Raw genomic sequence first — 144,179 nt, 5'->3', positions numbered from 1 at the left:
GCCAATTGAACAGTATGAACTTTGAGCCAAAAAGTGTCCTTCAATGTCTGAACAGCATTTTTAGGAATAGAATAGGGATCCTTCCAATAGGACCCCAGACCGAGATGCAATAAGGACCATTCAACATAGGCACACCAATTAATTTTATTGTTGAGATTAGGGCCCACCAGATTGGACAGCCCACATCTAAATGGAACGAGGGCGTCTGATGACCATAGCCGAATCCAAAACAGAAGTGGCCTTAAAGCAGCAATCTGGTTAATTTGGAAAAGGATTTAGATCCATTCGGATAGGCAAAGATGGGGTGCTAGAAGGAACTTTTCACAACATCTTCAAACACTGATTTTCTGCCCTAACCAAATTCTTCAAATTGCAGTGACCCCATAACTCAGCACCTTACAAAGCCCCCCCTCCCCCGGCTTGTGATTTATATATTTCGAGAGCAGGAGTCACAGCAAAACTGGGGGATCTGGTTGCAAATCTCACAATGCCACCCGCCCTTTGATTCAGGCACATTAGTGATTTCTGGAGATGGGCATGCCAGTTGTGTGAATCTTCTAATTTTACACCTAAATAATCAAAAGTGCCCACTCTTTCCAAAAAAACACCTTCTAAATAAACAGGTCTCTTCATTTTCTGCTTTTTGTCCCCAAACACCATGTATTTATTTTTTGATGAATTGATTTCCAAGCCATGATCTTTGCAGAACTCCATGAACCTTGCAAGCAAGGTTGAAAGGTCCATGGCTGTTCGAGAGAGTAGCAAAGTGTCATCAGCAAATAAAAGACATGGGAACTTCTGCCCTCCCATACTAGGGTTATCACCGGGACAATCCAAAAGGTAGGGAATACAAGCATTGATGAATAGGAGAAACAGGGTGGGTGCTAGGACACAACCCTGTCTCACAACACGAACATTGGGAAATGCTGAAGTCAGATCACCTGCCGGGCCCCATCCTACTTTGGCCCAATTGCCAGTGTAAAGATCTTTAATTATATTAAGCATGGAGCCGGGGACTCCAGCTTTACTCATGAATTCCCACAGTTTGGGACGTGAGACAAGGTAAAATGTGGATTTCAAGTCAACAAATGCCACAAAAAGGTGGCCTGAATCCACATCTATGGACTTCCACTTTATAGTAGAAAAGTAGAAGACCTGATCAATAGTACTGACCTTGTCTCTGAACTCTGCTTGAAGATGACTTAATAGCTGATTTTCCACTATCCAATGATTCAGCCTACTTAACAGCTGATAGCAGAATATTGTTTGCAGATTGTCTAGTAAACTGATAGGTCTATAGTTCCCTGGGAGATTGTTCTCACCTTTCTTGTGAATAGGCACAATTATTGCCTCCTTCCAGGAATTCGGATAAGACCTGGTGGACAAGGCAATATTCGATATCCTGTTTATATACCGGGTCCATTTGGGCAAAACTGATTTATACCAATCTGAAGGAATACCATCTGGCCAAGGAGCTTTCCCTGATTTTTGAGCAAGAATTCCCAACTCAGTTTATTTTAAAGGAAAGGGAGGCAGAGAGATCACTGCAGGGCAGCATGGCAATATCTCTCCGGGGCTGGTAACAACGGATTCCAGTGTGGAGCCGTACAACTCCCTGAAGTGAGTAAACCAGATATCAGCAGCAATATGGCATTCTGGGACAGATGAAAGATTTGGGTCTCTACGTGAAACCAGAAGCCAGAAAAGTTTGACATCATGGGTCCTAGCCTCCTCGGCCTGATCACCCCATAACCTTTCCTCATGCTTGAGTTTGCACATCTTACATGTGGAGACGTAAGTCCTTCTTGCTCTCACAATGGCTTCCCGATGCTTTGACTTTAACACTTTGGTCAAGAGAGTTTTGGCCTCATGACACCTCTTCTCAAACCACTTGCTGCTAGATGGAAGGGAGGAATTCCTTCGATTCCTAACAGTTTTAGTAAAAAGCTCCTTAAGGGCCACAAAAAGGACCACATGAGAAGACATAACTTCCAGTGAGGTTAATGCAAAATGATCATCAAAAAGCTGGTGTCTAGAGACTAGGGCACGCAGTTTATCCCTTAACATGTTGGACTTCTGAAACGAAACCCATCTCACAACGTGCCTGTTACTAGACAACTTCAAGGCTCCATGAGCATTAGAAACAAAGAGCGACGGAGCTCCTGAAAAGAGAGTTCTGTCATATACAATTTGTAAAGGCGCATGATCACTAGTATGCCGTGGGCTTTCACATCTATTATGGAATGCCAAGCCCTTAAATCAAAAATAACATAATACAGTGTACTACTATATAGACCCCTAAAAAAAGTTGGTCTGGTGGGAGTATCAGCTGGAAACCGACCATTACCAATGCGGAGACCATGTATTACTGTAAGGTCTATTATCTGCGATGCCTTACAACAGGCAGTGGATAACACTGGTTGGGTTAAAAGAGGGGGAATATTCCACACTTCATCTTCAGCCTGCGTTGCCTCGTCAAAAGCCGAGTTGAATTCAATTTGCACATTAAGGTCACCTGCAATGATAATACGATATTTAGAACGAAAATCTGATGTAAGATTATGCAGGAGATCTATAGTAGCAGACCGATGATTGGGAGGACCTGGTCTATTGTAGATATTAATACATAAGACTGGAATACCTGAGTTTGGCAGTATTGCTAATGCCAAAATATCAAGGGAATCTACGAAGATCTCCTTTGCTTCGCCCACCTCAGTCGTCTTAACCCAGGTACATCATGCCCCTGATGCCCTACCCATGGGAGACTGCATAGCATTTTTTGTAAAGGAACAAAACCTTTGCCTGTACACACTTCCCATAGCCCACGTTTCCTGAAACATACAAATGCAAAAGGGTTCAAAATAAGCCCCCCATTCGGAGTCAAATAATTTACTTTTAATGCCTGCCAAATTCCAGGACAAGAACTTCCCTGTAACATATGCAGTACAACCGGTAGATTCACAAAAATCGACATACGGTACGGGATTAGAGTTCACAGTAGAAACAATTTGAGGATCCTGTGAAATATGAACACCTGGACTTGGCAAGGTTCTTGAATGTGATAAAGTCTGTGAGTCAAATCCAATTCCAAAATTGCAAAGACTAGGAAGACATAGTCAATCAACGTCTGAGGTAAACCTTTGAAGCGCAGAGTCACATGCACTAATACATTTGGAAACAAAGCCCATATCAGGCTCAACAGCTGGACTAAATGTCAGACCAGAGGAAACAACATGGCCTGTTACATTGGATGGTACTGGCTTAGTCATACTTGATCAAGTGGGCAAAGTCATGCTTCCCAAGGAGAAACTGCTGTCACTGAAAAATATATCAAGTTCCTTCCTTGAGTGGTTACGTTCTTCCATCTTCAATAGGCCCGTGACTAGAAGAGGACTTACAAGGTTGAGTTTAATAATATCCTGCCCGCCGGAACGGCCACTCAACCGTACGGCCAATACAATATCGGCATGGATAATTGAGCCACAGCCTCTGACATGACGGATCCAATGCGAAACTTTGTTGATTAAAGAAAGTTTATCTTCCCTCGATTGTACTGTTAGCGGAGGAACATTACACATATAAATGCAGTTTCCATTGGACATATGAGTGGACTGGCCAGATGCTGATGTAATGTCCTGATTCCGATCAAAGTTGAAAGAAGAAGGTATAGGTTTTGCCAAAGGAGGTACAGCATTTCTACCATAATGAGACCTGTGAATGGGGCCCTGAACAACCTCCGAGTTCGACAACAGATCTGCTGGCAAAGACGCAGGAACCAAGGGATAGTTGCGTAGCAAGGGCACTGGCTTCAAAACACAAGGAGGAGGTGGTTCAGGTTTCTTAAGAAGCTTGAGATCTTCAAGCATTAAGCACTTGAACTCTCCTACTTCACGCTTTAAACTAAAAACTATTACTGACAGATCTTCTCTAGGAGAATCGCAATTGGAAAGCACAGGTATCAAGGGGGTCTGTTGAGCACTAACCGAATCTAGATGATCCAAACCAGAGAAACAGTTTGAACAGGAAATCCCATGAAGAATAGAGTCAGGTTCCTGATTTCAGCCTCTTCCGAACAGTGTTCTCTTTTTTGTTAAGAATTAGCTCCACTTCTTCTATTAGATTATCAATTTCTCTAGGGACACAGTTGGTATGGGATTCCGTGACTCTGTTGGGTTTAGAAATTTTTGATTTAACAGGGCCCGAGTCAGGACTAGGTCTCACCTTGCGTTTTCCCATTCTGAACAAATAAAAAAACTCAGCACCAATATGGGGGCAATTTAGAAAGGAAGGTAAACACAAATGTATCAAAAAAGCCCCAAACCGTACCTTGGGGCCCAGAGGGGGAGCCCAGCCCAGCCTCAAATGGTCGCTGTCAGTCACAAAACAATCAGTTGGTGTTCGGAAAGCACAGCAGATAAGCCTGGACTCCTCGGGCCTCACTAGTCACCAGTCCCCAACGAAAAACAAAAAATAAAGAAGTGTGGCCCAACCCAGTCTCTTCCGGGCGCTGACAGGAGCAGGAGGGCCTGCCCTTGGCCCGGGCTTTCCCCGGGCGCGTCCCGTGAAGCAGGCGCTTGTTGAGAGTTAAAGGGGCCTGGAGGTCCCGCCCCTCGATCAGCTGGTTTCCTTCTCCTTAGCGCGACCCTGAAGAGTCTGAGTGTCATGCGATAGGCTGCCAAAAATCACTTTTACCTCTGGTACTAATGAGGTGCTGGTAGCTAGCCAGAATGATTAGGCCAACAGCTGTCACACAGTGTGTGGGATGAGACTCAGTCACCCATATTCAGTGATGCTGCCTCCCAAAATCCAGCAGTCCCATTACTACAACTGGAGTCTTATGACATGGCACCCAATGTTGGTTAGGCACTGACTTTACGGATCTCCCAAGCATCTCTGTCTCATTTTGTGCTAAAGGCACGCTAATTACCTTATGCAGGGATGCCCATGGTATTAGGGAATATACTCCTCGGCTAGATAGGAAGTCCTGTAGGTTATTCAAGTTTGAACTCTTAAAAGAATTCCTCAATTGTTAAATCTGGCTCTGAACAATTCAATTCCATTAGAAAAAGGGCAAAACAAAACATGTTTGTAATTACAGCAAACATGAGTCTCTCCCTCACAGCACACTGAAGAAACAATGGCCTCACAGAGGAGGGAGGAGAAGTGACATTTGTTGTTAAGGCTCATGCAGCAAATGGAGCTGAAATGTTTTACTCTTGGGTCACCTTTTCAGCAGCAGATGGGAACCGACATACATATTACCATTATACACAAGCAAATGGACTCTCACAATATAGACTATGCATGTATTTAGAAATACCATTATCTTATCAGGAACACCAAAATTGGCTGATAGCACCCTACCCCACGTTTCACAGAATGTTAGACTAGGGGCCTCTTTGTGAGGCCCTAGTGGTACACTGCAGCACCAGAGCATCATTTTTTTTAATGTTCCTGTAGCACAGTGTGCTAGCCCATATCAACAATGCCACACAAAGCCACCTTGCATGGCTTTTCCTGGCCTTGTAATTGTGTGGATCCCTTTCATACATAAGACTGCATGAAAGGGGCATTCCATGGGTGTTGCTTGGGGTGTTCCCACGCAACACGCATGGAAACCAATGGAATCTGATGTATTCTCATGTTTATAAGTCTGGGAATGCATCAGATTCCTACACCACCTTAGGAGTGGCGTAAGAGTGATGCAGTGGGGAGAAATATCTTTATTTCTCCTCGGTTTTTTCTCTTTCTATGTGCTGCATTGTGTGGCACACATAGAAAGAGGAAACACCTCTTGGGATTGTTTTTTGCAGGAAGGTTCCTCTTGCTGCACAAAAACAATCATCCCTACAATGCAGGGTGCCTGCATTGGCACCTGGCTGCAATTTGAGCAGCAGTGCAGGTGGATAGGACAGAAATGTGCTGTATCTTGTAGGTACAGTGCAGCAAGGCATCATCACAGGCCTTGTAAATGAGGCTTTAGGTCCTTTAAATAATGATGGACCCACATGGCCAGAGTTGGCCACTTATACACCACACCCTAATGCAGGTGCAATGCTTGTAGCATAAGTATGCCACCTATACACTAATTAAACAGAAATATGGAGACTATTCATACCATTTGTAATGCTGAATTTGAACACCACTCCAGCAAGGGCTACTCCAGTGCAACCACCCGTGGCAACAGCATTCTGTCACGACCTGAACCCTTCTTACCACTGTAATCTGCCAGTCTGTGGGCACCACCAGGTTTCTTGCTTGTTTTGGATTGACCAAGATAGGGGCAACCCTTTCCATTAGCCACGTGCTGCTGATAATAGAACACGAAGCAGGCCGTAACCTCCAGAAGGAGCCCCAGAGGAAAAGACCCAAACTTGGGAAAAACCTCAGATTATGGAACTCCTGAAAAAATAAAAAGAAAAGAAAAAGTAAGGCACAAAAAGTCTGGAACAAACACTGCAGACAGGGAGGAGCAGGTGAAGTCCAAAATCACAGGATACAGGAGCGAGGAGCACAACCAGAACGCAAGTGCTTGCAATGCAAGGAACAGAAGACCAACTGTGCTTATATACTGACAAACAGGAAGTAACATGCAGAAAGTAAATGAAGACACCATTTTGAACTGCGAAAAGCCACATTTAAGTAAATGGAAAAATAGCCGTAGTATGAAAAGAAGGGAGCAAGGCATTCAGGGAAGGAAACACAGGCGCCTGGGAAAGAGAAAATATGGCCAAGAAGAAACAAAAAAAGTAAAAGAGAAAAAAGAAGGAAAGAAGGAAAGAAGAAAGACAGGAAAAAACAGGTCAGAAAAACTAGGGGGGAAAAATGTGGGTGCAGCATGAAACTAAGCCCAAAGGGAAAGTTTCAAGTCACGCAGTAGAATTTACAGTATGCCAGTGGCTCCGGGATAGTCCGGTAAAGGATCAAGAACTTGAGCTGCACTAAAACGTATAGCAACTAATAATGAAATTGGCAGTGGGTTAAACAGTAAATGAACCTAACCCCTATCACCTACTTTATATTCAAAAGAAAATAATAAATCCCAATTTTCCGATAATGTGTGCATACATCATAGCACCTGCCGCCAAGGTGCAAATCCTGAAAGGAAACTACAAACTATTTAAATATTTGATGGTGCACCACTTTTAATACATTTCAAAATGTCCAATCATTCACTATTGTTTCATTGTTGTCTTCTCGTTTTTCCTCTTTTCTCTCAAGGTTAAAAATCTTAATAACCACATCAGCCAACACATTTCATCCTCAAAGCAGGAATTCTTCAGGGCTGTAATACAATAAACATAATACCCACACATTGTGAGTCTAAATAGACATCATACATTTAAAAACGAATAATAATCACCTATCACATTTAACTAATAACTAAACAAACAAACAAGGGATATCAACAATAAACACAATCAAATAAAAAAAACAAATAAACATAAATGAAAAACGTACTTATATACAAATTTAACATACTTCTATCATCATAACATATACTCTCACCATTACAACAGAAACTGAACATTTAAACATGAAATAAATGGAAACAATTATTAACTAATCAATCTTATAAACATACACAAATATATAAAACAATTTCTTTAAAAAAGGGGAAAGAAACCTCCACAATATTCTCGACTGACTGTGCCCACAAAAACAACAATATTGTTTTTTGATAATTTTCAAATATTTATATTCAATGTCGTGTTGTCCCTCCCATAGTCGGCCCATGTCATTTCATTCGCTAATAGTCAACCATGAAATGATAGTGAATGACTGGGCGTTTTGAAATTTATTGAAAGTGGTGCACAATCAAATAGTTATATAAAACTTATAGCAGTATATGTCAGGATAGTCTGGGAACCAGACCAGGTAAACCTCAATTACAAGGTTAAAAACAGCAAGGATTCTACCAAGCAATCGGCTGAGGGGTCTGAGAAACACTGGAAAAAACGAAACAAATAAGGATAATGTAAAACAAACAGGAGAATCTTCGCGATTGGAGACCTCCGAAAAACAATACAATTTAAGAAATAACTGATATCTATCAGCTTTAAAACGCCTGATAGATATCAACATATTGATACACAACAATATTGTTCCATTCAGAACTCATCAGACAAATGCAATGTGAGAGGAGAGTGCTCTGAACAATGAAACAAGTACATGAAACCAAGAAAAGATTCAAAATGCTCCTCTGAAGATTCCATAAAACAGGAAGGGAACCTTCCCCAATAGAAAGCACAGTTTAAAAATAAATAATTGGCAGCAATGTAGGCCAGAATGCCACACATAATGAGAATTCATCTGAAGAACGGGCCATGTGCACTGACTCTGCTGGACAGCAAGGCAGAGGCTGCAATAGTTCAGCAAAATCTTCAATAGCTTCTGGGGGTGACAGCAGCTAACAACTTTTAGAAGTCAAAACTGGGAACAATCGTGTCTCCCCCCCAGAAAGGGTTTACAAAGTGAAAATACAACTTGAGGGAGACTGTCACGGTCCCAGCTGTGAGTAGGGCTAGTCATGTCAGCCCCTTATGAATGACATCAGAGATGTTGTTATTTTTTTTTCAAACACAGTACCACTTTGAATCATGTTATGTCTTTAAAACCTTGTGTAACCTGGCGATGCAGTTATTAACATAATGGCAATTTTTAAAGCAGATTTAGATCAATGCGTGTTGTCAAGATAACTTCTGAACATCAGGTAATCCAGGAAGCACACGTCTAATGTCTCCAACTGCTGGTTCTTTAATTGATCTTCCTAATGGAAAAAAATTAGTTGAGAAACGATGTGCAATTACAATAATGACTCACATGTTCTTAATTGATCCTCTTAATGGAAACAAGACAGTTGAGAAACATGTGCAATTACAATGATGACTAACAAGTTCCTCTCTTTTACCCATGTGTTTCCTTGCACCTGGTTCGGGCAGGATATAAAAGCTGTTTTTTCAGACTAAACCCTGTAACAAAGCCTTGTTACATGCCTCACGCACCCAGAGAGCCACAAGAGGCTTCCAGAGGCCCAATGTGGGCATGCAAATGACAAAAGCAGCAGCTGGATCGGCCCGCACCCCAGAACAGGTGATGAAGCCACCGGAACTGAGACCTTCAGAGGAAGAGAACTGAAGAGAAGACTACAGGACGATTCACATTAGAGACGCATCCTCCTTTAAATGCGTCACAAGACATTCATATTTCTTTGCACTAATGGTGACCTCTTTAGACATCTTCTCTCCAGGAGGGATTGTGTGTTGCATCATTGAAGAAGATGGACTCAATTCTTCAGTGCCCCTCTTCTTCTTTTTGGCATAGCCTACGAGCTCAGACTGCTGATGAGTCAGAGATAGACACAGAAAGCTTGACGCGTGGTGTGGAACTACATATCCCAGACTGCTTTTTGACCCCAGGAAGGAGCCATTTTCACCAGCACCTGCATCCACTTGACCAGACCAATGAGCGCTGTAAAGCGTGTGGGGCCACTTCGCAGCGTGGGGCACACGCAGGCCACACTGGGGCGTAGCCCAGGCCCAGGGCTTCCTGTCCACGCCCGTCGGAGCCCGGAGGAGGCTGGGCTGGGCCACCACCCTAACATCTATCTCCAAGTAGGCCTCGTTGATCTCGTCTTATTATTATTGCATCCTCCTGCAGGTTGTATCATTGAACTAACTTGCTATAAAACACTTATCCACTAATTACAGTCCTTTGATGGTAAAGGGAAAGCAACAGAGGGTGGGGCAGGGGCGGTGTTAAAAACCAAGCCGAAAAGGCATAAGCATGCAGCTAATAACTGTGTTATGGACAGAACTGACAACCTTCTGGGTGAATGCAAAGAAATGTTACCCTCTTTCCCGGATAATGGCTCCAACGAAACTGGGGGGGTGTGCTCCCCAGTCAAGAAGGGGGTGGGCCACAAGAAAATTGCTGACATATTTATAACACGTGGTCAACAGGTCACAGCGACTATAGGGCAGGGAAGGAATGTCATCAACCACGCTCCCACATTACCAGTGAATGAGCCATCACTAGATCCTACTGACACTCTTCAGTGTACCAACCGCTTTAGCCCTTTAATAAATATCTCAGACCCACATGACGACCCCGACCCAGGCATCAGGGTGGGTGGGTCAGTAGATGTAAATGTGTATTCAGCCCAGTCAAATGCACAGTACATCTTATGCATACAAGATTGAAAGAGCGAGGTGTCAGCACTCAGGTCTATGGTCAATTCCTTAACCGTAGTAGTCAAGCAGCTAATTCCTTCAGACACTACTGCCATCATGAATCATATCTGTAGCCCAATGCCAAATCCATCAGGTACCCCAATGAAGTTGCCCAAATTGCCACCGACTAGTTGTGCTGACCAACCTTTAGCAGGTGCTAAGATCAAGAACTCTTATATGCCTCCCCCACACAACAGCTTAGGTGCAGGAATGGCATCTGGTGCCTGTTACAAAATCCTTAAATCTACAAGCACCACTGTCCCTAAATGCACTGCACAGACTGCCATTGAACGGTTGCACTTTAAAAACACTGTTCTAATGGTCAATGTTCCCAAACTACACCCACTGGCACAAAGGGAAGGGGGAGACTCTGTCAGAAATAAGGCAATTCATTGGATTTGTCATGTGAGGCTGCTATTCTGTAATACGGGAGGATATAATTCATGCAGTCAGAAGACCTTACCTAGACACACACTTTCATAAGTTACACTTGACATTTACAGACAGGAGCATGGTGGATAATCTGGTGGCCCTCGATGCAAGGACAAGTGCTCCAGGGCAATCCTGTACCCAGTTCAAATACCCTAGTTCGCCTGAGCACTATGGGGTCTACGCCACCCATTGTCCAGCAGTTAACCTATCTGCTCTCAGTGAGAATGATTGATTTGAAGTACCATCCAAAACACATGTTGAACTACCCTCCGATTCAAAATGTCCCTGGCCTGGCTGTAGTTCCCAACATTGACATCACAAGCACCCACGTTGTTCTTCCTAACAGATTCCATCAGACTGCCCATGACCCATTGCATAACCGTGATAACCCTATACTTTCCTTTCCCCATGAACATCACTTACCAATCCAAGAACAGACTGCTAAGCATGAAAACACTACACCTATGGTTAGGCTAGCTCCCCTAGATGGATACCACCAGTCAACCCAGGACCTGCTGGGCAATTATGATAATGACCCCTCTCCCCTCAACCAACTCTACCTGCCAAAGTAACCTATGGTAGTTAAACCCTCAATTATCACATCAGTGGACAGGGCGGTCCCTCTAATACCTGGGGCACGACTTGTCTCATGGAATGTGGCAGGTTTGAGATCTGTCCTCCCCCTCCCATCCCTTACCTCCTTTATTGAGGAACATGACAAATGTCTTTTTCAGGAGACATGGTTAATCGAACCACTTTTTCGGACTGGCTACTCAAATTTTATATCCCTGCTTTACCCAGTACCAGGGGTAGGCCTTCTGGGGGCTCAATCATTTGGGCTAGAACATCACTAAACTGCTGCATATCACAGCTATCTATTAATTCCCCTGACCTATTAGGTCTCCGCCCATCATTCGGGACAGACACAGTTTTTATCATTTTTAAAATCTACACTAGAGGGGTCAGGGGGGTCGGGTCTCCAAAACTCTCTGTGTTTTGGAGATTTTTTTTTCAAAACTGTCCCTGGCATCATAAAATCATTGTGGCAGGTGACTTCAATGTCACATTTGAACCTCTTGACTGGGATGATCTTGGGTTTACCCACGAGGAGGATTGGGCATGGTCTATCCCTCCCTTGGATATCCTGCCCATCAAAAGGTGGACGCAGGTTGCTGTCCAAGTAAAATCATTGACCATGGAATTTAGACTAACGGCACTTAACGGCAGGACCAAATCTGATGCAAAGGGTTGCCATACATATAACAAAGTCAACCATACTAGTTGAATTGATTATTGTCTAGTCGACTTAAGATTATGGCCCCTAGTCATCAACATGATGGTTATTGAAAGATCTGAAAGTGACCATAACCGTCTTTCAGTCCATATGTCTGCTTTGTGTAACCACTTGTCCATGATTAACACCCCAGGAACAGCACCATAGGGAATTAGTCTGGTTATTGACAAACGTCACCTAAAGTGGAATAAGGTTCTGGTTCGACCAATGCTCATCAATGCTGCTAACAACAACTTGCTACCACATTGATGGGTTTAGAGGTGGGTCCCGCAATCCCCAATGAGGAAATAAGCTTAACTCACACCTCATGCTTCTATGGTATTGCAACCCACTTCTCAGTAGATATAGCTCCTGATGGAAAGAGGCTTAAGGGTAGGCATCGCTGGTTTAATAAAGAGTATTGGTCCTCAAACAAGCATCTAATCCAAGCTATTAAATGTAAGGATGTAAATGCCATTCGTTCAGTTAGAAAGTCTTACAAATCATCTGTCTGCAAAACCAAGCATGAACAAGATGACAAGTGGTGGGTTGCACTTAATGACGCTGCACAAGAGAGGAACTGTAGTGAGTTCTGTTCCTTGGCAGTGCACGGTCGAGGAAATAGCAAACTGAAGATTACCACTAATGTTGCTCTAAAGGACTGGGTAAACAATTTTAGGGGGTTGTTCTCTTATGATCATGATAGTATAACTTCTGAACAGAAGGACTCTTGCTCGAATATCACTCCAACACCCACCCCTCGAGTGCTGCAACTGTTCGCCCAAGCGGATATAGCATATTCCTTAGATACTTTAAAGCGTGGTAGGGCACCTGGCTCGGATGGTGTTCCAAGAGACCTATTCTTAACTGATATTGAAATCTGGTCAAGATACATCATCATCATATCAAATGCAATAGCATCTTGGGCGCAAATCCCTGAGTCCTGAAGGGTGCCATTATAGTCTCGATTTTTAAAAAGGGTGCCAGATCCCTCCACTGTAGTTATGGGCCAATTAGCTTAATAGACTGTGTGCTGAAAGTGTTTTGCCACTGCCTTTTTGGCAAGATTCAAGACTGGATGACTGAACACAACATCCTAAGCCCCGTCCAGGCAGGTTTTTTGTAAAAACATATCTACCATTGAGCAAGCCCTTAGGTTTTTGTTTTTATACTGGAAGACAGTCTTTATTGGCAAAGGGAATCTGTATGTTGCTTTTGTGGATCTGAAATCCGCATTTGATCTAGTACCCTGTAACAAGCTGTGGGAAGTTCTTTCCCTAATGGGTATCCCAAGCACATTTTTACACTATTAATTCAGCTTCATGAGGGTAATTATGCATGTGTCAAGTGGGATGATAAGGTGCAGCTAACTGACAGAATCCAAGTGTCAAGGGGTGTATAGCAAGGGTGTGTCCTTGCGCCCACCTTGTTCTCTTTGTACATTCATGATATTGTTCCCTCTCTACTCAAAGTGGAGGCTGATGCACCATTGTTAGGCACACAAAAATTCCAGTCAGATGATACACTCCTGATATCAAAGACCCCAAACGGATTACGGAAACTCCTCACGTTCTTTGAGGAATTTTGTTCCCATTGGGGACTTGGAATCAATGTTTCTAAAACTAAATGAATGATGATCAATCCCCACAGATCCTTCAGAGGGAAGTTTATCCTTGAGGGTACCCCACTTGAAAAGGTGGGCACATTTAGTTACCTGAGCATAATGTTAACTGAAAAAATGTCTTGGAAATCACATATTGCAAAGCAAGCACTAAAACTAAAGCAAACAACAGGGGTTTTAATAAAGGATTCTAATCTCTTGCACACCAAACCAATACACCATGTAATTCAGATATATGAAGCCAAAGCCCTTTACAGATTATGAGGCTATGCTAAACCCCAAGAAAGAACAATCTCTGAAAATAATTTCCTAAGAAATCTCGTGCCCCCTCACCAAGCACTCCACTGTTCCCCCTTTTTAAGGCCCTAGGCATGAAACGTATTGGTCATAAGGCCCACCTACGTCCCTTTTCTTTTGTACTGGTGGCATCTTTGGACTACCCCAGAGCTTGCTTCCTTTACTGTAGCCCTGCAGGTCATTTTAGAAGCTGACCATTCTTGTAGTATTCACTGGCTCAGACACTTCAAGGGGCTACTTTATTCGCTTGGGCTTTCGTTTCCATCGAAAATTGACCTAAAAAAATTGTATTGGCAAATAGTAGAATCTGATGATTTGGGGGTTGCACTTCACTCCACTATCATGTGAATTTGCCAACCTAAAAGAGAAGTGCAAATATAAGGCCTCCTAGGACATAATCATGATGCCTAGAGAAAGGAAATTGTATTTCCAGTTCCTCATATGCACCTTGCCACTAAGATTACATACCGGTCGCTGATAATATGAAGAAACAACCATCTGCCCAGCCTGCAAAGCACCTAGTGAAAACCTTCCTCATGTTTTATTTGTCTGCCCTGCATACACTGCCTCTCATAGGAAATGACTGGCCACGGCTTGTAGACTGCTGGGAGTCCACAGGTCTGACATAGCCCTTTTAGTGCTCAGATCACACACTTGCCCGACATTAGTGATTACTTTTGCCAAGTTGCTTGGGGCTAGTTGGATTGTTAAAGGAACTTTTATCTGTATAATGGTTTTAGTAAGAATGTATCAATTCACTCTGGCAGTGTATTTAATTTTATTATTTTTATTTAGTTATATGTACTGTACATATTTTATACAACATTGTGTATTTATTTATTGCTGCTATGTGCTATCATGGCTCCTGTGGCCGAAATAAAGTTCTCTTGACTGACTGACTGATTAAACCCTGTTTAGCCTTGTGTCTCCAGTCTTGGGCAGCTCTTTCTTCGCAGCGGCTGTCCTCTCTTCGCAGCAGCATCCATACCTTTACTGTGACAGGCTTCTCCTCACAGCAATGTGCTTCCTGAGATCTGACCTAGTATTTCCAATCTTCTCCACAGTTACCACAGTATAAAGCGAGCAGCTTTCAATTCATCTCTTACAATGCTCTTTCTTTTGTTGGCAAAAAGACACAAGTCATCCCAAATATGGTAACACACGTTTTTCTGTTTTATTTGGGATCTTGATCAGTGCTGATCATTCAAACTCATTAAAACCCAGCAGTAATATTTGAATCTATCTCTTGACTCAAAAGACATTAGAGAAAAGTTGTATTTCTTGTAATAGAATTGCTTTCCAGGATTTTGCGCTTATAGTTGGTTTTCAATCTTTGTTTTCTTGATCAGAATCAGATTTTAGTGTTCTAAAGACTTTTGGGACAATTGAGAACTATAATCTGATTGTAATTGCATACTTGCAAATGAATCTTGAACTATTGAGACTCTTGAACTACTGAAGAATGTGAAGTAGTTTTGATGTGCTTGACCCAGTTATTTTCTCTCAGTGAAATCATTGTACATGATAATTCCAGTTTATGATAATTCCTATATAATTCTTGAATCACACTGTGGAGTGTTTCTAGTGTGAATTACTGGTATGATGATTTTACGTTAGTTAATTCCAAAGGTCTGTTTAGTTTTTCCTGTTTTAAAGTGTTTTTTCATTACAGGGAAATCTGAGTCCAGATCCATGTACCTGACTAATCCTGATTTCCAGTATCCTGAATCCAGAACCAGCATCCAGATATCCTCGAGTCCAACAGTGCCCACAGTAGAAAAATCTGAATACTCAGAAGTCTTGGTATTTGACTTTTTCTCTTTCATCCCAACCCCCTTTCCCCTTGGACACCCATTGGGTTGCAATGTGTCCTTCATTGCTGCCCTTTCACTTCTCATTGGGATTCGAGGATTATTGTCGTCCTATCAGAACCACCTGGAGTTCAGGTGAGCGGTTCGCAAAAAAGACAGAACACATAATTAAAGTTATATTCTGGGAAAAATTATCATTGTGTTATGACATCCTATTGGCAGAAAAAGATTGGCCACCAGAGTTTATCTGTAATCTCCCACTAGAGGAAGATGTCTTTATTCCATCTTTTTCAACCCTTGTTCCTGGAGAATTAAGACAGGTTTAAGCAGGATGGGACAAAGACTTCCCTTACCACATAGTACCTGTAAGATCAACATCGCTACTGCAACCACAATACCCCATTAAACATGAAGCTAAAGCACCGGTGGGAGAATACTCACACAACTTGCGTAGCAAGATGTAATAGAACCCTCTGAATCACCAATAAACAATCCTTTGTTCCCAGTAGCTAAACCCCACCATTTGTATAGATTAGTCTTAGATTACAGACACTTAAACAGTCACACATGCACATCACTTATCAACAATTTAGGGCACCAAGAATACAGAACAATCGTGGATATTTCCAAAGGTTTGTTCTGTAAAAATATAGCACCTGAAAGCAGGGATTTGACCGCATTTGGTGCGTTAGGCTCACAAAGAGAAATATTTTGTCGACTTCCACAAGGGTATCGGAAGCGTTCTGGACTGTTCTCATTACGTGTAACATCCATACTACACAACATTGACCCTGAGGCATTGTCCTATTTAGATGACATCTACCTGACAGATGACGACATGGTCACAAACCTAAGACAGGTGGAACGCATTGTGGTGGGTTTCTCTGAAATAGACTATAAATTTAATTTCAAGAAAACAAAAATGTCCTTCCTCAGTGTCCTATTTTTGGGATACAAGTTATCAGACGAAGGAAAGAGCCTGGTGTCCCACTTTCTAGATAAGATTCCACAATTACAACCTTCAACCACCATCAAAAAGCTATAATCATTTTTGGGCTTTTTCAATTTTGGTAGAACAGACATACCAGTTTATTCACAATGCATACAACCACTTTATGATGTTTTTACAGTCAGACTTTTCAAGTAAATATTGGATGGTTGAACACACTTGCATTCTAAGAGCATTATAGCAGGGCCTGCATGTCACAACTGGCATAACTCAAGGTTTTAATATAGGCAATGGAACTTACAGATCCTGATCTTCTAACACTCAGTGTGTGTGATTTGTATTATTGTGTCCAGTCCTTTGATGAATATCTGCATTGCTGTTGCCAGAATGGCTTCAAATATTTAAAAGGGAACACCATTGAACACAGGCTTTAGTGGGACAGAGTAGCAGATCTAAAGGAGACGCTACCAAATACCGTGTACTTTGGGCCATCATCATGTAGGAATACAAGTTGCAAGAAACACCTTGGCTGTTGAGGCAGCCAAGTCAGCAGTAGACATGGCTTCTGTTGCTGCTGTTACTCATTCTAGGACGAGGTTGAATGATGAAGCACTGGGAGCTATGAAAGCTTTGGCTTATAGCAAGCCATTGCGAAAGGCGTATCCTGCCAACTATTCTTACCATCGCAGTACTCAAAATGTTGGAAATGTAACAATACCAGGAGTCGGTGATCATGTGATCCCCAACCAACATCAGTGATTACATCCAATAAAAACAGTCCATGAAGGGGTTGAGGCTGCCTATGCAGGTGTGGCAGCTACATTTTCATTATTGCAAAAACGCTATTGGTGGCCAGGACTATACAAAAAGACCAGGCAGTATGTCCTTTGTTGGTACATTTGCCAGCGAATAAGAGAATCCACCACAAAACGGCCACTGTGAACACCCTTCCTAATTTCCTAAAGTGTGTACTCAGATCATTGTCGTCCCCTAACATCTCATGGTGCATACAAATACATATTAGACGCTATTGATTCTTGCTCCAGATTACTATGGGTATGGCCACAACAATCAGCTGATACCCGAACTGTTATTATGGATTTTCAATTATTCATTGGGAAAGATGCCGTTGCGGCATTCCATTCAGACAAGGGCCCTACCTTTGCTTCCAGGGCATTCAGAGACACCATGGCGATGATGGGTGTCCAACTTCTCTTCTCGTCTCCCTATCATCCTGAGGTAAATGCTGTGTTAGAGAGGAAAAACCAAGACTTAGGGGGTCATTCCAACCCTGGCGGTCGGTGTTAAAGCGGCGGCCAACCCGCCAACAGGCTGGCGGTCCAAAAAATGGAATTCCGACCCTGGCGGGAACCACCAACAGACACCGCCACTTTAACACTCCGACCGCCACGGCGGTAGAAACAAACAGCGCGGCGTTCACCGCCAACAGACAGGTGGGAGACAATGTACCGCCCACACTATCACGACCCACCAATCCGCCACCTTTTCCAGGGCGGTTGCCCCGCCGATAAAAGCACAGCGGAAACAGACCTTTCGAACGGAAAACGCTCACCTCTACGCAGTCCACGAGGAATCTGGACAGCATGGAACCGGAACTACACATCCTCCCAGCCATTGCCTTCCTGCTCCTCTACCAGGAGCACGAACGCCAGCGCAGACGACAACGGTGAGTACTGCACCTACGACACAGAGGAGTGGGGAGGCAAAAAATTACGGGGACACACATACGCCACACACCCACCCCCACCCTCACCCACCACAACACACACATCAATGCAGAGCAACAACTCACAGTGACACCCCCCAAACCCCCCAGAAGAATGCAAAGACAAAATAAAATGATCATTAAAATTGAAGTATATTATAGCATATTTGAAGTTAAGTGAAATATGAAATATATAAATAAAATATATTACATCATGAACAATATATACATAGGTCAAAAGTCCGGCCCATATTGGCTATCAGCCATTGTTCGTGGGCCAATGGGCATAAACACATGGGCAAAGCCCACACACGAGACCCGATTCCATTGGAGAGAACACTGCAGGGGCATCAGATAGTAAAACTACAGGCACCTCAGGAGGAAGAGAAGGGGGTGCACCTCAGCCAGTTGAGTCCACGACGCCAGATCCACCAGGGGCCTCCATGCCCATTGATGTATCCTGGGGAGTGCAAAGCCACAGTCTCTCAAGTCTCTACAGTGGGTGGATTGCCCACTGTTCCATCCTGGGGAGTGCAAAGCCACAGTCTCTCAAGTCTCTACGGTGGGTGGATTGCCCACTGTTCCATCCTGGGGAGTGCAAAGCCACAGTCCCACAAGTCTCTACAGTGGGTGGGTTGCCCACTGTACCATCCTGGGGAGTGCAAAGCCACAGTCCATCAAGTGGATTACAGACTCCACTGGTTCTGGAGGAGGCATGGTGCCCAGAGTGCTTCGTGAAGCACTGCCCGACACAGATCCGGCCCTGCCAATGGGCCAGCGGTGCTTGAGATGAAGGGCCCAGCGGAGCGGTGCTTGAGAGGAAGGGCCCAGCGGAGCGGTGCTTGACAGGAAGGGCCCAGCGGAGCGGTGCTTGACAGGAAGGGCCCAGCGGAGCAGTACAGAGACGGCGGTGCCCAGCGGAGCGGTGCTTGAGATGAAGGGCCCAGCGGAGCGGTGCTTGAGATGAAGGGCCCAGCGGAGCGGTACTTGAGAGGAAGGGCCCAGCGGAGCAGTTCAGAGACGGCGGTGCCCAGCGGAGCAGTGCTTGACAGGAAGGGCCCAGCGGAGCAGTTCAGAGACGGCGGTGCCCAGCGGAGCGGTGCTTGAGATGAAGGGCCTAGCGGAGCGGTGCTTGAGATGAAGGGCCCAGCGGAGCGGTGCTTGAGATGAAGGGCCCAGCGGAGCGGTGCTTGAGAGGAAGGGCCCAGCGGAGCGGTGCTTGAGAGGAAGGGCCCAGCAGAGCAGTTCAGAGACGGCGGTGCCCAGCGGAGCGGTGCTTGAGATGAAGGGCCCAGCGGAGCGGTGCTTGAGATGAAGGGCCCAGCGGAGCGGTGCTTAAGAGGAAGGGCCCAGCGGAGCGGTGCGTGAGAGGAAGGGCCCAGCGGAGCGGTGCTTGACAGGAAGGGCCCAGCGGAGCAGTTCAGAGACGGCGGTGCCCAGCGGAGCGGTGCTTGACAGGAAGGGGCCAGTGGAGCGGTGCTTGAGATAAAGTGCCCAGCGGAGCGGTGCTTGAGATGAAGGGCCCAGCGGAGTGGTGCTTGTCTTGAAGGGCCCTGTTCAGTGGTGCTTGTCACGCCGGGGCCCTGTTCATCGGTGCTTGTCTTGAAGGGCCCTGTTCAGCAGTGCTTATCTTGAAGGGCCATGTTCAGCGGTGCTTGTCTTGAAGGGCCCTGTTCAGCGGTGCTTGTCACGGCGGGGCCCTGTTCAGCGGTGCTTGTGACAGCGGGGCCCTGTTCAGCGGTGCTTGACATGTGTTCCCAGGGAACACGATCGGGCCAATATTTACCGCTCAGTCGCCATTCGACCTTTCGCTTGCGGGGCCCTCCTGTGCTGGAGTCCTGGGCCCGTAGGTGTCCTCATTCACACCTGAAATGGGGGTGGTGGGGCCCTCCTGGGCAGCTCGCCTGCTGCCGGACTTGTCCGCCCTGCTGCCCTTGCCCTCCTTCGCCGATTCTCTGGGGCCCTTGCCTCCCTTTGTGGATGTGCCAGGTGACGGTGCCTGGGTAGTGCCTTTGGGGGCTGCCGTCTCTGGCCTCTCGCGCCGGCCCTTCCCTTTTTTAGTTTTTTTCCCAGGGGGTGGGCTGGCTGTCCCCTTGCTGCTGGCCGATGTTGCTGCCCTAGAAGCTGGTGGACTCCAATAGCCCTGGACTATGGTCCTTGTAGGTGCAGGGCTTGTGGTGGCTGAGGTGCTGTTTGGACTCTTACGAGATGGAGGGGGTGGGTCAGGTGATGTAAAGAGGTTCATTTTGGAGAGGAAAAACTTTTTAGGAGCAGTGGGAAGGGTAGGTGCAGTGGGTATGGGAGTGGAGGAAGAGGATGTGGTTGTAGGAGAGTCAAGTGTGCTGTCTTTGGGTGCAGGTGCTTGTGACGGATGCTGTCGTGAGGTGGATGGCTGTTGGGTGGGTGGCTGCCTGCGTTTGTGCGGTTTGGAAGAGGGGGTGACAGACACAGTGGGAGAGGACACAGGGGACGTGTAAATGGCAGTGGGGGTGGTGTCTGAACGTGTGCGGAGTGTTCTGGTGGGTGTGCTGGTGATGGACGTACTGGCTGATGGTGGTGTGCATGCAGGTGTGAGTGGAGACGTCACAGGGAGGGAGGAGGGAGACGAGGAGGAGGGGGACACAGAGGAGGCAGTGGCTGTTGGCATGTCTGCATGTGGATGTTGCATGAGTGAATGCTTGTGTGATCAGTGGTGCTTATGTCTGGATGAGCTTCCCTTGGGTGTTGATGTGTGTGCAGGCTGGTCTGCAGGTGTGGCTGGGATAGGCAGAGGAACAGGGGAGTGGGACTGGGATGAGGAAATTAGAGGGGGGAGGCAGGAGACAGGGACAATGGCTGCTGTCAGTGCTGAGGCCAGAGCGTTGAACGATCGCTGATGGGCAGCCTGACCCGAATGAATGCCCTCCAGGTATGCATTGCTCCGGTGCACCTCCCTTTCTACACCCTGGATGGCATTCAAAAGGGTAGACTGCCCAACAATGAGCGTCTGGAGGAGGTCAATGATCTCCTTACTGAGGGCAGCAGGGGTAACTGGGGCAGGGCCTGAGGTGCCTGGGGCGAAGGAGATGCCCGCCTTCCTGGCCGAGCGGGCACGGGGCGAACGCTGAGGGGCTGATGGGAGGGTGGAGCTGGTGCGCTGGGTGGCGGCTGTACCTGTTGTAGCGGTGGGCACGGATGTTGCCGCCACCACAAGGGAGCTCCGTTCCGAGGACGTGTCTGTGTCGCTGACGTCTCCACGGGTCCCCGTTGTGGAGCTCCCCTCGCCCTCCGTCTCACTGGTGAACTTGGAGTCGGTTGCATGGCCCTCCGGGGCCATGTGAGATGCAGCTCCCTCGTGCTCCGATGCCACTTCTCCTCCGCCTGATGATGCTAATGCACACATGAACAGGAAGACCAAAAAAAAAGGGGGGGGAATAATGACATGTTGAGTGCATGCATTGGCGACACCGTTGGCGGAGAGGACAGACACAGAAGCCCCCTGCACTATGCCGCGCACTCAGTGTACACTACTCAATTATTGTGACTTGGCCTACAAGCCTATGGACGACAAATGCACACATAGGTGACCCAGGGCCATGGATAGCTGTACTTAGCACCCTACAGAGGTGGGGGGCGGGGGCACAGGGCCATGCCTTACAGAGGGGCCTAGCCTACAGAAATCGCCTTGGCCTAGAGATACCCACAGCCCTCCTCCCCCACCCAGACACCTCCACTGTGCGCTAATATAGCAGAATTTGCTGGTACTCACCCCCTTGTGTCTGCTGTTATGTCCTCATGCGCCCATCCAAATCGGGGTAGGCCACCGCCAGGATCTGGGACATCAGGGGGGTCAATTGCCGTGTGGCACCCCTCCTAGGTTGGGAGGCCATCCCCAGCAGAGCCTCTGCAGTCTTTCTGCTCCCGCGGCGGATGTCCTCCCACCTCTTTCGGCAGTGGGTGCCCTGTCAGGTGTGGACCCCCAGGGTCCGGACGTCCTTGGCGATGGCATGCCAAATGTCGATCTTCTGATTGGCGCTGACCTATGTGACATGTACAGGGTGGGAAAATAAATATCATCACTTTTCTGCATGGTCGATGTGAGTGGCACCCCCTCCCCAACCTTGCCATATGGCACATGCTTTCATCGGTCGTGCGATGCATGCCTCATTCGCTCCCCTCCCCACCATCTTTCATCCACCCCACTCAACCCAGGCATTGGCCACAAAGCATGGTCCCAGTGTACTTACCTGTTGGCCTGGAGGACTGTAGAGTAGCGCATATTGGGGGAGGACCCCATCCAAGAGTTTGTCCAATTCTTCAGAAGTGAAGGCAGGGGCCCTTTCCCCAGTCGCAGCAGCCATTGTCTCTTCCAGACCGCAGCAGCACTTGCAGTATAGGTCCTCTCCTGTGGATGATCAGGTATCGAGTGATTAAGAAGATAGGAAATGACGATCACGCCCGGTGCGTACCGCGACCGCCGGCGCACATCGTCATTGGCTCCTGAAACCCATAGGGTTCAATGTTAACCAATGCGGCTTTGCGCTGCGGTCTTCGACCGCCTACCGCCACGGTGTGCCACGCCAGCGCATTGACCTCACATCCCATTGTCACACTTCACAGGTCAGGCAGCCGCCATTTCAAGGGGCGACATGGCTTAAATTCTACTGCGTCACACAGGCCTAGGCCTTGCATTGCCACTCATACAAACCATTCAATGCATAGAGAATAGTGTACTGTGCAAGCTGTGTGAACGTACCTGTGGGTTGCTTGACTCTGTGCTCCATGTTGTCCTTCCTAGGCACCGTCCGCTGGGACTTGCGAGGAGATGGAGGAATCCTCCTGTGTACAGACCGCTGGTGGACCTGTCAACAATGGAAGAAAGACATGTCATACTGACATACAGACTTGACCGTGCCACTATACAGGAACTGTGTGCCCAGCTGGAGCCAGACCTGATGTCACCCATCCGCCAACCCACAGGGATCCCCCCTCTAGTGCAGGTTCTGTCAGTGCTCCATTTTTTGGCAAGTGGGTCATTTCAATCTACAGTGGCCATTTCATCAGAGATGTCCCAGCCTATGTTTTCAAAGGTGTTGTCCAGAGTGTTGTCTGCCATGATGAAATACATACGGAGCTACATTGTTTTCCCTGAGGTGGGCGATTTGGCTACAGTGAAGGGTGATTTCTATGCCCTTGGACATATTCCCAACATCATTGGTGCCATTGATGGGACCCATGTGGCTTTGGTTCCCCCCAGAGAAAGTGAACAGGTGTACAGGAGCCGAAAAAATTATCATTCGATGAATGTCCAGGTGGTCTGTTTGTCTGACCAGTACATCTCCCATGTAAATGCCAAGTTCCCTGGGTCAGTGCATGACGCCTACATCATGCGAAATAGCAGCATCCCTTATGTGATGGAACAGCTACAGAGACACCGTGTGTGGCTAATTGGTGACTCTGGTTACCCCAACCTGTCCTGGCTACTGACCCCAGTAAGGAATCCCAGGACCAGGGCAGAGGAACGGTACAATGAGGCCCATGGGCATACTAGGATGGTGAGCGAGCGGACCTTCGGCCTCCTGAAGGCCAGGTTTAGGTGCCTGCATATGACAGGTGGATCCCTAATGTACTCACCAAAGAAGGTGTGTCATATCATCGTGGCCTGCTGTATGCTTCACAACCTGGCTTTGCAACGCCAGGTGCCTTTCCTGCAGGAGGATGGTCCAGATGGTGGTGTTGTGGCAGCGGTGGAACCTGTGGAGAGTGAAGAGGAGGAAGACGACGGGGACGACACAGACAACAGGGACAGAGTGATACTACAGTATTTTCAATAACACACAGGTAAGATTCAACACCGGCATTTTACAATTACTTACAGTCTCCTGCCTCTCTACTGTCTGGCCTATTCCCTCAATGTATGTTAACTGAGTTTTGACTTTCCCTTCAAATTTCAGAGATGTGGCCCCCACTGCGTGACCTCTGCTTTGTTTACCCATGGACTACAGCTGTGTGACAGTGGTATGTTCTCATCACTGTGTAACTGGACATTTTGGCAGCGTTATGTTTAATACATTTGTTCACAATACAGGCAGACTCCAGATTGTTTTTGTGTAATAAGTGTTTTTATTAAAGTGCTGAATTTAGGGACATGGACGAAAAATCGGTAATGGGTGATGGTGGAGGAATGTCCATGGCAGAGTCCAGCTTTTTTTAGTCTCACAGGTGCATTGTCCATATGCCTGTGGAAGGTGGAGCTGGGGCAGTTTCAGGTTGGACAGGGTGACAATGTGGGACAGTGGGATGACATCAGGGGGTATCCTTTGCTGGCGGCTGTCTTGGCATCCTACTCTGTCTTTTTCCGAGATCTCAGGCCCAGCTTGTGGGGTGGTTCTTCTTCTGCAGGGGGTGGGGTTCTGGTGGCCTGTTGTTGTGTGGGGGCCTCCTGTCCACTAGCGCCGGCGGAGGTGGTAGCCTGTTCTTGGTCCATGCTAGTGACAGGGGCCCTTTGTGGTGCCACATGGTCCCGCAATGTGGTGACAATCTGGTTGAGTGCCCGACGATGGTGCCCATTGCGGAACTGATGCTTCGAAGTTCTTCCCTGAACCCCATGTACTGTTGCTCCTGCGTGACCTGGATCTCCTGGAACCTGGCCAGTACCGTCGCCATTGTCTCCTGGGAGTGGTGGTATGCTCCCATGATGGAGGAGAGGGCCTTGTGGAGAGTGGGTTCCCTGGGCCTGTCCCCCTCCTGTCGCACAGCAGCCCTCCCAGTTCCCCTGTTTCCCTGGGCCTCTGTCCCCTGGACCATGTGCCCACTACCACTGCCCCCAGGTCCCTGTTGTTGTTGGGGTGGTGGGTTAACCTGGGTGCCCTGTAGTGGTGGACACACCGCTGATTGACGTGTCCTGGAGACAGAGGCATGGGCCCGCTGGGTGGGAGCTGTGCTGGTGTTCCCAGAGGGGGTTAGGTCTGCTGTCGCCTGTGGCTGTGTGAGGGGAACCGACTGTCCCGAGGTCCCCAATGGGCCGGGCTGGTCATCTGGGTCCAGGGAGACAGAGCTGCTGTCATCACTGTGGCCTCTTCTGGGGGTGGGATGGACATTTCTAGACCTTCCTGGGCGGTGTGGTGGCGTTCGGGTCCTGCAGGGGTATAGAGGTATGGTTATTGCTTCAGTGTGTGCCATAATGTGCAATGGGTGGGTGCCCGTATACCCCAGGGCTGGCATTCCTGTTTGGGGGCTTTTGTGAGGGTGGCTTGTGGGGGAGATGTGTATGTGCAGTGGGCATGCTTTGGTGATGGGTGTCCATGCTTTGTGGACGCATGCAGGGCTAGGTGTTGGGATGGGTGGGTTGTGATGGTGAGACATTTGCAGGGAGTAGGTGTGATGGGGGTGGGGGTGAGGGTGGGGGTATGATTTGGGATTCAGGTGGGGAGGGGGGGGATGAAGTAGTTAAGATTTGACTTACCAGAGTCCATTCGGCCAGCTACTCCTGCGAGGCCTTCAGGATGCAGGATGTGCAAGACTTCCTCCTCCCATGCTGTAAATTCTGGGGGAGTAGGTGGGGATCCGCCGCCAGTCTTCTGCACCGTGATGTTGTGCCTTGATACCATGGAACGCACCTTCCCCCGTAGGTCGTTCCACCGCTTCCTGATGTCATCCCGATTTCGTGGATGCTGTCCCACAGCGTTGACCCTGTCCACTATTCGTTGCAATAGCTCCATCTTCCTGGCAATGCTGGTGTGCTGCACCTGTGTCCCGAAGAGCTGGGGCTCTACCCAAACTATTTCCTCCACCATGACCCGGAGTTCGGCGTCTGAAAACCAGGGGTGTCTTTGGGGTGCCATGGGGTGGTGTGGATGAGGTGTGGGGTGGTGTATGTGTTGTAGAGTGTGGTGAGTGTGGTGATGTGTGGTGTTTTGTGCGTGGATATTGTGTGGGTGATGGTGTGGTTTGCCTCTGTGTGATGGTGTTCTCTATTCTGTGCTGTATGTCTCTGGCTTTCTGTCGGATTATTTGGTCGTGAGGGTTTGTGGGTGATGTGGGTGTGTGTTTTATATTTAATTGGGTGTGTGGGAGTGTTGTTTGTATGTGTATCAGGTGTGTGCATTTCGAATTGTCCAATGTGGTTGTGTTTTGTAAGTGTGTGTGTATTTCGACCGCTGCGGTGTGTACCGCCAATGGAATACCACGGTTGAAAGACCGCCGCGTGGATTCGTGGGTCGGAATGGGATGGGCGTATTTCTGTTGGCGTGACGGTGGAGGTTTGGTCATCGCCAGTTTCCCGCTGACCTTTGGTGTGGCGGACTTTTGTGGATGTAGGGTTTTTGGTGGTTTGCCAGTTGCGGGTCAGAATGACCATTGCGGTTTACCGCGGTCGCGGCAGTGTTATGGCGGTCTTCTGACCGGCAGTAAGCGCCTTTTACCGCCGAGGTCAGAATGACCCCCTTAAAGCAATCCTTAACAGCAGGGGTACTAGGAGTGGGTCGTAGTTGGCTTAGCCACCTGTATGGAGTCCAAAGAGCATACAATAATCTGTCCAGAAGGTCCTTGGGAGGGAGCACCCCAAATGAGGTTCTGTTCGGCATACCTATATACGCCCCAAATCTTGATGGTCCAGGCGCAGTGATGGCAGACACACCTTTTGCCATAAATGAACGTATCACTGTCTTGCAGGATATGCAGCAGTTCTGGGATGAAAACTCATCTGAATGTGCTACCGCCTTTGGAATGAGGGATTTACCAACAACACCTACCTGCTGGATTCCAAAAGTTGGGGATCTAGTGTGTGAAAAGATTTCTTTACAAAGGAATTTGGCCCTGCATATCAAGCTCAAGTACCAGTCCTGGAAATAAACAGTACCAGAACTGTTATTCTACCACCACTGCCAGGTTCTAAAGAAAATCACTTTGCATCAATTGACCAGGCAAGGTCTACAGAGTAGACCATAAGGGCTCCTAAACTTTTCCCGAACCCCTCTCACTGCCAGTCAGGATGTGCCTCTTCAAAATTTGAACTATAATGGCAAGACTTCCCAGAGGCTGGGGAGGGTGGAAAATGATCTGTCATTGGTACCTGTATCTACACCATCAACGAGAAATGTCCAAAGTTCTGAGTTATGTTTCTCCAACTCTAAAAAAACAGATGGGATCATTTACTATGAACCACCAAGAGTTACATCTGCCAGTTCTCCTTCTCTGACACTAACCCCAGTCTTTGTACAAACTGCTTCTGGATATTTTGCCAATGTTAGAAATGGGGTCTTTGGTTGGCAGTCAGGTTACCCTCTGTCTAAGCAAGGACCCTCACTCTGGTCAGGGTAAAAGAGAATCACCCTCAGCTAACACCTGCTTACCCCCTTGGTAGCTTGGCATGAACAGTAGGCTTAACTTCAGAGTGCTAGGTGTAAAGTATTTGTACCAACACACACAGTAACTTAATGAAAACACTACAAAATGACACACCACAGGTTCGGAAAAATAGAAAATATTTATTTAAACAAAACAAGACAGCAACGACAAAAACTACAATACACAAGTCAAGTTATCAATTAAAAATCAAAAAGAGTCTATATAGTTTTAAACACACACTAACACTGTTAGCATGAAAATGTACCTTGGGTGCATCAAAAATAACCCCGCACAGGTGAGTGTGCATCAAAAAGGGCTTGCAATGAGTCAATTTCACCCACGAGCGGGACCTTGCGTCGTTTCTCCTTTCGTCGGATCAGGCGTGTTGTTTCTTCTCTCCTCAGGAGAGTGATGCGTCGATCCGGTCAGCACTCACGGGTCCAGGCAGGCGTTGCGTCGTTTTTACACACCCAGTGGTACTTGCGTCGAAAATCTAGACGCACAATGATCCGAAAACCTTGCAGCGCAGGTTGCGATCTCACCAGCCTCCATCAGCGATGCTGCGTGTCGTTTCTCCGGCTCCGTGCATCAATTCGGCAGTTGCATTACAGGTGAGCATTGATTTTCAGCCGTGAAGCCGGCGGCCTGTCGATTTCCCAGCCGCAGATCGGAGTCGCATCGATCTTTTTCCCTCACGCCGTTCTGTGCATGGATTACTTCCTTTTAGGCTGCCAGCTTTTCCTTTCAGGGTCTCAGGAACTGGATGGGCACCACAGGGCAGAGTAGGAGTCTCTTCAGAGACACCAGGTGCTTGCAGAGAGACATTTTTGCTGTCCCTGAGATTTCGAACAATAGGAGGCAAGTTCTAAATCAAGCCCTTTGAGAGCTTCACAATATGGAAGGCACACAAAGTGCAGTCTTTGCCCTCACACTCTGGCAGAAGCCGCAACTGCAGGTTAACTCCACAAAGCACAGTCACAGGCAGGGCAGCTCATCTTCCTCAGCTCTTTAGCTCTTCTCCAGACAAAGGTTCCTCTTGGTTTCCAGACGTGTTCTAAAATCTGTGGTTTTGGGTACCCTTCTCATACCCAATTTCTCCTTTGAAGTAGGCCTACTTCAAAGCAAAGTCTCTCTTGAATGTGAAATCCTGCCTTGCCCAGGCCAGTCCCAGACACTCACCAGGGAGTTGGAGACTCCGTTGTGTGAGGGCAGGCACAGCCCTTTCAGGTGTGAGTGACCACTCCTCCCCTCCCTCCTATTTCCTGATAGCTTATCAGGAAATGCTGACTACACCCCAGCTCCCTTTGTGTCATTGTCTAGTGTGAGGTGCAACCGGCCCAACTGTCAAACTGACCCAGAAAGGGAATCCACAAACAGGCAGAGTCACAGAAATGCAAAGTCTCTCTTGAATATGAAATCCTGCCTTGCCCAGTCCAGTCCCAGACACTCACCAGGGGGTTTGAGACTGCATTGTGTGAGGGGAGGCACAGCCCTTTCAGGTGTGAGTGACCACTCCTCCCCTCCCTCCTATTTCCTGATGGCTCATCAGGAAATGCAGAATACACCCTAGCTCCCTTTGTGTCATTGTCTAGTGTAAGGTGCAACCGGCCCAACTGTCAAACTAACCCAGACAGGGAATCCACAACAGGCAGAGTCACAGAAATGGTATAAGCAAGAAAATGCTCACTTTCTAAAAGTGGCATTTTCAAACTCACAATCTCAAAATCAACTTTACTAAAAGATGTATTTTTTAATTGTGAGCTCAGAGACCTCAAACTCCACATGTCCATCTGCTCCCAAAGAAAATCTACACTTTAATTTGATTTAAAGGTAGCCCCCACGTTAACCTATGAGAGGGACAGGCCTTGCAACGAATTTAGCAATTTTCATTGCTAGGACATATAAAACACATTACTATGGCCCTCATCACAACCCTGGTGGTAAATCCCGCTTACCGCCATGCTGGCGGCCGTCAAGATACCGTGGCCGCGGCCGAAATCCGCTACAGGTATTACGACCCACATCTCGTAATCCGCCACAATACAGACACCCACACAAGTCTGCCACACCAAAGGTTAGTGAGAAACTGGCGATAGCAAAACCTACACTGTCACGCCAACAGGAATACGCCCACACTATCATGACCCACAAATCAACGCGGTGGTCTTTCAACCTCGGTAATCCATTGGCGGTACACACTGCCAAGCTCAAAATACACACACATTTACAAAACACAACCACATTAGACAATTCAAAATACACACACTTGATACACATACACACACCACACCCACACACTCACACCACTATAAAACACGCACCCAGATTACCCATAACCCCTTACAACAACATTTTTGTAAGAAGCACAGAGAGAGAGAATAGCGAACACAACAGCATCCACAGGCACACAACACCATCACTCATACAACATCCACACACCTCAAAGAACACACACCAAAACAACACTTCACACAGCACAACAAACATCACCTCACACATCACCCACACCACATTATGGCACCTCAAAGACACCTCAGGTTTTCTGAGGAGGAGCTCAGGGTCATGGTGGAGGAAATCATCCAGGTAGAGCCACAGCTATTCAGATCAGAGGCGCAGCAGACATCCATTGCAAGGAAGATGGAGCTAAGGCAGAGAATTGTCGACAGGGTCAGCGCAGTGGGACAGCACCAAAGAACACGGGGTGACATCAGGAAGAGGGGCAAGGACCTACGGGGGGAAGGTGCGTTCAGTGGTATCAAGACACCAGGTAGCCGTACAGAGGACTGGCGGTGGACCCCCACCTTCTCCCCCACAACTAACAACATGGGAGGATCAAGTCTTGGTGATCATGCATCCTGAGGGCCTCACAGGAGTAGCAGGAGGACTGGACTCTGGTAAGGCAAATATTTACTATTATATCCCCCCCACCCTACCTGCATGCCATCACAAACACCTACCCCTATCCTCACACCCATCACCACAACTCACAGATACCACACTATCACAACCCACACATCCTAAAACCAAGCCCTGCATGTAACACCAATGCATGGACACCCATCACCAAAGCATGTCCAGTAGAGAGACTCACCCAGGCCACAAAATCACAACTCACACAAGGGCCAAGGCAAAAATGCAAGCACAGGAGTAGAGGGTAACTCACCCATTGCACAAATTGGCACACACAGATACAATAACAATGCATTTACACCCCAACAGGACCCCTACCCAACGTCACCGGACAGGACGTGCCAGCCATATCCAGTCCCCCCACAGAAGAGGCCAACAGTGATGACAGCAGCTCTGCACGCCTGGATCAAGATGACCAGCCTGGCCCATCAGGGACCTCTGGACAGTCGGTTCCCCTGCCACAGTCACAAACCACCACTGAACCTCCCCCCTCAGGAAACACCACCACAGCACCCACCCAGCTGGACCATGCCACTGTCCCGAGGACACGTCAATCAGCAGTGTGTCCACCACTACAGGGACCCCAGGCAAACCCACTAACCCAAGACAATCAGGGGCTTTGGGTCAGTGGCAGGGGGTACACGGTTCAGGGGACAGAGGCACAGGACAACAGGGAAGCTGGGAGAACTGCTGTGCAACAGGGGTGGGACAGGCCCAGGGAACCCACTCTCCACGAGGCACTCTCCAACATCATGGGAGCATACCACCATTCTCATGAGACCATGGGCACGGTACTGGCCAAGTTTCAGGAGACCCAGTGGCTGCAGGAGGAACAGTACCTGGGGATCAGGGAGGACTTGAAGTCCATTAACACCACCCTGGTCACTATTGTAGGGGTGCTGGCAGACATGGCCCACACCAGGAGGGAGACAGTGGCACACCAACAGGCCCCTGACACTAGCCTGAATGATGCACAGCCCTCCACGTCCGCCGGCGCTAGCGGACAGAAGGTCCCACCACAGGGCCAACAGGCCACCAGCACCCCACCCCCTGAAGAAGGAGAACCACCCTGCAAATGGTCCCTATGATCCAGGCACAAGACAGAGAACATTGCCAAGACCCCCGCCAGGAAATAAGACTTGCCTGATTATCACTCTTCTGTCCCACTATGTCACCCTGACCACCTTTAACTGTCATTACTCCACTTCCTATGCCCCCTTGGACAATGCACCTGTGATACAAAGAGACTGGACTCCAAAATGGACATTCCTCCACCATCAGCCCAGCCCATTGCACCCACTGAATAGCACTTAAATAAACACCAAAACACAAAATGATGTGGAGTCAGTCTGTACTTTCACAAGTGTGTTATTACAACCTCTCTGAGAAATATCAATGTTAATGTTCATTTTCACATACCAATGTTTGACAGTTGTTGGGCAGCAGTAAACATAGCAGAAGGCAGAATGTGGTACCCAGATCTATGAAAAGTAAAGGCAAAGTGAACTGTCAGGGTCCATACAGAGGGGAAAAAGCAGAATTATGCAATGACCTACAGTAGACCTCGGGTAGGTCGCTCCCCTGCTCACGCAGCGCCTCCAGTCCCTGACTGCCTTCCTCTCCTGTGAGTGTGCTCCCCCCTTCTTGCCCGTGTACCCCGAGTGCTTGAGCTTGTGCTGGTGCTGACTGAAATCCCTTTTCTCTCCTTGTATCCCATGCGTGTGCCCCCGAGTGACTGAAATTCCCCTTTTCTCTCCTTGTATCCCGTGCGTGTGCCCCCGAGTGCCGTGCGCCGTCCTCCCCTCTCAGCCCCTCCTTTTTAGTAGATTTTAGTAGGCTCTTGTTCCCTTTTCCCCGTCTTGACGCTTTTCCCGCCGCTCCTACCGCGCTTTTCCCGCCGTTTTTTGGAGCTCTTTTTTGCCGCTCTTTTTTGCGGCGGTGCGCGCTGGCGCGCCGAAGGCGCGCCTAAGGCAAGCCCGTCTGCGCCCGTCCGCGCCTGGACCGCGCCTAGTGCCCGAAACCCTGGCCCCCGCGCCCCCCGCTTGACCTATGACTCCGCCACCCTCGCCAACCTCAACCCCGGCCGCGCGCCGGGCTGCTACCGCGCCACCCCCAAACGTACCCACGGACCCTTCACCTGCAGCAACTGCCGCATCACCTGCCTACGGACCCACACCGCCACCACCAAGAACGACGCCCCCGGAAGCAACCTCGAATGCATCCTGGTCAACACCCGCTCCGTTCACAGGCACGCCATCGAACTGTGGAACCTCATCAACTCAACGAACCCAGACATCGCCTTCCTCACCGAGACCTGGATGAACCCCTCCTCGGCACCCGACATCGCCATAGCCATCCCCGACGGCTACAAAATCATCCGGAGAGACCGCTTCAACCGCACCGGAGGAGGCATCGCCATCGCACACAAAAGCTCCATCAGCATCTCGACCCACACCGACAACTCACTTCCCGACGCGGAACACCTCCACTTCGCGATCCACATCGACCCAAGACAACCCTAAGAGGCACCCTCATGTACAGACCACCAGGACCCCGCACCAAGTTCAGCGAAGACATCGCAGACTTCGTCAACCCCCACGCACTCTCATCCACCGACTACATCCTCCTAGGAGACCTCAACTTTCACCTGGAGAACCACACCGACAACAACACCACCGCCGTTCTAGACAACCTCGCCAACCTGGGACTGAAACAACTGGTCAACACCCCCACCCACTACGCCGGACACACGCTCGACCCCATCTTCTCCTCAAGCAAACACATCACCTTCAGCCACACCACCAAACTCACATGGTCGGACCACAGCTGCGTCCACTTCAGCGTCAAGAAAACCACCGTGCATCACCACACCCGGCAACCACCAAAAAGATACTGGAACCGAATCACCACAGAACAACTCGCAGCAACGCTCTCCCTGAACCAACCCACCAGCACCAGCAACCCCAACGAGGCCACCAACAACCTCACCAACTGGATCTCCGACTGCGCCAACCTCCTTGCCCCTCTGAAGACCCAAACCAACACCAACAACCACAAGAAAAACTCCTGGTTCACCACCGAACTCAAAAACTCCAAGAAAGAATGCCGCCTCCGCGAGAAGACATGGCGCCTCAACCCAACAGAGGAAAACCTGACAGTTCTCAAGGACACCACCCGCCAACACCACCAACGCCTCCGCACCGCACGAAAAACAGCCTACCAGAACAGACTTGACAACAACGCCCACAACAGCAAGGAACTATTTGGCATCGTCAAAGAGCTCTCCAACCTGGACGCAGAAACCAACCCCATCCCTCCCTCACAGGACCTCTGCGACTCCCTCGCGACCTTCTTCCACCGTAAGATTGCCGACATCTACAACAGCTTCACGACCACCAACATGAACCCGCCCCCGGAAGCCGCAAACGACATCTCCACCATCCTCGCCTGGAACCCTACCACCACCGAGGAAACCACCTGCGTCATGAACTCGATCCACTCGGGATCAACCTCTGACCCCTGTCCTCACCACATTTACAACAAGGCCGACAACATCATCGCACCCCACCTCCGAGACGTCATCAACGCCTCCCTCACCACTGCTACCTTCCCTGAAAGCTGGAAACACGCAGAACTCAACGCCCTCTTAAAGAAACCTACAGCAGACCCCACCGAACTCAAAAACTTCCGGCCTATCTCCCTCCTACCGTTCCCCGCCAAAGTGATTGAGAAAATCGTCAACGCTCAACTCACCGCCGCCCTGGAAACCTCCGACTCCCTCGACTCCACTCAGTTCGGATTCAGGGCCAACCACAGCACCGAAACCGCCCTCATCGCAGCCACGGACGACATCCGAGCCCTGACCGACAAGGGTGAAACCGTGGCCCTCATTCTCCTGGATCTCTCTGCAGCCTTCGACACGGTCTGCCACCGCACCCTGATAGACCGCCTCTGCAGCGCCGGCATCAGAGGCAAGGCCCTGGAATGGGTCATCTCCTTCCTCTCCGGAAGGACCCAGAGAGTCCGCCTCCCCCCCTTCAGATCCGCAGCCACGGAGATCATCTGCGGCGTACCCCAAGGATCCTCCCTCAGCCCCACCCTATTCAACGTCTACATGACCCCCCTGGCAAACATCGCACGCAAACACGGACTCGACCTCATATCCTACGCCGACGACACCCAGCTCATCTTATCCCTCACCAACAACCCCACATCAGCAAGGACCAGACTGCACGACGGCATGAAGGAAGTAGCGACCTGGATGACAGACAGCCGACTGAAACTGAACACAGATAAAACGGAGGTCCTCATCCTCTGCCCTACCCCCTCCGCATGGGACGACTCCTGGTGGCCCCCCGCCCTAGGCAGCACTCCCCAACCGACCAACCACGCACGCAACCTCGGCTTCATCCTGGACTCCTCCCTCTCGATGACCAGACAGGTCAACTTGGTGACCTCAGCGTGCTTCAACACCCTCCGCATGCTCCGCAAGATCTTCCGCTGGATCCCCATCGACACCAGGAAGACCGTCACCCACGCCCTCGTCACCAGCCGCCTGGACTACGGGAACACTCTGTACGCCGGCATCACCACCAAGCTGCAGAGGAAACTTCAACGGATCCAGAACGCCGCAGCACGACTCATCCTGGACATACCTCGCCACCACCACATCTCCGGACACCTGAGAAAACTCCACTGGCTCCCGGTCAACAAGAGGATCACCTTCAGACTGCTCACCCACGCACACAAAGCCCTCTACAACCTCGGACCCAAACTCATCAACTCCCGCGTCTCCTTCTACACCCCTCCGCGCACTCTGCGCTCCACCGGTCAGGCCTTGGCAGCCGTTCCCCGCATCCGCAAAACCACCGCCGGAGGAAAATCCTTCTCTTTTCTGGCAGCGAAGACCTGGAACTCCCTGCCCAGTCACCTTCGCGCCATACCCGAACACCTCCCCTTCAGAAGGCAGCTCAAGACCTGGCTCTTCGAGCACTGACCCCCTCCCCCCCAGCGCCTTGAGACCCTTATGGGTGAGTAGCGCGCTTTATAAATGTGATTGATTGATTGATTGATTGATTGATAGTCTGATATGAGAGGAGCAGTGCCGGTCTCTTACTGTGTCTCTCTGGAAGATTTGCATGATGATGTTGTTTCAGTTTGCTGTTTCTGTATACCTGTTCATTCCTGCGGGGTGGGACAAATGCCACATGTGTACCATCAATGGCACCAATAATGTTGGGGATATGTCCCAGGGCATAGAAGTCACTTTTCACTGTAAGCAAATCCTCCACCTGGGGGAAAACGATGTAGCTGCGCATGTGTTTCAGCAGGGCAGATAACACTCTGGACAACACGTTAGAGAACATTGGCTGTGACATCCCTGATACCATGGCCACTGTTGTTTGAAAGGAACCACTAGCCAGGAAGTGGAGTACTCATAGGACCTGCACTAGAGGGGAGATTCCTGTGGGACGGCGGATAGCATGTCTGGCTCCAACTGTGCACACAGTTCATGGATTGTGGCACAATCAAGTCTGTAGATGATAATGATGTGTCTGTCTTCCATTGTCGACACGGAGGATGACACCATCTCATCATCTGCCCCAGCGGATGTGCCCTATGGAGGAAAAGGGTGAGCAGAGGGTCATATACCACATAGCTTGCACAAGGGTGTTTTGCACTATTGTGATGTAATCGGTGTATGGCGCTGTCTGTCCGTATTCCTGTCCAAAAGTGCTGTGACTCAGTTAGTTGCCCTGCCATGTGGCTCCCTGAAATGGCAGCTGCCAGACGTGTAAGGAGGGACAAGGGGAATAAGGTAACTGCGCTGGCGTTGAGCAGCATCAGGGTAGGCGGACAAAGACCGCGGCGCAATTCAGCATTGGTTATCATTGGGCCCTATGGGTTAAAGGAGCCAATGATGATATACGCCGGCGGTGATGGTACGCACCTCTGCAGACGTACCTGCCATTTTCTATCTGTTCACTCACTTGATACCTGACCTTCAACAGGAGAGGACCTACACTGCAAGTGCTGCTGTGACCTGAGTCTGGAAGCGACAATGGCTACAGTGTCTGGGGAAAGGGCCCCTGCCTTCACCACGGAGGAGTCGGACAACCTGGTGGCTGGGGTCCTCCCCCAGTACACACTACTCTACGGTCCTCCAGACAAACAGGTGAGTGTACTGTGAGCATGATGGATGGGACATGAATGTATGGAGTGGCGTGGATGGAAGATACATGTGGGGAGGGCTGTGGCCAGTGTGTGAGGATGGTCAGTGTATGTGTTTCAGGGCATGGTTGGGAAATTGTGGCCAATGAGTAAGAATAACCGGATGGGGGAGTAAAATCTATTCTTACTTTACTTTTCCTCTAGGTCAGCGCACACCAGAAGAAGGGTATTTGGCGTGCCTTCGCCAAGGAAGTGCGGACCATGGGAGTCTACCATAGATGGAGCACCCACTGCCGCAAAAGATGGGAGGACTTGTGCCGCTGGAGCAAGAAGACGGCAGAGGTCCAGCTGGGGATGGCCTCCCAATGTGGAAGGGGTGCACGTCGCACCATGACCCCCCTGATGTACCAGATCCTGGCAGTGGCATATCCAGAGTTGGATGAGCACCTGAGGGCATCACAGCAGCCACAAGGGGGTGAGTACAGTGTCATTCAGCTGACTCTGTGCGCTTTACGAGGTGTCTGGGTGGGGGAAGTAGGCTGAATTTGCTATGGTAGGTGTCTTGTTAGGCAGTCTCAGTGGCACTCCAACCCCAAAAGTGACAGTGGCCATCTACACCTAGTCAGGCTCATGTGGGTTCCAGGTGTGCAGCAAATGGGCTTAGGGACAGTCCCCCATGGGCAGGTGATTTTCCTAAGAACTGTTAGTGCATGGCCTAGTGCACACAGCTGCTCCCCGTGTGTTGTGTATGCCAACGGTGGTGTTGTTGCTTGCATTGACCATGTGTCTCCTCTGTCTTTCCCCCCCTTCTTGTTTTGTCACCCTGTCCTTGTGTGCATTAGCATCATCTGGCGGAGGAGCAGTGGCACCGGAGCAGGAGGGAGCTGCAACCCACATGGCCCAGGAGGGTGAATGTACGGAGTCTGAAGGCACCAGTAGGACGGAGGGTGCGGGGAGCTCCATGACGTAGACGGGACGAGGCACCAACGACAGCGACTCCTCCTCTGATGGGAGCTCCCTTGCGGTGGCCACCTCAACAACAGTTACAGCTGCCACCCCCCCTACCAGCAGCCCCTCAGTGTGTTTCCCGTGCCCTGCTCACCCAGGAGTGTGGGCATCTCCTTCGCCCCAGGCACCTCAGGCCCTGCCCCAGTCAGGTGTGCTGCCCTCAATGAGAAGGCTGTTGACCTCCTGAGATCCCTCACTGATGGGCAGTCTACCATTCTGAATGCCATCCAGGGTGTCGAGAGGCATTGCAACAAACAAATGCATACCTGGAGGGCATTGATTCTGGCGTGGCGGCCCAACAGAGAGCATTTCAGGCTCTGGCTTCAGCACTGATGGCAGCCATTGTCCCTGTGTCCAGCCTCCCCCTCCAACTTCCACTACCTAGACCCAATCCTCTCTAGCTCAGCCTATTCCAAGCACACCATCAGAACAGCATGCACACACATCAACACACAAAAGTGGCTCAGGCAAACATAAGCACCACACATGCCACAGGCACTCACACAAGCACCATACCCATTCACACACACCAACATCCACTGCTTCCACTGTGTCCCCCTCCTCCACGTCCTCCACCTCCCTCCCAATATCGTCTCCACTCACACCTGCATGTATTACATCCTCAGCCACTACCTCCATCACCAGCATGCCCATCACCACACACCGCTCACGTGCAGTCACCACCCCCACTACCATTCACACGTCCCCTGTGTCCTCTCCTAGTGTGTCTGTGAGCCCTACTCCCAAAGTACACAAATGCAGGTACACACCCACTCAACAGCCATCCACCTCACAACAGCCTCCAACCCATGCACCTTCACCCAAACTCAGTAGACGTACACCTCCTACAACCACTACCTCTTCCTCCACTCCCAAACCCCCTTCATCTTCCCACCTCAGTGTGTCTAAAAAACGTTTCCTAGCTAACATTGATCTCTTCCCTACACCTCCCCCCCGTCCTTCCCCCAGGGCCAGGATGTCCAGATCCCAGCCCAGCACCTCAGCCACAAAATCCTCGAGCACTGTGGTCCCTGCAACTCCGGGAACATCGAATGCGGCACCCATCAGGGCTGCCAGTGCCGCCTAGTGAGGCCAAGGATCACCCTATTCCGCCACCTGCCAAGGTGAAGAAGGGGCCCACATGCTGAAGGGAAAAGCCGCACAAACCACCCAGCAAGGCCTCTTCCAGAACCAAAGAGGACAGTGCCAAGGTCCCAGCAGCGACTTCCAAGGTGGGGAAGGGACACAAGGCCAAAGGGAAGTCAGCTCAGGGCCCGGAGCCTCCGGGTGAGAGACTTGTGTCACCCCTTCTTCATGACAGAACAGCAACCTGCACATCTGCTGCCTCTGCTACAGTCCCTAGCATCATCCCCAGTAAGTGGGCACCCTTCCGAGACTGCAGGAGACGGCCTGGTGTCTCCCTCCACAGGTGCTGACACATGCACCACAGGCAGCATCTCCGCCGCAGACACCGCCGCAGACACCGCCACCTGTCCGTGACATGCCCAGCCAGTGCCACCACAGCGGATATCAGCAGCATCCCCAGTTGGCAGCCGTCCGAGGCTGCAGGAGACGTCCTGGACCCTGCACACACTTCATGAGGCATCACAACCAGCACTGGCAGTAGGCAGGCTAAGTCGCCGCAGGGTGTAGTGTGTCTCTGCCTCCATGGAGTATCATGCTACCTGTTCCCTGAAAATCTTGTGGCTCACACACCCAGGTGAGGGAATGGGAACTGACACACCCCGGGTGCAGCACTCTGGGCACAAAGCCTCCTCCAGAGCCAGTAAGAGTGAATGTCATATTTTGTTTTTTTTTAAATTGTGATTGGGTCATTCTATGTGCATGTCTACGGTTATCGTAAGGGTCCTTGAGTACTGAAGTGGGGCAAGGAGGCCTTGTCTGTTGTTGCAGATTGCCCATAGTGTTCAGTTTAATGCTTGGACTCCTACAACAGCATTGGTAGGTAGAATATCAAGAGAGTATGCTCTGGATCTCACTGGTAAGGAACCCACTGACTTTTCTTCTGGTTCTTTTAGAGTGTCCACCAGTGCCTCCCATGCTCACGCAATCTCTGTCTGGCATACATCCCTCCTAGCTTCCCTGAGGAGTACTTTGCCTTCATAGGTTGCCCATCTCTCAAGTTCTTTGTGCCAGACCATGGTGTGGGGTCCCACTGGTGGTTTCCAATTATGAGTTATTTCACTTTTAGCTAGGACCTATGCTAAGTCCTGGAATCTGCTAGTCACTTTTGTTTTAGATGTGTGGGGGAATCTTCCTAACATACAGTATGCCATTGGGTTTGGAACTTTCCTGTAAATGACCTCCTCCATCACCTGGTGACTATTCTCTAAACATCCTACAGGTACGGGCAGTATCAGAGCATCTGCTTGAAGTCAGAACCCACCTCCCCACAGCGCGGGCACGCCACCATCTCCGTGTAGAAGTATCTACTGATGTGCCCCAGGGGTGAGGTAGACTGTATGTAGTATAAAATAGTTAATCAACTTAAATCATGTGCTGCAGGAGAATTTTGGAAGTTGCTCAAGGGTAGTTGTCTACTCCTTATTGGGATTGGGGGCCCTTAGATCTTCCCCCCCTTTTGTTTGTAGGGCCTCAAGTAGTTGTATCAAATCCCCCCACAGAGTTCTATGAAGGCAGGAGACCGCCTTGTACATCCCTGAAGAAAGGACAAATATACTGGCTAGTGGCATACGGTTTTGGCTCCATTCGCCTGGTTTTCCAGTGCATATGGACGGCCGCTGTATCAGCTGTATGGAATAGGAAGTGTTTCTGTGGGATACCAAATTCAGTGTGAAAATCCTCAAAGAGGAGGAGCTCACACATTTGATATAGATCTCCCACCCTTGTCCCTCCCAACATTCTTGTCCAATTGCCCTTTATGTGCTATAATTTTCAGCATAATCATGGGAAAACCTGGGGTATATGGGATTCATGCCCTCTTTTCTGTAGGCAGCAATGCCAATACTTACACACCACTCAGAGTTCATGTGAGTCATCCCCTGCTGGGCCCCCTATCCCTAGGAGCGTTGTGGTCAGTGCCCGCAATGTGGGGTGAAGTATTTTACTGTCTACTCCGGGGCCAGACGAGTCGCCAGCCACTGCACATGCCACTCTAGTTGTGCCGCTACGTAGTACGAGTCAAACTCTGACAAGGCCATGCCACCATTGGCTGATGGTCTTTGGAGCTTCGCAAGGGCCTCTCTTCTCCTCCCTGTTCTTCACAGAAAGGACATCATCATGGTGTCTAGGTCTCTGAACACTGTTTTATGGATCCACAATGGGAGCAATGTGAAGTAATAGAACAACCGAGGGAGGACGACCATCTTCAGCAAGGCCACTATGCCCACTAGCGAGAGTGGGAGTGTTCTCCAGAACTCAATTCAGGTCTTTATTGACATAACAGCTTGGCCAATATTGCCCTCATATAGATTAGTCTTGCTGTGGTATATCTTTTTCTGCAAGTAGGAGAAGCATCAGGGATCCCACCTCGACTCTCCCATCTCTTCTGGGCCTACCGTCGGCTTTCAGGGGGAAAAGCTATAATTTTTTCCAGTTGATCCTGAGTCCTGACTGTTCACCAAATGCCTGCAACAGCTGTCTGGCTCCTGCCAAATCCAAGGATTTATTCCAGAGGAAGATCACCAGGTCATTGGGGTATAGAGCTATATGATGGTAATGGGGACCCAGTTGGAGTCCATTGTAACTGCATCCCTCCCTCACAATGCTGGCCAGTGGTTCTATTGCCAAGGCAAATAGTAAGGGTGACAGGGTGACATCCCTGTCTAGTCCCTCTTTCTACCTGGTAACTTCCCGAGATCACTTGTCCTGTTCGGACTCTAGCTGTGGGATTCATGTAGAGTAATCTCACCCACACCAAGAAATCTGCCCTGAGTCCCATCTTGGCCATGACAGCATAAAGGAAATTCCATTCAAGGTTTTCAAATGCCTTCTCTACATCTACAGTGAATGTTGCAGCCTTCCCTTCATCTTGGGGTGTATTTCCAAGAACTGTCCTGTTTGAAATCAAAGCAGCAAAGTTTTTCTATCTGTCTCGCTACTACGTCTTTGGCTTCCAGCAGCTCATGCTGTAATTCTGGGGAGCCTGATCTGCTCTTCTTTTCCCTCCGATAATGCTCTTCTACTTCTACGTCTCATAGACGGGTCTATCTGACTCCCACTGACTCCGCTATCCAGTGACCCCTTATGGTTGCTGTTAGACATGGCATCCTTGGTGTGGTCTCCCCTGTCTTTTTGCCTCTGCTTCCTATGTTTTGACTGTGCGCGGGGCTCGGTTTTTACTGTTTTAGGTACTCTGGGCACTTTTTTCACCCCTGCTGACCAGTGCTAAAGTGTAAGTGTTACCTTTGTAAATTGTATGTGTAATTGGCTTTTTCATAATTGGTATATTTGATTTACTAGTAAGTCCCTAGTAAAATGAACTAGGGCTACCCAGGGCATGTAAATCAAATGCTGCTAGTGGGCCTCCAACACTGTGTCTGCCACCCACATGAGTAGCCCTGTTAACATGGCTCAGACCTGCCACAGCAGTGTCTGTGTGTGCAGTTTTAAACTGCCAATTCAATCTGGCAAGTGTAGCCACTTGCCAGGCCCAAACCTTCCCTTTTTATACATGTAAAGAACCCCTAAGGTAGACCCTAGCTAGCCACATGGGCAGTGTGCAGTGCATGGTAAAGATGGGACATGTACTAATGTGTTTTACATACCCTAACAGTGAAAAACTGCCAAATTCAGTTTTCACCGTTGCAAGGTGTATCTCTTTCATAGGGTAACATGGTGGCTGCCTTTAAATGACTTTTGAGTGCATTTTCCCGTTGGGAGCAGAACGAGATTGGAATTTGGTGTCTCTGAACTCACAATCTAAAAAAACATTGTTTGCTAAGGTTGGATTTTAAATTGTCAGTTTGAAAATGCCACTTTTAAAAAGTAGCATTTTCTTGCTTAAACCATTCTGTGACTCTGCCTGCTTGTGTATTCCCTGTCTGTGTCAGTTTGACAGTTGGGCTGTTTGTGAATCCCCTCTAGACAGTGACACAAAGGGTGCAGGTGTGTATCCTGCATATCCTGATGGGCCATCTGGGCTGGAGTGGAGGGAGGAGTGGCCACCTACACCTGAATGGGCTGTACCAGCCTTCACACAAAAAAGTCTCTAACCCCCTGGTGTGAGTCTGCAGCCAGTTCTGGGCAAGGCAGGGTCTTGTGAACAACAGAAACTTTATTTAGTAGTTTGCCTACTTTAAAGGTAGAAAGGGATATAAGTAGTGAACCCAAAACCCCAGATTTTCAGATTACTTCTGGAAGCAAGATGAACCTCTGCCAAGGAGAGGAGCTGAAGAGCAGGAGCAGGAGTAAAGCTTATTTGCCTGTGACTGTGCTTTGCTGGGTTTGCCTGCAGTTGCTGCTTCTGCCGGAAAGAGGACAGAGGTTGGACTTTGTGGTATATTACTCCTTGTGAAGAATCTCCAAGGGCTTGGACTGAGCTGGCCTCCTGTTTTGAAGTCTTAGGGCCATCAAAGACGTTGTCTGCCTGCCTCTGTACTCTCTGCTGAGTCTCCTGCACTGCTAAGCGGTGCCCTGTCCAGACCCTGGGCCCTTGAAAGGTGAAGCTAGTAGAAAGAGGCTGAAATCCACACAAAGGATGCCGTGCAGGGAAATGTTTGATGCAACACCTGCAAAGCAGCGGTAAAAACTGCACAACCCCTCACAGCTCCGTTTTTCTATCACTGTGTGGCCATTTCACACGCATCATCACTGGGCATCAAAATCATTGTGAACCTACACAGATCTGAGGTGCCCCGTCTGGAAATCGACACATCGCTCTCTTGCGTGAGAGAAAATCGTTGAATCGCCTACTTGACGGAGAAGAAACAACGGACGCCTTCACTTGTAAATGATTCAATGCATCACTGACTTTTCCGACACACGCTCGCCCGTGCGGCCTTTTTTATGCATACCAGGTACTTTGTGTAAAAACAACATTTCCATTGTTATCCATGGAGTAAGACTTTTTATATTAAAAATTCAGATATTGACTTGTGTATGTTGGATTTTTGTCATTTTGGTCTTGTTTGATTTAGATAAATATTGCCTATTTTTCTAAACTGGAGTGTTCTCCACTTTGTAGTATTTTCAACTGTATTGCTGTGTGTGTTGATACAAATACTTTACACATTACCTTTGAGATAAGCCTGACTGTTTGTGCCAAGCTTCCAAGGGGGTGAACACTGGTTATCTAAAGTGTAAATCTTCATTGCCCTGAGTAGAGTGAAGTTCCCTGCTTGGACAGAGTGCAAACTGACTGCCAACCAGAGACCCCATTTCTATCATTGGTGGCAGGGATGGGATAGAACTTGTATTTGTAATCAACATACAGTGATTAAGTGTGCACTACTATTTCAGTGCAGAGTATTCTGTGACCACATACTACTTGTTTTTGCTTTTTCTCTTTTTGGACTTTTTCTACTTCCATTGTTTGTGATTTTTTGAACTTCTCTTGGGAGCTCCCTCAACTACTTTAGGAACTTTACATTTTTGAGTACTCACCAACATGTCTCAATCATGGAATGCGCCAGCTGTGGTTACAAAAGTAATTTTTGAGTTGAAGAAACTGGAAGAGTACACAGTGGCTCAACTGAGGCAGTTTTCTAAGGATCTTGCCTGCCCAATCAAGAGCTTCACAAGGAAGGAGGAGCTGCAAAAGGCTTTGAGGACCTGGTTGGCCACCAAGGAGGCAGGGGGGCACACAGAGGAGGAAGATGAGAGTTAGGAGGTGCAGAGTTATCTAGATAGTGTAGTGGATGTGACTGTTCTGCCTGGGGGAGGGTCATCTAAGAGTCTGACTCCTGAAGAGCTGCAGGACAGACAGGCAGAGAGGATGCACCAAATGTAGTTGAAATACTTAAAATGGAGATGGAAGAGAAAAGATTGGCCTTAAAGGAGAAAAAGATGTTCCTGGCTCATGAGCTTAGTTTAAGGGAACTGGAGCAGAGGAGCCAGTCTAGCAGAGATGGTGGCAGCAGTACCTCAGTGCAGCCTGAGAGGAGGGTTCACATTCCTAAAGATCTGGTGAAGGATTACAAGAGGGAGTATGACATCTATCTGTGGTTCAAGGGATATGAATCTGCTCTCCACATAAATATGGTCACTGAAGCACATTGGGGGCTGGTCTGTGGCAGCACTTTGAGGTAGAGGGGAGGGATACTCTGACATCTTTAGGGGATCCTCAGGAACTCACCTACTCTATCAAGAAGGACGCCCTACTCACAAGGTATGGTTGTACTCCTGAGCAGTATACGGAAAAGTGTAGGTCCTATAAAAAGACGGAATCCCAAACTTGGCTGGAGTGTGTTGGCTCTTTTTGCAAGCCTCTGGAAAGTTGGGTGAAGGGCAGTAAGATAGCAACTTATGAGGGTTTTTATAACTTAATTGCTTGAGAGCACTTGTACAGTCTTTGTTTCCAGAGCTGCGCAAGCACCTAATTGACAGCAAGCTGACTGAACCCAGGATGGTTGCGCAGGAAGCAGACCATTGGGAGACCGCCAAGGTCTAAAAGAAGTATGGGGGAGACCATGCCAAAGGCAGGCAGGGTCCCCATCAGAAGAAGTGGGGGGGTAAGGGTAAACAGGGGAATGATCTAAAGGGCCCCAATCTAGTTCCCAGGGTAAAAAGACTCTAAAAAGAAACCACGGGTCTTTATAAGGATACTGGCAGAGAAGGGTCCTTGGAAGAGCTATGCATGTGATCGGGTGTGCCACAGAAAGGGGGATCCTAAATGTGTCAAGGGGACATAGGCACCCACTGGTCCTCAGTCAGAGTTTTGCCAATGTAGCTCTTGGGGAGGAGTTGGTTCCAGGTGGGTAGGAGCCAGCTGAAATGATACTTGTCTCACTTCTCACTAAGGGAGGGTGAGATGGTCTGAGGACCCTTGTACCTGAGAACACTAAAAAGTACAGGCAATGGGTGACCATCAATGGATAGAGGGTGGAGACTATGAGAGAAACAGGAGCCACTGTGACTACTGTGAGAAGTCCCTGGTGTCTGAGGAGCAGGTAGTTCCCTTTGCACTTCACAAAGTAGTTGCAGTAGACAACCCTGAGTGCCTGTGCAAAGTGGCGCAGGTTCCCTTTGAGTGGGGGGTCTCAAGTTCCTTGAGGGTAGCTGTGAATCCAGCCATTCCTGTAGATTGTCTGTTTGGCAATGACCTGGAGGATTCCCCTTGGAAGGAGGTGGAACACAGGTGTCACTTGGAGATGATGCTTTTGCCTGGGTGGGTGTGTGTGCCCACCCAGTCAATGGCAGCCCGTGAGGGTGACTAGGAGGCCCTGGAGCCTAAAAGAGCGGCCCAGGTGTCTGCCAGAAGGAGTAAGGGTAAGGGGTGTGGAAAACCCACACCTGAAGTTCCCATGGTCCAGGGAGAGGCTGAACCTGAGTGAGATGCCCTGGAGCCTACATGGAAACAGATGGCTGAACTGGGGAAGGTCCCTAAACTGATTCAGTGGCTGCAGGAAGGGGGACCCACCAGGGAAGCATTCTGTGAGGCACAGAAAACATGCCCTACTCTAGAGGATTTTCGGCAGCAGGCTGCAGACCAGGCGTCTGGCAAGGAGTCTGGTTTACCTTGATTTTTTGGGAGGATGGCCTCCTATATAGTGAGCCTAAGGTTGCTGAGCCTGGCGCAGCCCGTGTGCTGATGGTACCCCAGAGCTTCAGAGCCTTCCTACTGGGTCTGGCTCATGATGTGCCTTTAGCTGGACATTTGGGGGCAGGACAAGACATTTGAGAGGCTTGTCACTTACATTTACTGGCCCAAAATGCGCAAGCACTCAGATGCGCATTGTAGGTCTTGCCAAACTTGTCAGGCAAGTGACAAGAAGGGGGGGAAATGTAAGGCTCTCCTCCAACCTTTTCTTGTTGTTAGTACCCCCTTTGAATGGGCTTGTATTGACATAGTGGGGTCTCTGAACGCCAAGACAGCCATGGGAAACAGGTTTATCCTGGTCTTGGTGGACCATGCCACCAGGTACCCAGAAGCCATTCCTTTGAGATCAATTACTGCCCCTGTGGAGGGTCATGCATTGATGGTGGGTTTTACCGGCACAGGTTTCTCCAAGGAGTTGGTATCTGATAGGGATACCAACTTCATATCAACATATATGATGTCTCTATTGAAGGAGTGTGGTGTAACCTACAAGTTTACCACTCCTTACCATCCTCAAGGAAATGGTCTGGCTGAAAGTTTCAACCCCACCTTGAAGGGCATGAGCCCATGAGGCGTAAGTGAGATGTCCTTTTGCCATGCCTTTTGTTTGCCTACAGGGATGTGCCAAAAAGAGTCTTCGATTTAGCCCTTTTTAGTTGTTGTATGGCCACTCTGTGAGGGAACCTTTGAGTCTGGTCATGGAAGGCTTGGAGAAGGCCTCCAGTAGGCCCCCCCTTCGGAGGTATTCAGTTGCATGCTGGACTTTAGGTACCAAACAGCCTTCTTCTGGAAGCTCACTCAAGAGAACCTAGAAGCAAGCCAGAAAGATATAAAATAATGGTATGGCCAGAATGCCACTCTGGTTGAGTTTCATCCTGGACACAAAATGTGTGGGTGATGGCCGCAGTGGAGCCTCACACTCTCCAGGAGAAGTAGATTGGGCCTTTTAAGATGGTGAAGCGCGCAAGAGTGATGTCACCTATCTGGTGAACTTGTGGACTCCTGGGAAACCTTTGAAAGTCCTGCATGTGAATTGCGTCAAGCCTCACTTTGAGAGAACAGAAGTGACTATGCTCTTGGCAGCAGATGAGGGGGTGGAGGAAGAGAGTGAGCCTCTTCCTGACCTCCTGTCTGCCAAAAAGAAAGATGGTTCAGTGCAGGGAGTGAACCTCTCCCCCTTACTGACAAGAACAATAGAGGGACTGTCGCCAGCTGTAGGGTTAGTTTGCCTCTCTCTTTTCCTTGGTCCCAGGGGTCTCACACTTGTGCACACATGATGTGGACACAGGGGACAGTCCACCTATGAAACAAAATGTTTACAGGGTAATTGACAAGGTTAGAGCCAACATTAAGGATGAGGTATCCAAAATGTTAGCTCTTGGGGTTATTGAGTTTTCAAGTAGCCCTAGTGCCAGTCCGGTGGTCTTGGTGCCAAAAGCTGCTGTCCCAAAAGCTGTTGGTCCTGGTGCCACTCATGAACTCAGGTTCTGTGTGGATTACTAGTGACTCAATGTGGTCATGAAGACTGACGGGCAACCCATCCCTCAAGGTGATGAGTTCATTGACAGGTTAAGGACTGCCAAATATCTAAGTACTGTTGATCTGACCTCTGGATATTGGCAGATTGCTCTGACTGAGGGGGCTAAGGAGAGGTATGCATTTTCTACCCTAGATGGGCACTACCAGTTCAGGGTGATGCCCCTTGGGATGCAATATTCACTGCCACCTTTCAGAGGCTGGTTACTCAGGTTTTGGCTTGATTGGAGGATTTCAGTGCAGCCTACCTGCATGACATTGTTGTTTTCAGCTTCACTTGGGAGGAACACTTCCAGGGTTTCTGTAAAGTGCTAGAGGCCCTGCAGAAGGCAGGCCTCACTATTAAGGCAAGTAAGTGCCAAATAGTGCAGAGTTCTGTGGTGTACTAGGGACACCAGGTGGGGTGTGGCCAGGTGGCACCCCTACAGCCAAAGATTGACACCATTCTGGCTTGGGAGCTTACCAAGAACCAGAATGAGGTGAGAGGCTTTTTAGGTATCATAGGTTACTATAGGAGGTTTGTCAAGGGGTGTGGCACTGTTATTGCTCCCTTGACTGAGTTAACCTCCAACAAGCAACCCAAAAAGGAGATCAGGGCCAAGGCGTGCCAGACAGCTGTTGATGCCCTGAAGGCAGCCATGTGCACTGCACCTCCGCTGAATGCACCTGACTTCTTTAAAGAATTTGTTGTGCAGACTAATGATTCATAGCATTGGTTGGGAGCACTGTTGTTACAGCTAAATGTAGAGGGCCTAGACCAGTCTGTAGCCTTCATTAGTAGGAGGTTAATTTCCCAGGAACTTAGGTGGAGTGCAATTGAGCGTGAAGCTTTAGCTGTGGTATAGTCATTGAGAAGCTAAGACATTACTTTTTTGGGACTCACTTTTGGGTTTAGACAGACCACAGGCCCCTCAGATGGTTAATGCAGATGAGGGTTGAGAACCCAAAGCTGTTGAGGTGTTCTATCTATCTACAGAGAATGGACTTTACAGTGGAACACTGCCCCGGAACAGAACATGCCAATGCTGATGGTCTGTCCAGATTCTTCTGTCTTAGTGAAGAGAACTCCCATGAAGTTGGGTAGTTGTTCCCTCTTTCTGCTGGGGGGGACACATGTTAGACTTGGCATCCTTGGAGTGGTTTTCACTGTCTTTTTGTCTCTGCTTCCTATGTTTTGACTGTGTGCTGGACACCATCACCCACAACGGACTCCACACTGCAGATGGAACAAGGTCACCGAAGACCAACTAATCATTACCCTCTCCCAGAATCCATCCATTGACACCACCGACACTGACATAGCTGGCAGTAACTTCAGGCAATGGATCGATGACTGTGCCAACACTCTCGCCCGATCAAAAATCCTTCCAACAGAAGCACCAACAGAAAGGCCTTCTGGTTCACCGCCGACTTCCAAGAATGGAAGAAAACATGCTGAATACTCGAAAAGAAGTAGTGCCAAGATCAGACACTGGACAATCACACAGCCTTCAAAAAAACATTACGCAGACACCTCCAACTTATCCAAACCACCATGAGAACCGCCTTAAATGAACGCATCAACAACAACGCACACAGCCACAAGGAGCTCTTCAACATTGTGAAGGAACTCTCCAGTCCCAGCTGTAACGCCAATGGCATCCCACCATCACAAGACCTTTGTGACTCCGTAGCCACCTACTGCCAGAAGATTGCAGACATCCATGACAGCTTCAGCACTCAGACCCCCCGGTCAAACCACCAACACCACAGCCTTACCACCCACCAGCATCCCACTCTCCTGGACCCACATCAAACAACAACACCACCATCAAAATCATGGACACCATCCATTCTGGCTCCCCATCCAACCCCTGCCCTCACCACATCCTCAACAAAGCAAGCTCTGTCATCGCACCACAACTCCAGAAGATCATCAACAGTTCCTTCGAGTCCACCACCTACCCGGAGAGCTGTAAACAACAACGCCCTCCTCAAGAAACCTAAGGCGGACACAAAGGAACTCAAAAACCTCTGGCCCATCTCCCTGCTCCCCTTCATGGCAAAAGTCATAGAGAAAATTGTCAATGAACAACTGACCTGTTTCCTCGAGGAGAACAGCACTCTGGACCCTTCCCAATCCAGATTCCCCACCAACCACAGCACCAAAACTGCCCTCAGCGCCGCCACTGACGACATCAGAACCATACTGGACAACGGCAAAACTGCAGCTCTCATCCTACTGGACCTCTCAGCCTCGACACTGTCTGCCACCACACCCTACACATGTGCCTCAGCAATGCAGGAATCTGCAGCAGAGCCCTGGACTGGATCACCTCCTGTTTCACCGGCAGAACTCAGAAAGTCTGCCTCCCTCCATTCTGCTCCTAAGCCACCAAAATCATCTGCGGCGTACCCCAGGGTTTGTCCTTCAGCCCGACCCTCTTCAACATCTACATGGCTCCGCTCGCTAACATCGCTCGATCTCACATCCTTAACATCATCTCATATACCGATGACACCCAGCTGATCGTCTCCCTCACCAAGGACACTGCCAATACCAACCTCCACGAAGGAATGAAGGCCATCGTGAATGGATGAACAACAACAGCTGCCTTAAACTGAATTCTGACAAGACTTCTGTCCTTATCTTTAGCTCCACCCCCTCCACATGGGATGACTCTTGATGGCCTGCCACACTGGAAACAGCTCCGACACCCACCAACCACGCACGCAACCTGGGATTCATCCTGGACTCCTCACTATCTATGATCCAGCAAGTCAATGCCATCTCCTCCTCCTGCTTCAACACCCTCTGCATGCTCCGAAAGATCTACAGATGGATCCCCGCGGAAACCAGAAGAACAGTCACCCAAGCCCTCGTAAGCAGCAAGCTGGACTACTGCAATGCCCTCTACACAGGAACCACAGTCAAACTCTAGAAAAGGCTGCCACTGCCATATCACAGGCCACCTGAGACAACTGCATTGGCTCCCCGTCAACAAGAGAATCTCCTTCAGACTCCTCACTCATTCTCACAAGGCACTGCACAACACCGGACCAGAATACCTCAACAGACAGTTCTCCTTCTACACCCTGACCCAACAGCTCTGCTCTGCCAACTTCGCCCTCACCACCATCCCACGCATCTGCAGAACAACCACCGGTGGCAGATCATTCTCGCACCTCGCCGTCAAGACGTGGAACACTCTTTGCACCCACCTACATCAGGCCAAGGACCTGCTTACCTTCAGGAGACTTTTCAAGACTTGGCTGTTCGAGCAGTAGCAGCCACCCCCTCCTCTCAGTGCCTTTAGACCCTCATGGGTGAGTACTGCTCACCAGTGCTAAGTGTGCCCTGTGCAACTTGTATGTGTAATTGGCTTTTCCATGATTGGCATATTTGATTTACCAGTAAGTCCTAGTAAAGTGCACTAGAGATGCCCAGGGTCTATAAATCAAATGCTACTAGTGGACCTGCAGCTCTGGATGTGCCACCCACATGAGTAGTCCTGTAAACATGGCTCAGACCTGCCACTGCAGTGTCTCTGTGTGTAGTTTTAAACTGCCAATTCAACCTGCCAAATGTACCCACTTGCCAGGGTCAAACCTTCCTTTTTTTCATGTAAGGCTCCCCTAAGTTAGGCCCTAAGTAGCCCCATGGGCAGAGTGCAGTGTATGTTAAAGGTGGGACATGTACTGATATATTTGACATGTCCCAACAGTGAAATACTGCCAAATGTAGTTTTCGCTGTTGCAAAGCCTATCTTTCTCATAGGTTACCATGGGGGCTACCTTTAAGTAATTTTTAAGTGCATTTTCCCTTTGGGAACAGATAGAAAAAATACATCTTTGTCAGTTTGAAAATGCCACTTTTAAAAAGTAGGCATTTTCTTGCTTAAACCATTCTGTGACTCTTGCTGGTTGTGTATCCCCTGCCTGGGTCAGACTGACAGTTGGGCTGTTTGTGAATCCCCTCTAGACAGTGACACAAAGGGAGCTGGGATTTAGCCTGCATATCCTGATGGGCCATCTGGGCTGAAGTGGAGCGAGAAGTGGTCACTTACACTTGAATGGGCTGTGCGTGCCCTCACACAATGCAGTCTCTAACCCTCTTGTGTGCGTCTGGAGGCAGGCCTGGGCAAGGCAGGATCTTGTTAATAACAGAGACTTACTATGGAGTTTGCCTACTTCAAAGGCAGACAGGGGTATAAGTAGTGCACAAAGAAAACCCAGATTTTCAGATTACTTCTGGAACCAAGAGGAACCTCTGCCAAGGAGAAGAGCTGAAGTACTGGAGGAGGAGTACTGCCCCTTTGCCTGTGACTGTTTTGCTGGGTTGGCCTTCATTTGCTGCTTCTGCCTGAAAGAGGACAAGGACTGGACTTTGTGGTATATTCCTGCTTAAGAAGAATCTCGAAGGGCTTTGACTGAGCTTGCCTCTTGTTTTGAAGTCTCAGGGCCATCAAAGACTTCCTCTCCCAGCACCTGGACTCTCTGCTGAGACTCCTGCCCTGCCAAGTGGTGCCCTATACAGTTCCCTAGGCCATTGAAAGGTAAAGCTGGTCAAAAAAGGCTAAAATCCATGCATAGGATGTAGTGCAGGGAAAGTTTTGATGCATCAGCTGCAATGAGGTGGTAAAAATGACCTCAAAGTGGTTTTTCCATCACCGGGCTGCTGGATTTCACAAGCATCATTGCTAGGCGCCAAAATCATCATGAACCTGTGTGGATCTGAGGTGGGATTTCTGGAAATCAATGCATCGCTCTCTTGTGGGAGAGAAAAATGACACATCGCCTACCCGACTGGAGAAGAAACAATACAATGCCTCACTTACAAATAAGGAATCAACGCATCACTGACTTTTGTGGTGCACGCCTGCTCGTGGGGCTTTATTTTTGACACAAACCAGGTACTTTGTGTAAAAACAACAGTTCCATTGTTTTCTACGGAGTAAGACTCTTTTTATTATAAAATTGTATATCTTGACTAGTGTATGTTGGATTTTTGTTGTTTTGGTCTTGTTTGATTTAGATACATACTGCCTATGGTTCTAAACTGGTTTCGTGCTGTTTTCACATTATTACTGTGAGTGTTGGTACAAATACTTCACACATTGCCTTTAAGATAAGCCTGACTGATTGTGCCAAGCTACAAAGGGGGTGAGCACGGGTTATGATCAGATTTAGTAGGGGCTAGGTATTCCACTTCATGTACTGTGCTGCGGGCGTCAGGTGTGCAGAGAAATGTGTCTAGTCGTATATGGAGTTCATGTAGTGTGGAAATGAAGGAGTAGTCCCATACTTCTGAGCATATAGTGCTCCAGGAGTCTATAAGGCCCCAGTGTGAGGGTGGGAGCGGTCTAGCAGGGGATCCGCCAGACAGTTGAAGTCTCCACCAATAATAGCAGCCTACTAGAACAGGTGCTAATATGACTGAGATGTGTGACAGAAAGGGCCCTTGATCCATGTTCAGTACAGACATATTTACCAAGGTTTTGTCCTGCAATTCTAGCAGGCCAATTACTATTACATAGATGACCTCATAGATGACCTCAGGTTCAATAAGGTTACTCGATTGTTGAAATGGCATGCTCGTTCTAATCCAGATCAATGTGCCCCTGGAGTAAGCACACTAGGTGGTATAGTAAGCTTGGCCTCTCCAGTGCCTGTGGAGGGCTGCCTCTTTGGATCTGAGATATGTTTCTTGTAAAAGTGCCATGTGTATTCCCCTCCTGTTCAACTGTGAAAACACCTTATAGCACTTTGTCATCGTGTGCATTCCCCATATGTTCCAGGATATTATTTTATAAGGTATGGCTGTTGGCATAATGATGATAACATTCTTTCTACTTCACCTTCCCATCCAGCCACGCCTATTCCCCCCACCAATCCTGGAAATGCAGCGCTCTTAGAAATGGGGTCTCTAGTTGACAGAGGTATTCACCTTTGTCCTAATAGGGACCACAATCCTAGTGAGGGTAAGTCACACACAATCCAAATTATCCTGTGCAGACCCTCTAGTAACCTTGCACTGATCAGTCAGGCTTAACCTAGAAGGCAATGTATAAAGTATTTGTGCAATAAATCATACAGTAACACAGTGAAAACACCACAAAAATACATCACACAGGTTTAGAAAAATATAAGATATTTATCTGGTTAAATTAAGGTTAAAACAATAAAGATTCAATAAGCACAAGTTTAGATATCACTTTTGGAAGATTAGAAAGAGTCTTAAATCTTGGAAATCAACAGTTGGTGCCTGATTTGAGTCACAAATACCACACCCGGACACTGCTGAGGAGGAGATGCGTGGAAAAATATGCTGTGTGTTGGAATTTCTGACGCGGTACAGACGATGCATCATTTCTTTCCACGCTGCAAGAGACTTTGCAGGGATTTCAGGCGCACAGTCTTGGTTCCTCAATGTGATCCGGGGATCGTTTTGATGCCCAGGGATGATGTAGGGTAAATCCTGGGTGTGCGGGATGAAGTCACAGGCATTGCGTCGATCCGGTAGATGATGCGTCAAATTTTCTCTTGCACGGCAGGAGCTGTGTCGATTCTTCACTCAGGAAGTCAGGTTGCATTGTTCTGTTTCGGCTGTGGGTTGATCCCGTAGGCCGTGCGTTGAATTTACAGCTGCAAGGCTGGAGCTGTGTTGAATCTTCACTCCGGAAGTTGGGCTGCGTCGTTTTCCTTGTCACAAGGCAAACTCTGTCTCAATTCCGGCAGGCTGTGCATTGATTTTTGGTTACAAGGAGTTTCCTCAAGAGATTAAGGGGTCATTTTGACCTTGGCAGTCTTCCAACCCCCGGGGTAAATGTGGTGATTCCACCGCCAACAGGCTGGCAGTGTAGACTGCCACATCTCCACTCATACCACCATGTCGGTCAGAACGGCCGAGCCAGAGATGATCATCTCAGACCCGGCGGTCTACAGAAGACTGACGGTGGTATTAGGAGCTGGCCTTCAGACATGGTTTCCTTGGCGGTAGCACTGCCATGAAACCATAGCAGAAGGGCTACAGGTGACAGGGAATTCCTTCCCTGTCACCAGTAGATGGCTCCGCCCCCCAGAAAGCACTAGACCCTGCCTCACCCCTCCAGGCACAGAGCCCCCACCCCTTCTTCTGACACTGAACCCCTCTCCCCAATCACCCATCCCCCTTCACCTACACTTACATATACGTATCCACTCATCCATTCACTTATTCAGAACAACATCCATACATTCATTCACAACTCCATTCATACATGCATTCAGAACTCCAAACATACACGCATTCACAACTCCATTCATACATGCGTCCCTACACGCATAATCACACACATCCAAACATGCATACTCAGATGCATACACACTGACATACTCACAAACATACATGCTGACATACTGACATGCATACAACCATGTACACACACATTCATGCACATACGCAGACACCACACACTCATACATGCATGAGCAAACCCCCTACCCTTCCACACCCCTCCCCTGTCGGACGATCACCTTACCTGGTCCAGGGAGTAGGTCATCTGGCAGAGAATGGGATGGGGCGCTTCCACCGCCGGCAGCGCCCCGCCAGCAGGACACCGCCAGCCCATATTATTATGGCCCATAAAATGACGGGCGGTTTCCTACTGGTGGGGTGGGGCTGGTGGTAGAACCACCAGAGCACCTCCACCTGCCAGCACGACTACTGCTGGATTTCTACCCAAAGTGTGGCATAAATCTGGAAGTACCTGTGATATGGTGGTCTCCTGGCGCCCGTGGCTTTGGCAGTCTTCAAGGAAGACCACCAAAGTCATAATGAGGTCTTTTTGGCCCTAAGACTTCAGAAAACACAAAGCAAGCTCAATCCAAGCCCTTGGAGAGCACTTCTCAGCACAGTCAGAGGGCAGCAAGGCATCAGGGCAACAGCGGGGCAGCAGTCCTTCTCAGCAAAGCAGCCCAGATGAGTCATTTGGGCTACAAGGCAATTTCTCTTGACAGATTGCAGGTTCAGGTGCAGAAGTGTCTGAGTTGGTGGGGTCAGAGACCCAGTTTATATACCCAAGAATGCCTTTGAAGTGGGGGAGACTTCAAAGAGTGGTGTTGAAGTGCACAAGGTCTCCTTTCAGTACTGGTCTGTCTGCCAGCATCCCAGTAGGGGGTTTGGCAGTCCATTGTGTGAGGGCAAGCCAGTAGCCTTTGAAATGTATGTGTCAGACCTTGCATCCTTCTAGCCCAGAATACCCATTCAGTATGCAGATAAATGCAGATGTGTCTGAGTGTCCTGTGTTTGTGGTTGTCTGGGTTAAATGCACAAGTGAGCTGTCAACCAGTCCAGCCCAGACATGGATTGGAGACCAGCTGCAAGGCACAGATGGATTTCAAGTGCAGAGAAATGCTCACTTTCTAAAAGTGGCATTTCTAAAATAGTAATATAAAATCCAACCTTACCAATAAGCAGGCTTTTCTATTACCATACTGGCCATACTAATCATGACCCGTTTACCTCTTTCTAATCAGAATCTACCACTTAGCAGTGGATGAGGGTAGCCCTAATGCTATTCTATGAAAGGAGCAGGCCTTCCAGTAGTGGAAAACAAGTTTAGGAGTTTTCCACTACCAGGACATATAAAACACACTTGTACATGTCCTGTCTTTTACCTACATAGCACCCTGCCCTACAGGTGACCTAGGGCCTACCTTAGGGGTGACTTATATGTACAAAAAGGGGCGTTTAAGGTTTGGCAAATACTTTCAAATGCCAAGTCAAAGTGGCAGTTTAAGTAAAGTAACCTCTTTCTAGTTTGGTGGCCCCACTTTTTGGCCAGTTTCTCAGGGTGTTTGACTGTGTTCCTTCTAACCAAGTCCCCAGTGATTATGCTCTCTCCTTTAAATGTGGTTAATGGTAACATTTCACCCCACAATTGACACACTGGTGCCCCACTGTAAGTCCCTAGTACATAGTACCTAGGTATCAAGGGCATTAGGGTTCCAGGGGATTCCTAAGGGATGCAGCATATATTTTGCTACCCACAGGGAGCCCAAGCAAAGGGTTCTGCAGGACTGTCATGACAGCCTATGTGAAAAGGTGCAAGCACCCTTTAACTGCCACTTTTTAATGCACCAGGTCACTTATAAGTCACTCCTTAAGAATTCTAGCCCAGAGGGCAGGGTGCAAAGTACCTATGTGTGAGGGCACCCCTGCACTAGAGGATGGGCCCCCATGAACTCCAGGCCCATTTTTCTGGACTTTGTGAGTGCAAAGACACCATTTTACGCGTGTCTGCACATAGATCAATACCTATGTCCACTACATAATGGTAACTCCGAATATAGGCATGTTTGGTATCAAACATGGTGGAATCATACCCCAATGCTATTGCAAGCATTGGTTGTATGATTTCATGCACTCCGAGGGCTCCTTAGATGACCCCCAGCATTGCTCCTACAGCCTTCTGAGAATTTACTGGCAGACCAAGCTTCTGCTACCTCACAGACAGGTTTCTGCCTTCCTCTTGCTTGAGCAGCTCGAGCCCACGAAGGCTGAACAAAGGATTTTGGGAGAGGGGTGTTGGAAATAGGAGTAGCCTCCCCAAGCCACTGGTAATGCTTTGAAGGGCAAAGTTGGTCCCCTCCTTGCATAAAACAGTCTACACTGGTTCAGGGACCCCCAGTCCCTGCTCTGGGGTGGAACTGGACAAAGGAAAGTGGAGTGATCAACACCCGTGGAGTGGTGTTCAGAGCTCCTCCAGAGGGTCCCTGGGTTTTGTCATCTCAGATTCAAGGTTGGCAGGGAACTCTGGAAGCATCTGAGTGTCCAGTGCAGGCAGGTGACATCAGAGCCTCCTCCTGATAGGTGGTCACCGAGCTAGGTGACCAATCCCCCTTTCAAAGCTATTTAGGGCCTCTCTCGTGGGTGATTCCTCAGATTCTGTTTGCAAGTCTCCAGCAGGATTCCTCTGTATCCTCCACTTTGACTTCTGACAACTGCATCTGGACGCTTCAGGACCTTACTAGCTGCAGCAAAGAAGCAAGATTCTACCTGCAACATTGTATCCACAGCTCTTTACAGCAACTGCAACATTTCCCCGGATGTGCATCCTCTGAGGACAGCCTGTTTTCAGCCTGCACAAGAAGGAAGAAGGAATCTCCCTTGGAGTGAAGGAATCACTCATCTGCCTCTGCAGTCTCCAACTGTAATGGTGACTGGCTGCATGGATCCCCTCTCCTGCTGAGCCGCATGGATCTTGCAACACTAGTGGTACACTGAAGTGGTCGAGATGGTCCACTATTCCAGCTGTCCAACTCGGGTGGAGATAAGCCCTTGCCTTCCCACACAGGACAGTACCCCCATACACCTCATCATTTGCAGCTTCCAAGGCTTGTTGGCATCCTCTCCAAAGGATCCTCAGGCTTCTTGAAGCCCCAGTCCCCAGCACTCCATTTTGTGATGCAGAGCTTCCGGAGTAGATCTCATGCAGTGTGGGTGACTCCTTTTCGTAGTGCTGCGTGTGCTCCTTCTTCAAATTCTGTCTCCCTGACCTGTGAGACTCCTGTGGGTTCTGCCTGTGCTTCAGCGGGCTCTTTGTCATGCTGAGGGCCCACACTGATACCCCCTCCAGGTAGAGTACACCTGGTCCTTCCTGGTCCCTGGCAGCACCACTTTCCACCAACTGTGAGTTTTGCATGTGCCAAGGCTTATTGGTAGAATCCGCAGATGCAAGCCAAACTGCAATCTTCCTTCCAGCGTGGCACATCACCTGCATCCTCCAGGAACTCAACTCCATCTTCTAGGGTGCAGTCCTGAGTCTCCTCATCACAGTCGACTCTTCTCTGGCACCTTCAGTCTGGTGGTTAGGGCCCCTGACCTTCTTGGACTCTGCTGTGCTTGCTGAACTTGGTCCCCTTCTTCCACAGGGCCTCTTGTCCAGGAATCCTCTGTTGGTGTCTTGCAATCTCTTCTGGGCTTTGCATTCTTCTTCTTCCCTTCTAAGTGGGTGTTCTGGGGAATTTCCAGTTATTTACTCCTGCTTTCCTGGTCCCTTGGGGGTGAGGTGGTACTTACCTTTGGGCTTTCCTAGTACTCCTAGCTTCCCTCTACACACTGCACCTAGCTAGGTGGGAGACCGACTCTCGCATTCCATTTTGTTAGTATATGGATGTGCTCCCCGTAGGTCCGTTATTCTCTATTGTGATTTTCACTGTATTGCACTGTTTTTATGCCTATTTTTGCATGCTGTATATAGCTTGTATATTACTTACCTCTTAAGGGAGTATAGCCTCTATGGTATTTTAGGTATGTATGTCACCAAACCAAGTACCTTTATTTTTGTAACACTGAGGCCTCATTACAACATGGGCGGTATGTACCGCCTACAACCACAGCGACAGCCGCAAAAAGACTGTCGTTGCAGCTACCAGCCGTCTGCCAAATTATGACCGTAGCTGGAATTCCGACAGAAGGATGGCGGAAATCTGGCTGCATCCATGGTGGCAGATGGCAGTAAGGTTGTGCTGCTGCCAGCAGCAGCGCCACGCCAGTAGACTGCCGCAGACCGTATCATGACACATGATACGGCCTGTGGTGTTCTGCTGGCGAACGCTGCTGCTGGCAGTAGCGCCCCGTCCTATCTCCTGCCGGAGGACCCCCTGCAATCAGGTAAGTCGTGTTCTCCGCAAGGGGAGGGGGTGGGGGTTGTGTGTGTGGGTGTGTGTGTGTGTTTATAACTGTGCATGCGTGTATGAGGGTGTGAGATGCGTGTTGTCTGTGTGTGCGTCTCGGGATGTGTGAGTGGGTGAATGTTGTGTTGTGTGCAAGCGTGTGCGCATGTATGGATGTCAGTGTGTGTGGGTGTGTATGATAAATGTGGGTATGAGTGTGCAAATGCTTGTGTTCAATGGTGCATGAAGGTATGTGTATGTCATGGGGGTATGGAGTGGGAAGGGGGTGTGGGGAGAAACCTAGGGAGGGGGTGAGGGGTGGGGCAGACCTTCCCTGTCACTGATAGTGCCTACCGCCATGGTTTTCGTGCCAGTAAGATTGCCACGAAAACCATGGTCGTAAGTGGGGTCATAACCCACCGGCGGGCCAGTGATGGCCTCCTGGCTGCAGTCTCCAGCCGCCAGTCATTACCGCTGTGGCAGACGGTGTAGTACATTGGCAGCATCAGTGTGGTACATTGGCAGTATGGCTTGGGCCAAACCACCAATGTCATATTATGGAGAAAAGTACAGCCAGCCTGTTGGCAGTACTTTTCTCCATTTTACCACCATCAGCCGGCTTTGTAATGAGGGCCTGAGTATTTTCTTTCATGTGTGTGAGTACTGTGTGTGACTACAGTGGTATTGCATGAGCTTTGCAAGTCTCCTGCTCATCCACAGCTACCTCTAGAGAGCATGGAGTCTAGACACTGACTAGACTACACTAATTAGGGATACCTGGACCTGGTATAAGGTATAAGTACCTTGTGTACCCACCACACACCAGGCCAGTCTCCTACAGCAGTGAAAATGCATACTTAGACCTTGCAATGGAAGGCCTGAGACATGGTTAAGGGGCTACTCATGTGGTTGGCACATCCAGTGCTGCAGGCCCACTAGTAGCATTCAATGTACAGGCCCTGGGCACATGCAGTGCACTTTACTAGGGCCTTACAAGTAAATCAAATGTGCCAATTGGGTATGAGCCAATGTTACCATGATTTTAGGGAGAGAGCACATGCACTTTAGCACTCATTAACAGTGGTAAAGTGTCCAGAATCCTAAAGCCATCAAAAATGAGGTCAGAAAAAGAAGAGGAGGAAGGCAAAAGGTTTGGTGGTGACCCTGCAGAGAGCCCATTTCCAACAAGCACCCATCAGTAAGTTCAGTCAAAATGACGTATGCCTCATAAAAACTCCCAAAAACATCCAACAATAAGCCTCCCAACTCCCACTTCCCAGGACAAACAGGCATTCAACCCATCTAAACTTACAAAACAATTCACAACTTTTGCAGGACACCCTGCTTGCTATGCAATTAGAGGGGCAGGTTTGTTCTAGTGGTCCAACACAGCTACCTTCATCTGGCTAGGAGTGTCTTCCTGCATTTCAGCTTGTAATGAGCTCTAAGGGCTCTAAGGTCCTGTAGCAGCCCTCTTTATTATGACTCATTTGCCAATTAGCTATTATCTGCAGCAAAGGAACATAGTCAAATAAGGTTTTTTGAGGTTCTGGGTGTTACCATTGGTAGTGCGCTACTCGAGCCCTCAGAGGACTGTGTTTCAGGATCAGACTCTGAGGCTTGCAAATTATCTTCTTCACGCAGGGGTGAGGATCTAGTTTCAGCACTGCTCATTGAGTCCAGCACATCCATAACCCTCTGTCTCTATTGTTGCACTTCACCTCTAGACAGAGCTGATATGCTATTGGTCATGGTGCGCTGCCAAGTTTGGGTATCCCGGCAGTGACTGGTTCTCCGATTGGGGTCAGTCAAGTGAATATGGTCCCCCCAGCTCCACACTTAATCCAGAGTTTGACCAGTTTCACTCGTAGGCAGGGAGGGGACAGCATTGCATAGGAAATGTTGAGTTGGCGAAGCTTAGATTTAGCCTCTTGGAATGGTGAACATTGTTTTAGGACTTCTCTGGAGAAGTCCGGAAATATCTGGATTCTGCTATTCTCTATAACGAGTTCTCCCTTTTGTCTCCCCTGTCGGAGGATGTGATCCCGGTTTTCATAGTGGAGTACATGTGCTGCCACTTGTCTGAGCAGCTCCAGGTCAGGGATCGTACCGGCACCCCGTGTGCCCTTTCAAGTGGGAAGAAGGGGAGAGGCCCTCTCACACCACCTCCTCACGGAGCCATCATTCAAGGTAACTCACTATGTCCACTCTTTCGATGCATTCCGGAAGGCCTATAACTCATATGTTATTGTGTTATTGACCTGTTTTCCGCATCTTAGGCTCTTTTCTCAAGAGTGTGGATTTTCGTTTACATAACAGTCAATCTGTCTATGATCTCAGTCACCACTGGGGAAACAGCTTTCAGGTCTTTCTCAGTGGTGATAAACTTTTTCAGCCAGACAGCGATGATCGTCCTGTAATATTCCCAGGTCTGCTACTCATGAGTCCATTTTAGCCTCTAGTACCTCTCTAGAGGAGATGATTGCTTGCAGGATGTCCTGGAGTGAAGGGTTGCCCTCTGTTCTGAGACAGTCATCTGCTTGTCTGTGCTTTGAGTTTCAGGTCTCTTTTCTTGGTCTGCTTTACCCTGGCACCTCTGCTAATGTCTTGGCTGCTAACAGTGGTAGGCCCAATACAGGGAAAAAGGAGGCCTGTGCCACGCGGCGCCAGTTGTGTTGTAGTATCAAATATGGCCACACAGGTACTCGTATGCCACTTTGTCCTTATGCCGCTCATTATAACAAACTTTTCCCTTATTAGGCACAAGGATGCATTATCAGATCAGACTCACATGGATTAAGAATAGGTAAGGTCCCACTTAAGCAGTCTTATTTGAAGTCAATATGCCGTTAAGTTCAGTGGAGTTGATGTATGAGATTACAACAAAACACCTTTGTTGCTCCAATGAGAATTTTTATTTCAGAAGACAAATAACACCCAGTTGAGATAAAACTGGATGTGTTCTTTAGAAGAAAACAGAGGATCAGCCAACACGTGTTTCGCCCTACAGGCACGTACGCCAGGGCTTTCTGAAGGCTGAAAAAGAGGAAAAACAATATACGACTGGAGGAGGTGTAATACGGTAGTATTTAGAGAGAAGAAGATAAGAGAGAACAAACACCAGGGTGTGGAAACCCGAAATCGTGCAGCAAGGTTTCTCAAAAATGCTTAACAAAATAAGTGGTGGTCCGAAAAGGGTGGGAAATGCAAGAGAATTGGAAGGTACACAGATAAAGCAGGATAGTAGTTACTCATGCTTATGCTTGTGTCCTTACAAGCTAAAAGAGGTATGGATTAGACAAATGTGATAAACAAGAAGGCATGAATAAAGTCTCCTGGTGATTATTAAAGAGAATATAACCAGAGAGAATAACAAATAATTATCTTGAACGCTGAGTTAGTAGTGCCTATTGCCGAGTGTGAATTAAGAAAGGGAAAGTGAGGATAAGTATACTAGTTAGTGTTATACTAGAGAAGAATGGCTTTATCAAACAAGTTTATGGCACAATATGTGACTATAAACATACCATATATACAAAATGCAGCTTGCAGTGTAAACAATTATATAAGCATTATTCCATTCTGCTTGTCTGCAAAGATAAATAAATAACAAAAGTCGACATGTAACGTTTACTGTAAGATTAAACAATATCATGAAAGGTCCACAAAAAATGTCATTATTGAAAAGCAAACAAGAAAATGATACTTCATATTAGCTGCCTTAAATGGAAAGATGTAATATGTTACTGTAGAAGATGCAAAAATCTTAGAGCGCGGAAGTAACACTACATTACCCGAGGGAAAGCAACAGTGGCTCCTATTTGGGAAGCTAATAACTACACGAAGTTGTTAAGTAATAAAGATATGAAAAACATTGGAAGGTCGGGATTAACCCGACATGAAACTCCTTAATGACTGCATTATAGTTGGACAAAAGGGGGCACTAAAACGGAGCCCCAGTCTCACCTGTATAAAGTCGGTGCTGCGAAATATTAGGGCAATCACATCCGTCGCTGTAATTTTTAAAAACATAGGGTGACGCGCCTACCTGATTCCGCGTCTTAAATGTGTATCGATATGCTGGAAGTCCCACCTCAGTGTTGACGATGAGGTGTGGACAGAGAAAAGGGACTACCAACAGTAAAAGTGGGCGGCGCCATCTTGAATATAAGGTAATGGGCAGAGCCATCTTGTATTGTAGTGTTTTTCTTCGTCCGAGGTGCGGACGGAAAAAAGGAGAAAGAAAAGGAAAAGATTGATAATAAACGTATTAAATTTATGATAAGAAAATGATGATGAAAAATTGATAAAGAAATTATGGAAAAGAGAGGAAATGGAGGGAGAGTGAACAGTAAAAAAGAAAGTTTATGTGATAAAAGTTAATAATAATGATTAAACTACCTTTTCGGGTTGAAACTTGGTCTGACAACAAACTGGTGCTATAAAGAGAACCTAATATGAAACAATGGGCAAAGCACAGCAAAGATATAAATGTCTAATGACTAATAGATGTAAAACTATAAGAAGCACAACAGCAACAGAAGTATATTATTAGAATGAGGAAATGGAAAAGTGATCCTATCTGGCAAGAAAAATCACCATAAGGTAACACTACACAATCAACATTTTACATTAGCCAAAAATGCTACTCATGATCTTTGTTAAGTCCATTATTGACTGTATCATTTTGAATTATCATAGGGCTTTCCTCCTGGCGCAGTCGTAGTAGTAAGTTGGCACCTCTTGGGGATGCTGAAATTCGTCGAAGAACGCTGAAAGGAAAGATACGTTGATGAGGATGAAATTCAGAAAAGTGTTCTACTAGTGGAGCCTTCATATCCAGTTTCTCTATGTTCCGGTAATGTTCTTGGATCCTAGTTTTGAGTGAACGGGTAGTGCTACCAATGTGGGCTAAATTACAGGAGCACCAGATTACGTAAACAACATAGGAACTTTCACAATTTATGGAGTCCTTAATATGATGGCTATGTTTATTTATGATGACTGTTCTGGATTTGGAGAGACCCAGCTGACAAATAGAACATTTGCTGCAGGTGTAGAAACCTTTTGGTTTTGGGGGTAAAAATGTAGTAGGTGACTTCACGTGGAAGAAAGATGAGCATAGTTTGTCTCTTAGGTTGGGAGCCCGTCTAAATTCTATTTGTGGATAATTGGTTATCTGTTGGTTGATGGAAGAATTGTTCTGTAATAAGTACCAGTGTTTTCTCAGATGTTTTCGAATGAGATGATGGCCATTGCGAAACTCTGTAATGAACCGAATGACAGGATTCTTACTGGTCTGTAGGGATTTGTTTAACAACTTGTTGCGATCCATGTCTCTCAGTTTATCCTTCATGATATTAAGTGAATTACAAATGAAACCCCTGGCTGTTAGTCTCTCTGTCATTTGAGTGGAAGTAGTTTCATAATCAGATATGTTGGTACGGTTCAGTCTCACTCTCCTGTATTCACCTTGAGGGATATTACGGATGGTGCTGGGAGGATGACAACTGGTGGCATGAAGAATTGAATTGGCCGCTGTAGTTTTCCGGAAAAACCTGGTCTGTAGTATATTATCTTGAATGAAAATCAAGAGATCAAGGTATTCCACTGAGGAGTTGGAAATTTGATATGTGATCTCAATACCCCATCTGTTGGGTGTGAGTGTGTGTAAGAATTGGTTAAGAAGATCCTTCTGGCCTTGCCAGATAAGCAAAATGTCATCGATATAGCGTCACCAAAAGATTATATGCTGTGAAAGATGCTCAATTTGGTCATTCCAAAGCCAGGAGTTTTCCACTGCTCCCATCAGAATGCAAGCATTCAGTGGTGCAAATTTCGCCCCCATCGCTGTCCCTTGAAGTTGTCAGTAATATTGACCGTCGAAAAGAAAATAGTTATTTTCTAGACAAAATTTCAACATCTCCAATATCATAGAGTTGCGTGCCGTGTATTTCACAGATTTGGTAGAAAGACATTTTCTGACGGCTTCTAAACCATCGCTATGTTTTACAGATGTGTAAAGGCTGACTACGTCAATAGTGACAAGAAAGTAATCAGGTTGCCAATCGATATTTTGTAACTTTTGTAAAATGTCTTTGGTATCTCTGACGAAAGAAGTAAGTTTATCATAAAAGGCTGTAGCTCCTGATAAATTGAGGTACCCAGATTGGAACACGTTGAATTGATACCTGATATTATTGGTCTGCCCTTTGGCAGGTGGCCTTTTTTGTGAATTTTGGGTAAGAGATACAGGGGGTGATTTTAACCTTGGCGGACGGCGGAGGCCGTCCGCCAAGGTACCGCCGTGAAATGACCGCACCACGGCAGCCATTTAAACATTTCCGCTGGGCCGGCGGGCGCTCTCCGAAAGAGCGCCCGCCGGCCCAGCAGAAATGCCCCTGCAACGAGGACGCCGGCTCAGAATTGAGCCGGCGTAGTTGCAGGGGTGCGACGGGTGCAGTTGCACCCGTCGCGTATTTCAGTGTCTGCAAAGCAGACACTGAAATACTTTGCGGGGCCCTCTTACGGGGGCCCCTGCAGTGCCCATGCCATTGGCATGGGCATTGCAGGGGCCCCGCGGCACCCCCTACCGCCATCCTGTTCATGGCGGGTTTCCCGCCATGAACAGGATGGCGGTAGGGGGTGTCTGAATCCCCATGGCGGCGGAGCGCGCTCCGCCGCCATGGAGGATTCAATGGGGCAGCGATAAACCGGCGGGAGACCGCCGGTTTACCCTTTCTGACCGCGGCTGAACCGCCGCGGTCAGAATGCCCTCGGGAGCACCGCCAGCCTGTTGGCGGTGCTCCCGTGGTCGGTGACCCTGGCGGTCACCGGCCGCCAGGGTCAGAATGACCCCCATAGTGTAGGGATAGTGGGAAACTGAAGAAAGAGAGCCTTTTTTTCTTTGCTCGAGAGGATTTGACAAGAGTGCCAGTACTCCAACAGGTCAGACAGACTTTGTTGAATTTCAGCTGTTGGATTATTAGAAAGTTTTTTATAACAGTTCTTGTCCTGAAGATGTTGATAGGCTTCCTGTAGATAATCATGGGTATTGAGGATAACAATATTCCCACCTTTGTCAGCCTCTTTTATAATAATCTGACTATTTTTGCTCAGTTGTGATATAGCTTGTACTTGGTCTCTATTGGTGTTGGAGGGTAGGTATTTTCGTTTATCACAGTACCATTTGTATTCTTGCTCAAGGTCCCTCAGAACAGTTGTTGAAAATAAGTCAATAGAATTACCTGCCGGGAGGATGGGGGTAAAAATAGATTTAGGTCTTAAATCAAAAAGGGGATATTGATTAGTGTCAAAGTCAAGTTCTTGAGCTATTAGGGAAAGTGGGAGGTCTGGTTCAACAGTATTGGATAGATTACATAAAAGAGCAATGTCTTCCAGGTCCTGAACAGAGAAGTCACTTGAGCTTTGGGAGAGAGAAGGAGGAGTGGAAAGAGGGGAAATGGTAGAAAAGAAAGATTTGATTTTGGCGAGAAATTCCAGTGATTGGTGGGACAGAATGAAAGACCTCGGTTCAAAATAGATTGGTCAGTGGGGTAAAGTTCATGGTCAGAGAGATTGACTATCAGTTGTTCGTCATGTTTCATGATCTGATGGTTTTGCTATGAGCTCTCGTTTTAATACCTGATGTACTTGGTACTTCCATTGAAGTATCTGGTGGTTTTGCTCGTATGTCTTTTAGAGTTTCCAGGCGATAACGTGTTGCCTCTTCTGAAAAATTCTATACAGGAAGTTTGTGTCTCTGAAACCTCTCCTTTTTGGAGTACCTTTTTCTTTTCCTGACTCACATGGGCCTTTTGTCTATGTGCTTGTAGGGGGACAACAGATGTAGGGGACCCTGACATGGCCTTGCTGATTCCAGCCCTTGCCCATCCCTTTAGTTGATATGATTAATGGGGCTGTTCGCTGTGCAGTGCGAGTCCCCGCACTGCATCTTCAGACTTCAGATGTACTGAGAGCAGGCCCAATGTCGGCTCCATTATGTTTCACCTCCCGGCTGGGGCTTCAGCAACTGGGTTCCAGTTGCAGTGGGTGCAGCGGCTGTCCTCTGCAAACTCCCCTCAGCAGTCTCAGCCGGCAGCCGTAATAACGTCCTCGTGGAGTGTAGGAAAGTAGGCTCTTTCTAGCATGGTTACCCCCACTTTTGGCCTATTTGTGAGTGTGTGTCAGTGTGTTTTGCCTGTCCCACTGGGATCCTGCTAGCCAGGAACTCAGAGCTCATAGTTTATGGCCTAATGTGTATACCTGTTTAGTGACTAACTATGTCACTGAGGCTCTGCTAATCAGAACCTCAGTGCTTATGCTCTCTCTGCTTTTAAATTTGTCACTGTAGGCCAGTGACTTCATTTACCAATTTCAGTTGGCACACTGGACCCCCCTTATAAGTCCCTAGTATATGGTACCGAGGTACCCAGAACATTGAGGTTCCAGGAGATCCATATGGGCTACATCATTTCTCAGCTCAGACAAACACTTGCACAGGCCTGCCATTGCAGCCTGCGTGAAATAATGCACATGTTATTTCACAGCCATTTTCACTGCACTTAAGTAACTTAAAAGTCACCTATATGTCTAACCTTCACTTGCTGAAGGTTAGGTGCAAAGCTACTAAGTGTGAGGGCACCCTTGCACTAGCAAAGGTGCTCCCACATATTTCAGGGCCATTTCCTCAGACTTTGTGAGTGCGGGAACGCCATTACACGTGTGCACTACATATAGGTCAATACCTATATGTAGCTTCACAATGGTAACTCTGAATATGGCCATGTAACATGTCTAAGATCATGGAATTGTCTCCCCATTCCAAATCTGGTATTAGGGAGCCAGTTCCATGCATCCTGGGGGCTCCACCATGGACCCCCAGTAATGCCAAACCAGCTCTCTGAGGCTTGCACTGCAACTACAGCTGCTGCCACGTCACAGACAGGGTTCTGCCCTCCGATGGTAGGGGCAGCCCAGTTCCAGGAAGGCAGAACAAAGCATTTCCTCTGAGAGCAGGGTGTTACACCCTCTCCCTTTGGAAATAGGTGTTACAGGCTGGGGAGGGGTAGCCTCTCCCAGCCTCTGGAAATGTTTTGAAGGGCACATATGGTGCCCTCCTTGCATACCCCAGTCTACACCGGTTCAGGGACCCCTTCTCCCCTTGCTCTGGTGGGAAACTGGACAAAGGAAAGGGGAGTTACCACTCCCCTGTCCATCACCACCCCAGGGTTGGTGCCCAGAGCTCCTCCAGTGTGTCCCAGACTTCAGCCATCTAGCTTTGCAAGGTGTGGGGGCACTCTGAAGGGCTCTGAGTGGCCAGTACCAGCAGGTGACGTCAGAGACCCCTCCTGATAGGTCCATACCTGATAAGGTAGCCAAGCCCCCTCTCAGGGCTCTTTAGGGTCTCTCCTGTGGATTCTCTTCAGATTCTGCTTGCAAGTTTCCTTCAGGAATCCTCTGCAACTACTTTAGACTCTTCTGACCTCGGATCAACCACAGCCTGCTCCAAGAAACGCTGTAACTGCAAAAAAGTGTCTACAAGAGACACTTTTCTTCAGCAACCTCAGCTCCGAATCAGCAACAGCAATAGTTTCCACGGTGTGCACGCTCTGGGGACTCCCTGTCTTCATCCTACACCAGGACAGAAGAAATGTCCTGTGGAGTGATGGAGTCACTCCCATGCTCCAAGCAGGCACCTTCCAAGACGACAACCGGTACCCTGGGACTCCTTTCACAGTGACAAGCGTGCTCCAAAAGACACAGAAGGTAGACATCATCGACATAGACTGTCCTGAGGTCCTGGTGATGCAATTTGGAAGTGGTAATACCTTGCCTTCCCCAAGAGCAATGGTACCCCTATGTACTATGTCTTTTCCACCTCCTGAGGCCTCTGTTCACTCTTTTCAAAATTCCTTCATGCACAGCCTGGCCCAGGTCCCCAGCACTCCAACTTGCTGAGTTGTTCTCCGGCAGCGTGGGACCTTCTTTTGTTGTGCTGCATTTACTGCATTTTGCACCTCCTTTGGACCTGGATCCTGTGACTCCTGGGGGTGCTGGCTTGTATCCTGATGGCTCTCCAAAAATTGCTGAGAGACCCCTCTTCCTCCTCACACAGAGTTAAAGCCCCAAGGTCCCTCCCGGGTCCATCCAGTGCCATTTTGATGCAAAGGCTTGTTGGTGCCTTCCAACACAAAATCTAATTTGCAACAATCTTCACGCCGTGGGACATCTTTTGCGTCATGCAGGAACCCACTGGCATCTTCCTAGGCTACATTCCTGCAGTCTTCGACTATCTGGGGACTCTTCTTTGGCACCCGCTTCTGGGTTGGCAGGGGGTCCTGTCCTTCCTTGAACTTCTTTTGACTTCTGGACTTGGTCCCCTTCCTTTACAGGTTTTCAGGTCCAATAATCCAGCAGTTGTTCTTTGCAGTCTTGGTTGGCTGCTGCAAAATCCCCAAAACAAGGTGTAGTGTGTCCTAAGGAAACTTGCAGTACTTTACTCCTGCTTTTCTGGGCTCAGGGGTGGGGTAATTTACTTACCTTTACTGTATTCTTACTTTCCCAGCGATTATGCACTCACTACACTTGTCTAGGGGGTAATTTGTGATTCACATTCCAGTTTCTTAGAAAATGGTGTGTGTTGCTCCTAGACCTATTTTCTTCCATTGCATTCTATAGGATTTCCTACTTGCATTATTCTATGACTGGTTACTTGTCTAATTTTGGTGTCTAGTGTACTTATTGTGTATAATACTTACCTCCAGAAGGAGTATTGTCGCTAAGATATTTTTGGTAATGTGTCACCCAAATAAATACCTCTATTTTTGGTGTTGTCTTTACTTGTGTAAAAGTACTGTGTAACTATAAGTGTTATTGCAGGAGCTTTGCATGTCTCCAAGTTCAGCCTAAGCTGCTCTGCTATATCTACCTCTATCAGCTAGAACACTACTACATTTCACTAATAAGGGATAACAGGACGTGGTATAAGGTGTAAGTACCCAAGGTACCCACTACAAACCAGGCCACCCTCCTACATGGGGTTCTCCTCTGGCAGAGATGTTCTCCGACTCTTGCTCCTTGCACCGCTGCCCCGTGCCGCCTCCGCTTGGCCGTTCCCTTTTGCTTGTAATCCCCGCCGCTGTATCCCCGTGGCCCCTCCCGCCTCCACCCTTATCCTCACCGTCAGTTTCTCTTTTCCTTAGCCCAAAACCCCTGCCACTGTGTCCCCACGGCCCTTCCCGCCTCCCCCCTCCTCCTCATTGTCAGTTTTCCTCTTTCTTTTCCCACCACCGCAAATCTCTGCAGCCCCACCCCGAGCCTTCCCATTCGTGCAGCCCTCCCTCCTCCCAGCTGCCACTCCCTCCCTCCTCCCCATTTATGGCAGCCGCTGCTCCTCGCACCGCTGCCCGTGCTGCCTCCACTTGGCCGTTCCCTTTTGCTTGTAATCCCCGCTGCTGCGACCCGGCGTCCCCTCCCACCTCCCCCCTCCTCCTCACCATCAGTTTCTCTTTTCCTTAGCCCAAAACCTCTGCGTCCCCGCATCCCCTCCCGCCCCCCCTCCTCCTCACCGTCAGTTTCTCTTTTCCTTAGCCCAAGCCCCCGCCGCTGCGTCCCGGCGGCCCCTCCGGCCTCCCCTCTCCTCCTCACCTTCAGTTTTCCGTTTTCTTTTCCCACCGCTGCAAATCCCTGCGGCCCCAGCCTTCCCATTCACCCAGCCCTCCCTCCTCGCAGCTGCCTCACTCCTCCCCAGTTATGGTAGCCGCAGCGCTGTAACAAGGAGCAACCCTTGGTCGCTTCTCGCACCGCTGCCCTGCGCCACCTCCACTTGGCCATCCCCTTTTGCTTGTAATCCCCGCCGCTGTGTCCCCTCGGCCCCTCCCACCTCCCCCCTTCTCCTCACCGCTGCCCTGCGCCACCTCCACTTGGCCATCCCCTTTTGCTTGTAATCCCCGCCGCTGTGTCCCCTCGGCCCCTCCCACCTCCCCCCTTCTCCTCACCGTCAGTTTCTCTTTTCCTTAGCCCAAAACCCCTGCCGCTGCGTCTCCGCGGCCCCTCCCGCCTCCACCCTCCTCCTCACCATCAGTTTTCCTCTTTCTTTTCCTGCCGCTGCAAATCCCTGCGGCCCCACCCCCCCAGCCTTCCCATTCGCCCATCCCTCCCTCCTCCCAGCTGCCACTCCCTCTCTCCTCCCCATTTATGGCAGCCGTGGCGCTGCAACAAGGAGCAACCCTTGGTCGCTCCTTGCACCGATGCCCCATGCCGCCTCTACTTGGCCATTCCCTTTTGCTTGTAATCCCCGCCGCTGCGTCCCCGCAGCCCCTCCCACCTCCCCCTCTTCCTCACCGTCAGTTTCCCTTTTCCTTAGCCCAAAACCCCGCCGCTGTGTCCCACGGCCCCTCCCACCTCTCCCTCCTCCTCACCGTCAGTTTCTCTTTTCCTTAGCCCAAAGCCCCCGCTGCCGCGTCCCCATGGCCCCTCCCCCCACCTCCTCACTGTGAGTTTTCCTCTTTCTTTTCCCGCCGCTGCAAATCCCTGCGGCCCTACCCCCCAGGCTTCCCATTCGCCAAAGGCGCACCAAAGGCAAGCCCTTCTGCGCCCATCTGTGCCAAGACCACACCCAGTGCCAGTCCCCCTGGCCCCCTCAGACAAATCTACTTCCCCCTCACCCTCCACTCACTGAACCCAGGCCCCTGCACCACCTGCACCCTTTCCAGCCCCACTCACACTCATGGCCCCTTCACCTGCTACACCTGTCATTTCTCCTGCTCCTCATCCCTCACACCACACACACCAACCATAGCGACCCCACTACAACAAACACAACACCCCCAACGCAATACTCACCTGCTCTGCCCCCACCCCCACCAACCAACCCTTCCGCACACCCCACAACCAGAACACACCCCGCAACAACACCCTCATGCACCACACCAACACCACCTACCACAACCACCTCAACTGCCTGCTCCTCAACACCCGCTCCCTTCACAAACATGCCAGAGAACTCTGGGACCTCATCACATCACACTCACCTGACATCGCCTTCCTCACGGAAACCTGGACCAACCCCTCCTCGGAACCCGACATAGCCATTGCCACCCCCAAGGGATACAAACTCCAATGCAAAGACCGCCTCAACAGGCCAGGTGGTGGCATCGCCATCCTACACAGGGACACCATCAAGGTCACCACCAGCTCCCAAGACACTATCGACAACACAGAACACATGCACTTCCTAATCCACATTAATAACAACTCCACCCTCAGAGGTACACTAATCTACAGACCACCAGGACCACGCCCCGCCTTCTGCTACACCATCGCCGACACCATTAGCTCGCACGCCCTCACCTCCACAGACTACATCCTCCTCAGTGATTTCAACTTTCACTTGGAGAACCTTCAAGACCACAACCCTACCTCCCTCATAGACAACCTCACCAACCTCGGACTCACATAACTGGTCACCGCACCCACCTTCTCAGCAGGACACACGCTCGATGCAACTTTCACCTCAAGCCAACACATAGCCTACACCCACACCGCCGAACTCCTCTGGACTGACCACCACTGCATCCACTTCTCCTTCACCAAACCCCCCCACACACCACACCCTACTGCATGTGGGACAAGATCCCCACAGAACGCCTGAACTCCCAACTGGCCCACAACGTCCCCCCCACACCAACGACCCCAACACAGGAGCACACAGCCTCTCTAAATGGATCACTACCTGCGCAGACACACTAGCCCCCCTCAGAAAACACATCGCCACCCACAACATCAAGAATGCCCCATGGTTCACCCCCGAACTCTAAGACTCCAATCGCAAATGCCGCCAAGCGGAGAAAATATGGCGACAAGAACCCTTTACAACCAACTTCTCCACCCTCAAAGCCACCATCCGCACCCATCACCAACTCATATGCACCGCCAAAAGAGCTCACTACAAGACACGCCTTGATAACAACTCTCAAAACAGCAAATAACTCTTCACCATCATTAAAGAGCTAGCTAAACCCAAAGTCAGCAACATAGACCCCACACACACACAGCCCCTATGTGACGCCCTCTCCAACCACTTCCACCACAAACTCTTGGACATCCACAACAGCTTCATACCACACACACCCACCACACACACCCCTCACTCACCCAACTCAACCCCCACTCACGACCCCCCCACCACACTCACCACCTGGGCCCCCACCACACATGAAGAAACCAAAAAAAAACATGAACTCCACCCACTCCGGATCCCCCTCCGACCCCTGTCCACATCTTATCTACAACAAAGACAGCCCAACCATCGCCCCCATACTCTGCGACATAATCAACTCCTCTTTCGACTCTGCCACCTACCCAGACCCCTGGAAGCACGCGGAAATCACCGCTCTCCTAAAACAAAAACAAAGCCGACCCGGTGATCCTCTCCAACTATCACCCCATCTCCCTCCTTCGTTTCCCCGCCAAGGTTGCCCAGAAACTAGTCAACGCCAGCCTATCTCACTTCCTCGAAGAAAACAACACTCTTGACCCCTCAAATCAGGGTTACGCAAGAACCGCAGCACGCAAACCACCCTCATCGCATGCAAAACCGAAATCATCATCTTCGGCCCCAACAACACCATATGGGACGATTCCTGGTGGCCCACCGCCATAGGCCCCGCACCCACCCCAGCAAACCACGCACGCAACCTCAGCACCACCCTGGACCCTTCCCTCTCCATGACACAACAAATCAATGCACTAACCTCCTCCTACTTCCACACACTCCACACTTAAAAAAAAATCCTTCAAATGGATTGCCCCAGAGACCAGGAAGACAGTCACCCATGCACTCATCAGCAGCAGACTTGACTATGGAAACGCCCTCTACACCGGCACCACACTTAAACTCAAACGCAAACTCCAGAGAATCCAGAACACAGCCGCACGCCTCGTCCTTGGCCTCCCCCGCCACAAACAAATCTCACCACACCTTAAATCTCTTCACTGGCTCCCCATAGACCAGAGAATCACTTTCAAGATCCTCATCCACGCACACAAATCCCTCCACAACACCGGCCTGACCTACCTCAACAAAAACTTCCACACTCCCACCTGCAACCTCCGATCAGCCAACCTCGCACTAGCTACAGTCCCCCACATCCATCGAACCACCACAGGAGGCAGGGCCTTCTCCTACCTCACCCCCACAACCTGAAACTCCCTCCCCACCAACCTCTGCAAAACAAAAGACCCCCTAATCTTCAGAAAAAACCTCAAGACATGGCTGTTCGAACAGTAACCCTCCCTCACCCCCCCCAATAGCGCCTTGAGACCCTCACGGGTAAATAGCGCGCTCTATCAAAATTTTTGATTGATTGATTGACTCATTGATGTCATCACGTGGCTCCATATGGGCCAGGATCAGCTGGTCACACCCGGTGTACTCCTCCTCTTCCGGTTTGGGGGGGCTGTGCAGGTCAATGGACCAGAGCATGCTGCTCCCTCCCCTTTCGCCCTTGAGGATAGCAGCGGTGGAAATCCCATACTCTGGGTGCTCCAGTGGCAGTCCTAGCTCTCCACTCTCAGCAGCGGCACTGTGCCTTCTTTAAGTGCAAGCAGGGGGAGGACAATTCTTCGAGACTTCACCAGCCCCGGTCGCCATCTTGGGGCCTCACTGCTCCTCCACAGTTCCTGTCCCAGCACCAGCAGGACCAGCCGTTCTTCTCTGGTGAAGTTTTGTTCATCAAGCTCGAGCCCCCAGTGTTTCAGGGGGTAGTATTGCTGCATTTGAGGTCAGGATGGCACCCAGATGGGGTCGGCCGCCAGGAACCTATGGAGGAAGTATATTGCTCCATCGGTATCAGGCCACACCCCCAGCAATGCAATAACACTTGGGGTTGTTTTTGATGATTGGAATGTGAAAACAGTTGATTCTATGCTTTCTGATCTTGAATACTATAATATGTTTGATAGTGAAAATGTTTGCCAAACAACAGCAAATTATGGGGAAATGTTCTGCTACTATTATTTCGGACATCACTATATACATAAAGCCAGCACACTGAGAACTGTACACGCAATGGAAGCATTGTCTAAGTGGGGAGCTCTAAAACATGTGTAGAAAAGTTTGCATATTTTACTAGGCATGATGTCAAAGATGCTGAGTCTCATTATTTTAAATTACCTCCCATAAAATTGATGACTGTCCTGTTAACAGATACCAAATTAATGTATTCTAATTCTTTTGTTTCCCATTTGGCTATTGACGGCTATGAATTTTGGTTGAAGTTGATTGACTTAAAGAGTGTGTGGGGAACTAGAAATTGGCAAATACAGTGATGAGAAGCTTTGGTTAGAGCACGTCTTATTCTGTTGCAAATTATATTTTAAAACGACACAGTGCAACAAACAAGTTGTTTAGCCTTAGCAAAGATTAACAAATTGAATGTGCCCAGTATTCCGTCACATGCTAAATTTGACAAATGGTAAAAGATTTTAAATCTCTCTGAAGAACAGCTCAACCAGAGGTCCAAAATGGATCATTTAATTCAACACTGTCAGGTCTAAATGGGTGGTTATTGTAGTCAGTGAACACAAATGATTGTCATTCCCATTTTGTAAACTCCACAGGGGTTTTTAGAAAAAATAGACCTGACCCTTTTGACATTTCAAAACAGCACTCCAATGTCATTCCCACATACAGCATAGGTAAACTAGGTCAACAACGGTTAAAATCTTCCACACTAGCAGCTGTTAAAGAACACCTTAGTCTCCTGTCAGAAACCAGAGGCTTAAAAGATTTCTTGTTAGGTCCTAAAAACCCATGCACAAAGCGCTTCTTACATGCAATATATAAAGAAACTTTAAACATTTAGCAAAAAAGAAACCGCTGCCCGGTTGAGCCAAATAGATCAGAAAAACCTCCAGAAAGCCTTAGCCATTGTAGATAATAGTATGAGCACTTTGTCCATCAACATTTAAACCTTCAACAATATTATTCCATCTGCAATTGACATCATACAAAATAATATGTAATTTTTACCCCATGGACAGAGTCAGCTTATGTCCATTATGCAGTTCGGTTGGACAGATACTGAAAAGTGGTTGGGTACCCTGGCAACACGTCAGCTCCAGGGACCTGTTTGCCACATTTCATTTGATGCAGAAGCAGGAAATAGTGGCTAAGAAATAGGAAATGCATATTATGTTATACATCAAAAAATTTGAAAAGTTGCCTTTCACTATAGCAAAATTACCATCTGCAGTTTGGTTAATACACAGGTTTCTCAAGCCGCCCATTTCAGCAGTTCAGTTTACTTTGTGGTTAAAGCACATTTCTGCAGACAGATTTGAGTGACTAGAAGCTAGTAACATCCATGAGGTGTGGGAGCTACCCTTTATGACCAAATGTTTCAATGGCATGAAAGAGGTCTTTCTTAGCGGCAGCCATTCAATGATTTTGAAAACAGCTGTCTTTGCATGGAGCATGTAATGCTTCAACTGCAAATTTAGCATGTTATCTGAAGGGTGTTCCTGTTCCCTTTGATTTGTCCGGTGTGCCACGTGCTTTCAAATGGGAATTACTTGATGCTAAATAGAGAGTGCTGTTGTGGAATGCAGAACAGAACTGCCTACATAGTTTCGGTCTCCCAAATTGTAATAGAGTACGGAAATGTAGGAGATGCAAGAGATAAAAGTAGCAGAAATGTGGCCTCATATTGTTACTTCAATTGTAAATTTTGCCAGGCTAAGCAGACTGAAAACTCTTTTATTCCAAACTACTTGGCACTTACATCTGCACACGAGACCTATTCTCTCCAAGTAGCACGATCATCCACAGAGAAACTGTGCCTTTAAAATGGCAACTCTCCAAAACATTTCAGTGAATTAATATGTTGCATTTTCAATGCATCTGCCATGGCTGAGATTGCACATTTCGTTAAGATTGTAGGTTCTGGTTTTGTCAGCACCTTCCAATTTGTATTTGGTATAATACCTTCAGCCATACACCCGATATTTTCGAGTGTCTTTGGGGGATTCCCAATAATCCCCTGTCTCAACAAAGAGGACTAATGGCGCTTCCACCAACGCGACTGTGTCGTGAACACATGAGGGATTATTTCGGAGCCCACTCCTAGAAAAATTGGAGTCCAGCTAGTCTTTGTCATTCAGACCGGTTCTGAATTGCGTGCAGCCTGTCTTTCAATGTTTGTGGGGCCCATTCAAACATGCATCACAAGTCTTCTGATGTGGGTCTGTTGACATTCTTGATGAGGTCTCATTACCAGACTTGGAAATTGAGATTGCATTTGTAATGAAAGATTTCCTATGAGCTGCTCTTTGTGGATCACGTGGATCCTGGTGCTACAACACCTGGCACTGCATTGGATGCTGCTGCCTCAGCTGGAGCCATGGCCTAGGCAGCGGAACATGAGTGCTTCCTCACTTTCCTTGTCAAAGTTCAATTTTAATGGATGACCGTAGCAATTTCTTTTTAATTTTATGATTCTTGCTGACATTTGGCCTCAATTTGCTGGAATGTTTTTTTTATCAAATCTTTAAACTGACCACTGAAATGTGGCATGCTCTTGGTCTGTCGTGCTTGTCAACATGGACATTTTGGCCCTCATTACAACCCAGGCGGTCGGTGATAAAGCAGCGGTAAGACCGCCAACAGGCCGGCGGTAAAAAAAAATGGAATCACGACCATGGCGGAAACCGCCAACATAGACAGCCACTTTAACATTCCGACCGCGACGGCGGTACAAACAAACAGCATGGCGGTCACCGCCAACAGACAGGCGGAAGACGATGTACCACCCACACTATTATGAGAGGCCAATCCGCCACCTTTTCCGGGGCGGATTCAACGCGAACAAAAACACGGCCGAAACAGGACTTGGAAGGGGAAACACTCACCTCTACACACCCTGTGAGGAACCAGGACGCCATGGAGCCAGAACTCCAAATCCTCCATGCAATAGTTTTTCTGCTCCTCTACCAGGAGCACGAACGACAGCGGCGATGACCACGGTGAGTACTGCACCTACAACACAGTGGAGGGGGGAGGGAAAAGAGAGTTACACACATACGCAACACCCCCACCCCCACCCCCACCCTCACTCACAACAACACACACACCAATATATGCTGCAACAATAGATTTACACCCACCAACCCCCCCCTGGAACAACGCATTGACAAAAGGAAATGATTGTAACGATTGTAATCAATAAAAGTCCATTAGTCAAAACTTTAAATACAGTATAAACAATTATGTACACCAACTATACAAGTCCGGATAGTGCACCATTCAAAGTCCGTGGACCACAGGGCTCAAAATGCATGGGCGAGGCCCACACTCGATACCAGACTGCAAACGGAGAGAACACTGCTGGGGCATCAGATAGAAATGAAACGTGCACCTCAGGGGGAAGGAAAGGGGGGGCACCTCAGCTGGAGGAGTGCACGACACCAGCTCCACAAGGGGGCTCTATGCCCATTGATGTATCCTGGGGAGTGCAAAGCCACAGTCTCTCCAGTCTTTTCAGTGGGTTGTTTGCCCACTGCTTTATCCTGGGAAGTGCAAAGCCACAGTCTTCCAAGTCTCTCCAATGGGTGGTTTGCCCACTGCTTTATCCTGGGGAGTGCAAAGCCACAGTATCTCAAGTCTCACCAGTGGGTGGGTTGCCCACTGCTTTATCCTGGGGAGTGCAAAGCCACAGTCTCTCAAGTCTTTTCAGTGGGTGGGTTGCCCACTGCTTTATCCTGGGGAGTGCAAAGCCACAGTCTCTCAAGTGGATGCCTTTCTCCACTGGTTCTGAAGGGGCATGGTGCCCAGAGTGCTTCATCCTGCCAAGTACTGAGGTAGTGGATGTGATTCTCCACTGGTTCTGGAGGGGGCTTTGTGCCCAGAGTGCTTCATCCTGTCAAGGACTGAGGTAGTGGATGCATTTCTCCACTGGTTCTGGAGGGGGATTTGTTCCCAGAGTGCTTCATCCTGCCAAGGACTGAGGTAGTGGATGTGATACTCCACTGGTTCTGGAGGGGGCTTTGTGCCCAGAGTGCTTCATCCTGCCATCCCCAGCTGAGCCTCCACCGTCTTCTTGCTCCAGCGGTGAATGTCCTCCCATCTTTTCCGACAGTGGGTGCTCCGTCTGTGGTGGACACCCAGGGTCCGGACGTCCTTGGCGATGGCACACCAAATATCCTTCTTTTGGTGGGCGCTGGCCTAGAGGAAAAGTACAGGGGAAAAGGATGATCTTTTACAGTCTGGACTGTAACAGTCATTGCCCCACATTCCCACCCTTGCCCTGAGGCACATACACTCACCGTCCGCTCATGCAGGCCTCAGTCCCCCCCTGTATCTTCCATCCACACCACTCCAAACAGGCATTGCCCATACAGCATGCTCACAGTTTACTCACCTGTTTGTCTGGAGGACTGTAGAGTAGCGTGTACTGGGGAAGCACCCCCATCCACTAACTTCTCCAACTCCTCTGAAGTGAAGGCAGGGGCCCTTTCCCCAGACACATGAGCTATCGTCGCTTCCAGACACAGGTCACAGCAGCACTTGCAGTGTAGGTCCTCTCCTGTCGGAGGTCAGATATCAAGTGTGTGAACAGAGAGAAATTGGCGGTCACATCTGCGGCAGTGCGTACAGTCACCGCCGGCATACATCGTCATTGGCTCCTTGGACCCATAGGGCCCAATGATAACCAATGCAGGATTGCGCCGCGGTCTTCGACCGCCTACCACGACGGTGTACAACGCCAGCGCGGTTACCTCATACCCCCTTGTCCCACCTTACAGGTCAGGCAGCCGCCATTTCAGGTGCCCACATGGCATTATTTTTAAGTGCGTCACACATATCTAGGCCTTCAATACACACAGTGACAGGCACATAGCAGATTGACAAATGTGTGCAATAAATTATTTTTTTACTACCTCAGTGTTGGCTGATTCTGTGCTCGCTGTTCTCGTCCATAGGGCACGTCTGCTGGGGCAGGAGAGGAGATGGCGGCATCCTCCGGTGTACAGACCACTGGTGGACCTGTCGACAATGGAAGACTGACACATCATTATCACTTACAGACTTGATCGTGCCACAATCCAGGAACTGTGTGCCCAGTTGGAGCCAGACCTGATTTCAGCTATTGGCCATCCCACAGGAATCCCCCCTCAAGTGCAGGTCCTGTCAGTACTCCATTTCCTGGCAAGTGGGTCTTTTCAAACAACAGTGGCCATTGCATCAGGGATATCCCAGCCTATGTTCTCGAACGTGTTGTCCAGAGTGTTGTCTGCCCTGCTGAAACTCATGCACAGCTACATCGTTTTCCCTCAAGTGGAGGGTTTGCCCACAGTGAAAGGTGACTTTCATGCCCTGGGACATATCCCCAACATCATAGGTGCCATTGATGGGACACATGTGGCCTTGGTACCCTCCCCCCCGCAGGAGTGAAAAGGTGTACAGAAGCAGGAAGAGCTACCATTCAATGAATGTGCTGATGGTGTGTTTGGCCGACCAGTACATCTCCCATGTGAACGCCAAGTTTTCAGGCTCAGTGCACGACGCTTACATTTTGAGGAATAGCATCATCCCTTATGTGATGGGGCAACTCCAGAGTCACTGTGTGTGGCTAATAGGTGAGAACAAGGACCCTATCCCGTGTGAATAGTTGTCTGGGTCTGGGGTTGTCCCTAAGGGTTAGTGTGTGTCTAACAGTTGTCCCTCGACATTTGCAGGTGACTCTGGGTACCCCAACCTGTCATGGCTACTGACCCCAGTGAGAAATCCCAGGACAAGGGCAGACGAATGCTACAATGAGGCACATGGGTGAACAAGGAGAGTGATCAAAAGGACCTTCGGCCTCCTGAAGGCCAGGTTCCGGTGCCTCCATATGACAGGTGGTTCTCTCTACTACTCACCAAAGAAGGTGTGCCAGATCATTGTGGCCTGCTGTGTGCTGCACAACCTGGCTTTGCGATGACAGGTGCCTTTTCTGCAGGATTATGGTCCAGAAGGATGTCTTCTGGCAGCTGTGGAGCCTGTGGACAGTGAAGAATAGGAGGCCGAAGAAGAGGACATCGACAAGAGAAACAACGTGATCCAGCAATACTTCCAGTGAGACACATGAAAGAAGACATCACTGCCTCCTACATCTCATACAGTTATTAGACCTATCATATGTCTGTCACTTTCACCCAGTGTATGGACCCTGACCTGTCACTTTGCCTTTCCATTTCACAGATGTGGGCCCCACTGTGTGACCTCTGCTATGTTACCACAATTTCCTCCACCATTACCCTGAGCTACTCCTCAGAGAACCTGGGGTGTCTTTGCGGTGCCATGGTGTGGTGTGGGTGATGTGTGAGGTGGTGTGTGTTGTGATGTGTGAGGGGATGTGTTTGTGTGTGTTGTGTGAGGTGCGTGGATGTTGTGTGAGTGATGGTGTTGTGTGCCTGTGGATGCTAGTTTGTCGATGGTGGTGTCTCTCTCTGTGCTTTGTTCTCAATTTTTGTCGTAGGGGTTTCTGGGTGATATGGGTGTGTGTTTTATATTGTATTGAGTGTGTGGGTGTGGTGTGTGTATGTGTATCAGGTGTATGTATTTCGATTTGTCCAATGTGGTTGTGTTTAGTAAATGGGTGTGTACCGCCAATGGAATACCGCGGTTGAAAGACCGCTGCGTGGATTCGTGGGTTGTGATAGTGTGGGCGTATTCCTGTTGGCATGACGGTGGAGGTTTTGTTATTGCCCATTTATCACTGACCTTTGGTGTGGAGGACTTGTGTGGGTGTCTAAATTTTGGCGGATTACGGCCTGTGGGTCGTAATAGCTGTACCGGATTTCCGCACCTGCAGCGGTGTGTTGGCTGTCTTCTGCACGGCGGTAAGCCACATTTACCGCCAATGTTGTAATGAGGGCCATTATCTCCTTTTATATACATTTATTTTAGCTTTTTTTCACAAGACGTGTTGCAGTTATAATGATTTTAGTCATAGGTTATATTTTTATATACTTTCCCATTCTCAACCTAGCAATGGGGAGGGTGTTGTGAGGTTATTTTAGCATTTATGTAGCCACATACATTTTTGTTTGGGTCTGAGGCCTGTGCCCTCTCACCTAGCCTCTTGTCAGTTTATGTCCCTTAATATTTTATCAAATCTTCATTTTAGTGGTGATGTTTTATATTTTATATCAGTTGCCCTTCCATGCAGAATTGTTATTCATTTTTCTGTACAATATTTCATCCTGTGCACACTCCAAGGCTATACACGATAGTTTACCAGGTATTACTGGTCCAGAAAGTGCAATGTCTACCTTACACAGAGAAGACGCATTATCGTGCATGGGCAGTTCTCAGAATACCAGGGGTTTGACTGCCTTTAGTGTGTTAGGCTTGCAAAAGAAATTATGTTAACTTCCACAAGGACATAAGAACAGTCCTGGTCTGTTCTCGGCAAGTGTAATATCACCTGCAAAGTTTGACAAATGGCAAAACATTTTAAATGTCTTTGAAGAACAGCTGGTGAGTCCAAAATGGATCATTTAATTCAGCATTTTCAGGTCCAAACGGGTAGTTATTGTGGCCAGTGGACACAAATGGTTGTCATTAATGTTTTGTAAACTCCACAATGAGTTTTAGAATAAATAGACCTGACCCTTGTTATATCTCTCAGCAACAATCTGACATCTTTACCAGATACTGCGTGGCTAAATTATGTCAATAATGGTTGAAATCTTCAACATAACAGCTGTTATCGAACACCTTAGTCTCCTGTCAGAAAATACAGATTACTGTCAGGAGATTACCCATTAAATCAAACTTCCACAGGAGCTGATGCCTTTTACCTAACTCCCTCCAACAGATTCATGCTCATACTTTACTGATTATCTGAACCCTTCATCGGGTAGTGGGAAAGGGGACTGGGAATAGAAAAAGAGCAACCGCCTCCAGATCCAGCTCCAGCCTGTGTTTCCCACTTAAAGAAAGGATACTCAGTGTTTGTCTCTGTAACCTGCACCTTTCTTCTTATTGGGATGTCTTTAAAGGAAGCACTTGCAGTCGGGTGATAAGAGTATACATAAGTACATTCCTACTGCGCATTCAACTGTTCGGCCATTCACATTCACCCAATTCTATCGTTCTTCTAACCTGGATCTTTTGAGAGACTAGCCTCTCTCTAAGAGAACAATGTTAACTTAATATCTTCTTTTCTCCATGAGTCAGAGGTATCCAAGGTTCTCTGGAGAACAGTTCAAAGATTCACAAATATACAATCTACTAATGTCTTTTACTGGAAACAAAAACTCCTTCTCAAGGTTCCGTTTTCTCAATCACAGTCTAGGAATTAGACTGAGCACTGAGGCCTGTCTCTAAGACTGACAAGTCTGCAAGGTGAAGGGTTTTTTAAAATATATGTATACATATATATTGGCAAGTCTGGAAATCACACAAAAGGATTCCTCACTGCAGTTGCTTGAAGTTCAGTTAAGCCAAAACAAACTCTCCTCAGAAAGCCGATAGCCAGTTGTTGGAAGAAGGAAGAAATTCAGCTTCTCCATAAGGGAAAAAGTAGCTGGTGTGAACACTATAACAAGAAAAATAATTAATTACTCAAAACTGGAAGAATTCTTTATGAAACAAAGCTCCTCAGGAACACTACTCATTCTCCTCAGGATGACAGTTGAAGTGTACAGCTCTCAGAGAGAAAGAGCTGGATGGAAGCTTCAGCACAAGACTAAGATACAAACACTAGAGCACTGACCTCACAAAGATTTGTGGCCACCATCTTGAGTGGCAGTTAAACCTGAAGAAGCTAGTTGTAAGAGCAGCCCCTGCAAGAGCCACAGGAGTGAGGACGCCACTGCAACCAATGTGGGTACAAGGAAAAGGGGAATCGTTTTTGCTGAGGGAAGAACTTAACAACACTGGCAATATTTTTTCTGACAGTACCCCTCTCCAAAGAACTCCATCCCACAGAGGGTTTGTTGGGGAAAGTGTTGTGAAATTGCTTTATCAACCTTGGAGCATTCTCATTTTGGAAGGCTTCCCAGGACCTTTCTTCTGGGCAAAAACCTTTCCAATTAATAAGGTAATATAATATTCCTTTTTTAAACTTTGAGTCTAAAATTCTATTCACTTCATATTGTAAATGTGAATCTACTTGGATAGGATCTGGAGGGGTGGCTGCCCTAACACTGGGAAGGCTTCTCTTAAGTAGTGAGACATGGAATACTGGATGAACATTAATCTAAAGGAGGCAAGGCAATTTTGACTGTTACTGGATTTACAATTTTCTTTATTTTAAAGGGTCCTGCATATCTAGACTGGAATTTTTTGTTCCTACTTAAATGTAAATGTCAAGTGGATAGCCAGACCTTCGCACCCTCACAATAACCAGGATTGCCCCTCCTATTTTTGTCTGCATGCTTCTTGTAAGAGACCTTCGCCTTGGTCAAATGTTCTCTAGCGGATTGGTAGGTCTTTTGAATTTTCTTACTGAACTCATTCACAACTGAGACCAAGCCTCCTGACCTTTCTAAGATAATGTTTGGGTGCCTACCAGAGTTCATATAGAAAGGAGAATGACCCTTGGAGGCATGAACAGCATTATTATATGCAAATTCTGCTGTCCAAATGAAATCTGGCCAATCATTATCTTGGTCCAGAAGATATAAGTGTAAGTACTGCTCTATCTCCTGGTTAACTCTTTCTGTCTGTCCATCTGTTTCTGGACGATTACTAGTCGAATAATGTGAGTCTATTCCAAGTTGTTTCATGAAGGCCCTCCAGAATTGGGAAACAAATTGGGGACCTCAATCTGAGATTACAACCACCGAAATGACATGAGCTCTCACTATGTGCTGTGAAAATAACTGTGCTAACTGAGAGGCTCTAGGAACCTTCTTCAGAGGGATGAAATTACTAATTTTAGAAAAGGTGTCAATAAAAACTAGGATTGTGTCAAAACCTTGACTTGAAGGTAAATCTACAATCAAATGCATAGTAATGGTGTGCTAGGGATATGGTGCAATGGGAGGAGGCTGAAGCTCACTTTCAAGAGCTAGTCGTGTTGTCTTTCCTCAAATGCATTTATCATAGGTTTGAACGTATTGTCTTATTTGACGGATAAAACAATAGTATTATTTGAGGGATAAGACAATATTATCAGCAGGCCACCAGAAATATCTCTTAATTCATTTGGTAGTTTTCAACATTCCTTCATGGCCAGCTAAAGGATCATCATGACACGCTTGTAGTGCTAGTTCTTGCAACTCACGAGTTGGCAAATATATATATATAATGCATTTCCTGCAAAAGGGAGATTTTCTAGAACCTTTCTTCCGTCCTTTTTGTTAGCCCAATCTGAGATTTCTTGTTCAGACATGGATTCTCGAACCTTCCTTTTTATTTCAGAAAATTGTGAAGTACAAACAAACTTGTCTGCTGGAATAATTGGAATCTTTTCAGCTTCTCCTGCTCCAGGTATATTATTAATTCTGGATAACGCATCTGCCTTACCACTGTCAGAACCAGGTCGATAGGTAATGATAAAATTATAATCTGCAAAGTACAAGGACCATCTCAATTGCCTTGGAGTTAATTTATTAGCAATCTTTAAAAACTGAAGATTTTTATGATCAGTGAACACAGTGACTACAAGACGAGCTCCTAATAAATAATAACACCATTCCTGAAAGTCATCCTTCACTGCAAATAGCTCTTTGTCAGCAATTGGATCATTTCTTTCAGGAGGAGTTAATTTCCTGGTTCGAAATGCCACTGGGGGAAGTTGACCAGTTTCCTTGTGCCGCTGAGAAAATACACCACCAATTGCTTAGTTGGAGGCGTCAGTTTCCACAAAAAATGGCTCCTCAAGGTTAAGATGAAGAAGGATCAGGGCCATCGTAAATGCTCTTTTGAGGAATACAAAAGATTCTTCAGCATCAGTTGACCAATTGAAGGGTACTTCTTTTCTCAAAAGTTTTGTAATGGGGACCACCTTTTTAGAAAACTCTTTTATAAACCGGCTATAACAATTGGCAAAGCCAGTATAACTTTGCACCTCCTTTACCGTTTTAGGAGAAGGCCAATCCAGGATTGTTTGAATTTTAACAGGATCCATGGAAACTCCATTTTCCGATAAGACAAATCCCAAGAATGCTACTTCCTTTACATGAAAGCCACACTTTTCCAACTTCACATATAGGTTATTTTCCAAAATTTCTTTAGAACTGCTCTAACGTGATCTAGATGGTCTCTCAAATTCTGGGAGAAGATTAAAATATCATCAATGTAGAGTGCTACAAATTGATCTAAAAACTCTGTCAGAACATCATTCACAGAGAACTGGGATGCGGTTGGCGCATTACATACCCCATAATGCATCACTTGGTACTCGTATAGACCAAACGGGCTGCGGAATGCCGTTTTCCATTCGTCTCCCTGAGCAACTTGAATTAAATGGTACACTCCGTGAAGAGATTTTTCAATCTTTTATCTGATCTAGCAGAACTGAAATCAAGAGCAGGGGATATCGATTCTTTACCATAACTTGATTTAATGCTAAATAATCGATACAAGTTCTTAACTCATTCTTCTTCTTCTTTGGGATAAAAAAAGGGGGGAAGAGACTGGGGATTGTGAGGGACGAATAAAACTGTTTGCCAACTATTTTGCCAAATATTCATTTAGGAACTTGTTCTCCTTTTCAGTAAGGGCATAGATTCTACTGCAAGGTAGATTCGCACCTGGCTCAAGTTCGATCGTAAAATCATAAGATCTGTGGGGAGGTAGCTTCTCTGCCTCTGTCTGGTTAAACACTGCAGACAATTCTTTATATTCTGGGGAAATGACAACCTTTTCCAGAGCACAAACCACATTCGAATTAGTAGCTAAAACCTGAGCAGGAGATGGTGCACTACTTATCTCTTGAGGACCATAACAATGTTTCTGACAGTATCTTAAATTTAATTGGACAGTCCTCTTTTCCCAATTAATGTCAGATTATCTCTGAGATTGAATGATATCTTTTCTTGGTGTCCTAGATGATCTTTCAGAACCATCATTTCAGTTTCATGTGCGATAGGGCCTGAAGACAGGTTTGTTCCATCCACCGCACAAACAGGCTCTGCAATTCTATTTTTGACAAAATGTGTTACCATATTTGTGAATAGTGGAGGTCTCAGAAATTTCCCGTAGCTCCTGAGTCAATCATCACTGAAACCTCCAGCAGCTTAGTTTCTCTGAAGATGAGGTCAAAGGAGATGGTTAGATAAGGGGAAGCAGACTCTAAGGTGTTTGCCACTAATTGGGATTCAGGAGCTGGTGGGCGTTGTGAGTCGACCAGGGTTATTCTCTTAGTAGAATTTGTTTTCTCTTTTCCTATCTTGTTTCGGCTACTTTCGGCATTCTCTTAAAATATTCCCATACAACCCACAATAGAGACATAGGCCCTCATCACAACCCTGGCGGTCGGTGATAAAGTGGCGGTAATACCACCAACAGGCTGACGGTAAGTACTGCCAAATTATGACCATGACGGTGATATATCAGATAGACAGCCAATGTACAACACCGACTGCCAGGGCGGAAACAACTGTCAGCATGGTGGTAGCCACCTACAGACAGGAGGAAGACAAAGTACATCCCACCATATATTGACACACTATTCCGCCACCGTTTCCGGGGTGGTACCAACACCGTCAAAAGTCTGGCAGAAACACATGACAGAAGAGAAAGGACTCACCATTGGAGACACAGGGAAGAAACACGCCGCCATGGAACACGAACTGCATGGGTTTCCGATGATCATCTACGTTACACTCCAACTGGAACACCAATGCCGGCGAGACGACGACGGTGATTACAGTGGCCTAGCACACAAGAGAGGGTGGGAAGAAAACGAGAGTTACACACAAAACACACACACACACCCGACATTCACATGCCATTCACACAACCGTATGCATTACAAAAACAATTTGACCATGAAAATCTGCAGAATAATGCAAAGGCAACAGGAATTTATAAAAAATATTGTACTCAGTCCAACAATAAAATGAAAAATACGATTTGGCATTGAAACAGATCTGTAAACGTATAAAAAAGGGACACTGCCCAGTTCATAGTTCAAAGGGCCCACATGGCCAGGCCCCACTCGAATCCTGCACCAATCCGGGTAGAACAATGCAGGGGCATCAGTTGTCAAATAGGCAGGAACCTCATTGGGGGTGGAAGGCACCTCAGCCGGATGTGGGAACAAGCCTTCTGGTTCTGGAGGGGGCAACATGCCCTGTGCTTTGTCCTGGGGAGTGCAAGGCCACAGTCTCTCAAGTGGGTGTCTTGCCCACTGGTTCTGGAGGGGGCAACATGCCCTGTGCTTTGTCCTGGGGAGTACAAGGCCACAGTCTCTCAAGTGGGCGTCTTGCCCAATGGTTCTGGAGGGGGCAACATGCCCTGTGCTTTGTCCTGGTGAGTGCAAGGTCAAAGTCTCTCAAGTGGGTGTCTTGCCCACTGGTCCTGGATGGGGCAACATGCCCATTGCTCTTTGTCCTGGGAGTGCAAGGCCACTGTCTCTCAAGTGGGCGTCTTGTCCACTGGGTCTGGAGGGCAACGTGCCCATTGCTCTTTGTCCTGGGGAGTGCAAGGCCACAGTCCCTCAAGTGGATGTCTTGCCCACTGGTTCTGGAGGGGGCAACATGCCCTGTGATTTGTCCTGGGGAGTGCAAAGCCACAGTCTCTCAAGTGGGTGTCTTGCCCACTGGTCCTGGAGGGGGCAACATGCCCATTGCTCTTTGTCCTGGGGAGTGCAAGGCCACAGTCCCTGAAGTGGGTGTCTTGCCCACTGGTTCTGGAGGGGGCAACATGCCCACTGCTCTTTGCCCTGGTGAGTGCAAGGCCACAGTCCCTCAAGTGGGTGTCTTGCCCACTGGTGCTGGAGGGTGCAACATGCCATGTGCTTTGTCCTGGGGAGTACAAGGCCACAGTCTCTCAAGTGGGCGTCTTGCCCACTGGTCCTGGAGGGGGCAACATGCCCATTGCTCTTTGTCCTAGGGAGTGCAAGGCCACAGTCTCTCAAGTGGGTGTCTTGTCCACTGGGTCTGGAGGGCAGCGTGCCCATTGCTCTTTGTCCTGGGGAGTGCAAGGCCACAGTCCCTCAACTGGGTGTCTTGCCCACTGGTTCTGGAGGGGGCAACGTGCCCATTGCTCTTTGTCCTGGGGAGTGCAAGATTACAGTCTCTCAAGTGGGTGTCTTGCTCACTGGTTCCGGTGGGGACAGGCCGCACAGCAGCCCTTGGAGGCTGGACTATATGTGTCCACCGACGGGGATGGCTGCACTGTGGTGGTGGTTGTGGGAGGCTCCTGCTCAGCCCCTGCACCCTCCGATGGCTGCAATGTGGTGGTGGTTGTGGGAGGCTCCTGCTCAGCCCCTGAACCCTCTGATAGTTGCACTGTGGTGGTGGTTGTGGGAGGCTTCTGTTTAGCCCCTGCAATCTCTGATGGCTGCACAACCAAGGTTGGCGGTGGGGGCCCTGTGACAGCTGGTGGTGGTGGTGGCGGTGTTTGGCTATCAGCTTCCGCTGGTGTAGATTGCCTCCTCTCCTCCTGCTCATGGGTTGGGGATCCCTTACCCTTCCTGGCACTGGTGGATGGGCTCTTCCCCTTTTTCTGATGGTGCAGGCTCCTTCCCCTTCTTTCCAGCTGGTGCATGCTCCTTCCCTTTCTTTCCAGCTGGAGCACGCTCCTTCCCCTTCTTAGCAGCTGGTGCAGGCTTCAATATTGTAGGCCTGGAATCTTTACCACCATGAGTAGGTGGTGCTACCAATTGTCCCGTGGGCTGTTTGGCTGAGGTGCTAGGCTGGTTCCTTGCTACCCTGCCCATACGTTCAGGATGGGGGGAGGGAAGAGGTCAATCGTTGAAAGGAAAAGCTTTTTAGGGACATTGGGGCGGGAAGAGGGAGGAGTAATGGGAGTGGTGAATGAGGGAGTGGTTGTTGGAGGTGTTTGTCTGCTGGATTTAGGTGCAGGTGCATGGGCTGTATGCTGTTGTGAGGTGGATGGCTGTTGGGTGTCTGAGTGCTTGCGTTTGTGTCCTTTGGGGGGGGACAGCCACGGTGGGAAAGGACACAGGGGAAGGGTGCATGGATGTTGTGGAGGTATTTGCCAGTGAGGTGTGTGTTCTGCTTGGTGTGGTGATGATGCTGGTAGTGAATTTTGATGTAGTGCATGCAGGTGTGAGTGTAGACGCAACTGGGTGGGAGGTGGAGGAGGAGGAGGAGGAGTTAACAGTAGAGATAGTGGATGTTGTCGTGTCTGCAACTGAATGGTGTTTGTGTGAGTGCCTTTAGGATGAAGTGTGGTGCTTGTGTTTGCCTGTGACACTCTTGGGTGTTGTTTTGTGTGTATGATCATCTGCCTGTGTGTTTGGGATGGGTTGGGGTTGAGGAGAATGGGACTGGGAAGTGGAAGTTGGAAGGGGGACGGTTGGAACAGGGACAATGGCTGCCATCAGAGAGGAGGCCAGAGCCTGAATCGATCTCTATTGGGCCACCAATCAACAGTGAATGCCCTCCAGGAATGCACTTGATTGCTGCATCTGGGCTGCCATGGCTGGATGGCATTCACAATGATTGTTTGCCCTACAGAGATGGATCTCATAAGGTCAAAAGCCTCCTCACTCAGGGCAGCAGGGCTCACTGGGGGAGGGCCTGAGTTGCCTGGGGCGAAGGAGATGCCCATTCTCGTAGGTGAGCGGGTAAGGGTCTTGTGGGATGCAGCTCCCTCTGTCGCCTGTGCCTCTTCTCCTCTGCCAGGTGATGCTAATGCACGTAAAGACAGAATGACAAATCAGGAAAGGGGGTGAGAGACAAGGGTTACAGAGGGTCAATGACTGCACCAACACCACCATTGGCGTTCACAGCACCCTCACACACAGGGAATAGGCCTACGCACTATGCATGGCACTACCAGTAAAATGGCTAGTCACTAAGGAATGTGGAGGGGCACACACCTCCAACTGCAGCACACCAGGGACCCACGCAGCCCTGCCCAGAAATGAATACTAACAAGCTAGGTAAGCAGTATTTCCCATTCAAACCCTTAGCCACCAGAGGACGTACGCTGCTATGTCTGCCTGGATAAGGGGCATCCACGAACACACAGCCACCATCTGGATACCAACCCACCAGCTGTAAGTTGTAATGATAGCCACTGTACTCACCCCCTCGTGGCTGCCGTGATGCCCTCAATCGCCCACCCAGCTCAGGGTAGGCCATCACCAGTATGCGGGCCATCAGGGAGGAGTCAGGGTTCAACGGGCACCCATTCCTCATTGAGAGGTCATCCCTAGCTGGGTCTCCGCGGTCTTTCATGCCCAGGGTCTCAGGTCCTCCCACCGTTTGCGACAGTGGAGGCTCCACCTGCCATAGACCCCCAGGGTCCGCATGTCCTTGGTGATGTCAAGCCATATTCCCTTCTTTTGATGAGCGCTGATTTGCAGAGGCAATACAGACAGGAGAACACCATTAGGCAAACAGTCCAGCCTGTCACACAAATGGCCTACCATACCCGATGGCACACACATACCCCAGCCCACAACATGTACACAGCGGAGAGGACATCCACCTACCACCTTACACCAGGCCTTCCCACACAACTCCATACATTCATGCCATATGCATTGTGCACAAGGTGTACTCACCTGTTGGTCTGGAGGCCAATACAGCAGTCCGTACTGGGGTAGGACCCCATCCACCAGTCGCTCCAACTTCTCCGAAGTGCAGGCTAGGGCCCTTTTCCCGGTCACATGGGCCATGGTAGGTTTCAGGCACAGGTCACAGCAGCATATGCAGTGTAGGTCCTCTCCTATGGACGGTCAGGAAACAAGTGAGGAATCAGATACAAAATATCGGTCACATCCACACCGTCACCGTCGGCGTAGCTAACCATTGGCCACTGTACCCATAGGGACCAATATTAACCAATGAGGAATTGCATGGCGGTTCATGACCACCCACCACCATGGCGAACAACATCAGCGGCTTTACCTTACTTCCACCTATCCCTCCACACAGGACAGGCTGTCGCCATTTCAGGGAAGGTGAACAGGCCTATCGATTATTGCTGCGTCACAGGTTAAATAGGCACATACTTCACTAATTACACTGTCCCATAACATGTTTGCACATTGTGGACTGCTGTTGTGGCTCAATTATTCAGTTTGCGACAGCATATTCACTCTTGTGTCCCTTAGATACCTATCGCTGCGGATGAATAGGAGATGGAGACATACCCCCATGTACAGACCCCTGGTGGACTTGGCTACACTGGAGAGCAGGCACATAATACTCACCTATAGACTAGACACGGCCACAATCACCGAGCTTTATGCCCAATTGGAGCCTGGCTTGATATCTGCTTTCCGTCACCCCAATGGGATCCCCCCTCTTGCGTGCAAGTGCTATCAGTGCTCCATTTCCTGGCAACCGATTCTTTCCAAGTTATAGTGGGCTTGGCAGCAGGAATGTCACAGCCAATGTTCTCATAAGTGCTAACAAGAGTGTTGTCTGCCCTGATAAAACACATGTGCAGCTACATTGCTTTCCCACAGGTTGAGGATTTGGCCACTCTGAAAGCCGGATTCTATGCAATGGGACATATCCCCAATATAATTGGTGCGATTGACAGAACACAAATTGTATTTGTTTCCCCCTACCAGAATGAACAGGTGTTCAGGAATCGTAAGAGTTTCCACTCCATGAAAGTGCAGATGGTGTGCTTGGTGGACCAGTACATCTCCCACGTCAATGCTAAGTATCCAGGGTCGGTGCATGATGCCTTTGTCCTGAGGAATAGCAGCATCCCAAATGTGATACCCCAACTACAGAGGCACAGGGTGTGGCTAATAGGTGAGCCCTGGTTCCCACCCAGTATATGTTGGTGTATGCCTATGCTGTTGGCCATATAGAACAGTGTGTAGCTAAATGTTGTCCCTCGATATTTGATGGTTACTCTGGTTACCCAAGCCTATCATGGCTGCTGACCCCTATGAGTAATGCAAGGACAAGGGCTGAAGAACGTGATAATGAGGCACATGGGCTAACCAGAAGGATCATTAAAAGGACCTTTGGCCTCCTGAAAGCCAGGTTCCGATGCCTCCATTTAACAGGTGGACCCCGGTGCTACTCACATAAGAAGGTCTACCAGATAGTCGTGGCATGCTGCATGTTGCACAAACTGGCCCTCAGATGGCATGCACCTTTTCTGCAAGAGCAGGAGATGGGAGATGCTCCTGTGGGAGCAGTGGACCCTTAGGACAGTGAGGATGAGGAAGCAGAGGATGAGGATGTGGACAACAGAACATCAGTGATATGTCAGTAGTTCCAATGACACACAGGTGAGACAGTGCAACTTCAAATTTTTTGAAGTATTTGTGTATTCTGTGTGGCATTGGCATGCTGGTGTTACCCACTTCTTTGCCCTACTTACTGTTACCTATGGATATTATTTTTGCAGATGTTGTTGATATGACAACATTCTCCTGGTGTGATCACAACAGCAAGCTACAGGTCATTAATTCTATGCTCATTCTACGTACAGTTAATTTACAATGGTTTTAGCTGTTTCAATCAATACATATTTGCAATACATGAAACACTAGTAGTCGAGTTTTGTCCAAAGGTGTTTATTGTAGTGCTACAATATAGAGAGGAAAGTGCATTGAAATGGGGTGATGATGGATGAAAGTTCAGGGTATTGTCCCTGTATGTTTGTAGCACAGGTGCCTTGTCCATGGGTACATTGGAAGGTTGGCTTTGGCAGTTCTAGGTGGACGAGGTGAATGAGTGGGACACAAGGGGGACGATCAGGAGAGTTTCATTCCCTGGCAGTGGTTTTGGCAAGTGTCTCTTGCTTTTGTCTGGTTCACAGGGAACATTTGGGTGGTGGTTCACTTTCTGTAGGAGGAGGGGTGCTGGTGGCCTGTTGGTTCTCTGGCAGGGCCTTCTGGCCACTAGCGGCAGTGGAAGCAGAGGGCTGTTCAGATGACTGACTAGTAATAGGGGCCCACTGGTGTGACACTGCCTCCCTCGTGATGTTGGCCATGTCTGCCAGCACCACTGCTATGGAGACCAGGGTGGTGTTAATGGCTTGCAAGTACTCCCTGATTCCCTGAAACTGTCCCTCCTGCAGCTGCCTGCTCTCCTGCAAGTTGCCTAGGATCTGTCCCATTGTGTTGTGCGAATGTTGGTAGGCTCCTAGGATCTCAGAGAGTGCTTCCTGGAGAGTTGGTTCCCTGGTCCTGTCCTCTCCCTGGTGCACAGCAGTCCTCCCAGTGTCCCTGTTGGCCTGTGCCTCTGTCCCCTGAACGGTTTGCCCACTACGACTGACCCCAGGTGTCTTGTGTATAAGGTGTGGCCTAGGTTCCCTGTGCATGTGGGCACACTGCTGATTGAAGTGTCCTGGGGACAGATGTATGGGTATGCTGGGTGGATGCAGTAGTGTTGGTTCCTGATGGGGGAGGCTCAGCAGTGGTATGTGACTAGGCTTGGGTGACCTACTGTCCAATGGTCCCTGAAAGGCCAGGTAGATCCTCCAGATCCCAAAGTCCAGAGTTACTGTCATCACTGTGGGCCTCCTCTGTTGGGGGACTCAATAGTGGTTGCTCCTCCTCTCCAGTGACATTGGTCAGGGTACCTGTGGGGATGTAAATGATGTATTATGCTTCAGGTGTCTGTCATTTGTACTTCTGTAGCTTCCCCTCTATGGTTGTTGTTCCCCTGCCAGCTTTTGCTTGTGTAAGTTGGTGTAAAGTGTTTATGATAGTTTCCTCATACTGTGCATGCTTTGGTGATGAGTGTCCAGACAGTGCTAGGACGGGTGTCCATGCATTGGTACAGCATGTAGGGCTTGGCATTGGGATTAGTGAGATGTGATGGTGGAGTGTGTGGGATTGAGTGGAGTGATGGGAGTGAGGGTGTGGGTGTGTGATGACATGCAGGTCTGGGGGTTGATGACTGTCAAAAGTTGATTTACCAGTGTCCAGTCCTCCTCCAACTCTGGCAAGTCCCTCAGGATGCAGTATTGCCAAGACTTGCTCCTCCCATGCTGCGAGTTGGGGGGGAGGAGGTGGGGGTCCAAAGCCAGTCCTCTGTATAGCAAGCTAGTGTCTTGCTGCTATGCAACGTACCTTCCCCAGTAGGTCGTGCCACCTTTTCCTGACGTCGTCCCTTGTTCTTGGGTGCTGTCCCACGGCGTTGACCCTGTCCACAATTCCCAGCCATAGCTCCATCTTCCTTGCTATTGATATCTGCTGCATCTGTGCTCCAAAGAGCTGTGGCTCTACCCTGACAATTTCCCCACAATGACCCTTAACTCCTACTCTGTGAAACAGGGGTGTCTTTGTGGTGCCATGGGTGTTATGAGATGTATGTTGGTAAGGGTGTGTTGGGTAATGTGTTGAGGTGTGTGATGTGGAGTGCGTGAGGGGTATATGGGTATGAGTGGTGTGTGTGGCTAGTTGTCACAGTGGTCTTGGTGTCAGTCTCGTGGCAATGAATTGTATTCGTAAAGGGTTGTGGGTAATGTGGGAGTGTGTTTTATAGTGGTTTGGGTGTGTGGGTGTCAGGTGTGTGTCATTTGAATTGGCCAATGTGGTGTTGTTTTGTCTGTGGGTGTCCATTGTGAGTGCAGGAGTATATACCGCCAATGGTTTACCGTCTTTGAATGTCCACTGTGGTGACTTGTGGGTAATAATGTGATGGGCATTGTTCTGTTGGCATAACGGTGTGGGTTTTGGGACGCCACTTTTCCACTGACTTTTGGTGTTGTAGATTTGTTTATGTGGCTGTATTCTGTTGAATTGGTGTGTGTGTGTCATAATATGGTGAATGGATATTTGCCAGTGCGGTGGTAAGTTGGCGGCCGTCAGCACAGCCGCAAGCGGCATTTACCGCCAATGTCATAATGAGGGCCATAGATTCTTAGATCTTTGCTTGTCCTTTTCCTCTTTAGACAGGGAACCTCTAACACTGCCGATTTGCATTGGCTCTTCTGAAGAGTGTGCCTCGAAGGTCTTGATACTTTTCACTTTACTCCTGTTGAAGCGCGGTGGGATACGACGAAATTCTCTCTTGCGTTCAGCTTTTCTTTCAAATAGACGCTGATCAATCTCTAAGACTAGATTAATTAATTTTGACACATGAGTAGGTCTATCTGGAATCTGGGCTGGCACATATTTTAGTTCTTCTCGTAAACCTTGGTAAAAACCGCAGGCCTTTTGCTCTCGGGCAAACGAGTCTCCTCAATGAATTAGTTGAATTGGGAAAGATAAGAGATCAAATCCCTATTTCCTTGTCTAAAGTCTAGTATTTCATTACCTGTGGCTTCGGAAATTGTTCTGCGGTCAAAAAGTTGAAGGAATTAGGTTTTAAAAACTTAAAAATCATATAGTATAGGGTCATTTCGTGACACCAAAGGCATGGACCATGAAGCTACATCTCCACTCAAATAAGACAAAAGGAACACTGTTTTTGACTGATCCTCTGTAAAGATAATGGGTCAACAAAGGAAGTGTAAAGAGCACTAGGTTAAACATATCTGTGCCTTGTAAGGATCTTCACTAAAACGTTCAGGTGGGGCCGGGGGACTGATAGGGCATATGGAAGGTGTTAGAAATAGGGTTTCTGGTTGGCTAGGGTATGCACCTCAGCCAGGCAAAACCCACCCACTCTAGTCAGGGCAAGGGAATTACATATCTAAGATAACCCCTGCTCATCTCCTTGGTAGCTTGGCACGAGCAGTCAGGCCTAACCCGGAGGCAATGTGTAAAGCATTTGAACAACACACACGCCACACGTGACGCAAAATATACACCACAAAGTAAACACAACACTGAGCTTTGTAAAAATAAACTGTATTGCACAAAACATAATTAGACCAAAATTCCACATTAGTAATACCCTGCTACCTTAGCAGTTGTCAGAACATTACACAAGTTACTAATATGCTGCAGGAATACGCAGTTGTCACATTAGAACACGTGAGTACTCAGGATTCTGCAACATAGGTAGTCAGGAATTGCAGAAAGAATTTTATGCACTTGTTATGAGAAACTTGTAAATACCCATAAAAGGAACATTAGAGAACATATCACAAGTCATTAAAAAAAAAAAAAAACATATGAACATGTCATGTCCATAAGAGAAACATCAACACATAAATGCAATGGCAGGAAAGCAGGTAAAAACATATAACCTCCCCAAGGTTCATACTAGGCTCAATGAGCCAATACTTTCTCAAAAGTACCTGGTTTCTGCAGACTTGGAACTCCCAGTGCCTAGAAGTGGAGTATGGGGGGCCCCCAGTGCTCCTATGCACATAACGGGGGCCATGAGCTGCTCCTGGGGGAGAGGGGCAGTCGGCACCCTCTCCACTGTAACAAAACGGGCCCCTCTTGGGACCCACAATCCTTGTGGTCCCTCTGGGCATCCAATGGACCTCTCTCAAAGGGGGGCCCCAAAAGCCAACAAGATGTAAGTAACAGGGTGATTGCACCCCTAAGGCAGTGACTCGGGGAAGGGAACTCCCTTTCCACCCCGTGTCCTGCATGGTAGTAGGCAGCCACCCTCGTCCTTGGTGCGGCTTCCTTGGGGTAGAAGAGAGAGGCCGCGCCTCTTCCCCACGTGCTGTGCTCCTCTCTGGAGCGGATCCTGCATCTCCAGGGTTGCGGCAGTGGTCCCCTTGACAACAGGGGAGCTGGCGTGTACCCTGGGGGCGCTGCTCAGGTTCCTGGGTCCCCGGGGGCACTGAGAGGAGCGTGCCGGCTCCTCTCCATCTTCTGAAGTGCCCTGGGGGCACAGAGCACAGCGCGCTCCAACAAGCTTGGGTAATTAAGGAAGCCCGAGCTGCGGCGGTGCTTGTGGGTCGTGAGGAAGCGCTTTTCAAAGCACATAGTGCCTTTAATTCGCCCAGGCCGTGATTTTTCTGCAAGTGAGGAGCGCTTTAAAAAGTGCAAAGGCACTGTGCTTTGGCCCCGGCCGCTGCCGTGATTTAGGGCAGCCATGGAGTGCTCAAAAACATTGCTACCTCAACACAGCAGCACTCCTGGTGTCAGATAAGTTCTACAGAGATCAGGGGCCACAGCACCCTGTCTCTGGAGACAACAAATGAAGAAGTGGGCACAGGGCTGGCGAACCCAGCAGCAGGTCAGCACAACAAGGGAGTGCAAGCAGCAGCAGTTCCTCCTTGTGACCAGGCAGGTCACAGGTCAGCACAGCAGCAGCAGTCCAAGGTGGTCCTGGTGCATTCTTCTCTACAGCATCCGGCGTCCAGCTCCAGGTAAGGTTCCTGGGGTTCCAAGAATGTCCAAAATGATGTCCAAGTTGTGGGGAAAATTTCCCTGTACTTAGACTAAGTTTACAGGGTGTTTTGCAATGGGGAGGAGAGGGGGTTCCAACCAGTTACAACTGGTTCTGGGAGTGCCCTTTCTCTTCTTCAGCACTGGCTCCAAACATCAGTGGGGGGTAAATGACCCTATTGTGCGTGGCCAGGGCACAGCCTTTACAAATGCAGGTGTGCCCCGCCTCTCCCTTCTCTCAGCCCAGGAAGGCTTTACAATATGTAGATGCACCTCTTTGACTCCTCCACCCTCCCTGTGTTCAGGCTGTCTGAAAAGTATGCACAAAGCCCCAACTGACAGCCTGCCCAGATGTGGATTGGAGGCATTCTGCTAAACTCCAAAGTCATAAGCAGAGATAAATGTGCACTTTCTAAAAGTGGCATTTCTGTGGTAGTAATAAAAAATACACCTACACCAGTAAGCAGCATGTCTCCTCACTATCACAACCATACCAAACATGCCTACGCTACCCCCATAAATCAGACAGTACCCCTTACACATAAGGCAGGGAATTTCTAATGCAATCCTATTAGAAGGCAGCACTCATAGCAGTCAGACCTCAAGTTAGGCTGTTTGTCACTACCAGGACAGGCCATGCAACCTGGCACATGTCCTGCCTTCTACATACATGAGACCCTGCCCATAGGGCTAGCTAGGGCATACCTTAGGGGTGACTTACATGTAGTAAAAGGGGAGTTCTGGGCCTGGCAAGTACATTCAGATGCCAGGTCCCTGTGGCAGAAAACTGCGCACACAGGCCTGTGCTAGTAGGCCTGAGATAGGTTTGAAAGTCTACTTCAGTGGGTGGAGCAACCAACGCTGCCGGCCCACTAGTAGTATGTAATTTACAGGCCCTGGGTATAGGGATACCACTTTACAAGGGACTTATAGGTACATTAAATATGCCAATTAGGTATAAGCCAATCATACCAATTTTGTAAGGGAGAGCACATGCACTTTAGCACAGGTTAGCAGTAAAAAAGTGCTCAGAGTTAAAACGTCAGCCAACAAAGGTCAGAAAAATAAGGAGGCAAAAAGCAAAAAGTATGGGGAATGACCCTGTAAAAGGGCCAGATCCAACAGAATGAATGACTTGTGTGGATATTTCTGAAGTAGAGATAGGGAAGGTTTTACCTGAAACCCCACTAGTCCCAGCGGTGAAGTGAAGTTATATAATTTGTCAATGAGCTGTTGGGTCTCAACATGGGATCTTTTTATTTCCTCTCTCAAGTTTTTGTTTTAATCTAAGGCAAGGGTTAACTTTTTTTGCATTTCGTCCTTAAGTGCAGCTAAGGCATTAAAGTCTAAACCTCAAGTCATTCTGCATGGGTGGAAATAAGTATTTTTTAGGCACTTTAATCTGTCAGGAGATTACCCATTAAATCAAACTTTCACAGGAGCAGATGCCTTTTACCCAACTCCCTCCAACAGATGTATGCTCAGACTTTACTGATTATCTGAACCCTGCATTCGCTAGGGGGAAGGGGAAATGGGAATAGAAAAAGAGAGACCGCCTGCAGATTCAGTTCCAGTCTGTGTTTCCCATTTGAAGAAAGGACATCCAGTGTGTGCTTCTGTAACCTGCACCTTTCTTCTTATTGGGATTTCTTTAAAAGAAGGACCTGCAGTCGGGTAATAAGAGCTTACATAAGTACATTCCTACTGCGCATTCAACTGTTCAGCCATTCACATTCACCAAATTCTATTGTTCTTCTGACCTGGATCTTTTGAGAGTCTAGCATCTCTCTCTAAGAGAACAATGTTAACTTAGGGGCATATTTATACTCTGTTTGCACCGAATTAGTGGCATTTTTTTACTCTAATTCGGTGCAATACTAACTCTATATTTATACTTTGGTGCTAGACCTGTCTAGCACCAAATTTATGGAGTTAAAATCAATTTTTAGAAGTGGTAACCTACCTCGCCTAATAAGATGCAAGGTAGGTGTTTCTGTGCAAAAAATGACTCTATGGCCCTAATGACATATTCATAAAAAAATGGTGCACAGAAGGGAGGAGGGGTCAAAAAATGGTGCCAAGCTTCCTTTGCCCTGTTTTTTAACTCCTGGGTCAGGGCAGGTGTTAGGGGACCTGTGGGCCTATTCCATGGTGGAACACCATGGAATAAGCCCGCAGGTGTCCTCCCCAGGCCCCTGGGCACCCCCACCCACACCAGAGGAACTGCATAGGATGGGGTCCCCATCCCAGGCAATTACAGATAAGTACAGGTAATTATTGCATTTTATTTTTTAACGTGCCATAGGGGGCCCTGTAATGGGCCCCCATACATGGCACAGAGTGCAATGGCCATGCCCAGGGCACCCTTGTCCCCTGTGCTGGCCATTGGGGTGGTAAGCATGACTCCTGCCTTTTCTAAGGCAGGAGTCATGTGGCATGGTAGGTTTAGCACCATAAAATGGAGCTAATCTGGTTAGAGCCATTTTTTTTTTTTTATCTAACCTGCCTAAAGTCACTTTTTGGTACTCACCCCCTTCTTCTATACCGCCAGCCCCAACTTACTAAAGTCATTTTTTTTACTGTAGACTACCCTTTGCACCGGCGTGCACCATTCCATAAATATGGTGCCCGGCTGGTGCACACAAATTGTGCAAGTCGGTGCTAAACTTTTTGGTGCAAAACTGCTTTAGTGCAGTTTTGCACAAAAAAGTATAAATAAGGGCCTTAATATCTTCTTTTCTCCAGGAATCAGAGGTATCCGAGGTTCTCTGGAGAACAGTTCAAAGATTCACACATATGCAATCTACTAATGTCTTTTACAGGAAACTAAAACTCCTTCTGAAGGTTCTGTTTTCTCAATCACAGTCTCTTGGAATTAGTCTGGGCACTGAGGTTTGTCTCTAAGACTGGCAAGTCTGCAAGGTGAAGAGTTTCTGAATATATATGTACATATATATATTGGCAAGTCTAGAAATCATACAAAAGGATTCCTTCCCGCAATTGTTTGAAGTTCTGTTAAGCCAAAACAAATTCTCCTCAGAAAGCCGATAGCCAGTTGTTGGAAGAAGGAGAAATTCAGCTTCTCCAGAATGGAAAAAGTAGCTGGTGTGCACACCGTAACAAGAAAAATAATTATTTACTCAAAACGGAAGAATTCTCTATGAAACGAAGCTCCTCAGGAACGCTGCTCATTCTTCTCAGGATGACAGTTGAAGTTCACAGCTCCCAAAGAGAAACAGCTGGAGAGAAGCTTCAGCTTGAGACTAAGATAGAAACACTAGAGCGCTGACCTCACAAGGATTTGTAGCTACCATCTTGAGTGGTAGTTAAACCTGAGGAATCTAGTTCTCAGAACAGCCTCCGCAAGAGCCACCGGTCTGAGTGAGGACACCGCTGCAACCAACATGGGTACAAGGAAAAGGAGCATTATTTTTGCAGAGGGAAGAACTTACAGCACTGGCAATAGGTTTCCTGACACTTACAAGATTTCTTGTTAGGTTCTAGAAAACCAGGCACAAAGCGCTTCTTATATGCAATATGTAAAGAAATTCAGAAACGTTCACAAAAAGAAGCTGCTGCCAGGTTGAGGCAAATAGATCAGGAAAACCTCCAGAAATCTTTAGCTGTCTTAGATAATGGTATGAATACTTTGTCCAACCACCTTAACACCTTAAACTATATTGTTTCATTTGCAATTGACACCATACACATTAAATGCCATTTTTACACCGTGGACAGTCAGTTTAGGTCCAATATGCAGTTAGGTTGGACGGTACGGATACCGAAAAGTGGTTGCGTTCCCTGGCAACATGTCAGCGCTAGGGACCTGTTTCCTGCATTTCAGTTGATGTGGTAGAAACAAACAATGGCTAAGAAAGGAGCAACATATATTATGTTAAACATCAAAAAGTTGGAAAAGTTGCCTTTCACTGTGGCGGGAATACAATCTGCAGTTGGGGTAATGCACAAGGTTATTAATCTGCTGATCTGAACACTTCAGTTCACCTCATGTTTAAAGCACATTCCTGTAGCAGAAACTAGGAAATAGTTACATCCAAGAGGTGTGGGAGTTCCCCTTCACGTACAAATGTTTCAATAGCAAGAAAGAGGTCTTTCTTAGCCGCAGCAAATGTGAGACTTCTGTAAGCTATTCAATGATTTGTAAACAGCTGTCCTTGCATGGAACATTTTATGGTTCAGATGCAAATTTAGCCTGTTATCTGAAGGGTGCTCCCGTCCCTTTGATTTGTCTGGTGCTCCAGGTGCTCTTGAATGGGAGTTACTTGATTCTGACTGGAGAAAGTTGTTGTGGAATGTGAGCCAATATCACCTACATAGATTCGGTCTCCCAAATTGTAACATGTTGCAGGAATGTGCTTTTTACCCCCTCAAGAGAGATAAAAGCAGCAGAAATATAGCCTCATATTGCTACAAGCTGAGCAGACTGAAAGCTATTTTATTTCAATAACATGTGGCGCTTACATCTGCCCTTGAGTCCTATGCTTTCCAAGTGGCAAGGTCATCTGCAGAGATACAGTCCCTTTTAAATACCAAGTTCTTCATATTTTGCATTTTCAATGCTTCTACCACCACTGGGATTGTACATTTCTTTAAGGTTGTAGATTCAGGTTTTGTCAGCACCTTCCAATCTGTATTTATCATAATCATAATACGTTCAACCATACACTCAATATTTTTGAGTGTCTTTGGGGGATTCCCTATAACTTTAATGCTAATTGGTGGTATTGTGCTGTTACTATTTATTATTCATAATGGCTGTCCTATCTCAACATGGAGGACTAATGGCACTACCACCAGCCCAACTGTGTCGTGAACACATGAGGCAGTAATTTGGAGTCCACTCCTGGAAGAATTGGAGTACAACCAGTTTTCGTCGTTCAGAGCTGTTCTGAATTGCATACAGCCTGTCTTCCGATGTTTGTGGTTCCTATTCGAACATGCACCACAAGTGTGTCTTCCTATGCAGTGCTTACATTCTTTGGACGTGGATCTGTTGATGTTCTCGATGAGGGCTCATTACCAGACTTGCAAATTGGGATTGTGGTGGCTACAAGAGGCTTCATATGATGTGCCTTTGGTGGATCAAGTGGTTCCTGGTGCTATAATACCAGGCACTGCACTGGATGTTGCCACTGCATTTTCAATGCATCTGCGTCCACTGGGACTGTACATTTCTTTAAGGCTGAAGGTTCTGTTTTTTTCAGCACGTTTCTATCTGTATTTGGCATAACACCTTCAGTCACACATTCAATATTTGTGAGTGTCTTTGGGGGATTCCCTATAAATTTGGCACTAATTGGTGGTATCTTGCTGTTGATATTTTTTATTCGCAATGTATGCCCTATCTCAACAAGGACAATTGATGGTGCTTCCACCAGCCCAACTGTTTTGTGAACCCATGATGCAGTATTTCAGAGTACCACTCCTGGAAGATGTGGAGTCCAGATGGTCTCTGTCATTCAGACCGGTTCTGAACTGCATGCAGCCTATCTTTTGATGTTTGCAGTGCCCATTCAAACATGCACCTGAAGTGTGTCTTGCTATGCAATACGTACCTTCTTTGGACGTGGGTCTGTTGATATTCTCGATGAGGGCTTATTACCAGAGTTGCACATTGAGATCATCGTTGCTACAAGAGCATTCCTATGAGCTGCCCTTTGTGGAACAAGTGGCTACTGGTGCTACAACACCTTGCACTGCACAGTATGCTGCCGCCTTGGTCAGAGTCATGGCTGAGGCGACAGAACATGAGTGCTCCCTGGCTTTCATTGTGTACAACTTGATTAGTTTGTCACCTACTGAAGTAAAGGGGGTTATTACAACTTTGGAGGAGGTGTTAATCCATCCCAAAAGTGACGGTAAAGTGACGGATATACCACCAGCCGTATTACGAGTCCATTATATCCTATGGAACTCGTAATTTGGCTGGTGGTATATCCGTCACATTTGGGACGGACTAACACCTCCTCCAAAGTTGTAATAACCCCCACAGTCTCTTGTGAATTAAATTTTAATTGATGACATTGGCGATTTTTTAAAAGATCATGATTATTGCTGACATCTGGCCTTAATTTGATCAAAAACATTTTTTTATCAAACCTCTAAATTGACTGTTTAAATTTGGCTTTCTCTTGGTCTGTCCTGCTTGTCAACATGAATATTTTATCTCCTTTTATGTATGATTATTTTAGATGGCTTTTAAGGAGACTTATTGCGGTTATAGTGAATTTAGTTGTACGTCATATTTATACAGACCTTGGAACACTCAATCCGACAATAGGGAGGGTGCCTTGAGGTTATTTTAGTGTTTATGTAGGCACATTTATTTTAGCTTTGGTCTGGGGTCTGTACCCTCTCACCTAGTCATTTATCATTTTATTCCTCTTATCATTTTAGCAAGGTTTAATTTTACTGGCAGTTTTTTATTATTGTATATGAGTTGCCCTTCCACGCAGAATTGTTATCCATTTCTCTGAACAACATTTAATCCTGTGCTCACTCCAAGCCTATACACAATAGTTTACTGGGTATTAATGGGGCAGAGTGCAATGTCTACCTTACTCAGCCAAGACACATCATCACTTGTGGGCAGTCCTCATAACATCAACATGTTTTAATATAAAACAACTGACTGTTGGAAAATAGATCATGGGGGACATTCCAGCCAGCCTCTCATCTCATGCTGTACATCGTTGCAGTTTTTGCTGAAACCTCACGCTTCCTCTTTCTCTATATGGGAGGACTTCCAGCAGACTAACAGACCTCTTCTTTACCTCAGAAGACAGGTATGGGGATTGGGTTTAGGACTAGATGGGCAGATAAGGCAAACCACTGCTATTTTCTCTCATGTAGAAGACAATATGGTGGGACTCTCTCTGTTTTACTTTCCTGGTCACTGCAATACTTGTGTGTTTCATTATTCTCATAATCACAATTCATGCCTTTTCACATAGAACACAGTTGCTTCAATAAAACTTATTGAATCAAGATTCTTCTTCAGTTTGTCTTTGCATGCATGAGACTTGTATAACTGAGAGGAAGGGGTACTATTTGTTCTACATCAATTTCCCTGACGAGAGTCATGCGATAGGCTGCCGCAAATCACTTTTACCTTTGGTACTGGTGAGGTGCTGCTAGCTAGCTGGAAGGGTTAGGCCGACAGCTATCACACTGTGTGGGATCAGACTCAGTTGCCCATACAAGGTGGTTCTGCCACCCAAAAGCCAGCAGTCTTGTTACTACAACAGGAGTCCTTTGGCAGCAGTGTTCCTTGTAGGTACATCTCAGAGCATCACATGAGTATTTACAGATATCACATAACGTAAAGTTAGCAATTTCTCTGTTTTATGTAAATTATTTTCACCAAGGACTAGTTGTCCAGAAACAAATCTTCATGAATTTCCTGACCCTCAGTGTAGCTGCCACACACCATCAGAGACAATGGGACACCTTTTTTTTGCAATAAAAAACATGGTAGAATAAATAAGAAGGAGAAAACAAGGCATTAGTATTGGTGCACTGTGGTTGGTGCCTGCTGTTACCTTCTTCCTCAAAGCTGTTCAAAGAACACAAAGTAATAGAAAGATGTTGGCCTTCCAATACTACATTATGCACAGAGGACTGGGCTGCTCAGTCCTTGCTCTACCATGCTCTACCATGCTGATCTGCCACCAGCATGAAGGTTCCTTCTGTGAATATGAGACATAAATGCTGTGAAAGTACAGTATCTGACCTCCACTGAGCAACTTGCTCATTAGAATTACACTTCTGTTAGTACATCTCAAATTTTTAAGTGTCATCAGAGAATCTCTGACTTTAAAAGATACTCTTAAAGTCTAGAAATCTGGCATCTTGAAGCATGAAAAAAGCAAGACCAGTTGGAAATCAGTTTTTTTGGGTCCTGACAGGGTGTGGGGTAATTATTTTCCCACTTGAGCATGGGATCTGGTGTCAAGTGTTAAAATTGGAAGTTCTAGACTTTGTTATCACTGGACAGCTGGAACAAGGTGCAGAGTCTCCTTATTGATTAAACAACCTCAGAGGACAAGATCACAAAGTAGGTTATAGTTTGTCCCACTCTGAGATTTTAGCTGCAAAAATTAAGCCTTCTGCAGGAACTCTCAAACAAGGTATCAGACACCTTGATCCCTTGCCTGGCTTCACCGTATGCCCAGACCTCGCTGATGGATTCCGAATTCCAGAAAAGTTTCTGAAGGTGAAGATATGCTATGAGAGTACCACAATGGCAACTCTAATGTTGATGATTGTCATACTCTGACATTTTTGCCACTTGACTTGAAGCTTCAGCAAGCTTGAAGAGCAAACATATCCAAACTGTTCTTTTAGCCAGCAGCCATGTCTGTTCAATAAGCAAATTTACAGGCAAAATTGTATGGCTGATAGAACCGGTCAGGTGTTCTCACACTTGGTAAATATAAGTGTGGGAATACCCAGCCTGAAGTGATCAGCCAAAGCATTTTCCTGCATGGGGATACTGCTCCAACTGACTTATAATCTGGGAATAAGTGTGAAGATAAAATCCTTGATCGGGGACAAATTGTTAGCTCTTGTGCAGCCTTCTTCCTAGTACTTGGTCTACTACATCCCAGAAATTATTTTGACCTTTAGCTCTCCTAAGGTTTTCTATGCTCACTTTTTTCTAACTTCACAACTTCTGATTTCCAGGTTGCTTATTTTTCATTGTGGTATCTTTTCAGTCATTAACATGAACTCCAAATGGGCTTATTGCACATTTACTGAATATACTTTACGCTGAGGAAGTCCTTGATGCTTATGCTAAACTGCCAAGAGTAATCCTTAGATTCTTTACAAAAATCTGCTTTTATTTTTAGGACCTATATTGTTTGACTGACTATTAGGACTGAATAGCATTGAATATAATGAATACGGTATATTCCTATTCCCAGTTCCTACTTTATTAATTAGCATTGAGGATAAGTTGATGTCACCTTCCAACATTAGAAGTTGAAAATGGAAAGATCCCTCTCCAGAAATAGAGGTAGAAAGATGTAACTGTTTATTGGCAATTCTTTCTTTCTGCCTTGACTGTTTTGTTTATGTACATTTATCTCGCTGACTTTTCATTCCCAATCAGGACAGCACAAAAACCCAATACAGGGATAGTGGTCATATTCTGGGGAAAAAGCACAGGAATCCTGAGCTGGGCAAAGCTCTCAGTGTCTGGAAGATGTAAGGTTAGTCTTAAATGCCTCTATTGGTGAAAAACAGGAAGAGATCACTGTGGACACCCCCTCATATCTCCTGCATGGCCAAGAGCAGAAAATAGCATTCTGGGCCGGCAGCCTGTCATCCTGTGAGTTGGGAGCCAGGAGACTTGACATGTGGACAAGGCAGCAGAAAGGAACTTTAAGTTGGAACTAGTCTAAGAAAAAGCTTCCTCTGAAGAAAGAAAGGAGGCTCTTCTTTTGAGAGAGAGAATAATTGAACTAGGCAGGACAAGATCTTTATTAACAGTGCCCATTGTGGCAGCAAAGGTTTGAAATGTGAGGTAGAAGTGAAGGAGAAGTCAAGATCTTACTTATGTAAAGAGGCTGCATGGATACACATCTGTGATGGAGTTTGGCTCTTCTCCTATTCAGCTATTCTCTGCTTGCCAGCTACGTTTGCACTTTAGAAATTCCAAACCATGTACAATCAGTAATGAGAACTAAACCATGAGATGTGTTATTTTCATTGGGAAAGACTATAGGAAATGAAGTTATGTTTTGTCAGCAGTGGATTCTATTTTATTTATTTGGTCACTATTTACATATCTTATGTGGACGTGATGTTATTATAAAGCTATCACTGCGTCTTCAGTATTGTCAAACAACATAAACAGCATGTAAACAATCTATGTGTAATTACCAGCCACCAGCATCTCCTATACAGTCTGTAATCATTAAGGCATTTTGGTTGGAAAACCTTTGTATATTAATATTATACCATCTATATTATTTGAAAAGATAAGATAGCAACTCACAAATGACTTGAGAAAAACAGGAAATTATAAAATACCAGAAAGATTTGTGGTCTGATATCTCATCAGAGTAAAACAAAACATTCAATATTCTTCACAATAGTTCCATAATACATCCAAAACAGCTGTCTAATTGGCATTATTGTTCTTGTGATGAATCATTGTTTTGAGAATAAAATAATAATAGTCAGTTTTCAATCATTAGCGGTGAATTTATCTGCAATGTTCCTTTTCTTTAAATCTTAGAAGTGTTCTTAAATTCCAGAATAATTCCGACCTAATCAAATCAAATAACTGCTCAGCATTGAACACGGTTGTCGAACGCAGGCTAACATGCCAATGAGCTATATCAGTGGGATTAATGCTAAGGCTAAAATATGCATTGAAGCTGCCGTGATCTCAATGTAGTTTAGTGCTGATTATGCAGTTTAATCTGTTTGATTGTATTTTAGAGAACCTTTTTGATTTTGCTTTTAAAAGGCTATACATGGAGCACAACTGAGGTTTCTAGTTTCATTAAGATATATCACTATTACCTCAGTTTAAGACTGTCCCTGGACAGCTTTTATGATTAAGGAGACAGTCTTACTGATAAAAATTATAATGACAGTGCTGGGCTGTCTCAGATAAGAGACTGGCAAAGACAAAATTACAGTGATGATACAGGGCTGTGCCAGGAAATGAGAGGCAGGCTAAGGTTGACTCTTTTATTCTTCTGCAGGGAGTAGAGAGGGTAAAAGTGAGGTTGTTGAGATAGTGGCCTACTCAGGGACTGAGGCCCACAGACAATGTCTTGGGACTACCTGTGATCTGTGAGGGACCTGAGCTGGATGGCATAAGAGACACTGTGGACTCCGTGATTTTCTATACCATGTCACCTCAGGTGTGGGTCTCTGGAAGTCATGGGGTTTAGGCATATAAAAGGAAGTAGACTGAGTCATTGGCCGAAAAGCAAACAAACTGGCTGTAAAGTTCTTAAAATGGAAGTTGGAGGGGGGCATGACCTGACCACCAAGCTTGGCAGCTGCACACTAGAGAGTCTCTTCGTGTCCCACAGCCATCTGTACACACCCGCATGTGCTGTATTCTCCTGCAGCACTACAGTGTGCAGACCTGCACCAATATGCGTCTTGGAGGTGCCTGAAGCGGCTGACAATGGGTTGGGATGCAATTTTTGGGGCTATGTCCTGGGTCAAGCAACCTCATAACCTGTACCCACAGATGGTCCACTCAGGTGCGACTAGTTGTACTGGCCTGCGCTTCCCCTGGACCACCTGTGGAGATCAAGGTGCAACAAGGCCCATGATGTGTGGCAACAGGGGAATGACAACAGCGCTCCACACCTTAGCAGACTGAATTAGGTGCGAGGGGAGGGGCTACTGCTTGGGGTTTGTGCTACTGACTGAGCTGAGTAGTTCAGTGGCACCCACACAGGGGTGCTCCCTACCATTGTGCAGCCCTCTCTGCCCTGCGCTTTCCATTTGGGCCATCCGACCAGACAGCTGCTTGATAGCGCTTTGGGTGAATGATCTAGGTAGTCTATGCTACCCGCAATGACCCAGCGATGTAACATGCAGGGGTTCTACATCACGGGTGACCTCATGTGAGAATTCGGCTCCTGTTTGGAATATATGACTCTTCCTCTCCCCCTCTGTTTATCGCAGAGCCAGCCTTCTGGGGGACATTTGTGGTGTACAACTTTCTACCTTTGGAGCAGACTAAGAATATAAGAGAGTGAGTCCTTGGGAAATATTGGAATTGGACCATGCTGTCTGTGAAGGGTCTGAGCTACACCCACAGTGTCTCAAGATAGCATTGTACATATATCCCCAGTCTCCACCTCCCACCTTGCACATGTGTACTCCTATGGACTGGTAGAATAACAGAGACTCTCAAATGCTTGGCCTGCTTTGTTGCATGTCTTCTCTAGGTGCTAGACACTAGCTGAAGGTGAGATTATGCTTGCTTAACATTGACTGTCAAAGGAAGAGAGACCAAAGCAGAACTGGGTCACATGATGATGGGTGATATTCTTAACAAATATTCCAGGGTTTGCATTCGTTTAGGTTTGGTTATTTGCGTAACAAAACTCTGATAGTTACCTGTAGTCTCAGCTTGCTGGATTACAAGGGGTGGGGTGGCGCACATTGGAAAGGAGGGGGTGAATATTATTAATATAAAAAAAAAGTACCTGAGTGCCATGCTGCCACTTCTCCGTCAACAGGCACAGGCTCCCAGCTGCAAATCCAGATGCTGCTCAGATCAGTGTTAGGATTGGCTGGGAGCACCCAGCCAGGGTGCTCCAAGGCAGACTGGGAGCCCGCTCCTTTTCTTTCCCACCCGGCAACACAGTGCCGGGCTGGAGAGAGAGCACAGCGCGCATGTGTGTTTGACCAGCCTGAGATGGCCAGGCAAAACCCATGTACACTGAGGGGAGTGCACAATGCACAATGCACTCCACTCGTCCCGTCATTTCCTAAGGCCCTGCCCCTTTAACACCTTCGCTGCCAGGCCTTTTTCCCCTCCTGTGCCGAGCCTTTTTTTGGGTATTTGGGGCAGCTCGTGCTTAGGCCCTCATAACTTTTTTTTCACATAAGCTACCCACGCCAAATTTGCGTCCTTTTTTTCCAACATCCTAGGGATTCTAGAGGTACCCAGACTTTGTGGGTTCCCCAGAAGGAGGCCAAGAAATTAGCCAAAATACAGTGACAATTCAAAAAAATGGGAAAAAGGGGCTGCAGAAAAAGGCTTGTGGTATTTTCCCTGAAAATGGCATCAACAAAGGGTTTGCGGTGCTAAAATCACCAGCTTCCCAGCTTTCAGGAACAGGCAGACTTGAATCAGAAAACCAATTTTTCAACACAAATTTGGCATTTTACTGGGACATACCCCATTTTCACGATTTTTTGTCCTTTCAGCCTCCTTCCAGTCACTGACAGAAATGGGCATGAAACCAATGCTGGAACCCAGAAACCGCAACATTTCTGAAAAGTAGACAAAATTCTGAATTCAGCAAGGGGTAATTTGTGTAGATCCTACAAGGGTTTCCTACAGAAAATAACAACTGAAAAAGGAAAATATTGAAATTGAGGTGAAAAAAACATAAATTTTTCTCCACGTTTTACTCTGTAACTTTTTCCTGCAATGTCAGATTTTCAAAAGCAATATACCGTTACGTCTGCTGGACTCTTCTGGTTGCGGGATATATAGGGCTTGTAGGTTCATCAAGAACCCTAGGTACCCAGAGCCAATAAATGAGTTGCACCCTGCAGTGTGTTTTCATTCTATACTGGGTATACAGCAATTCATTTGCTGAAATATAAAGAGTGAAAAATAGCTACCAAGAAAACCTCTGTATTTCCAAAAAGGGCACAAGATAAGGTGTTGAGGAGCAGTGGGTATTTGCACATCTCTGAATTCCGGGGTGACCATACTAGCATGTGAATTACAGGGCATTTCTCAAATAGATGTCTTTTTTACACACTCTCTTATATTCGGAAGGAAAAAATGTAGAGAAAGACAAGGGGCAATAACACTTGTTTTGCTAATCTATGTTCCCCCAAGTCTCCCGATAAAAATGATACCTCACTTGTGTGGGTAGGCCTAGCGCCCGCGACAGGAAACGCCCCAAAACGCAACGTGGACACATCACATTTTTTTTAAGAAAACAGAGGTGTTTTTTGCAAAGTGCCTACCTGTAGATTTAGGCCTCTAGCTCAGCCGGCACCTAGGGAAACCTACCAAATCTGTGCATTTTTGAAAACTAGAGACCTAGGGGAATCCAAGATGGGGTGACTTGTGGGGCTCTGGCCAGGTTCTGTTACCCAGAATCCTTTGCAAACCTCAAAATTTGGCTAAAAAAACACGTTTTCCTCACATTTTGGTGACAGTTCTGGAATCAGAGAGGAGCCACAAATTTCCTTCCACCCAGCGTTCCTCCAAGTCTCCCGATAAAAATGATACCTCACTTGTGTGGGTAGGCCTAGCGCCCGCGACAGAAAATGCCCCAAAACGCAACGTGGCACATCACATTTTTTTAAAGAAAACAGAGGTGTTTTTTGCAAAGTGCCTACCTGTAAATTTTTGGCCTCTAGCTCAGCCGGCACCTAGGGAAACCTACCAAACCTGTGCACTTTTTAAAACTAGAGACCTATGGGAATCCAAGATGGGGTGACTTGTGGGGCTCTGACCAGGTTCTGTTACCCATAATCCTTTGCAAACCTCAAAATTTGCCTAAAAAAAAACACATTTTCCTCACATTTTGGTGACAGAAAGATCTGGAATCAGAGAGGAGCCACAAATTTCCTTCCACCCAGCGTTCCCCCAAGTCTCCCGATAAAAATAATACCTCACTTGTGTGGGTAGGCCTAGCGCCCGCGACAGGAAATGCCCCAAAACGCAACGTGGACACATCACATTTTTTTACAGAAAACAGAGGTGTTTTTTGCAAAGGGCCTACCTGTAGATTCTGGCCTCTAGCTCAGCCGGCACCTAGGGGAACCTACCAAACCTGTGCATTTTTGAAAACTAGAGACCTGGGGAATCCAGGATGGGGTGACTTGTGGGGCTCTGACCAGGTTCTGTTACCCAGAGTCCCTTACAAACCTCAAAATTGGGCTAAAAAAACACGTTTTCCTTACATTTTGGTGACAGATAGTTCTGGAATCAGAGAGGATCCACAAATTTCCTTCCACCCAGCGTTCCCCCAAGTCTCCTGATAAAAATGATACCTCACTTGTGTGGGTAGGCCTAGCGCCCGCGACAGAAAATGCCCCAAAACACAACGTGGCACATCACATTTTTTTAAAGAAAACAGAGGTGTTTTTTGCAAAGTGCCTACCTGTAAATTTTTGGCCTCTAGCTCAGCCGGCACCTAGGGAAACCTACCAAACCTGTGCATTTTTGAAAACTAGAGACCTATGGGAATCCAAGATGGGGTGACTTGTGGGGCTCTGACCAGGTTCTGTTACCCATAATCCTTTGCAAACCTCAAAATTTAGCTAAAAAAAAACACATTTTCCTCACATTTTGGAGACAGAAAGTTCTGGAATCAGAGAGGAGCCACAAATTTCCTTCCACCCAGCGTTCCCCCAAGTCTCCCGATAAAAATAATACCTCACTTGTGTGGGTAGGCCAAGCGCCCGCGACAGGAAATGCCCTAAAACGCAACGTGGACACATCAATTTTTTTTACAGAAAACAGAGGTGTTTTTTGCAAAGTGCCTACCTGTAGATTATGGCCTCTAGCTCAGCCGGCACCTAGGGGAACCTACCAAACTTGTGCATTTTTGAAAACTAGAGACCTAGGGGAATCCAAGATGGGGTGACTTGTGGGGCTCTGACCAGGTTCTGTTACCCATAATCCTTTGCAAACCTCAAAATTTGGATAAAAAAAACACGTTTTCCTTACATTTTGCTGACAGATAGTTCTGGAATCAGAGAGGATCCACAAAGTTCCTTCCACCCAGCGTTCCCCCAAGTCTCCCGATAAAAATGATACCTCACTTGTGTGGGTAGGCCTAGCGCCCGTGACAGAAAATGCCCCAAAACGCAACGTGGCACATCACATTTTTTTAAAGAAAACAGAGGTGTTTTTTGCAAAGTGCCTACCTGTAAATTTTTGGCCTCTAGCTCAGCCGGCAGCTAGGGAAACCTACCAAACCTGTGCATTTTTGAAAACTAGAGACCTAGGGGAATCCAAGATGGGGTGACTTGTGGGGCTCTGACCAGGTTCTGTTACCCAGAGTCCCTTACAAACCTCAAAATTTGGCTAAATAAACACGTTTTCCTTACATTTTGGTGACAGATAGTTCTGGAATCAGAAAGGAGCCACAAATTTCCTTCCACGCAGCGTTCCCCCAAGTCTCCCGATAAAAATGATACCTCACTTGTGTGGGTAGGCCTAGCGCCCGCGACAGAAAATGCCCCAAAACGCAACGTGGCACATCACATTTTTTTAAAGAAAACAGAGGTGTTTTTTGCAAAGTGCCTACCTATACATTTTTGGCCTCTAGCTCAGCCGGCACCTAGGGGAACCTACCAAACCTGTGCATTTTTTAAAACTAGAGACCTATGGGAATCCAAGATAGGGTGACTTGTGGGGCTCTGACCAGGTTCTGTTACCCATAATCCTTTGCAAACCTCAAAATTTGGCTAAAAAAAACCACATTTTCCTCACATTTTGGTGACAGAAAGATCTGGAATCAGAGAGGAGCCACAAATTTCCTTCCACCCAGCGTTCCCCCAAGTCTCCCGATAAAAATAATACCTCACTTGTGTGGGTAGGCCTAGCGCCCGCGACAGGAAATGCCCCAAAACGCAACGTGGACACATCACATTTTTTTACAGAAAACAGAGGTGTTTTTTGCAAAGTGCCTACCTGTAGATTCTGGCCTCTAGCTCAGCCGGCACCTAGGGGAACCTACCAAACCTGTGCATTTTTGAAAACTAGAGACCTAGGGGAATCCAAGATGGGGTGACTTGTGGGGCTCTGACCAGGTTCTGTTACCCAGAGTCCCTTACAAACCTCAAAATTTGGCTAAAAAAACACGTTTTCCTTACATTTTGGTGACAGATAGTTCTGGAATCAGAGAGGATCCACAAATTTCCTTCCACCCAGCGTTCCTCCAAGTCTCCCGATAAAAATGATACCTCACTTGTGTGGGTAGGCCTAGCGCCCGTAACAGAAAATGCCCCAAAACGCAACGTGGCACATCACATTTTTTTAAAGAAAACAGAGGTGTTTTTTGCAAAGTGTCTACCTGTAAATTTTTGGCCTCTAGCTCAGCCGGCACCTAGGGAAACCTACCAAACCTGTGCATTTTTTAAAACTAGAGACCTATGGGAATCCAAGATGGGGTGACTTGTGGGGCTCTGACCAGGTTCTGTTACCCATAATCCTTTGCAAACCTCAAAATTTGGCTAAAAAAAACACATTTTCCTCACATTTTGGTGACAGAAAGTTCTGGAATCAGAGAGGAGCCACAAATTTCCTTCCACCCAGCGTTCCCCCAAGTCTCCCGATAAAAATAACACCTCACTTGTGTGGGTAGGCCTAGCGCCCGCGACAGGAAATGCCCCAAAACGCAACGTGGACACATCACATTTTTTTACAGAAAACAGAGGTGTTTTTTGCAAAGTGCCTACCTGTAGATTCTGGCCTCTAGCTCAGCCGGCACCTAGGGGAACCTACCAAACCTGTGCATTTTTGAAAACTAGAGACCTAGGGGAATCCAAGATGGGGTGACTTGTGGGGCTCTGACCAGGTTCTGTTACCCAGAGTCCCTTACAAACCTCAAAATTTGGCTAAAAAAACACGTTTTCCTTACATTTTAGTGACAGATAGTTCTGGAATCAGAGAGGATCCACAAATTTCCTTCCACCCAGCGTTCCCCCAAGTCTCCCGATAAAAATGATACCTCACTTGTGTGGGTAGGCCTAGCGCCCGCGACAGAAAATGCCCCAAAACGCAACGTGGCACATCACATTTTTTTAAAGAAAACAGAGGTGTTTTTTGCAAAGTGCCTACCTGTAAATTTTTGCCCTCTAGCTCAGCCGGCACCTAGGGAAACCTACCAAACCTGTGCATTTTTTAAAACTAGAGACCTATGGGAATCCAAGATGGGGTGACTTGTGGGGCTCTGACCAGGTTCTGTTACCCATAATCCTTTGCAAACCTCAAAATTTGGCTAAAAAAAACACATTTTCCTCACATTTTGGTGACAGAAAGTTCTGGAATCAGAGAGGAGCCACAAATTTCCTTCCACCCAGCGTTCCCCCAAGTCTCCCGATAAAAATAATACCTCACTTGTGTGGGTAGGCCTAGCGCCCGCGACAGGAAATGCCCCAAAACGCAACGTGGACACATCACATTTTTTTACAGAAAACAGAGGTGTTTTTTGCAAAGTGCCTACCTGTAGATTCTGGCCTCTAGCTCAGCCGGCACCTAGGGGAACCTACCAAACCTGTGCATTTTTGAAAACTAGAGACCTATGGGAATCCAAGATGGGGTGACTTGTGGGGCTCTGACCAGGTTCTGTTACCCATAATCCTTTGCAAACCTCAAAATTTGGCTAAAAAAAAACACGTTTTCCTTACATTTTGGTGACAGATAGTTCTGGAATCAGAGAGGATCCACAAATTTCCTTCCACCCAGCGTTCTCCCAAGTCTCCCGATAAAAATGATACCTCACTTGTGTGGGTAGGCCTAGCGCCCGCGACAGAAAATGCCCCAAAACGCAACGTGGCACAGCACATTTTTTTAAAGAAAACAGAGGTGTTTTTTGCAAAGTGCCTACCTGTAAATTTTTGGCCTCTAGCTCAGCCGGCACCTAGGGAAACCTACCAAACCTGTGCATTTTTGAAAACTAGAGACCTAGGGGAATCCAAGATGGGGTGACTTGTGGGGCTCTGACCAGGTTCTGTTACCCAGAGTCCCTTACAAACCTCAAAATTTGACTAAAAAAACAAGTTTTCCTTACATTTTGGTGACAGATAGTTCTGGAATCAGAGAGGAGCCACAAATTTCCTTCCACCCAGCGTTCCCCCAAGTCTTCCGATAAAAATGATACCTCACTTGTGTGGGTACGCCTAGCGCCCGCGACAGAAAATGCCCCAAAACGCAACGTGGCACATCACATTTTTTTAAAGAAAACAGAGGTGTTTTTTGCAAAGTGCATACCTGTAAATTTTTGGCCTCTAGCTCAGCCGGCACCTAGGGAAACCTACCAAACCTGTGCATTTTTTAAAACTAGAGACCTATGGGAATCCAAGATGGGGTGACTTGTGGGGCTCTGACCAGGTTCTGTTACCCAGAGTCCCTTACAAACCTCAAAATTTGGCTAAAAAAACACGTTTTCCTTACATTTTGGTGACAGATAGTTCTGGAATCAGAGAGGATCCACAAATTTCCTTCCACCCAGCGTTCCTCGAAGTCTCCCGATAAAAATGATACCTCACTTGTGTGGGTAGGCCTAGCGCCCGCAACATAAAATGCCCCAAAACGCAACGTGCCACATCACATTTTTTTAAAGAAAACAGAGGTGTTTTTTGCAAAGTGCCTACCTGTACATTTTTGGCCTCTAGCTCAGCCGGCACATAGGGAAACCTTCTAAACCTGTGCATTTTTGAAAACTAGAGACCTATGGGAATCCAAGATGGGGTGACTTGTGGGGCTCTGACCAGGTTCTGTTACCCATAATCCTTTGCAAACCTCAAAATTTGGCTAAAAAAAAACACATTTTCCTCACATTTTGGTGACAGAAAGTTCTGGAATCAGAGAGGAGCCACAAATTTCCTTCCACCCAGCGTTCCCCCAAGTCTCCCGATAAAAATAATACCTCACTTGTGTGGGTAGGCCTAGCGCCCGCGACAGGAAATGCCCCAAAACCAAACGTGGACACATCAATTTTTTTTACAGAAAACAGAGGTGTTTTTTGCAAAGTGCTTACCTGTAGATTCTGGCCTCTAGCTCAGCCGGCACCTAGGGGAACCTACCAAACCTGTCCATATTTGAAAACTAGAGACCTAGGGGAATCCAAGATGGGGTGACTTGTGGGGCTCTGACCAGGTTCTGTTACCCAGAGTCCCTTTCAAACCTCAAAATTTGGCTAAAAAAACACGTTTTCCTTACATTTTGGTGACAGATAGTTCTGGAATCAGAGAGGATCCACAAATTTCCTTCCACCCAGCGTTCCCCCAAGTCTCCCTATAAAATGGATACCTCACTTGTGTGGGTAGGCCTAGCGCCCGCGATAGGAAATGCCGCAAAACGCAACATGGACACATCACATTTTTTTAAAGAAAACAGAGGTGTTTTTTGCAAAGTGCATACCTGTAGATTTTGGCCTCTAGCTCAGCCGGCACCTAGGGAAACCTACCAAACCTGTGCATTTTTTAAAACTAGAGACCTAGGGGAATCCATGATGGGGTGACTTGTGGGGCTCTGACTAGGTTCTGTTACCCAGAATCCTTTGCAAACCTCAAAAATGTGGCAAAAAAACACGTTTTCCTCACATTTCGGTGACAGAAAGTTCTGGAATCTGAGAGGAGCCACAAATTTTCTCCCGCCCAGTGTTCCCCCATGTCTCCCGATTAAAATGATACCTCAATTGTGTGGGTAGGCCTAGCGCCCGCGACAGGAAATGGCCCAAAACACAACGTGGACACATCACATTTTTTCATAGAAAACAGTGCCCACCTGTGGATTTTGGCCTCTAGCTCAGCCGGCCCCAGGGGGGGCAGAAATGGCCTAAAAGAAATTTGTCCCCCCCCTCAGCAGCGACCCTTGCCTACGGGGTCGCTCCCCCTGCGTGACATTGGCGCAAAAAAAAAATCCCCGGTACCTAGTGGTTTCTGCCTCCTTGGGGGCAGAAATGGTCTAAATGCAATTTGCCCCCCAGGGGAGCAACCCTTGCCTAATGGGTCGCTCCCAATCTCTAAAAAAACAAACAAACCAAAAAAAACCCACAAAAAAACAATTTGCCTAAAATAAATTTGTCCCCCTCCCCCCCCCGGGGAGCGACCCTTGCCTACAAGGTCGCTCCCCTTGCATGACGCGCAAAAAAAAAGATCCCTGGTGCCTAGTGGTTTCTGTCCCCCTTGGGGGCAGATTGACCTAAAAGCGGCTGATCTGCCCCCAAAGGGGGCAGAAATGCCCTAAATACAATTTGCCCCTCAAGGGGAGCGACCCTTGCTTAAGAAAATCTCAGCTCAAAAAGAACAAACAATTGCCCTGTCGCCTAGTGGTTTCTGCTGATCTGCCCCCATGGGGGGCAGAAATGGCCTAAAATAAATTCCCCCCAGGGGAACGACCCTTGCCTAAGGCGTCGCTCCCCTTTACGTGAAAAACAACAACAACAAAAAACTCCCTGGTGTCTAGTGGTTTCTGCCCTTGGGGGCAGATTGGCCTATTTTTATGAGGCCAATCTGCCCCCAAGGGGGGCAGAAATGGCGTAAATATAATTTGCCCCCTAGGGGAGCGACCCTTCACTAAGGGGTCGCTCCCCACCTAGAAAAACTAAAACTAAACAAAAAAAACAAAAACTAAATTTGTTATCCCTGGTGCCTAGAGGTTTCTGCCCCCCCTGGGGGCAGATCGGCCTAATAATAGGCCGATCTGCAGAAAAGGCCTTAAAAAAATGCCCCCCCCTGGGAGCCACCCGTGCCCAAGGGGTCGCTCCCTTATGTCACTTTCATAAATAAAAAAGACATCCCTGATGTCTATTGGGCGTTTTGACAGCCGGATTGCTTTACAATCCGGCTGCCAAAACGCAGAGAGAGACTTCAAAGGGAAGGAAATACATTTCCTTCCCTTTGAAGCCTCTCTGCCTCCTCCCCGTGATCGGAAGAGAAATGCAAAGCATTTCTCTTCCGATCATCGCGCTGGAACCTCAGCTTCCAGCACGAAGGAGGAGGCATTGTGATTGTCACAGGGGGGTGGGGAGGGATGGGGGTGGAAGGGGAAGGGCTTCCCCTTCCATCCCTGACTTGGGGGGGTGGGGGGAACCTCTGGGCTGGGTACCCAGGACTTAATGGTTACGTCCTGGGCATAGCAGCACTCTGCTGCAGGAAGTAACCATTACGTCCTTGGCACAGAACCGGTTAACAATGAAGGTATAATAAACAAGATTTGCAGTGGCTGCTCGTTCCTCTGCCATAGTGTAAGTTATATTTAAGAAACAATGCATCTGCACCAATGTGTAATTTTTTAAGGATTGTGTGGTGTGAAGGCTGTGCTGAATCCAGCTGCATCATGCAGGATTTAATATGTGCATTGTAGGTGTTTCTGTGCGAAATCCTAACCAAACCTAATGTAGTGGTATCCAACATTAATGCCCTCATTACAACATTGGCGGCAAAAGCCGTTTACCACCGTGCAGAAGTCCGCCAACCCACCACCGCAGCAGTGGAATTTCACTACAGTCATTATGACCCACTGCTCAGAATCCGCCAAAATTCAGACACCCACACAAGTCCGCCACGCCAAAGGTCAATGATAAGCTGGCATAAACAAAACCTCCACCGTCACGCCAAAAGAAATACGCCCACACTATCACAACACACAAATCCACGCGGGGGTCATTCAACCGTGGTATTCCACTGGCGGTAGACACCGCCGCGCTCAAAATACACACACATTTACAAAACACTACCACATTGGACAATTCAAAATGCACACACCTGAGACACATACACACTCCACTTCCACACACCCATTACAATATAAAACACACACCCACATCACCCACAACCCCCTACGACAAAATTACAGAGAGAAGGCCAGAGAGAGGCACTGCAAACAACTACCAAGCATCCACAGGCACACAATACCATTACCCATATAACTTCCACAAAACACACCACTAAATATCACCCCACTTATCACTACACACACCACCCCACACATCACCCACACCACCCCATGGCACGGCAAAGATACCCCAGGTTCTCTGAGGAGGAGCTCAGGGTCATGGTGGAGGAAATAGTTCGGGTAGAGCCACAGCTATTCCGATCACAGGTGCAGCACATCTCCATAGCTAGGAAGATGGAGCTATGGCGCAGAATAGTGGACACGGTCAACGCAGTAGGACATCACCCAATATATAGGGATGACATCAGGAAGAGGTGGAACGACCTACGGGGGAAGGTGCGTTCCGTTGTCTCAAGACACCACCTTGCGGTTCAGCGGACTGGCGGTGGCCCCCCACCTCCTCCCCCACAACTAACAACATGGGAGGAGCAGGTCTTGGCGATTCTGCATCCTGAGGGCCTTGCAGGAGTAAATGGAGGAATGGACTCTGGTAAGTCAAATCTTAACTATTACATCCCCCACCCTACTTGCATGCCATCACATACCCCCACCCTCACCCCCATCACTTCAACTCCTCACAAATGTCCCAACATCACAAACCACACATCCTAACACCAAGCCCTGCATGCAACAACAAAGCATGGACACCCATCACCAAAGCATGCCCACTGCACATACCCATACACCCCCCTAAACCACCATCACACAAGGACCCACACAGGAATGCAAGCACTGGGGTACAGGGTCACCCACCCATAGCACACCATGCCACACACAGATGTAATAAACATCCTTTTATACCCCTGCAGGACCCCTACCCAACGTCACCGGACAGGAGGGTCCACACATGTCCACACCACCAACAGAAGAGGCACACAGTGATGACAGCAGCTCTGTCCAAAGGGATCTAGATGACCAGCCCGGCCCATCTGGGACCTCTGGACAGTCAGTTCCCCTGACACAGTCACAGGCCACCACAGAGCTTCCCCCCTCTGAAAACACCAGCACAGCACCCACCCAGCGGGCCCATACCTCTGTCCCCAGGACACGTCAATCAGCAGTGTGTCCACCACTACAGGGAACCCAGGCTAACCCACCAACCCAAGAACAACAGGGACCTGGGGGCAGTGGCAGTGGGCACACGGTCCAGGGGACGGAGGCACAGGAACACAAGGGAACTGGGAGGGCTGCTGTGCGACAGGGGGAGGACAGGCCCAGGGAACCCACTCTCCACGAGGCCATCTACAACATCATGGTAGCCTACCACCATTCCCAGGAGACGATGACAACGGTACTGGACAAGTTTCAGGAGACCCAGCGGCTGCAGGAGGAACAGTATTTGGGCTTCAGGGAGGAACTCAGATCCATCAATTCCACCCTGGGCACCATTGTAGGGATGCTGAAGGAAGTCTGCAACACCAGGAGGGACACTGTGGCACAACAAGGGGCCCCTGACACTAGCCTGGACGATGAACTGCCCACCACCTCCACCGGCGCTAGTGGACAGGAGGCACCACCACAGGACCACCACACTAGCACCCCACCCCCTGCAGAGGGAGCACCACCCCGCAAACGGTTCCTGAGATCCAGGACAAAGACAGAGAACAATGCCAAGGCCCCCGCCAAGAAATGAGACCACCCTAATTGTCATCCTTTTGTCCCACCTTGTCACCCTGTCCATCCTCAAACTGCCCCAGCTCCACTTCCTATGCCCATTTGGGCAATGCTCCTGTGAGACTAATAGACTGGACTCTGCCATGGACATTCCTCCACCATCACCCCTCACCATTTTACAACCCCCTCCAATACTGAGCACTGAAATAAACACCCTTAAAGCACAAAACAATCTGGAGTCAGTCTGTGATTTTGAAATAGTGTATTAGCAATTACGGTGACAAAATGCTCTTTCAATTGTGATGTCAACATACCTGTATCACACAGCTCTAGTCCATGTGGAAACAAAGCAGATGTCACACAGTGGGACCCACATCTGTGAAATCTTAAGGGAAAGTGACAACTCAGTGACCATACAGTGGGTGAAAACGAAAGACAGTAGAGAGGTAGTAGTGTTAAAATACATGTAGTGGGAATGTTTGTATTCTTACCTGTGTCTCACTGGAAGTATTGCAGGATAACCGAGTTCCTGTTGTCGATGTCCTCTTCTTCTGCTTCCTCATCATCACTGTCCACAGGCTCCACAGCTGCCACAACACCGCCATCTGGACCATCCTCCTGCAGAAAAGGCACCTGTCGTCGCAAAGCTAAGTTGTGAAGCATACAGCAGGCCACGATGTTCTGTCACACCTTCTTTGGTGAGTAGAATAGGGATCGACCTGTCATATGGAGGAACCTGAACCTCACCTTCAGGAGGCCGAAGGTCCGCTCTATAATCCTCCGAGTCCGCCCATGGGCCTCATTGTAGCATTCCTCTGCCCTTGTCCTGGGATTCCTCACTGGGGTCAGTGGCCGTGACAGGTTGGGGTAACCAGAGTCACCTGCAAATGGCGAGGGCAACTGTTAGACACACACTAACCTGTAGGGATATCCCCAGAACCAGACAACCATTCCCACTGACTTGCTTCCAGGAGCTCACACACGGTGCCTCTGGAGTTGACCCATCACATTACGGATGCTGCTATTCCGCAGGATGTAAGCGTCATGCACTGAGCCAGGGAATTTGGCATTCACATGGGAGATGTACTGGTCTGCCAAACACAACATCTACACATTCATGGAATGATAACTCTTCCGGTTTCTGTACACCTGGTCACTCCTGCGGGGGGTATCAAAGCTACATGTGTCCCATCAATGGCACCTATGATTTTGGGGATATGTCCCAGGGCATAGAAGTCACCTTTCACTGTAGGCAAATCCTCCACCTGAGGGAAAACAATGTAGCTCCGCATGTGTTTCAGCAGAGCAGACAACACTCTGGACAAAACGTTGGAAAAGAATGGCTGGGACATCCCTGATGCTATGACCACTGTTGTTTGAAATGACCCTCTTGCAAGGAAATGGAGTACTGACAGCACCTGCACTAGAGGGGGGATTCCTGTGGGATGGCAGATAGCTGACATCAGGTCTGGCTCCAGCTAGGCACACAGTTCCAGGATGGTGGCACGATCAAGGATGTAGGTGGTGATCACATGTCCTTCCTCCATTGTCGACAGGTCCACCCGCGGTCTGTACACCGGAGGATGCCGCCATCTCCTCACATGTCCCAGCGGACGGTGCCTATGAAGGACCAACAGCGAGCACATAGTCAACCAACTCAGAGGTACTTACCCACAGCTTACACAGAACACAAATCATAATCCGAAATCTGGCCTGTATGAGTGTTGAGGCAAGGCCTAGGTATGTGTGACGCAGTTAAAAATTTAGCCATGTGGGCCCCTGAAATGGCGGCTGCCTGACCTGTAAAGTTGGACAATGGGATGTGAGGTAACTGCGCTGGCGTTGCACACAGTTGCGGTTGGCGGTCAAAGACTGCGGCGCAATTCTGCATTGGTTAACATTAGACCCTATGGGTCCCAGGAGCCAATGACGATGTATGCCGGCAGTGACGTTACGCACCACAGCAGACATGACTGCCATTTTCTATCTATTCAATCACTCAATACCTGATCTTCGACAGGAGAGGACTTACACTGCAAGTGCTGCTGTGACCTTGGTCTGGAAGGGACAATGGCTTGTGCGTCTGGGGAAAGGGCCCATGCCTTCACATCGGAGGAGTTGGAGAAACTCGTGGATGGAGTCCTCCCCCAGTAAATGCTACTCTACGGTCCTCCAGCAAACAGGTAAGTACACTGGGAGCATGCTGTATGGGCTATGCCTGTATGGAGTGGGGTGGATGAAAGATGGGGGGAGATTGAGGCGTGCATGAAACGACAGTGAATGCATGTGCCACATGGCAAGGGGAGGGATGGGGGCCAATGACTGTGACAGTGCAGTTGGTAATAACTTTTCTTTTTCCCCTGTACAATTCATGTAGGTCAGTGCACACCAGAAGAAGGATATTTGGCGTGCCATCGCCAAGGGCGTCCGCACCCTGGGGGTCTACCACGGATGGAGCACCCACTGCCGTAAGAGATGGGAGGACATTCAGCGCTGGAGCAAGAAGGCGGCGGAGGCCCAGCTTTGGATGGCCTCCCAACGTGGGATGGGTGCCCATCACACCATGACCCCCCTGATGTTCAGTGTCCTGGCGGTGGCATACCCGGAGTTGGATGGGCGCTTGAGGGCATCACAGCAGCCACAAGGGGGTGAGTACACTCTCATTCTGCTGATTTTGCGTGCAGTGGAGGTGTCTGGGTGGTGGAGGTGGGCTGTGGGTTTCCCTAGGCCAGGGCGAGTGTGCTAGTTAGGTCCCCTTGTTCTGGCAGACCCTGTGGCACCCCACCCTACCTGTGTACAGTGCCAACTACACCTAGTCAGGCTCCTGTGACATCCATGTGTGCAGAAATCGGCCATAGCCTTGTAAGCCATGTCGCAGGGATTGAATAGTGGACCCCAAGTGCAGGGGGCTTCTGTGTCTGTCATGTCTGCCAACGATAGCGGTAATGTATGCACTCAACATGTCTTTCTTCTGTCGTTCCCCCCCTTTTTGTGGTCTCCCTGTTCTTGTGTGCATTAGCATCATCAGGCGGAGGAGCAGTGGCACCGGAGCAGGAGGGACCTGCATCCCACATGGCCCTGGAGGGCGACACAACAGACTCGGAATTCACCAGTGGGACGGAGGGCGAGGGGAGCTCCACGGCGAGGACAGGAGCTGACACCAGTGATACAGACTCGTCCTCTGATGGGAGCTCCCTGGTGGTGGCGGCAACATCTGTGCCCCCGCATCTACAGGTACAGCCGCCACCCCCCCTACCAGCACCGCCCTCCCAGCAGCCCCTCAGCCTTTGCCCAGTGCCCGTTCACCCAGGAGGGTAGGCATCACCTTCGCCCCAGGCACCTCAGGCTCTGCCCCAGTTACCCCTGCTGCCCTCAGTGAGGAGGCCATTGACCTCCTCAGGTCCCTCACTGTTGGGCAGTCTACCATTTTGAATGCCATCCAGGGTGTAGAAAGGCAGTTGCAACAAACAAATGCATTCCTGGAGGGCATTCATTCTGGTCAGGCGGCCCTTCAGCAAGCTTTTCAGACTTTGGCCTCAGCACTGATGGCAGCTATTGTCCCTGTCTCCAGCCTCCCCCCTCCAACTTCCTCCACCCAGACCTAATCCCCTCTACCTCAGCCTATCTCAAGCACACCTTCAGACTAGCATGCACACACGTCAACACACAAGGGAAACTCAGGCAAAAATAAGCACCATACATTCCACAGGCACTCACGCAAGCATCAAACGCATGCAGACACACAAACATTCACTGCCTCCACTGTGTCCCCCTCCTCCTCGTCTCCCTCCTCCCTCCCAGTCTCGTCTCCACTCACACCTGTATGCACTACATCTACAGCCACTACTTCCATCACCAGCACACACACCACCACACCCCGCTCACGTGCAGTCGCCACCCCCACTACCATTCACACGTCCCCTGTGTCCACTCCCAGTGTTCCCTCACCTCCCCCAACCCCTCAGTCTCCTATGGCCCGACTCTCCAGATCCCAACCTAGTACCTCAGCCACAACATCTCCGGGACCAGTGGTGCCTGTAGTCACCGGAATCCGGAGTGCACCGGGCAGCAGGGCACCCAGTGTGGCACGGAGCCACAGCCTGGACAGTCCCCCACCTGTCAAGCACCAAAAGTTGGCCAGTGCCCGGCGAGAGAGGGGGAAGACTCCAGCCACCAAAGCCGCTCCCAAGGGTACAGGTGGGAGTGTGGAGTCATCTGCGACACCTTCCAAGGTGAGGAAGGGAAACAAGAAACTCAGCAAGTCTGGGAAGAGCAGCGCGGCGGAGAAGACCGCTATCATCAGCCCTGCTGCCCAGGAGGCCACCGCCATCATCCCCGCTGCCCAGGAGGCCACCACCAGCACCAGCACTGCTGCACAGGAGGCCACAGTACAGCCAGCACCATCCCAGCTGCCCAGGACAGGACCGCCAGCACCAGCCCAGCTGCCCAGGACAGGACCGCCAGCACCAGCCCCGCTGGGCCATAAGGGACCGCCAGCACCAACCCCGCTGGGCCGTAATGGACCACCAGCACCAGCCCCGCTGGGCCATAAGGGACCGCCAGCACCAGCCCCGCTGGGCCAGACAGGACCGCCAGCAGCTGAGTCACTGCCAAGGACCCAGCCGCCACAAGCACTGCTGAACAGGACACTGCCGCCACAAGCACCGATGAACAGGACACTGCCGCCACAGGCACCACTGAACAGGACACCGCAGCCACAAGCACCGCTGAACAGGACACTGCCGCCACAGGCACCGCTGAACAGGACACTGCTGCCATAAGCACTGCTGCCAAGAACACCACCGCAACAAGCACCGCTGGCCCATGAGCGCCAAGGGCACTGACGCTACAGAGTCCGTCACGAGCAGGATGAAGCACTCTGGGCACAAGGCCCCCTCGAGAACCAGTGGAGATTCACATCCACTACGTCAGTCCTTGGCAGGATGAAGCACTCTGGGCACAAGGCTCCCTCCAGAACCGGTGGAGAGATACATCCACTACCTCAGTCCTTGGCAGGATGAAGCACTCTGGGCACAAGGCCCCCTCCAGAACCAGTAGAGACTGTTATCCACTTGAGAGACTGTGGCTTTGCACTCCCCAGGATGGAACAGTGGACCACCCACCCACTGTAGAGACTTGAAGACTGTGGCTTTGCACTCCCCAGGATGGAACAGAGGGCAATCCACCAACTGTAGAGACTTGAGAGACTGTGGCTTTGCACTCCCCAGGTTTTAATAGTGAGCATGTGGTCCCCTCATGGATTTGGCGTTGTGCACTCAACTGGCTGAGGTGCCCCCCCTTTCCCTTCCCCCTGAGGTGCCTGTTTTATTGCTATCTGATGCCCCTGCAGTGTTCTCTCCGTCATGTTCGGGGATTGAGTGTGGGCCTCGTCCATGCCGTGTGGGCCCAGTGTTCCACAGACTTCAATGGAGCACTACCTCGACTACTATTCTTGGTGTATATATTTGTTTATAGTGTATATATATTTTTGCGTACTGGATTTTAATATATTACATTGGTTACACTCATTTCCTTTTGTCTTTGCATTCTTCCGGGGGTTTTGGGGGGTGTAACTGTAATGTATCATGATGATTTGGTGTGTGTGTTGTAGTGGGTGAGGGTGGGGGTGTTGCGTGTGTGTGTCCCTGTTTTTTCCCTCCCCTGTGTCATAGGTGCAGTACTCACTGTGGTCTTCGCCACCGGCGTTCGTGCTACTGGTAGAGGAGCAAGAAGATAAGGGCTGGCAGGATCTGTAGCTCGGGTTCCATGGCGTCTGGATTCCTTGTGGAGTGTGTAGAGGTGAGCGTTTTCCCTTCGCAGTCCTGTTTCCGCCGTGTTTTTGTTCGCGATGAATCCACCCCAGAAAAGGTGTCAGATTGTTAGGTTCTGATACTGTGGGCGGTACATTGTCCTCCGCCTGTCTGTTGGCGGTGACTGCCATGCTGTTTGTTTGTACCGCCGTGGCGGTCGTAGTGTTAAAGTGGCTGTCTATGTTGGCGGTTTCCACCACGGTCCTGATTCAATTTTTTTCCGCCGGCCTGTTGGCGGTCTTAACGCCGCTTTAACACCGACCGCCAGGGTTGTAATGACCACCTATATCACTTCATCATGCATCATGAAGTAGAGCAATGCAACAATAGAAATTCATCAGAATTGCTGCACATCACCAACCGAGGCATAGGAAATGACACACTGGCTGTAGTACAAATTCCTCACCATGACAGTATACTCTGGCAAGCTCAACTATTCTATGGACTTCATTATACTGCTACTGGGAGTAGCTAGGAGACACCCATTTAGGCAGCGAAGATGTTTTCCATCAGCGCATAGCCTTCAATGATCTCAGGGAGGAGGAGGGCATACTGTTCTACAGAATGAAGAGGGAGTCAATCATGGAATTGCTGGAGAAGATAGCACCAAGTCTCCAGTCAACAACTGCAAGGACAAATGCCATCCCAGAATATGTAAAATTGATGTCTGTGCTATACATGTTACCTAGGATGCTTCCAAATCTCTTTGGCCAGATTGAATGGCATTTTACAGGGAGCATTTTCTGCCTTTTTTCCCAAATGTGTTGAATGCCATTATAAAACTCACACCCTTTACCTCCTCTTCCCCAAACCTACCCAACAACAAACAGATACCATGCAAGGCTTGTAAACTGTTTCTGGATTTCTTCATGTGCTTCGTGCCATAGATGGCTCATGTACAATTTGTGCCCCCGGCAGCAACATAACATCTCTACAGAAACTACAAGTGCAACTACTCAAAAAATGTCCAAGCGATAGTGGACTATCATGGAATGTTCATCAATGTCCTTGCACAATATCCAGGAAGAGCAAATGATGCATACATTGTCCCCTACAGTACCATCAAGGAGTGATCTCAGATATGGGAATTGCCTACTCATTGATGAATAAAGCAGAAACATATATCATACCAACTAGGAAATTGTAATGTGTGGCATAATAGCCACCTCTGTATTCACATCTGCATCTTGTGACATGTGCACATAATGGGAGTATCTTACTCTAATGTGTAGTCATTGATATCCGAGTATGTGAGTCCGTCACTGATCCTGCAATGGAAGTAGGAAAAATCCCACAGTGTGAAGTATTATGTAATTTCACACCATGTTAGTGAAAAGAACCATAATTTCTGCAATGGTCAACAAATCAACTGACAAATCATGTGGTGCACAATTATATTCAATATGAGTAGAAAGGATAAATCTTTGAAACGTTTGAGATATATATATGTGCAATGGTGTGGCATGTCTGGATCATTTGTAAATGTCACAACAAAATAAAAGTTGCTAAAAAAATCTTTGTGAACCTAAACATATGTGTCAGACATGCCAGTAAATCTGTAGGCTGATCAAGTATCAGGGGCACAAATGGGAGGATAACATCAAAGTTTAACAGGTGTCATGCACTGAAAGTGTAGTATCAAATCCTGTTTACATTTCTAATAATTTCTACTAATTCTAAATTTGGTATGAGATACCAAAATATCAAAGGGCAGCAAATTCCCAGGCATTCCAACATTCAAGGTCCAAATATTCACATAACTATACTTCATTACTGTCATGGATGAACAAGTTAATGCTATAGTTTAGCTACATTTCCTGAATCTTAGCCCATCCATATAATACTGATTGACACAATGAATAAATAGGCTGTGAAACATGTTGTACATTATGAAATACCCAAGGTGAAATGTGACCAAGGTATCGTGCTGTACCTACAAGCAAAATGTAACCCGTCTCATGCTAAATAAATGGTGTAGGAATCAAATCATATAAGTACAGATTCACCAGCAAGGCCAAATCACAGATATACATGTAAATACAAAACGTTTTGTGTACAGGTCTGTAGGACTAAGGGCCAGATGTAGCAAGGCATTAGCGCCTCGCAAACGGCGAAAAACGCCGTTTGCGAGGCGCTAATGCCTGTGCGCGATGCAGAAACACATTTTGCGAGTCGGAACGACTCGCAAAATGTGTTTCCGACTTGCAAATAGGAAGGGGTGTTCCCTTCCTATTTGCAACTCGCACCGCGATGTAAGTTGATTTGTGACCGCAAAAGCGGTCACAAATCAACTCGCAGTTACCATCCACTTGAAGTGGATGGTAACTCATTCGCAAACGGGAAGGGGTCCCCATGGGACCCCTTCCCCTTTGTGAATGATCACAAAAATAATTTTTCAGAGCAGACAGTGGTCCAATGGACCACTACCTGCCCTGAAAAATACCGAAACAAAAGGTTTCGGTTTATTTTTCAAAGTGCAGCTCGTTTTCCTTTAAGGAAAACGGGTTGCACTTTGAAAAAAAAAACCTGCTTTATTGAAAAGCAGTCGCAAACATGGAGGTCTGCTGACGACAGCAGGCCTCCATGTTTGCGAGTGCCCATAGTCGGTATGGGGCCGCAATTTGCGACCCACCTCATCAATATTAATGAGGTGGGTCATTGCGACCCCATACCGACTCGCAGAAGGTGTCTGAGACACCTTTCTGCATGTGGTTTTGCGAGTTGCAATTTGCGAGTCTCTATGACTCGCAAATTGCAACTCGCAAAACCATACTTACCTACATCTGGCCCTAAGTCACTTATTTCAACATCATGTTGTCCCATACAAAAAGGACTATATTGCAATACCTATGTGTCACGTTAAGTTCAGCAAGACAACTTGTCATCAAAAAAGCATTAGGTGTTGTATAAATAAACACAATTTAGATATACATGGTACATGTTGAGTGTTGCTTACATTTCCTAAGTAAGTAGAAAGGCACACTTATGTAAACCAATCTAACGTTGTGCAGCTGTCCTCTAGGCAAGTAAGGACATCATAGCTGAAAATAGGACAAATGTATGTGTCAAACTTGTCGTCACTGTCACTACCTATATATAAATCAAATTGTATTTAAGATAACCTGATCTTATGTTGCATACATTTCATACATATTGACTAAAATTCTCAAGTAGTTCAACCAAATATTTTAATTTACTCATCATAGTAATCTTCTGGCTAAACATGAAAGTACAATATATGTACAATATGTGCAATGACCAACATATGTGGAACACACATGTATAAAGCAGTGGTCAACAGTGCATAACGTGTATCAGTTAAAAGTGAAAGAAATGTGTATGACTTTGCCTGCATACATAAAGAACCTAATTACATATGTCTAAGTACAAATGTACCAAATCATTGAATTTTTTTTTTTATCACTTTACAGGTGACCAAAGATATGGTTTACAGTCATGGATCATGACCCCATTTCAAAATCCCCAGACAAATGTCCAGAAAAAATACAACTCAGCAGTGAGCAAAACACAAAATGTGGATGTTTGGGGTCCTACGTTCCTGTTTCTGTTGCCTGGACAGACCAGAAGGAAGACATACATACTCACCTCCTATGGTCTGCAAGATCATCTTTGTATGGGCAATATTGTGTGACATCTGTCTCAAAGCAAATGTGCCATGGGAATCTGAGATTGCAATCCCACCGGAACATGAGGAGGATGATGAATTTGAAAGAGATATATGGCTAATTTGTTTTCATTATATTCATACAATCGTATGTTACTCTGCCATAATTTTTGAGTTGTGAAAATAAATCACTTGTCACACATCAAAAAGCTGTTCATGTTTACATCATTACAATTTGTCTGAAAATGATGACCTAAACACACTGTCACAGAAAAGATGAAGACAGATACATATGTCACATACTATGGTAATATTGTACAGTCAATATATTGAAGTTGTGAAATCTATGACATCAGATAAAATATCAACAAATACTTTTTGGAATGGCCACACATATGAACCAATGTAAATACATGGTCCTCAATGTATGGATCTAAAAAACATTATCCCATCACTATAGCTGTTCATCTGTGTCAATGCTTAAACATACAAGCTCCATTTGTATCATTTAGCCCCACAATGTAAAATGACTATAACGTTGTTAAAGCGTGAAATGTCTCCAAAACAAGTCCACTTGTGGCTTAGCAAGCATATGGCACTCAAAGAAAATCATGCACACTCAGATTGAGATATGCAACAATCAGCTGTGTAATGTAGTGATTGGTGTGATTGTCACAAAGATACCAGATAAGATGGCCTATCACCCAATGAGTAATGGTGTGCATTATATGTGTATATGCATGTTGAAGATGATCATGTAAAAGATACCACACCAAGGTTTGAGGGCAATGTATAGTGCAAAATCTAAACTAGCTGGAAAGTACACACCACTTTAACTTGATAATCACAAAGTGGCAATACAGCAGTATCATGTACAGACACTATTAATTAATAATGTCAAAAGAAAACAAACGTACGTGTGCAACGTTATACAGACACGATGTTGTGCATGCCGACTCACAATCAATGGCTACTGTATAATGGTAATGACAATAAACTAAAAAAGTTGAGTCATAAGAAGTGGTGTGACGTGTTGTCTGACTGATGGGAAAGTTTGGGAACTAAGAGGATCAAACCTAAAACATCTTAGTCTTTGGTCTGGCAACAAGTCATGTTTGTTGAATTTACATATACCACCATACAGGTACGGGCATGGATTCGGAACCACACCAGATTAACAAATATAGCCAGACTATGGAATGTGTCCTAGTTGTACAACTGCTCAAAAGAGATGCATGCTAGTAACATATTAAATTATCTCAAACTAGTTGGAACTGTCTAAGTGTGCTGCATGCAGTAGCACACTTACAGATGGGAAAATGCATCAGAGGTTTCCATATGTACTGAAAGGTCTACCTTCCTCTACCAAAAATAACCAGCCTGCAAGGCAGGTACCCTTGCATCATCATGGAAGTGTGGCTGTGTTGCTGCAAGGTCAACAAAACTGTACACGTGTTAGGAAAGGACAGGAATGATACATATACAGAGGAATATGGGGCATTCTAGCCCTTTTCCTCTAAGACACCGCAGGCTAGCAAGGTGCTTTTCTGTGTTTTGTAGCCTATATGTGTCAAACACAGGGGTCTTTGCGTGCATTACTGTACAGACACATGTATGTCTGCAAAATGTATTCATACGTCATTTTTTAGGGTCAAGCCTGTGCTAGCATGCGCTTGCGCATGCATATCGCTTGCGAGACGCTGCAGTAGTTAGAAAAGGACTTGGAGCCCCATCAATGTCACATCAATGACTTTAATTGGTTTGTGGGCTTGCCTTTTAAAATCTGTATGTTTTCATTAGTGAAAGGCATGCATACGTCATGCCTTTTCTGGTGGTTAGCCTTCCTCGAGTGCAGCAACCAAGTACTGAAAACATACACGGCTTGCTGTTTTCCGTCCAGTTTGTGGACTACTTTTTCTCTTTTTTCGCAGCGTGTTCATGTTTGGCAGAAGTTGAGCGCTTTGAATGGCATTGATCCTGTTACATAGTTAATTGCACTTTTGCCAGTTACATAGATAATTGCACTTTTGACGATAGGTTTCACTACAAGTGAACTGTAGCAGTGCAAACACACTCTTTTTTCGATTTAATGAGGGAAGAAAAGTCTGGTTGGGAATTTACAACTGCTAATAGCTCTAACTCGGAGAAATGCAAGACCCGTTGCATTGCAAATGCTTGTTTAAATTACTGCTAAACTGCATTGATGAAAATTATCTACACATATAATTGGATCCTTCCATGTGAAAGTAAATCAGACATCATCAACATATGAGTTGAGTGGGCCTTAGTGTTGCTGTTGGTGGGGCACTGTAGGTCATTTGAGTTGCTATGGTTGGGCTATATGTGAGGCCACTAGCATTGCTGTAATTGGGCCACTGCATGGCTCTTAGCATTGTTGTAGTTGGGCACTGCCTGACCCTTAGTGTTGCTGTATTAGGGCCACTGCTTGACCCTTTGTGTTACTGTAGATGAGCCACTGGCTGCCCATTTGCAGACCTGTAGTTGGGTCACTATGTGGCCATTTGCATTGCTGCATAAGTGTTACTATGTGCCTATGGCCCTCATTATGACATTGGCGGTAATTGGCGCATACTGCCGTGCTGACAGCCACCAACTTACTGCCATGCTGGTGAATATCCGTTCATAATATTATGACACACACATCCCAGTCCTACAGAATACATCCACATACACAAATCTGCCAGACCAAAGGTCAGTGATAAACTGGCGGTCCCAGAACCCACACCTTTACGCCAACAGAAAAACGCCCATCACATTATGACCCACAAATCACTACGGTGAACATTCAACGGCGGTAAACCATTGGCGGTACATACCGCTGTGCTCACAATGGACACCCACATACAAAACAACACTACATTGGACAATTCAAACAACACCTGACACCCATACATACACCACACCCACACAGCCACACCACTATAAAACACCCACCCACATTACCCACAACCCTTTACCAACAACTATTGCCACCACAAGACAAGAGAAGACGAGCACAGAGACAACTAGACACACACACCACACAAACCCATACACCCCTCACGCATTCCACATCACACACCCCACCACATTAAAAATAGATACTCTTGCACACGTAATATTAACGCAAAAACCATTCTAGTTTCAATGATGTATTCAGATCTTATTACACATCTAGTATAAACAGAAACAAAACTCAAAATATTGCAATTCAATCTTCAATCAAATCTTCCTCAAATATAGGTTCCACACAATTGGTCACCTCTGGTCTTTTGCCTATGAATTTCTTAAGTGTCTCATCCCGACTCAATAAAGACCAGTGCTTATTCATGATTTGTACTAATTTTTTAGAGTTTTCCGTATAGTCCAAGACGATTCTAATTTTGTGGTCCCTATTATGTGCATTATCTTTCTTTCGACTTATACCTAGATCCAATGTCTGACTGTGGGGTATTTTCCACACTTTACGCAGAGATTTATGTATAAGTGTCTCAGAATAGCCTCTAGCTATAAATCTTTGTCCCATATCCCTAATTTGTTCTCCAAACTCTTCAGTCTTACTACAATTTCTCCTCGCTCTTATCATCTCTCCCAATGGTATAGCTTTGATCTGATGTCGAGGGTGGGCACTAGTGGCGTGCAGCAAGGTATTGCAAGCAGTTGGTTTACGATATAATCTACTTTCAATTTTGTCTCCCTCTATATATAGTTCAACATCGAGAAATTCCAAATGAGTCGCACTGTATTTACATGTGAACTCGATGTTCGCTTCATTTGTATTCAAATAATTGCAAAACTCTTGTAATGATGATTCATCTCCTGTCCATAACATAAAACAATCATCAATGTACCGTCCCCAGTATAAAATGTGTGTATGCCAGCTTGCTGCACCCGGGACCCATAACCATGTTTCTTCTAACCACCCCATAAATAGGTTGGCATACGAGGGGGAAAATTTTGATCCCATTGCTACTCCCCGTTTTTGTTTAAACCACTCTTTCTTGAATAAAAAGTAATTATTATTCAATATGAAGTCTATCAAATTTAGAATCATCTTGGTATGTTCTAAATAATGTGCTGCTCTTCTGTTCAAAAAATGTTCTACTGCCCTCATTCCAAAATCATGCTGTATAGAGGTGTATAATGCTACTACATCTAGAGTAACCATAAACATACCCGGTTCCCACTGTATGTCCGATAATATACTGAGTATGTGTCTGGTATCTTTAATAAAAGACGGTAGGTTACAAACAAATGGTTGTAAAAATATGTCAACGAACTCTGAGAGTCTCTCCGTAGGACCCCCCATACCTGAAACAATCGGTCTTCCAGGCGGGAAGAGTGACTGTTTATGTATCTTCGGTAAGGTATATAGACATGGATACTTCGGACGATGTACCCTTAGATAAAGAAACTCATCTTCATCCAATAGCTCTCTATCCCTATAGTTTTTCAACATATCATTGATTTCCCTAGTTAAAGTCATAATAGGATTTTGTACCACCTTCTCATAACAATTTGTATCATTTAGTTGCGTATTTTTGAACAGAAGAGCAGCACATTATTTAGAACATACCAAGATGATTCTAAATTTGATAGACTTCATATTGAATAATAATTACTTTTTATTCAAGAAAGAGTGGTTTAAACAAAAACGGGGAGTAGCAATGGGATCGAAATTTTCCCCCTCGTATGCCAACCTATTTATGGGGTGGTTAGAAGAAACATGGTTATGGGGCCCGGGTGCAGCAAGCTGGCATACACACATTTTATACTGGGGACGGTACATTGATGATTGTTTTATGTTATGGACAGGAGATGAATCATCATTACAAGAGTTTTGCAATTATTTGAATACAAATGAAGCGAACATCGAGTTCACATGTAAATACAGTGCGACTCATTTGGAATTTCTCGATGTTGAACTATATATAGAGGGAGACAAAATTGAAAGTAGATTATATCGTAAACCAACTGCTTGCAATACCTTGCTGCACGCCACTAGTGCCCACCCTCGACATCAGATCGAAGCTATACCATTGGGAGAGATGACAGGAGCGAGGAGAAATTGTAGTAAGACTGAAGAGTTTGGAGAACAAATTAGGGATATGGGACAAAGATTTATAGCTAGAGGCTATTCTGAGACACTTATACATAAATCTCTGCGTAAAGTGTGGAAAATACCCCGCAGGCAGACATTGGATCTAGGTATAAGTCGAAAGAAAGATAATGCACATAATAGGGACCACAAAATTAGAATCGTCTTGGACTATACGGAAACCTCTAAAAAATTAGTACAAATCATGAATAAGCACTGGTCTTTATTGAGTCGGGATGAGACACTTAAGAAATTCATAGGCAAAAGACCAGAGGTGACCAATTGTGTGGAACCTATATTTGAGGAAGATTTGATTGAAGATTGAATTGCAATATTTTGAGTTTTGTTTCTGTTTATACTAGATGTGTAATAAGATCTGAATACATCATTGAAACTAGAATGGTTTTTGCGTTAATATTACGTGTGCAAGTGTATCTATTTTCAATGTAGATAACATAATGTTGTCTTTTTAGGGGATGTAGAGGGTTTGACCCCAGTCATTTGCACCGTACGATATTGTGAAGTATAAATATTATAGAGTTAGAGTGGGAAGCGCTTATTACTCACTATTCACCCTCTCTTTTGATGTACACCCCACCACATTACCCAACACACCCTCACCAACACGCATCACACGACATCCATAGCACCACAAAGGCACCCCCGCGTCACTAAGGAGGAGTTAAGGGTCATGGTGGAGGAAATCATCAGGGTAGAGCCACAGCTCTTTGGAGCACAGGTGCAGCAGATATCAATAGCAAGAAAGATGGACCTATGACATAGAATTGTGGATAGGGTGAACGGCGTGGGACAGCACCCAAGAGCAAGGGATGACATCAGGACGAGGTGGAACCACCTACAGGGGAAGGTATGTTCCATAGCAGCAATACACAAGTTCGCCATACAGAGGACTGGCGCTGGATCCCCACCTCCTCCCCCACAACTCACAGCATGGGAGGAGGGAGTCTTGGCCTTACTGCATCCTGCGGGACTCGCCGTGTTGGAGGAGGACTGGACACTGGTAAGTCTACTTTTAACAATTATCACCTCCATACCTGTATGCCATCACACACCCTCACTCCCATCACTCCACTCCATCCCACACACTCCACCATCACATCTCACTAATCCCAATGGCAAGCCCTGCATGTTGTCCCAATTCATGGACACCCCTCCCAGCCCTGCATGGACACTCACCACCAAAGCATGCACAGCAAAGGGAAACTAACATAACCACAATACGCCAACAGACACAAGCAAAAGCTGGCACGGGAACAACAACCATAGAGGGGAAGCTACAAAAGTACTAATGTCAGACACCTGAAGCATAATACATCATTTACATCCCCATAGGTACCCCAGCTAATGTCATTGGAGAGGAGGTGCCACCACTATCCTGTCCGCCAACAGAAGAGACCCACAGTGATGACAGTAGCTCTGGACTTCAGGATCTGGATGATCTACCTGGCCAATCAGGGACCACTGGACAGCTGGTCACCCAAGCACACCCACAGACCACCCAAGAGCCTCCCCCATCAGGATCCAATGCCACAGCACCCACCAAGCGTACCCGCACCTCTGTCCCCAGGACACATCAATCAGCAGTTTGCACACCTGCACAGGGACCTCAGGCACCACTTTGCACACAAGACAATCAGGGACCTGGGGTAAATGGCAGTGGGCACATGGTTCAGGGGACAGAGGCACAGGCCAACAGGGACACGAAGAGGACTGCTGTGTGCCAGTGAGAGAACAGGAGCAGGGAACCAACTGTCCAGGAGGCACTCTCCGAGATCCTGGGAGCTTACCAACATTCCCAGGACACGATGAGCCAGATCCTGGACAACGTGCAGGAGAACAGGCGGCTGCAGGACGGACAGTATCATGGGTCAGGGAGTACTTGAAGGCCATTAACAACATCCTGATCTCCATAGCAGGGGTACTGGCAGACATGGCCAACATCATGAGAGAGGCAACAGCACACCAGCCGACCCCTGCCACTAGCCAGTCATCTGAACAGCCCTCCACTTCCACTGCAGCTAGTGGACAGGAGGCCCTGCCACATGACCAACAGGCCACCAGTACCCCTCCCCCTGCAGAAGGTGAACCACCCTGCAAACATTCCCTGCGAACCAGACAGAAGCCAGAGATATTTGCCAAGACCACCACCAGGAAATGATATTCTCCTGATTATCTCCCTTGTGTCCCACTCAATCCCCTTGTCCACCTTGAATTGCCATTGTTCCCCTTCCTACGTCCCCATGTACAATGCACCTGTGCTTCAAACAAACTGGAACAATACCCTGGACTTTCCTCTATCATCATCCCATTCCAGTGCACTTTCTACTCTATATTTTAGCACTTCAATAAACACCCTGGGATAAAAACTCAATTCTAGTACTTCATGTATTGCAAATTTGTATTGATTGAAACAGCTGGAACCATTGTAAATAAACTGTACATAGAATGAGCATAGAATTAATGACCTGTAGCTTGCTGTTGTGATCACATCAGGAGAATAATTTCATATCACCAACATCTGCAAAAATAATATCCATAGGTAACAGTAAGTAGGGTGAAGAAGTGGGAAATGCCAGCATGCCAATGCCACACAGAATACACTAATACTCATAGAAATGCGAAGTTGCACTGTCTCACCTGTGTCATTGGAAGTACTGATGAATCACTTATGTTCTGTTGTCCACATCCTCATCCTTTGCCTCCTCATTATCACTGTCTTTATGGTGCACTGCTGCCACAGGGGCATCTCCAGTCTCCTCCTCCTGCAGAAAAGGTACATGCCGTCTGAGGGCCAGGTTGTACAACATGCAGCATGCCTCTTGGGTGCGTAGCACAGGGAACCACATGTTAGATGGAGACAACTGAACCTGGCCTTCAGGAAGCCAAAGGTCCTTTCAATGATCCTTCTGGTTCGCCCTTGTGCCTCATTATCACGTTCTTCTGCCCTTGTCCTGGCATTCCTCACAGGGGTCAGCAGCCATGATAGGTTTGGGTAAGCAGAGTCACCTGCAAATATTGAGGGACAACATATAGTCACACACCATCCTATATGGCCAACAGCATAGGCATACACCAACATATACTGGGTGGGAACCAGGGCTCACCTACTAGCAACACCCTGTGCCTCTGTAGTTGGGATATCACATTTGGGATGCTGATATTCCTCAGGACAAAAGCATCATGCACTGAACCTGGATACTTAGCATTGACGTGGGAGACGTATTGGTCCACTAAGCACACCATCTGCACTTTCATGGAGTGGAATCTCTTACGATTCCTGAACACCTGTTCATTCTGGTGGGGTGGGTACAAATTCAATATGTGTTCCGTCAATTGCCCCAATTATATTGGGCATATGTCCCATGCATAAAACCCAGCCTTCACAGTGGCCAAATCCTCAATCTGGGGGAAAGCAATGTAGCTGCACATGCGTTTTATCAGGGCAGACAAGTCTCTTGTTAGCACGATTGGGAACATTGGCTGTGACATTCCTGCTGCTAAGCCCACTGTCACTTGGAAAGAACCAGTTGCCAGAAAATGGAGCACTTGCACAAGAGGGGGGATCCTAGTGGGATTACTGATAGCTGATTTCAAGTCAGGTTTCAATTGGGCACACAGATCTGTGATTGTTGCCCTGTCCAGTCTATAGGTGAGTATTATGTGCCTGTCCTCCAGTGTAGCTAAGTCCACCCAGGGTCAGTACACGAGGGTAGGTCTCCATCTTCTATTGATCCACAGCAGTAGGTATCTAAGGGACACAAGAGTGAATAGGCTGTCACAAACTGAACAATGGAACCACAATAGCAGTCCACAATGTGCAAACATGTTATGGGACAGTGTAATTTGTGAAGTATGTGCCTATTGATCCTGTTACACAGCAATATCGATAGGACTGTTCACCCCCCCTCAAATGACGACCGCCTGTCAAAGGTGGAGGGACAGGTGGAAGTGAAGTAATGCCGCCAACATTGTGCACCGTGGCAGTAGGCGGTCGTGAACCACCGTGCAATTCCTCATTGTATAATATAGGGCCCTATGTGGTACAGTGGCCAATGGGGATCTACGCTGGTGGTGACGGTATGCACCGCCGCAGAGGTGACCACCCTTTCCTGTCTGATTCCTCACTTGTTTCCTGACCTTCCATAGGAGAGGATCTACATTGCATGTGCTGCTGTGACCTGTGTCTGGAACCTACCATGGCCCCTGTGAGTTGGGAAAGGGCCCCAGCCTTCACTTCTGAGGAGTTGGAGCGACTGGTGGATGGAGACCTACCCCAGTACGGACTGCTGTATGGGCCTCCAGACCAACGGGTGAGTACACTGTGGGCACGATGCATGTGGCATGAATGCATGGAGTTGGGCTACGTGTGTGCCAAAGGTGATGCAAATGGGTATGGTGGGCCATTTGTGTGACAGGCTGGACTGTTTGTCTAATGGTGTTCTTCTGTTTGTATTGCTTCTGCACCTCCTACCCAGTTACGTCTACACTCACACCTGCATGCACTACATCAATATCCACTACCAGCATCATCACCACACCAATCAGAACACACACCTCACTTGCAGACACCTCCACAACATTCATGCACACGTCGTCTGTGTCCTCTCCCTCCATGTCTGTCCCCCTCCTAAAGTACACAAATGGAAGCACTCAGACACCCAACAGCCATCCACCTCACAACAGCATACAGCCCATGCACCTGCACCCAAATCCAGCAGACAAACACCTCCAACAACCACTCCCTCATCCTCCACTCCCATTACTCCTCCCTCTTCCTCCCCCAAAATCCATAAAAAGCTTTTCCTTCCCAGATTGACCTCCTCAACACCCCTCCACCCCGTCTTGCACATATGGGCGGTGTAGCAAGGACCCAGCCTAGCACCTCAGCCAAACAGTCCATGGGGCCAGTGGAAGCACCACTTACTCGTGGTGGTAGGGATTCCAGACCAACAATACTGAAGGGAAAGGAGCCTGCAGCAGCTGGAAAGAAGGGGAAGGAGCCTGCTCCAGCTGGAACGAAGAGGCAGGATCCTGCATCAGCTGGAAGGAAGGAGAAGGAGCCTACACCAGCTGGAAAGAAGGGGAAGGAGCCTGCACCAGCTTGAAAGAAGGGGAAGGAGCCTGCACCACCAGGCAGAGGGGGAAGAGCCCATCCACCCATGCCAGGAAGGGTAAAGAATCCCCCAACCCATGACCAGGAGGAGAGGAGGCAATCTATGCTAGCGGAAGTTGTCAGCCAAACACCGCCACTACCAGCAGCTGTCACAGGGCCCCCACCACCAGCCGTGGTTGTGCAGCCATCAGAGAGTGCAGGGGCTGACCAGGAGCCTCCTACAACCACCACCACAGTGGAGCAATCAGAGAGTGCAGTGGCTGACCAGGAGCCTCCTACAACCACCACCACAGTGCAGCTATCAGAGAGTGCAGGGGCTGACCGGGAGCCTCCCACAACCACCACCACAGTGCAGCCATTACCGCCAATGGACGCCATGTAGTCCAACTTCCATGGGCTACTGTGTGGCCTGCCTCCTCCAGTACCAGTGGGGAAGACACCCACTCGAGAGACTGTGGCCTTGCACTCCCCAGGCTAAATGACAGGGCATGTTGCCCTCTCGAGAATCAGTGGGGAAGACATCCACTTGAGAGACTGTGGCCTTGTACTCCCCAGGACAAAGCACAGGGCATGTTGCCCCCTCCAGAACAAGTAGGCAAGAAACCCATTTGAGAGACTGTGGCCTTGCACTCCCCAGGACAAAGCACAGGGCATGCTGCCCCCTCAAGAACCAGTGGGGAAGACACCCACTTGAGAGACTGTGGCCTTGCACTCCTCAGGACAAAGAGCAATGGGCATGTTGCCCCCTCCAGAACTAGTGTGCTTGTTCCTGCATCCGGCTGAGGTGCCCTCCGCCTCTCCGTGAGGTGCCTGCCTATTTGACAACTGATGCCCCTGCAGTGTTCTATCCAGATTGGTGCAGGATTTGATTGGAGCCTTGGACTGTGCCCTGTGGCCATGTGGTCCCTTTGAACTATGGACTGGGCATTGTCCCTTTTTTATAAAAGTGTACATATCTGTTTCATGGCCAAATCGGATTGTTGATTTTATTGTTGGACTGATTATAATCACTTTAGTCAATTTCTGTTGTCCTTGAATTACTCTGTAGTTTTTTGGGTTCAGATTGTTTTTGTAATGCATCTGGTTGTGTGTATGGCATGTGTGTGTCGTGTGTGTGTGTTTTTTGTGTGTGTGTCACTCTCGTTTTCCTCCCAGCCTCCCTTGTGTGCTAGGCGGCTGTGCTCACTGTCGTCGTCTTCACCAACGTTGATGTTCCAGGTGGATCATAACGTAGAAGATCATCGGGAAGACTTGCAGTTCGGGTTCCATGGCTGTGTGGTTCTTCCCTGTGTCTCCAATGGTGAGTCCTTTGACTTTTGTGCTCTGTTTCCACCAGGCTTTTAATGGCGTTGGTACTACCCCAGAAAAGGTGGCGAATTGCAGGGTCAAAATATGGGGGGCGGTACTTTGTCTTGCGCCTGGCTGTAGATGGCTACCGCCATGGTGACTGTTGTTTCTACCCTGTGTGGTACATTGGCTGTCTATCAGAGATATCACTGCCATGGTCATATTTTGGCAGTAATTACTGCCAGCTTGTTGGCG

General features: G+C 47.7%; 1 long non-coding RNA gene across 1 annotated transcript; it reads left to right on the top strand.

Moving 5' to 3' along the window:
* Positions 1–63,974: 63,974 nt before the first annotated feature.
* LOC138258819 (uncharacterized) lies at positions 63,975–132,518 on the top strand. The gene is made up of 3 exons (XR_011198584.1): positions 63,975–64,275; positions 64,372–64,528; positions 132,212–132,518. It is a non-coding gene; the product is annotated as an uncharacterized lncRNA (long non-coding RNA).
* The last annotated feature ends 11,661 nt before the right edge of the window (positions 132,519–144,179 follow it).

This window comes from Pleurodeles waltl, chromosome 2_1 (assembly GCF_031143425.1).
Source record: "Pleurodeles waltl isolate 20211129_DDA chromosome 2_1, aPleWal1.hap1.20221129, whole genome shotgun sequence".
Classification (NCBI taxonomy): Eukaryota; Metazoa; Chordata; class Amphibia; order Caudata; family Salamandridae; genus Pleurodeles; species Pleurodeles waltl.
The sequence above is the reverse complement of the archived record's forward strand: the minus strand, read 5'-3'. Positions and strand labels throughout refer to the sequence as shown.